Here is a 144,179-nt window from a genome sequence, read left to right on the forward strand (position 1 = left end):
GCGTTTCCCCATTAGTGGGGCCACAAAATGGCACAGTGGAATCTAAGAGATACCATTGCACCATTTTTAGTGGCTATCGTAAACCCATGCACAGAGCAGGCATTGAAAGGGGCCATACCATTGTTTTCAATGGGCCCCTAAGTACTCTGCACGATTAGACCCACAATTTTGGCGCTAATCCTGCACAGTACATCAATACCATCAAACATTTGGATGCTATTGCCCCTACCCTGCACCATGGTGCCCTGTATATTAAATACGGCGCACACATGGTGGATGTAGACGGTGCTAAGGGCCGCAAGAAAAGTGGCGCTGCATTGGATGCAACGCCACTTTTCTTAAATTCGGGCCCATGTGTCTTGCACACAAACAACATTTGACTCACCGAATCATGGTTCAGTTTTTCACATTAATGTGGGAATGGGTGCATATCCTGAAGTAGGTTTATGTCACGGAGATTGGTGCACATGGAGGACAAACCCTTCTTTCTCTTAATATAATGCATGTAATTGTTTCTATTAACAGAGTACTGAGAGAGTTTGTGAGGCGTGGCCAGGCAATATTACCATATTTGGAGATGTGCTGCAAATATAGGTATTGCAGCTAGTGTATGCTTGATATGAAGAGGTGCAATGATTTGTCTGGGAAAGTTTAGATAAAATAATGGTGAGGGATCAGGGATTACAAGAACTAAATAGGTGAAAAGGGGGATGTCCATATGTCGCAATCTGAAATAATCGAATAGAGAATGTAACAAGTTGTATGACTTTGCTAACTACTGTGAAGATATACAAATATAAATCAAGCAATATAAAGATATAAAGTCAGACGTATCCAAATAAAGATAAATAAAAGCTCGCACTAACCAATATGTTTGTAAAACTTTGAACTGGTGAATCCATGGACAGCTGTCTGCACTGCCTGTTTGTTCCAAGCTCTATTTCTAATGAACTTTAGCAACTAGGGAGCAAGGTCAGACACCATTTCAAATAGGCAAACAAAACATATCAAAAAGAGTGTTATCTGTCATTCTTTATACACATGGTGGAACTTGTGTGGGAGCCATCACCCTACCAGTGAAAAGGCGAATATCTCAAGCCACAATCTATGTCAGATTCATACATCCTTTAGTGTCTTAATTATATAATACTACCTTAGCGTCAGTAAATAAGGAGTCATAGTATCGACTGAGTAGCTTGGCGTCAGGTCAGTTGATTCCATCTAGATAGCAACATGTGGACATAAGAAATATAAAAACATGCTTACATCACTCACACCTGGATTAACATCCTTAGAGGCAGGTGAAATTTCCTTTGACTGCAAGACAATCTGGCTATGTCAGGCTTGCTGTGCACTTACCAGTCCATCAACCTGTCGTGTAGGCTCTCATTATTCTAATGAGACTAATGGATTTCGAGTGGCAGAATCGCCTGCAGTGTGGGAGACTGAGTCTGACCCACTACAGGGGACACATGTCGCTCCAAATCCACTAGTCTCATTAGAATAATGAGAGCCTACACGACATGGCCCCCAACGTGGGGTGCCATGTTGTGTAGGCCCTCATTATTCTAATGAGACTACTGGATTTCGAGTGGCAGAATCGCCTGTGGTATGGGAGACTGAGTCTGACCCACTACAGGTGACACCTGTCGCTCCAATCCGGGTTCTGCTCCAGCTAACTAGCAGTGCTTCACCTCTACCCTAGGGCAGGGGTGATTGGGCAGTTGACGGCATGATATAACTGGTTTCTCAGGGAAGCCGTGGTCACCCAGGTCTCATCCATTTCTCTCAGTTACATTAGTCTCACATACACAATGACAAACAGAGGCAGTATATATTTCAATAATGCTTTAATAAAACAACTGCATCTTAGATAGCAAAGCGTGGACTGCAATAACCAGGACGATACAGCATGACAAGATTAAGATTGTGACAAGGAGAGTAAAACATAAAAATAATGCTACCATAATGTCACTAGACTCAACAGACTAATTCCTACTTCAGTGTGAGAGAACAGGGCTGATTGCAGAGGCCCCCTAACTTTTTGCCCCCATTTTTCACTTTTTGCTGGTGTTTTCCTGACTCTGATGCTGCCCTGGGTACTGCTAACCAGTCCCAGGGCCTGTGCTCTGTGTAAAATCAGTATGCAAATTAGGCTAATTATAATTGGCTAAGTCAACCTACCTATAAGTCCCTAGTATATGTTAGGGCATGTAGGTTTAGAGACCCCAGTATGGTTAGTGCACCCATAGGTGCACTGCTGAGGTGCCCAGTGTCATTTTAAAGGCAGGCCTGTAATTAAAGTTACATGCAAATTCGACTTTGGAATTAAAGGTAGTTTCCAAAGCCTTAAACTACCTTATTTTTACATATAAGTCACCCCTGGGTGCCATGTAACTATAAGCAGGGGCCTTATAAAAATAGTATTATAAGCCCTGGTGAGGTAAAACAGGCAAATTTGTTTTTCCCTCATTGTAGTGAATGGCCTCCATAGGCTAGAATGGGGAGACTTTATTTTAATTTTAAAAACTTCCCTTAAGTAACAGATACCAGAAGTTTGGTATCAAATTAATTGTTATAGTAAATCCCACAACTTCCAGTTGTGGGATTTAATATAACTTTTTCAGGTAAAGAGCTTTAAACCTTACCTGAAAAGTTGCCAACTCCAACCCTGAAGTGTTTTTGCTGCTGTGCTCTGATTGGCAACCTGGCCAGGCTGCCTTGATGAGGTGTGAAGTGGCCTGGCTCAGCAGAAAGAGATGTGCCTGGGGGAGGAGATCTCCCCTTAGCATATGGGGAAGCAGGAAGGGGGAGGGCTGCCAAACTGGTCTTCAAAGGCAGAGAAGGACATTTGGAGCAACACAGCAACACCCTCACATCCTGCAAACCCAGACAATTAGGTGCCCCCTTGATTAGATTAGGAGAGGGCAGGAGAGGGGTGTGTTTAGGATTTTTAGCCACACCAGTGGGTGGGCTCAGCCAGATGTAACCTCCAAAAATCACTTTCAGCCATGATGGATTTTTGAGGAATTTTGCTCCCAGAGATAGATTTTTGCCACAATTCCCAGGAAGTGGTCATCACAGGGGAAAGGACCCTGCCTCTGATTGGAGAACCAGGAACCCCCTGTTTTTCACCCAGGAGCAAGGATAAAACTGACAGACCTGTACCCACACCTCAGATCCCCATCAGATTCCACAAGGAAGAACTACAGAAGAATAAGGGCTGCCCTGCAGGACCCCTGGCCTGCACCTGGACCCTGCACTCTGGAGGACTGCACCAGCTGCACACTTGGGCCTCACTACAAGAAGGACTTTGCCTGGCTTCAACCGGTTCAAGGAAGGACTCCCTGTTTGTTACAGGTGAAAACTTGCTAACCAGAGTCCCCTGCACCAACTCCAGAAGAAACCAACCAGCTGACCACTGTCCAGTGGCCAAAAAGGAGTTTGCACCAGGTGCATTCTGGGAGTTGTAGTCCACACCCCCAATGAGCATCTCAGAGCTTCTGGAGCCTTGGGGTGAACTGTGGACCTCAAAAGAACCTTAAAAGAACATCTGGAAGAAGATCCAGAAGTTTGGAGAACTTTGGAGAATTTTTTGAAAAAAAGGTCCATAGAGGTACCGACCCGCGACGGCAACTCAAGCCGGCTTGCCTCAATCGTGACCCGGCCTGACTTGCAGGTTCGTCCTGGTGAAGAAAATCTCCAAAAAAGAGACTAAGGCGGTCATTATGATCTTGGCGGTGTGGGCCGCCATATAATGCGGACCTCACTCACAGCCAGGCTGCCTCCGTCAGGCAGCCTGGCGGCGGTCGGCATCATCATCCGACAGGGCAGCAGTGCTTCCCCTCGGATGATGATCCCACAGTCCCCAGCCTTTCCCTGGCGAAATTCCCTGCCAGGGAAAGGCTGGCGGAAGGGGTGCACCGGGGCACCCCTGGGGGCCCCTGCACTGCCCTTGCCAAGTGCATGGGCAGTGCAGGGGCCCCCGTGCAGTGCCCCATCACGCAGGTCAGTGCCCGATTTACGGGCAGTGATCTGCGCCACGAGTGCAGCTGCACCCGCCGCACAGAGGCATTGGCGGGGGCTCCATGTAGAGCCGCGGTCAATGTCCCGGCCAGGCATTCCTCTGGGCTGGCGGGCAGAAACAATGTTTCCACCAGCCGGCCCAGAGGAATGTTCTTAATACGGCCGGCGGTGTTCTGGGGGAGCTGGCGGTCACTTGTAAGACCGCTGTGTTCATAATGAGGGCCTAAGTCCGAACGTAGGAAGTTGACCAGGACTTCCCATCCAGCGTATCCGAAGAGGGCTCCACGGACGTCAGATCAAGTTTCAGGTTTGCCCCGGGAGAAGGATTTCCACCTCGAAAAAACGAAGGTAAAAATCTCCACCGAGGGCTCCCGCAACGCCTATCTGAGGAAGAGTTCCAGGAGGTCGGGTTGGACTGGCAGGTTCGTCCCGCTGAAGAAAATCTCCAGAAAAACAACTAAGTCCTAAGTAAAACTTTTGACCGAGGCCTCCACCGAGGTGTGACCAGATGACCAGATTGGTGCCTTTTGTTTCTATGCGCTAGAAAGCAATAATTCTTTAAAAATTCATATATCCGGTTTATTCATTTTTTGTGTCATTTTAAAGCTAAAAATATTTACTATTTTTATAAATTGATTTTGGATTTTTTAACTGTTTCCTGTGTTTTATTTAATTACTGTTTTGTGATATTTGAATGCTTTACGCTTTGTCTCCTAAGTTAAGCCGTGTCGCTCGTTGCCAAGCTACCCAGGGTTGAGCTAGGTGTAATTTACTGCAACCTAACTGGTCCTAAGTGGAGGTTAGTGGCCTATTGCTAAGTGTAGGTACTTACCTGCCCTTACCAATAGCCCATTTTCCAACACTAAACTATGATAGAGCACAGCATGTTAAGCTCTAATTCTGCCCTTCAGGTTCCCCTGGGAAGACATCATCCCCCATACCTGAGCAAAGGCCAGAAGTCTGTAAAGACAGCTGTAGCGAAGCATTTGGCAATCCGCATACAGTCGTGGTTCTCTGGCTGGAATCTCCCTCTGACGTGTAAGTGACAAGGAAGTGTTTTTATAATAAAACAGCTGATGTTCTGAGAAAATGTCCCAACGTAAGGATGTGTATTTTCTATGAATGTCAGAGACTAAACTTATACCACATTCACCGGCAACCTATCATGCTGCAGCCTTGGAAGAAGCACAGAGTGAGCAAGAATGTCTTGTTTGAGAACAGAGTGCTGGCCTAGGCAAAACAGTTAGATTGAGACAAATAAAACGAGACCGTAAAAGTTGCTATTATAACAATAATAAAGTAAAGCCGAATAAAATATATCTGGGTTAACATGCACAGCGGCAGGCCTAGTATGTTAAAATAACGTGCATGAAGCTATAACTAAAATGGCTACACAGCAAACCCTTATACGCTCCTCTTTCATCTATCCTTCATGCCTCAGGAGACAAAGTCCTGCACATAATGCTTGATATCCAAGTTGGTGTTGCTCTCCTTGAATCATAGGGTCAACCAGTTAAACATTTGTGTTGTTTTCGGCAGGATTGTACAGTACAACCATCCATAGCAGAGGTTTTCACACAATGGAAGCATAACATTTCATTTACACATGAAACAGGGCCAACGTGTCAAAAACTGGATTTTTTTTACTGACTGGAAAACTATTCAAGTTCCAGGAATATGTAAGTTATTTGGTCAGAGTTACAAAGTTCTGCCACAAATGGACTTCAGACTTCTGTGCTTTCATGAAGTGATGCTCATTAGCTTCGAAGACAAGTATTTCTACTATATCTACTTACAGCAGTGCAGGTCACAGTGATTGTGGCTAGATGGTGGTATTCCAATGATGACAACGATTTTTACTGATCTCTGAATATCATAACTTCACTCTTGTCCATATTTCTTTTCAAGAATGTATTATCCCTCTAGTCATGCACTGCCAATAGGCAGTTTATAAACCATCACCTGGTGGTGTGGCTTTTTGTGGACAGATAATCAATGTTGTTGCATTGGCATTAGTATATAAATGTTTATGAATGAATAAGCTCTACAGGTAGAAGGAATTCATTAGAGACAAACAAATCCCCTGAGATTCTCCACAAACACAAGGTTACTCTTTAGAGGTGAATGGAGGGAGAGAAAATACTTTACCCTGATGCCTTAAAAATGACAGGAACCATTAAACTGTGACTACTTTAACATCTGCTTGTTCTAGAATTTCTAAGACTGCGTTGAAATCAACTGTATATAAATGTGTGCTTCCATTATCATGTACAATGCATAATTAGAACATAGGAATATTGGGAGCTCCTTTGAAAACAATGGAGCACACCGGGCTTCTTATGGCCGGTAGAAGCCCGGAGCCCCAACATTCCAATGTTTTCATTCACAGATGTCCTCGAGCTTTGTGAGTCCTTTGTATTATTTAGTAGAACATTCTGCCCTTTAGAGGCAGAATGGTCTAATAGCCTTATAGCCCTCCGTAGCTGGTCTATACTGGCATTAAAGTCCTGCTCCATTGTTAAAGGCCCTCGCATTCGGCTCGTGCCTTCAACGCTGGAGCTGACCTTTAACAGCCAGTATAGCCTACTACGGCAAGCTGTAAGGCCATCATATAGATTGCGAAAGCACTCAAACCTAGCAGTACAGAATGTGTGTGCCTTCAGTAAGATTGCCTTGAGGTAGACCCCACAGCCATAGCATTATGGTAGATTTAGCTGTTGATTCGTTCATTTAGTTTTTTCTGTGCTAGTTAGTATTCAGTATAGATTGAAGGATGGAAAGATGTTTGTCCAGCTCACATAGGCCCAGATTTTTTTTTTCATTACGGAGCGCAATGCTGCGCCACATTTAGCAGCGCCACTCTCCATCATTGTCAAAATGCAGGGATGCGCCAAATTTAATGGAATACGGCGAGCCCCTGTGTTGTCCCCTGCGCTAATTTTGCTGCAGAGCGCCAATGCAGCCACCCTTGCGCCGTGGTGCAAGGATGGCTGCACTGCGGAGGAGATTGTTTTTGTGCAGGAAAGAACACCTTCCTGCACAAAAACATTCTTCAATGGGGATCAGCTCTTTCTATGTGTGCTGCAGAAAAAAGAGCAAAAATTGAGAAGAAATGCTTTGCGCCATACTAACGCCACCCCTGGGGTGGTGTTAGATTTTGGTGCTGCCTCAGGTTTACAAAAACTCGTAAATATGGGGCAGTGTCAAAATGTAATGGGTATTGCTGTTGCACGCCCACAGCAACACCCATTGCACGCCCCTTCCACGCACAGTGCTGCGTGTGAAGGGGCCGTAGGCTACAAAAAGTGGCTTATCACCACCTTATACCTACGACGCAGTGCAAAGCGCCACCGGAGCGTCACTAAAAGTGATATATCGGTGGCGATAGGGCCTTTTAAATCTGTCCTCAGTGTAGCCACATGTTACTTTAAGCAAGGTGTTGGTACATTTGACCAAATGTTTGGATATCGATATTTATGCAGTCTTCAACAGAATGTGAATAGATTGTAACATTGTTTAGACACGTTGGAACACCCTACAAGGTTTAATTTGGGCCGTAATCCACCCTACGAAAAGCCTGGCATATAGATTAGCCATAATTCCTTGGTTTCTTGGTAACAAGCATGTAAAATGTTACCCTGCAATGAGTTTGTCTCAGCCTAAATCACCCATTTTAGTTTCTAGATCAGTTACATTACAACTCACTGTAATTATCTGGTTAGATGGGTGGGTGTCTATGGGTGACCGGTCTGCCCTGGCTTCTTTCTCCATAATCCCTCGTCTTTCAAGTTTAGATGCAATGGGATTAAAGTGAGAACTTTTTTATTCCCACGACCAGTAGTTACTGGTGATCGCATAGCACCTTTCTATGGGGAGGGTATGTGGGTTCTGCCACTGAGAATAAAATGGGGTTAAAGAGTGCTTGTTACAGCACATTTTGTACATATATTTGCTAAAAAGCACATGGCTTCTCAGTATTCACAGCTATGGTCCTCGGGCCCCTAATAACCTCTTTTCTTTGGTCCTGTATTGTTGAGCCCCTTCTGGTTAGCATCTTCGGACTCATCCATGTGTCCTTCATACTAACTAAAACAACCCAGCCCCTCTCTTGTACTCTTCATTATCTTGAGAGGGACATTTATATGCACCTTTTTCCCCGCACCACGTGTGTTTATCAGTCACATCTCAGCCCCGTCTCTACAGCCTCTTATTTTCCAGTCCCTTCATGCCCCATAATCCTTTATATTTCTGAGCTACCCTATGCTTTTGATGTATCAGGCTGTCCTCAGCCTCTTTGCCAACTTCATCAGCCACTTACAACCCTTGATTCTCTAGTCTTCTCAACCCCTGGATTTCCTCAAGCACTCTCAGCTTTCTTCAGGTACTGTTACAACTTAGAGCACCTTATGTTCCCGAACACTCACCAGATATGTAGGTTATTCAAGGGGTCAGACTCCCCAGTACCACAGGTCCATTGCTCAGTCATCACTGAATCAGCCTCTACACTTGCATGACTGACACACTCACACTCTCTGTCATTCACTATAATTTTGTCCCACAATGGCGCTGTCACTCTATCTGTCTCAGTCCCTCTCTCTCAATTTATTACTCTCTGCCTCTTCCTGGCTTTCTGTTTCTCTCACTCTCCCTCAGTCAGTCCATTGTTCATTCTCCATCTTAATCACTCTATGTTCCTCTCTCAGTAAATCACTCACACTTACTCAATAACTTTCAAACTAATTTTCAGTTACACTCTGCTACTCGTTCTTACTCACTCAGTAACTGCCACTCGCTCATTCACTCTCACAGTCACTATATTCCCTCACTCTTAGTGACTCACTGTAACTCATTGTCAGTCACACTCCCAGTCACTCAAGTTATCAGTCACTCACTCTAAGGCACCCAGTCACATGCTCACAGTCACTCACTCACTGTCACTCAGTGTTTGTCATTTACTCTCTAAGGCACTCAGTCTCACAGTCACTTCCATTGCTAGTCACACTCACAGTAACTCACTCACTTTCCACTTTCACTCACTCACAATCAGTCCATTGCTCAGTCACTCACTCTTTCTCCCTGACTATGACAGTCACTATTGGTTATCTACTATGTCATTTACCTGCTCTCACTCTGTCACTCACTTTCAATCACTCACTCTCATTTACTCACTTACTCTCTGTCACTCACTCAGTCATCCATTCACTCTCTCTCACTCAAACTCGTGCTCAGTCTCACAGTCAAGTGCTGCCACAATCTGTGTGTCACAGTCTCTCTCAGCCACAGTCACTGTCTGTCACTCACCCTTACTTACTCAACTTAATTACTGACTTTCAGTCACTCACTCTCTATCACTCAGTCATGCACCACTCTTCCCTTCAACAGCTGTTCACAACCACATTCACTTATTGACATTTATTCTGTCATTCACCATCCCTCATTCAGTTGTGCCACTCAATACAGCAACTGTTCATGCCAGCCTGTGTGAGTTCTCCTTGGCAGGCAAGGCATTCACACTTTTGAGTATGATTGTTTTTACATTGGCAGTCGAGAGTCTTAGCAGTTTCAGGCACTCACAGAGACAGAAGAAGCATGTCACAACCATGCACGTCTTAGCCAGCAAGAATAATTCACCCAGGCTGTCATGCACATTTTGTATATTCTTTTTTATACTGTCACTCTGAGAGTCTGAAGCTGTGGTGTACAGGCTCAGGTTCTCATGCTGATTAGGAATAAAAGGCAGAGGGTAACAACCGAACAACCTTATGGGGGAGCTGACACTGCCCACTACAGCAGGTACTTTTAAATGATCTTCAGTTCCTTCTCTCCTAGTTAAGACCCTTTTCAATTCCTGCTCACTGTGCCACAGGATCCACCCTCTACTTCACTGACAATGCCTAACAAGGCCAAAACCGGTCTGGACTGCTTGGGTTCCCTTCTGGAGAAAACATCACCTGGCACTTTGGGATAGGCTGTTTCCATGAGTTGCAGGGACAGTGCCAATTTGCATAAGATGGGCCTCTGTCTAGAGTTGCATAATGGGGGAAAACGAGGGCGGGAATGCTTCCCAGTGCGAGTGCAGTGGTTTAGGTTATTAGCCAGCTTTCCTCCCATGACCTTTTGTATCTTGATATGTGAGATTTATCTGCAATATTCAGGGAAGCTGGTAGATCAATAGGGTATTGGCCCAACAAGTGCATGTTTGGGATCTCTTGCCAAATTGAAATAACAATCAGGCCCTTCTCTGAAGAGAATAGATTTCGCGATGGTCTCTCTGGCTGGAGATTGAGCCTTTTTCCAACTTTTCAATAAAAAGTACATTTACCTAACATGACCTCTATTTCAATGATATTTAGAGGTGGCTGAAGCAGTGTTTTGCTACAAGTCAGCAAAAACAGCCCCAACACATGAGAACCAATCCTAATCTGGAAAACAACTAAGCCTTTCTTCATGCCAAATAACCGTTCCCTGTACACATGAACATTTTAACAAAGCATAACCTCAGGTTTACGCATGGTTTGCAAGGAAAGATCAAGGACATTGGGTGACTTTATTTATCAGGCACACTGTAGGGGGTACTCTCCTTGGAATTCCCATTATGTGCTGTGGAAGGTCAAGTAGGTAAAATATGTTTTTGTGTACGTAGTTCCCTTTCACTTAGTATAATATGTCATTGTGTATGTATTCAGTGCTGAGTGTAACATTACACAAAATCCCTTGAAGTATCAAATTAAGCTATACCGTCTTATTTTCACACCACACCATACATTATTGTAACTTTTATAACATAGTTATTCAATCTTGAAGTGCCATTTTCTTCAATTTGAGACATGAAAATGTTCTAAATCGATACTTTTTTCTGTTTAGGTATTGCATGATAAAGGTCTTTTAAACAATAAAAAATCAATGATTTTACTATTACGTTTTCATCTGCATGGTTCGAAACTAATAATTCTGATTAGGGAAAATAGTTATACTCTGTTCAGCAAACAAACAGAAAAAACAACCATGGGGCCAAGTCACCAACACGTGGTTCATCAGAACGCTACAATAATGGAATGTGATTCACAGACATATTTTTTTATCCAGAGGTGCCCTTTTATGCAGAATATACATTATTAATTTAGGTCTGAAATAAATACTAATAGTACTGTCAAATGCCTCTTTTCCTAACCCTATTCGTCCATTGTGTATGCACTCTGTAGAGTTTACTTGCATTAGGTTCCACTATTTGTGTATTTTTAATTTCTACTTTTGAATAACTTTTCTTCGATAGAAAGATTTTCCCTTGAGATGTGTTTCTTCTTACACACACCCAGTAAACATTAGGGGGCTGATTTAGCTCTTGACAGTCTATATACTGTCTGTCAAGGTGATGGTGGACATTATGGGAGCCACTCTGGTGGAAGACCTCCATATTTATGTTCACTTCCAGGGATCCTTATGTGTTGACATCTGTTATCATTCAGGTGGGAGTTTGTTTCTGTAAAATTAAAAAACTAATGACCCCTTTACCCTTGGAGGTTTCTAACAGTGTGTGGGGATCATTATTGTTTTTGTTTGTGATACCACGTTTTATCTGGCAGTGAAGGACAGAAAAAGAAAGGACTTCAGAGGGCCCACTGTAGGTAGGGCAGGAATTCTGATACTCTTACTCTACATCTGTCAGACTGTTGAAGTGTGTGTCGGAGTAAGTGTTGACAGAAGGGTTTTCCATAGTAAGAAATAGAGGAGTTGCACAGAGGATTTGGGTGACTGGATACTTTTTCATGTGTGTGACTCTAAATAGGTACCTAGATAAATTGATTTAGTTAATTCCCTAGATTTCTGCAACAATTACACCTGGACCATTCCATTGTAGGGAAAAGATAAGTGTGATAAATAAGGTGCAAAACCTTTGCGGATCCCCTTGAAAATTGTGAGCCTGAAAAGGCTTCTCATCATACTTGGATTCAATGTATTAGCACATGTTTCACATTTCGTGTGTTAACCCAAATGTCTTAATTAGAAATTATTAATGAATGTTTATGTATTTTCGCATAATGAATTTGGTAGAAATGAATAATGTAGAAAAATAGTGTGCACGTTTGAAATTGTGACCTCGGAGAATGGCCACCAGTATTCACGGAATGTACTAAATGAGTGATTAACATATATGAAATATTGAGAATATATTAATGTGTAATATATCATATTAAGAGTTAGAACTTTAGTTCTTTGGTTATAGGCCTTAACTTAGCGAATGTCTTGGCCTAGTCTTGCTAGGCCTCATGCAGAAGCTGTGTTCCTTAATGTTCAATGAAAAATGCTGACAAAATGAACTAACAGTGAACTGCTCATTGTTAATAAAATGCTTAGTCAAAGCTTTCTATGAGAACCAATTGACAGGAGATGAAGTTATAAAATTTGTATCGTTTTTGTGTATAACATGCATGAGATGTACTTTCCCAGGACTTGAACAATGAAGACTCTGACTGGAGAAGAAGATGCAACAGTTTTGACACAGGACGAGCCGGATGATGAGAACATTGTAAAGTGAACCAATCAATGACATGTGAACTGTGAAATATTAGAATTCATAGATTTGGTACGTAGACATTATTGGATAGAGTAATAAACATACGATTAATTGAAATAGGGGGTAGTCTGGGTGACTTTGATATAAGAATGTGACAGAGGGAAAAGAGTTCAGACCTTACTCTGAAATAAAGATGTTAGGGGAGAAGAATTGTGAGACTACAGAGAGATTCGAGATTCTGTCATTGTGCTCATACTCTGTGACCGAGAGCCTGATGTGATGCTGATCGACTGATAACCTGAGGACGAAGACTGACTGTTGCTGATCCATACGGTGGATAGGTAGATATGACAATGTGACTGAATTGTATTTCTGTACCTTTTCTTCTAGGTACCAACTGCACTGTCTTTGTAATATTCTTTAGCTAGATGTTTCCTAGATTCTTGTTCCTAAATTGTTTTGCATGAAGTCCCACATGCTAATGCTAATCTGGGTTAGATGAGCGTTCCTTACATGACGATTGACAGATTACAAAGACAAATGCTTGACAGACTGTTCTGCTGAACTTCATGTCTAGAATTAATTATTGCCTTTGATTCTTTTATTGACTTGTTCTAATGTTTTAGAGTGTACCATGATGCAAACTTTGGTTAGATTATGTTATTGGTGTCTTCTAACAAATTAATGCTGTTCGAAATTGATTGAACTGAGTTTGAATTAATCTCATGATTTAGTATTGTAACTAAAGGGAAATAAAATTATTAAACCGTATATTGAGGTGTGGTTATTCATGGCTGGAAAGTCATGGTGTGATGTTTATTGCTTTTATTGATTAACAGATTAAAGTTTTGTCTAATGGTTATTGAATTTTGTGCAGTGATTACTTGATACATTGGTCACATCTTAGCTTGATAGTCCATGCGAATCAAAAGGTTCATCGACCTATACCCATCACCTTGTAAGTTTACTTATTAAGGACCGACGCTCTAGCACGTGGTATGCATTTTTTGTATAGAGCAGTGTTTGCTACATTGCTTGGCATTCGCAAATACTTTGCAAGCAAGTGAAATTACACATCTTATTTATGTCTTGATAAAGATTAGTGAACTTGCCACATTTGCTTTGATATTACTTTGGGGAAATCGAATTGCATGTTTCCTTGGATTTGGGTAGCGGAGTGATAAAGACCTTGATGTGATACACTTCTAATGGACCACATTGTTTGGGACTGGGTTTTGACAGCATAACTGTCATAAATATCCATTGCTAACAATATACATCGAATGGACTTTGGGTGCACCCTTTTCACTATTGACTTTCTTCGACTAGCCTCTTTCAGCCACTATGTCAATCATGACTGTGCTTAACCCAGTGCAGTATCTATCTCTTACCTAATTCTATTTGTTGTTTGATTGTATTCTTCTGCCTCCACTGGGATGCTGTTACTGAACTATATGAAGGACTTTTTCACAACTACAGTCCTCTCTGTCCACTCCTGCTGCCTTCTTCCAGTGTGTTTTGATCTAATGTGCTAACAGCAAATGCATTAGCACTCTAAACCCAGGCCAATTGGCTTTGCTATTTGTTGCATCTGTATGTTAGTCAATTGGGAAATGTGCCGTTTATAATATGTGTGCAGCCACAAAACTAAAACATTTAATTAAACAATGTCTATCAAAGCAGACAAAATAACAATGAAGTAGGTTGTGTACATAACTAGTAAACAATGAGTTAAAAAGATCTGTTATTTTCATATTTCAGAGGAAAGTTGAAGTAAGCACAGCTTTTGTCTTGGTCTTGTTCAATATGTTGCTTTATTTTAGCTTTACACTGTTTCTGCACAAATTAAAATTTCCGGCCAAAATTCAGTGTAATACCTTGGCTTAGAGTAAAGCCATTTTAGGGATTTCATCACATTTTCATTACTCTAAAAGCATGGCTTTGAGAACTAATCTGCTTTCCAGGTTTTTCCACAACATGTGACCACATGCCTGTGAGGCATATAGGGAAAGAAAATATTATTTCTTTTAACAAAAGAAAAAATTGAATCTCATCCTCCCCTCATTGTTGTCCGGTGCTACTTGCCAGTTCATAGAACCTACTCACAGAGATGACACCATTTCTTCCCACCACGTGCACAAAAATGCACAACATCCGAGGACCGGCTGCTGGTTTTCACTCATCACACTGGGATTTTGAGCATCTTCTGTTACACCAAGAAGCAGGTGATGTCATGTGGCCCGATGCCAGAGAAACTGTTGACTACCAATCCTTGGGAAAATGCCCCGTGATAAGTCGTCCCCGGCTGAGCAGAATTAAGTAAGTCCAATTGAAGCATTCCTCCCGGCTGCACATCGCCTCCCCTGTAAAGAAATGCGCAGCTATGGAATTTATCACTGCAAAAATATAATTTTTAAGGAATGATTTTGCTCTCATCAGAAAATGTTTCTGTCCAAATAGATCAACTTGATTGGTTTTGCGGATATACTGTAAGGTTCAATAAGGATCAAACGAAGATCTTTATTGCATGCCCATAGAGAAAACGCAATTGCTTGCTTTAGCACAAGTCTGAATTTTATTAAAATATTGAAATTTAATATCATAAATAGGAGGACATGCAGTATATACCAAGTACCTGTATGTACTGTAGAGATGAACAAGAAAACTGGCAACATATTACCAATGTATGGAATGAATTATTTTTGTAAGAGTAATATTCATTCTAAACTTCCACGCTCTATCAGGTGTAAAACAGCCCTACAACACAGTTATCAGAATCCGTGCAAATCTTCCCCAGATGTGGGCTACACCCACCATATCTCTCCTGCATTTGTGCCGCTCACATTGGGGATCTTGTTTACTAATAGTTTGTGTCAGGTTTGCACGACTTTTTTGACACAGTCCAGACACAAAATCCTTTTTGATACATAAAAAAAATGCGTGGCTATGTAAGAAAAGGTAACACAGCACAGCACATTCCCATGCATTACTTTACTTTGTTTCAGGGATGCATTCCGTGGGTGGTGCTTGAGCTTTCCCGTGCATTCACTCATGGAATTTGATGCAACCGCATATTTCCAAAGAGATGGAGACATGGATTCGCGCCAAAATGGCGGCCCCTGCTTAGGAGAAATATGTTTACTGCTCCTCGTTATTTCCTTTTTGCATGTGTGCTGCATTTTGCAGCACACATGCAAATGGGAAAACGCCTCCATCAATAGTGTTTGTTCAGAAAATGATACCTTGTTACGCAAAAACTATACTGACCATAAGGCAGACACCCTTGCACTATGGTGCAAGTGTGTCTATGTTGGCGATGGGCAGCGCAAAGAGCGTCAGCCCAAAGAGAGAGAACATCTGCGTTTCTACTCTCACACAATGCAGTGCAGCTCCTTGCTAGGCTGAATTGTGTGAATTCTTTGTAAATATGCCCTTTTATATTTTTTGTCCTTCTTTTCTTTCATGGACGATTGTCTGGTTATCATTATTTAAAATGAAGCTTGTATACTTTTTGTTGTGAGGTGGTTCAAGTACGTGAGCAGCACTAATCGTACCCCATTGAGCAAGTAATACACTTCATCAAGAACATTTACATTGTCGCAAGAGCATCTTGAACATGAGGTGGTGTGCACAGAACAACACTGTGCAGTGGTGCAACTTGACACACATTTCGGAGGCGGGTGGTAAGCTAACACTTTAAACGGAGGGAGACATCTTCATGACTTCAATGTAAGTGACTTGTAGGGGTTCCTTTCACTCTCATTGCACACATCATAAGAGTAGTTCTTTTCAGGTCAATATGTGGTCAATGATACATCTAAGAGCACAATAGCCCACTAAAATTGGTGTGAGCTAAACATCCTTTGAAGGGGTTAAGGTTTCCCTGAATCAGTTTTAACAGAAAGGATGAAAAAATCTGTATATTATATATATTAGTCCAAATAGGATTATAATTTTTTCAGTTGTTGTGTCGGGTACAATATGTGGAGCATTCTTGAACACACAGAGCCAGTGGCGTTGGTCTCAACCTCCAGCAACAACTGTTATAAAATATTGAGGCATCCTGTTAAAAAGAATATTTTGGAAAATCAGTAGCAAATGATGCAGCATTCCTTTTAGTAATGTTTTGTTCATTTTGCATTTTCCAGAGGAGCATATTTTGTTAGCAGGACAGGATGCTAGTACAGGAGACACATCTCTTGCTGTCAGAAGGTAAGATCCTCCATGATCATGCTCCATTACACATAGAATACTTGGTTGTACTCCATGTGTGAGCAAAATAACCTTTAGTCCACTCTTCCCAAGAGATATTCATGGTTTGGATTTGCTTGGTCACTTCCACAGCCTGAAATAAAACCAACATTTTGAAAGATGTTGGCACTAGTAACACAAAAAACACAGAAAATGAGCATAAGGTGATAATATCCATAGCGCTTTCATAGCTCACATTGACCCCAGTCAGGGGTAGCGAAGAGTGAGGACTACTACAAATGGAAAGTGTGAAAAATTGGGTTGTTGGTTTGGGGGATATTAATCATGCTCAAGCAACAGCCACAATCCCTGCCATGGTGAACCCCAAAAGTCATTAAATTAACCTGTGATTAACTCTCCGGTAGCTTGCCACTAAACAAGTCAAGCTCACCTTAAAGGCACTGTGGAAAGTATGTAGGCAGCACACAAAAAGTAAAATCCCACACCAATTTAAAGTAATAAAGTACATTTAAATTTACACCAAAACTACAAAAATCCAATCAGTAGAACTGATGTTCTAAATTTTTAATTTTGAAAGTGAAATCCAGTGCTTAAAAGATCCAAGTGCCAACTACCAGGCATCTAGTCTCAAAAGACTGAGCCATAGTCAAAGGTTATTGCCGACCATGATGGAGTGTGGGTCAGACACAAGAAGTGGATTGTGTCAGGTCTGCTCTTACCTTGGGATTCAGAAGAATATTTGAAGAATAATGTCTAAGAAGGAAATGTTTTAGTTGAGCTAGGCTGCAGGTCGCGTCTGAGGAAGAATCATTGTCGGAGGGCTGCTGAATGTCAGGGAGCCACTAGATGAAATCACAGTGAAGACTTCTATGTTCTTAGTCTCTGCAGCAAAGTGAGGTCGAATGGCAATGCACCTTGGGTGGATCGACAAGCAGGTAGATCCCGATCTCTTCTCTGTTGTCAGAGCACTTTTTGTCTAAATATTTTCTAAGTCCCAAGTTTTGTACTTTGTCTATCTGGGCACCTTTAGGACTACTTCCAAGGGTCCAATACTGCATAGGCACCACTTAGAGGGTCAGGGCTTACTCAGACAGGGTTCAGATGTGGGTTCAGGATGGAGGAAGTATTTTCTGTCACTGAGGCTTTGATCAGGAAGCCAGCCAATAAGTCCTTAGGGTCACTCTAGTAGTTCCTACTTAATGAAGTGGAGCATGGTTCAGGAAGCAGGTCAAGCCTCTGAGGGTTCAATGCAGGCTTCAGGCAGCGGAGAACTCCTTCCAGGTGCAACAAAGCAGTCCTGAAGTAGATAGCAGGTCACAGCAAAAGGCAATCCTCTGAGAGTACTTCCGCAGGTCCACAAAGTGAACTGAAATGTGGATCTGAGGGTCCTATTTTTATACCTGGTTGAAAGTAGAAGTTTCTAGACATTCCTTTTGAAGTGCTTGGAATGTCCTGCCTCCCTGCCCTCTCTCCAACCTGCCTACAGGTACAATGAGGTAGGGTTTAGTCATTTCTGTAAAGGAAGATCACAGCCTAGTGATTTGCAAGTGGAGCTGTTCCCAGCTCAGCCTCCCCATTCTTCAGGTGATACCATATCCAGGTACACCTAATCCCTCTATTGTGTGGCTGTCTGGGAGGAATATACGAAGACCAAATGCCAACTGCACCTAGTTATGTAACCCAAGAACAGGCTGCAGGCACCAAATAGCCAGGGCAAGAATATACAAACTCTCTAAAAGTGGCATTTTCCAAATAGTGATGTAAAATCTGACTCTGCCATTAAAGAGGATTTTAAATTACAATTTCGTAGACACCAACATGAAGTTCCTACCTACTTCTAATCAACAGTTAGCACTTAATAAATGTAAAAAGGCATCCAATGATATCATACGGGAGAGGTAGGCCTCACAATAGCAACATTGAATTTAGAAGTTTTCCACTATTAGGACATGTAAAACTTAAAAGTAAATGGCAAACCTTTTAATTAAAATGCCTCCTGTCCTAAGGGCTGTCTAGGACCTACCTTAGAGGTGACATGTGCAATAAAAGAGGAGTATAAGTCTTGGCAAAGGGGTTATTTTGGTAAGTCAAATTGGCAGTATAAAAAAGTTAGCAAGCTGCAATGGCAGTCCTGAAACATGTTTTAAGGGGCTACTTAAGTGGGTGGCACAATAAGAGCTGCAGGCCAATAAATAACATTTAATTTACCATCTCTGTGCACACCCTATACTTTTTTTTACCAGGGGCTTATGAGTAATTAAAAAATATCTATCAGGTTGAAGCCAATTTTACCATGTTTTTGCGAGCAAGCATAAGCACTTTAGCATGGTTAGCAGTGGTTAAGTGTACAGAGTCCTACAGCCAGCAAAAACAAATTAAGGAAAACAAGAGGTTGAAGGCAAACTATTTGGGGAAACACCACCCTCAGGCTGATAGGGCTTACATATTCCCCTCCATCTGAATGTGAGGATAACTACCTAATCTCCTGGGATTTCTCATCACTAAGGCTAATGAATCTGGACAGACCATCAGCATAGGAGATGTCTGACCCAGGACTGTGTTCCACAGTGAAATGAATTCCCTGTTGGTTGGTGGACCTGCTCAATAGTTTTATATTCTCACTCCTCATCTGCATGAGCCACCTGAGGGGCCTATGGTCAGTCTGAACCTTGAAGTAAGTTTAAAAAAAAGTATGTTCTAAGCTTCTTCAGTCCCAGACCAAAGCAAAGTTTTCCCTCTCATTTGCATTCCACCTCTGTTCCCTGGGAAGTAGCCTCCTGCTGATGACAGTTACAGGTTGGTCTAGGCCCTCCTCGTTCAACAGTGACAACATTACCCCTACACCATGCTCTGGGGCATCAGTTTGTACAATTAATTCCTGGGAAAAATCAGGGGCCAAGAGTGCAGGGCATGTATGTAGCTAGCCACATCCTCAGCTCAGGGTGTTTCTTGAGAGCCCAACTACTTTTTGTGATGTCTCCTGGTAAGCAAAGCATAGGCATGGTAAGAGGACGGCCCAAATCTGCCTCTTGGGCTCAGGCTGGCCTATAAGCATGTATTTCAGGGTCCTGTTGAATCTCCCAACAAGCCCATTGCTTTGGGTGTGGTAGGGTGTGGAGAACTTGTAGGTTACCCCACACCCTTGCCACGTAGATTTCATGTATGCTTACATGAAGTTGGTGCCCCTGTCAGACACCACTTCTTTGGGGAACACTACTCACGTAAAAATCACTATCAGAGACCTAGCCACTGCAGGTGCAGTCACAGTCCCCAGAGGTATGGCATCTGGGTATTTATTGGCATGGCCCACCAGATCAGGATAAACATGTTGCATAAGGCAGTTTTTTGGGTCTATGGTCTAACAATGTCGATGCCCACCCTTTCAAAGGGTGTGCCAACAACAGTAAGGGATTCAGGAGAGTCTTTAGCTTTTTCCTGTTTCTCACTGGTCTTGTAGGTGAGACATGTCCTGCAGAATGTGACAATGTCTTCATCTGTGGTCAATAAAAGTGTGAGACAAGCCTGGCAACAGTCTTGTTGTGCCCCAGGTTTCCTTCCAAGGGGAATCTCATGAGCCAGTACCAGTAGGAAGGCCCTTTAGCACTGGGGAACCACAACACATGTGATGCCCGATGCATAGGTGCCTTAGCCTCATTATACAGGAGGTCCTTCTCCCAGTAAAGGAAGTGATTTCCTGAGGTATCACCAGCTGCCTGGGCTTCAGCCTAACTCTTCATGCCCTTCAGAGTTGGGCATGCCTTCTGTGCCTTGCAGAACCACCCCCTGGTTGTCCACTCTCAGTTTGCCATCCAGCAAGCTCAGGCAGGTCTCCTAAGAAGGCAATGACCCCCCCTTAGGGCTCTCAGTGGCCTCATCTGGTGCTCCATTTACATATCCACCTGGACCATTGGAGCTTCTGGAACTAGTTTTCCATGCCCCCTGCTCTTTCCTGTCTGGGCAGCTACCAGGCCATTCTTCTAGGCTCCAGGTTTCCTTGACACCCCTCCTTGACAGCCATAGACCACGTGGCCATGCAGTGTCACTCAGGTAACCCCAACATTTGCAGATGTGACCTGAGCTCCAATTTCTTCCAGGCAGGGTGCTCTAGATCATGTCCTAACAACCAATCCATAAGCATGGCAAGGCTCACAGCTACCCTAAAAGAACCTGAGACCCTTCCCTCTTTCATTGGCAACCAGAGCCACTGGCAGTGGTTCTCATGGTTGTCTGCTCCTACAACTTGGTGGAATGTATTTGGCATCACCTTGCCCGAGGACACCAGATAACACCTGACAGCAGTCATACTCGCACCTGTGTCTCTCAGAGCCTCTACCCTCTGCCCATTGATGTGACCCACTGCCTGTAGTTGGAAGTATTAACAGACAGTGGGCTTTGGACACCATCTCTCAGTTACCCAGGGACACTAGTGTAACCGGCTTTGTCTGGCATACTAACAATGGCCTTTTGCTCCTCAAACATTTACACTAGCCAACCTGGGGGTCCTTCAACAATCAGTGAGCTATGCCCTCCTGGGGCACTTGGCATCTCCCTTGGTATGCCCAAACTGGTAACAATCACAGCACGTAGGCACAAATTAACCAGTGTTCTTGTCCACAAACCCATTTTTCTTCCAGTCAGATTGAGGCTGTGTCCTTTTTCCCTGTGCATTGGTTTGGGGGCCTTGAGAGAACTCCTTCCTAGTTTTCTCTCCCTATCCTTTCTCAGGTGGAGACCCTGATCACTCTTTTTGGAGTCCCCCTCAGATACTTTCTTGGACATACTGGTACTGACCCAGAGGTCTGCCTCTTTAGTATCTCCCTCTGATCAGTGTGCTCACTATCCACTACGTGCTAGTACAACTCTGTAAAACAAGTATTGAACATATGCTCCCTCAAGATCAAGTTGTACAGCCACATATAAGTATCAACTTTGCTGCCTCTGACCCGGCACATTCAGTGGCTTGCTAGAATAGTCCAAAAACTCCACAGAAGACTGGTTTTGGAGATTGAGGCTGCCCTCAAACCTCTCACAGTTCTTTTTAAGGGACAATCCAAATTTCAAGACAAGTATGGCTTTCATGGGGATGTACTTTATCTGATCACCCACCTCAATGAAGTCCCTTCCCATTATGGGCATGTTTCCCATAAGCTAAACCCACAATACTTCTCTGTGAGCCTGTGCATTCTCAGGGCTACCTCATTGGTATAATATCACTTATTGATGTCATCTTCCACCACATAACTGGGTCCCAGATCCTGTGGGATGTGGAACGCTATCTCTCCAAGGGACACTCAAGGTATGTTGCCACCATTGCTGATGGATTCTGAATTTTGCCTGGCCTTGCGCTCCAGCTACTTCATGCTCTTTTCATGCTCCAGCAGCAGTTTCTTTTCAGCCAAGGCCCTCTCAGCCTCAGCCCTTTTCTCCCCTGCTTTCAGTTTCATCTTGGCCAGGTGTAGTTTGAGCTCCTTCTTCACCTCCCTGTCCTCCAGCTACCCTGGGGACAGAGCCCAGGTATACACACTGCTTCCTGCCCCCTCATAGAGCTCCTTTACTGGGTTGAGTTATGCTCCTCCCGCAGCCCAGGACCCATGGCTGGGCCCTCCTCAGGTCCAGACCTGTCTCCTCAGGATTGTCCTCCTCTTGCTCCTCTGGGTTGGACTGCATCCTCCTGACTTACTCATAGGCTCTGATTGCTCCTGCTTAGCAGTAGCAGTCACAGTTTTCCTGCACAGAAAAGCCTGTGCAAGGAAACAGAAGTTTGCTACCACCCAGCAGAAACTTGTTTAAAATCATCCCCGGGTGGGAGTGCACTCTTTTCCTGGGCTGCAGTCTTGTGGGAAGAAAAATGTACTGTGTTCCTAGGGTGGGCTCCCTGGGACACAGTTCAAGAGCTGGACCCAGGGGATTGGGTTCCTCAGGACCTTGTAAGGCTCAGGGAGGGGAGCCAAATGCCACCTTCCCCTATAGGTAGTTGTTGGCTCTGGGCTATGGGATCATGAGGCTCATTTGGGTTCAGGGAGGGGGGACAGGCACCGCTTCTCTATTACTATTTAATTTGACTCCCAGGGATGGGGTCCTTGGGGTCCTGTGGGAGCAAGTTGTGTTAAGGGTAAAAAAGCCCCCTGCGCCAATCAGAAGTCTCTATTTATTTACATTGGGTTTGAGGGACTCTTGCAAAAGTCCCTGAAACCCAATTGTCCCTATATACAAACATTGTTTTAGCTTAATGTCTCAAAACTACTGATTTTTTTGGTTGTATTCTTTACTTTTCTTTATTCTGTTACTTGAACCCATAAAAGACACAAAGGATAATTTTAAATACAATCAAACTTAGTCAGACAGATATTTCCAAGTAAAAACTCATGCATTATTAATAATATCAGTCTGCATCTATAACAAGTTAAAATAATAAAATATCATATCATCATGTGATCCTTAGCGCCAATTAAATTCTGTACATATTAGCAGCTAAAAACAATCTTATAAGATCATCATTCATAATTATACAAAGAGTAATTAACTACATGCCTAGTAACACACTTAGCCTGTGTTGTTAGTACATTTCAGTAGCTCAAGTTTCTCTAAGTCTAACAGCCCCAGTAAAAAAACAAGCTAGATTGAAACATATAAATTCATGAGGTTACATTTGTAAAATAAAATCAATGGATGTTTCAATCTAATTTATCTCTCTGTAGGGGTAAAATATACATTTGTCGCATTACTCTAAAGTGCTCACAGAGAATTATAAACTGCATGGGGTTTTGGGGGTGAGAAGGAATTGCGGCTACTTAGCTGCATAGAAATGACAGGACCAGAGAGACATGGAGATTTTCCCTTACCAATATTGGGTTATACACCAGCACATTCCATGAATGTAAGAGGGGTCGTCCATCCCAGCCTTCTCCAGGTTCTGACGTGCACAGACGGGCCTGACCTTACCGTCTTCGCCAGGCCAGCACCTGGGTGTGCACCGTGTGCATTCTCTGGGAGATAGAATGTGCTTAAAAGCACTGTGGCCAGAAGAAACACAAATTATGAGTTAACATTTTTAACGACTCGAGATATTCACAAATATATTGCGACGCTCAGTATGGCCACCATGCTACGTCATGAGAAATTAGTGATTAACACCAAGAAAAGTAAAAAAAATACATTCATAGACTCATTCATACACTTCGTCATTCACTCATAGAAGCACTCAGATACTCATGCACCCACTCACAGACCAACTCAAAGAGTCATACACCCACTTTCAGGTCTACTCAGACAGTCATGCACGCACTCACATACCCACTCAGAAACTCCTGCACCTACTCACAGACCCATTCAGACCCTCACACATCCACTCACAGACCCACTCAGACAATGACACATCGACTCACAGACCCACTCAATCACTGACGCACCCACTCACAGACATACTCAGATACTCAAACAGGCACACACAGACCCACTCAGACACTCATGCATGCACTCACAAACCCAATCAGACATGCACACACCCACTCAGACCCTTGCACACTCACTCACAGACCCACTCAGACCCTTATGCACCTAGTTACAAAACCACACAGAGCCTCACACACCCACTTACTGACTCACTCATGCACCCACTCAGAGACCCACTCAGAGACTGACACACCCACTCACAGACCCACACATACACTGACGCACCCTCACACAGACACACTCAGAGAGTCATGCATCCACTCACACACCCACTCAGACACTCACATACCCTTTCACAGACCCACTCAGACACTCACGCACCCAAGCACAGACTCACTCAGACCCTCATGCACCGACTCACAGATCCACTCAGACACTCACACACCCACTCAAAAAATTATGCTAATGCTGCAAAAGTGATGTTAGAACATTTTGCGGCACGTTTTTGACTCAAAACATGTTAGCGCCATATTTAACAGCATTAGCGTAAAAAAAAAAAACGATTGAGCAAAGAAAAAAGAATTTGGAAGACAAGATGGACAACGCAGTCCAGGAGAGACCCCAGTGAGATCCCCAATCAGCCAAGTACCAGCCACAAGGGTCCAGCAAAGTCCCAGGAGAAGAGGAAGCAGAAGTGTCGCTTTAGTGAGGAAGAGAATGACATCTTGGTCAGAGAGTTGACAGAGCACCAACACCATTTCTTCGTCACCTTCAAATTGCTAATAGGTAGGAGAAAGGCTATATGGCAGGCAAGAAGCGCTGGCACGATTGCAAGTGCAGATCTAGGGAGAAGCTGTCTAGGAACCGAAAGGCAGCACTGCAGACTGGAGATGGAAGTCCTGCACCCCAGTAGGACATGGATGAGCTGGAGTAGATGGTGCCAGTGGTCATCCTGGAGAAGCTGGTCACAGGAATTGCAGGACAGGTCAGCACAGACTACCAAGAACTACCACAGATGCAGGGTAAGTTGCAGGAGCTGACTATCTGGCACCTCACAAATGGCAGAAGTGGCAGGCACATAGGACTGCATGCAAAAGGGTTGCATTGGGACACATAGGGCCAGAATCAAAAGGCCCCATCGCCACCCGAGCCTTACTTTTAGTGACTCTCTGGTGGCACTATGCACTCCCACATATACACAACATGGTCTTAAGCCACTTATTGTAGCTTAACACCACCTTGTAAATATGCCACAATAACACCCATTGCATATTGTTGTTGTCCCAGATCTAAGACAACATGTTCACCAGAGACTATGACTAAAGTCAACACCACCCCAGGGGTTGTGTCAGGATGATGGAACAAGTCAAACTGCTTTCCATCCTCCTTGTGTCATTGCCCGTCTCATGTGTGCGGCATCCTGCAGCACACATAAAAATGCCACAGTGCCATAATAGATTGTTTATGTGCAGGAAAGTGCACCTTTCTGCATATAAACAATCTATCCCCTCAATGCAGGCACCCTTGAACTATGTAATAAGATGTTTCAATAGGTGTTAAAGTTGTGCATTAGTATAACCTTGCATAAGATTAAAAGAACATTAAAATGCAAATGATTTTTAGGTGTAATATTACACTCATTAGCAGAAGCAAAACTGTTAGGATCACATATTACGTTTAGAGTTAAAAGGTATCTAGCAACAAAACCACCCTTATTTAGGCATCATCAGGGGTGTAAAAACACAAGGGGTGGTTGGTGAACTCCGCTCCACATGCGGAGTTTGCAGAGTTTTTCCCACGCTACATAGAGCGTGGATTTATGAAAAACTATGTGTAGCAGAGCGGAGTTTTTTCCTCATTCACGCTCACCAATGTTGATGTGGGGACCGCAAGCAAGGAAAATCTTGCTACAGGCCACCTCCCGGTGAGATTTCTCAACGTGGGCAGTCACGAATAATCGCTACCGATTGCATTGAGAAACCTTCCATTCGGACTGAGGAAGCTGCTGCTCAAAAAGAAAATCTACTCTAGCTGCAGAAAAGAAGCAGCACCCTCTTGCACTGTGTGTGATGCCGTTCACACTCATTTTACAGCATGGGACAAATACCCAACACTAAAAATCAGTGCAAAGGGTTTGGCCTAACGCACTCCACCACTTTCAGAACTCCACATAGCACCCAGAGTTTTTTGGTCACTTTGCAGAGTTCTGCATAGCGGAACTCTGCGAACTCCACCCAGGCCTAAAAAACACGACAGCAGCTAAAATCACTATTTGGATTAAAATACTTCTTGCTATTTGGCACTCAGAGAGGATCCTAGTATGCAACCGGCTCCACCCCATATCTACTCATCTTTTAGAAGCCCTGATCTGAAATGACTGCACTGAACCCAGCCCTAGACCCCTTAAATGGGCCAGAGGTACAAGCATGATACCTGACTAACATTTGCTAGTAGTTTTATCTCTGATTCAGAACAAGTATGCTCTTAAACACCTGCAAAATATATGACTGACTTGGTCCCTTAATGAAACTGCTACTGCTAAACTTTATACACTGACATCTATGTTTGGCATGTGACTGACTCCAAAAGGAGCATAGCATTTAACTGACACCCACACCAGCCTTTAAGAGGAGAGATACAAAGTGATCATACTTGCATCTTGTTTATCCCCTAGATGTTTGAATTCATAATTTTTCTACTGGAACAAGGACATGTTGATAGCTCCATTGAAGACAAAGCGGTAGCTCATGACCAAGAATAGCAGCCTTCTGCTCCAACATTCCAATGCTTCTTTTTCTCCTTTTAATGTATAATATTTTGCCTTCAGTGGATGGCATTTTCTAATAGAGATATAACCCTAGGCTATATTGATTGTTAAAGGCACTCTCCCTTTTTATTGGACTGTTTTTCGCCCTTGTCTGTGGCACACATGGAAATGTTGGGAGCGCTATTGAAGACAATGAAGTAGCTCAGAACTAATAATGCCTGGTATAAACCTTTTGCTCCATTATTCCAATGTTTATTTTTCTGTTCCCCCTTTTTAATTTAGAACATTCTACCCTCAGTTGGTGGAATGTTTGAATAGGCTTAAATCCCTTCTGCCTTGGGCTATACCAGTTGTTGAAGGCCTTCTCTCTCATTAAAGGCCCTTTTGCCTGTGGTTTCCTGCCTATAACTTGGGTTCAGGGCCTTTAACAACCCATATAGGCATTGGCAGAGAGCAATAGGGCTACATTAAAGATCTAAATAACATGATGCTTGTGTATGACTTGAAAGTCTAATTTTAAACCAGACTCAGATTTCTGAAGTTCTTCAGAGTAATTCCTAGGAGGCCAGGGAACAGAGGTAAGACATGTTGAAGAAAAAGTTGTGACACTTTGCTACAAAGTTTATTTTGCACAGAGACTAATAAAGTGATATATTATCATGAAATCCTGCAAATAAACGAGTATATCTATTAAACAGGAGACAGTATGTGCCATTAAGAGAGTGGTGCTACATGCTTCAGAATGATTAACTTCAATTCTTCCTGACAAAGTGACTGTCCTTATGAAACCTTCCACATAAATGATGTTGGTAGATTAATTAAGGAAAATATATTGATTACTACCATTATATTAGAACATTGGAATGTTGGTAGCTCCATTGAAAACAATGGAGTGCTGCAGGCTTTTACTGGCCGGTAAAAGCCCGCAGCGCCAACATTCCAATGTTCGCTTTGTTCACAGCAACAGCTGTGAACAAAGCCTCACGGAGCCCGAGGGAATTTTAATCCCCTCGGGCTCCGTGAACATTTTTTTTTTAAAATAGAACATTCTGCCCTGTGTGGCAGAATGTTCTAATTGCCTTAGAACCCGCCGTAGCGGGCTCTACCAGCTATTAAAGTCCCTCGACCTTGTTAAATGCCCTCGCCTTCGGCTCGGGCATTTAACGCGGGGAGCGGGCCTTTAATAGCCGGTAGAGCCCGCTACCGCGGGTTCTAAGGCTATATTGGAGGCAGTAGATCTGCAGTCATTATATCACAGGCTGCACATTGGCAATCATTACATCTCAAATACGTTTTGCTACATTTGTATAAGGAGTCACAATACATTGGACATTGTTTAACAGACAACTTGAAATCATTTTTGAACACTCTTAACTCTATGCATATATATATATATATATATATACATATATATATACATATATTTACAGATATATATATATATATAGTTCACTCGTGCCCTTGCCATGCACTGCTAATTACTTCAGATATTACAACACTCATAAGAACTTTTGTGACATCAATAAAAATATCAATGAAACATTAGAAGTTAATTTATTGAAGAAAAAACTGCAAATCGGGGGCGCGAGTTATAGTTACCGTAGGCCGTGAGATATAGTGACTTGAATTAACTCTAACTGCTGAATTTTTATGGTTTTGAGCAGGTAAATTAAGAGCCTAACTATAACATCCCTGCAGCCTTTGTTTTTTTAAGTGAATTTCCAAGGTTTTTTCATTCTATTTCGTTATTATAGTTTCTGATCACCCTCACTACCTCAAGTCAAGAAGGACATCAAGACGTGGTTCTTTCACTAAACTCCCACTACCCCCCAGCGCCTTGAGACCCTCACGGGTGATTAGCCACATTCTACAAGAACCTTGATTGATTGAATGATACTGGTGATGTAGTTATAGTTAGAACTAACTTTTCCTCCCTTAGTTGAAGCATTTTTTTGTTTTGCTAATAACTTTGGCGCTGTTTGACAAATCTTCAAGAAATTTTCAGAAGTAGTGTACTAGTTAGTTTCAGCTGCTGTCAGTAAATTTTCAGGGTGATTTGCCAAGCAGCGGCTGAGAAAAGGGGGGGGAGGTCCCAAACCTTTTTTCCCAATAATGATTTTATGAGGATTTTAGACCTGACTACCGCCCAAGCAGCTGAACGAAACTATACCAAATTTTGCAGAATGGTAGATCTTGGTGTAGAAAGAGCCCTTTTTGTAGTTTTGTGTAAATCTAGTCAGTAGTTTGGGAGTTATTAAAGAAAGAAAAATATAGCTATCTAGGGATGCGGATCCTCCTTGGATCTGCGAGTACCCACTGGGAATCTGCAGGGTATCCACGCGTACTCGTGGATCAAAGCAAAAAGCAAGGCCCTGATTGACAGGTTGCAACCTGAAAGGAAAATTGCAGCTGCCATTTTGTCTCTTGGCTGGGCCCCTAGAGGAGAAAAGAGAAACATAAATTAAAATGCACATTAGGGGTCAGAATAGAGGTATCCATAGGACATATGGTGAGGTCTCTCTAAGGGACACCGCCTGGGCAGATAACTTGCCAATTCTTTTGTTGGCCATCCACCATGGAGCACAATGTGACACACAGTGTAAAGTTGTGATGGATCTGCCCATTACAATGATCAAAGGAAAGATTCATTTATATATACTGGCCATCTAATGAGTTCCCTTTCTACACTTTATTCAAATCCTGAGAATGCTATATTTGTTTTCATTTGATGCTTTCACTTTAGGCACATATATTTAGCATAAGCATCTTTTTATGTGTCTGATCCCATTCAACTCATCTAGACTTACAGTCCAATATCTGTTTCAAACCTTCCAATTACTTATCAACACATTTAGGCTCCATGAAGTTGTCCGGAACTCATTGATTGGGTCACATCCCAGCTTAGTGCTCAATCATAGAGTCTTTCTAATCCAACATCTGTTTTGATGTTCCACTAACATGCGGGCAGGGAAAGAGGTGAAACTATCGCTCCTGCATGCAAGGAGCTGCATTTTCTGCAGCTCCCTGCGTGCAGGAGCAATGGCGGCTCCCGCATGCGGCGGGTGGACCGGCTGGATCCCTTCAATGCCCAGAAAAACCACACACAAAACTTACTATTGTAAAGTGTAAATCATTCAAGTGTGTTTTCTCTGCAATTCCTCCTTGCTAAGTTCTGAAGGAGACACTCGAAAAGGAATCACATTGGCAAAGTTACAGACACACAAAGTCACTGGAGAAATTACCTTGGCATCCTTTACGCAGCTGTGGTGTGGGAGATGCACCATACATTTACCCAACAATATAGCATAACTATTTAGCCAGCAGAAAGTACTCCAGTTGGGTGGACATTCCGCAGAAAACACTGGCCTCTACATGGATGAATATGCAGGGCAATAGTAATTCTGGCACAATGCTTGTTTCACAGAAAATAAACCTACACAGGAAGCATTTATAGATATAAACAAATGAGGTGCTCAACTTGGAGCTCCACTTCTGTAAAGTACTAATCATCCTAACGTTGTGTTCATGGCCAAGGCATTGCAAGTGTGTTTTCTGCATTTACACTGTGAAAAGTTAGTAGTAATCTTTAAAGTAGGTGTTTGGATCCTTGCTTTTTTTAGCGTGATATCTCATGTTGTGACTGTGATGTGTGGGTTCTTTTGTGAGACAAGAGATTGTATTATCCTTTTTCTAAGGAAGATGGACAGCTTACTAAAAGGATCCCCCAAACGCGTTTCTGACAGATTTTGAAGACACATTCTTGATGAACAGGAATATGATCACATCTCCATCAAGCAAAGAAGCACTTCATGAGTGCCATGGGGTAGGCTGCAGTCCATACTATACCATGTGTGTCAAAGGCTGTGTGTGAGTTTTGGTGGTTATAGGGGGTTGGCTGCAGGAGTGGCGTAGAGTTGGGTTATTATAGGCCAAAGGCCACGCATGATGGTAGTGGGATTAACATATAGTAATTAAAATTACTTTATGTTAAAAAAGCATTGAAATCCACTGAAAAAAGGTTACCAGGACATTATACTTAGGAAATATAATTTAAAAAAATACATTGAAATTCACTTAAAAAGCAAAAGTTACAGGGATGTAATAGTTAGGGTCACATTTTAAACTTACAAAACCATAGAAATTCGCCTGCTATAGTTAAATATTTCAAGTAACTGTAACTCGTTCCCTAAGGCAACCATAACTCACACCCTCGCCATGCACTGTTTATTACCCCCGATATTACAGAACTCATTACATCTTTTAAAACATCATTGACAATATCATTGCAACATTTGCTGTAAAATTATAATTGAGAAAACTGTGCATCGTGGGGACACAAGTTATAGTTACCTTAGGGGATGGGTTATAGCCCAGTGCTATAGGAGGACATGGAAATGCACATTGTGGGTGAAAAGCTCTATGCCTACTCATCATGTCCCTCATTGCTACTGCAGTTGTACATGGCAAATGACATGCTATGACAGGAGAGAGTATGTGTCACCCAATAATTAATGGTGACACACTGCTGTCTGTGGCACAACATGAAATGTACCTGGATTGTAAATATCCTACTCCACACACAGGTTGGCATGCAAATGTATGTTAGGGAATACAGAAATTAGCCCCTCAACACAGGTTTACCATGCATGAAACAGCAGCTTACAAATATTTTTCTAAAGAGAAAGGGACGCATGCTGACATGTAGACACAAGAAATGCTGGCAACAATGATGGCACATAAATCATGTCAATGGACATTCCCCACGTACCAAAGGAAAGTATTGATCTATAGCTGCACCCCCAAAAATGTATGCACTATCACATGTATAATGGCCATCATCACATTACAGAAAATAGTGAGAAACCAGCACCTGTCATACACTGAAAACACGTATCCTCTGGGTGGCAGGGGTCAAAATACTCATTTTACCAGACACATGGCTGAGGACAGTGATCCAACACTATCTTTCTTTTGGCATGCAACACTGAGTAGTGGTCTGTTGCAAAGAAATTACACCCACTACAACAAACAGTACTTGATTTATCACTGTACACAACCATATTTTGCCCCTGGCAAGCAAATTGCTTGTGAATTGTACACAGTTGTTTGTCCTAGACCCCTGGGCCAATTTGGAAAGCACAACAGTATGCTACACATAACATATCTACACAAACAATCACTCATCTACACCTGGCTCATCCCTAATCATCAGGGGGAGCTGTCAGAACCTAACACATCCACTTGGCAATGTGACAGGGAAGAAAATGGCCTCTTCACACCCCCATATGCCTGCTGTGCTGTCCTCAAACGCCCCTCAAGGTCATGGTAGGCCACCGCCAGAATGTGGGCCATTGGGGGGTCATGCTCTAACGGGCACCCGCCCATGTTTGGAGGACATCCATAGAGGGACCTCAGCAATCTTCCGGGCCCAGCATCTCAGGTCCTACCATCTCTTCTGGCAGTGGGCACTCTACCGGCTGTAGACATAACATATCTCCACCTTCTTGGAGATGGCTCTCCATAGCTCCTTTTTTATGGGTGTTAACCTGCATGGATGCAAAGACAATTCAAGAGATTACAATCACAAGTTTTGTCACAAATGGTTGAGCCACATACATTTCAGAAACACCAAGCTAGAACTATTCAGTTTGTTAACACTCCACAAATGTGAAACATACAAGCCCGTAAGTAGAGGGACATAACTACATACATATGTATTTGCAACTACAGACTAACCCTCTACCCTGCTCATTGCCTACAATTACTAAGGAAGCTTACTGACATAAGGTAGACCCTGCTCCAGCAACCTGTATTGTGATGTATGCCACAATGAAACACTACACACCTATGTGGCTTCTGACGGGTAAACTCCTTAGGCCGGATTGGACTAACACATTCACAATGTGTGAGAATGCCTCACTGCATACAGTCCCTACAGGCAACTGCCATAGCACAAACTTCGCCATTACATTTGTGTAACAATTACAGGGCTGGAATAGTGGGTACGGAAAGTGTCTTCCTTGTCCATGTGTGGACATGTGGAATAACAAATGCAGGCTCATGCCACTTCAGGGGGTGGAGTGTACCTGTACCACAGAACATTCCTTTGGACATATGTGTCTATCTTTAGACAGATGGCATCCAACATACAAAGGCATGCATTGTACAGTTTCTGCTATGTGACCAAGCTACTGAGTCACATATTGTGGCCTCCAAGGAGTCAACACACTGCCTGTACTGTGGGATTGTCATTTATGCAATAAGCCTGTACAGGATGAAAACGACCTGTGTGAAGCTGACAAAAGAGCTGTGGGAGTAAGAGACCTGTCATGAGTCTAAGACACACACTGACAATTATGCAAAATGCACATATAAACTAGATGTATTATTTACCTCTGTACCAATTCCTAATCTAGTTAAATGAATGAAGCATTCAGGTCAGGTTTTGCCACTAGAGCATGATATTGGCCACATGCCTAGATCTGCTGGGGTACAGAGAGTGGAGGGCACAGTCCCAAAGTTGCATAGCCGTAGTGACACTCCTGCAGTTTGGACCAGGTCCCGTACTGGGAGATACCTTTGACAGGCCCTGGTTCCTGCAGGCTGAGCATACAGAACCTACATGACACTCCATTCCCATCACTGCCATGCATGAAAGTACATCATATGGCCATCAGCAATTTGGAATGTGGTGTGTGTGGCAACCTGAAAGACACAGTGAGCCATCACATGCATTCCACAAAAACGTTTAGCAAGGCCATATGTGGTCTGAACAATCTGTAGCACTATACATATTGCTCACATGATTCTCAAATGACTCACACACCATGTATACACAGCTCCTGCTATCATGCACATACATGTTGGACACCATTTACAACAATCATGAGGAAAGAGATGTCATTGAATGACAGTAGCGTCTCCTTTCCTAGTTTTTGTGCATCCAGCACAAGGATGATCTAGGACCCCAAAAACCTCACAAAACACAACTTGCCAGATTTAAGAAGCCCACAGTGCCACCGTGCACCACATTAGTGTCAGTTTTTTTTACGCTAATGTGACGTTAGGTTGTCCAAAATGCTGCACCATATTTACCAAGTGATGCAATGCATGCATTGTTCCACTTTGTAAACCCTTGCACCACACTATACCTGTGCCAGGCATAATCTATGCAAGGGAAGCGTTCCAGCGTTATGAGGCCCAGAAAAATGGCGCACTGGAATCTATGAAATTCCACTTTTTGGTGTCATTTTTAATGCCTATCTAAGGCAGGTGTTAAAATGTCACTCTTATTGTTTTCAATGGGCCACCTTTCACTTTGCAGGATTTGCATCAACATTTTCCCTAACGCATGCCATGGTGGTCATGAATATGGCTCACACATGGTGGCGTTAGAAGGGCGCAATGGGGCGCAAGAAAAGTGCCACATCATGACATGATGTGCCACTTTTCATAAAACTGGCCCAATGTGTCATTCTACATCCCATTGATGCCACACAGAGTGCAACAAGGAGGGCTAAACACCAGAAAAGGCATGACGTATGCATGCCTTTCACTAATGAAATCAAGCGAATTTTAAAAAGCAAGCCCACGAACCAATGAAAGTGATGGGTGTGACGCAGTTAAAAGCCCACAGAGAGATTACACCAGGGACGGAGCGCTTTGCATAATGGAATGAAAGTATAATGTGAGAAAAACGGAAAGAAGGGTCAAAGAAAATGAGAAACAGAAGAAGGAAGCAATTAGAAAAAGTGTGAATGATGCAAAGGAAGCAAGAAAGGAACAAAAGAGAAAAAAGATAGGAGTGAAGAATGGAGAAGAAATGGAAACAAATAAGAAAAGGAGAGAAAGATACAGAAAGGGGACAATGAAAGAAGGGGTAAAAAAAAAGAAGAAAGGAAGAGGGACGGATAAAGAAAACGAAGAAAGAAAAAAATACGAAGAAAGTGACAGAAAGGAGGGAAGTGATAAAAAGACCAAAAGGACAACAGAACTTCAAAAGAAATAAAGAGAAAAACAGATTACACTGTGTGCTCTGAGACATTTATTTGTTTCCAAGATTCTTATCAGAAAGCAGATCGACATTGTTTATTTTACGAGATGGGGGCAACATGCTGCTCTTTCACTGTCAGGTTTGCATGCCTCAGGTAACAATGCGCAGTGTGCTCTAAGGTGCATAAGGGCAGGCGCATACTGTTTAACCCAACTGACAGGCATCAAACTACTCCAATAAAGCCTTTTCTCACGGTGTTCGTACATGGGGAGAAGAAATCATCAAAACATTGGAACTCTGCATGTTAAAAGGACTAAGGAGCAGCGAGGACAATCACTGCCACGAGCAGTCACCTATGATGCTGCATTAGCCAGTGAACTCCTCTTCTTCCTGCCTCACTCCCCCTCTATGCACAGGGACTTATAATTTGCATAACCCATATGTCATAGTAAACTTGCTTCATCTGTTTCGGGAAGCATGTTGCATGTTTTCAACACTATACTGTGGTTTTGTGCAAAGGCACTGGAAGTAATGGTTTGGGGGTGCTGCAGCACCCCACAAAATAATCAGACTGGAGTTCAGAAGGCGACTGAGCAGTAAAGATGTCTTTAAATGTTGTGTTTATCGTGCCCCAGTTGCTATGTCTTCAAAGAAAAAGGCCAGAATTTCAGAGGATGTCTTCTGACAAGTCACCGCTTCTTTGGACACTGTTGGTTATTTTTATTTCTCTGACTGCAAAGTAATGGTATTTTATAAAAGTGACCTGGATGAAAATCTTGCTAGGGTACAAGAAGTGAAAGAAAAGACCATAGGACATCAACTTACAATGACATTCAAATAATAATAAATGATTTATACACATATTTCAAAATATATCAGCAACAAGAAAAGCGCGAATGTACCAAACTGTTTTGCAATTGGGAAGTGTAATGGAAACAGAGCTTTTAATAGGATCAAAACAAATGAAGACCCTTTTTGGCGATGCAGGAATGCTAAATATTCTCTGAAACCTGGTTTCTTAACACTATCATTTGTGTGATACATAGTTTTACCAATAAAACTGTACATCTGAGCAAATTAAGGGCCAGATGTATCATGAAGGCCTTTTGCGATTCGGAAATAGCGATTTTTAAGAAATTGCTATTTCCGACTCGCAAAATGCCATGTATCACATTTGCGAATCGGTAATAGCGATTTCTTAAAAATCGCAAATGCTATTACCGAATCGCAAATTGCGATACCGGCCCCATTTGCACCTATGGGCCTGTTGGCCCATATCTGCTAATTTTTTGCATTTCCAAAATTGCGATTTCTTAACTAGAAATCCCAATTTTGGAAATGCAAAACCACAGGGTGCTGGGGGCCCTGAGGCCCCCTCTGCTGCACCCCAAAATTATTTTTTTCACCATGTAAGGTGCACACATGCCAAAAGGTCATGTGTGCTTTACATGTAAGTTTTAAGCATTTTTTTAATTTGCACATGGTTACCACCAAGTTCAACTTGGTGGTAAATAGCGATTCCTAAATGCCCAAATCGCATTTAGGAATTGCTTCATACATGTGCTAGGGAATCACAAATAAGGATTCCTTATTTGCGATTTCTTATTTAGAGAGTCGCAATTTGCGACTCTCTAAACAGGGTGCAATTTTAAGGAATCGCTATTTTAGCGATTCCTTAAAGTTGCATTCAGAATGTCTTTCATACATTCTGAAATGGCATTTTGCATTCGCCAACGGGTATTCGCACCGTTTGCGAATGCAAAATGCTTTCATACATCTGGCCCTTAGTGCCCAATTCAGTGGAAAATGTGCTCTCTATAAATGACCGTGCGCTGCTGCACCAGTGCTCCAATGCACCACTGACTACATAACACAGCCATACCACTCTCCCGCTAAAAGGGCCTTGCACATTTGTTAAACCTGTTTTTTGTGTGACTCTTGGATTTTTCACTATCTGCAGGACTTCGCTAATATAAAATTGACATAACCCCTGCTCTGAAAATAGTTCCAGCACCACTGGGTGTTTGTCAAAAGAATAAACTCAAGTTTGTCATTATCCCCCCAAAAACATTTTGCAGTATTCCATGAATCTTTACTACTGCAAGTTCTCTAAGTAATGTTAAAGGAATGTATGTTCATACAGTATCCACACAAAATCACTGCCCATCAAACAAGCTTAGTTATTTAGAAAAGTACAACGGAGCTTATTCATAGAGATAATATGGTTGTAAATGTAAGTTTACCAACACATTTACCTTACCTATGCGTGCCAGAATTTCACAAAGGGAATCCCCGCAATCGCAAGCCTTTTTATGGGGTGAAAAAGTCTGCCGCAAGTGTGCAGATCTCAGCACTGTATATATCGCTCTCAAGGGATAAGACCTAGGGCATTTATGCGTGTTTCGAGGCTTGGTCATCTTTGTTTGTGAGCATTTACTATCTTTTGACGTGCCTTTACAGCCTGGAAAGGGTTGCATATTTACTCCAGCCCATGGGCTGATGTAAATCAGGTTCTAGTGTGGGAAGGAAAATGGATCACACCCAAATTTGGTAGGGGTATAATGAAAACAATTTCTCTACGGGAGAATGAGCATTCTTTATGAAGAAAAAGATGTTAATTTGCACAGTGGATTCCATTCCCCTGTGCAGAGTTCTCTGCCACAGAGATCTCTGTAAAGAGCGATTAGGATATAGATTTGAAAATCACGTAATTGTTCCACAACTCAGTATGAAAACCGGTGCCAAACACACCTTTCTATGCAGATTTTATGCAGAATCTGTGAATTCAAGAAAGTAGTACATCTACACTTGAATGCAGGAGTACATTTCTGACAGTAGATTTACTTTTATTTTTGTGACTCAACCCTAATATTGCCCGCACAGTCACTTTACTAGACTAAAATGGAAAGGATATATGTTCAGATTTACAAAACATGAACTCTGAAATATATCAGTTGAAGTATGCTAGCGCAGGTGTTTTAAGTAAAAATTATTAGCAAGTGTTCATGTATTCGAAAAAATGGATTTGTGTAGAAAATATAATAATGTAGAAAAATAATGCACGCATTTGAAAATGTGATTACGAAGAGTGGCCGCCAATGTTCACAAAGTGTACTTATTAATATCTTAACACTGTGAAATGTTGAATATATGTTTGACTAATGTAGTAATATGTCATATTAAGGATTATGCATTATGCTCTAGCTTTATTAATTGTAGGCCTTAACTGAGCGAAGGTCTTGGCCTACTTGCCAGGCCTCATATCAAAGCAGTTTTCCTAACGTTTAATAAATGGCTGCCCTAGAGAGTTAAACTGTGATTTTCCATTTGCAATGTTAGAATGTGCTCATAGTGGAAATCCTTTCTCATGAGAACCAACTTCTAGAAGATGCTGTTCTTGCTAATGTAACATTTTGTGTGTAATGTGTGTGAGACTGACTTTCTCAGGAGGAGAACAATGGAGGTACTTACTGGAGTAGAAGCTGCAACAATATTGTCACCTGCGAGTAACTGACCAATAGGGATTTGGGAAATAGTTTTAGTAGTTTTGATATAACGACACTGCACTGAGAAAAGACAGATTCATTGCCCATTTTTTGCTGGCCGAAAGGTCACTATTTTCTTTTGTGTCTTGGCAAGAGACATGCTTAACTGTAATGCTTAAAGACTTTGGGCAATATTTATACTCTGTTTGCGCTGGATTAGCGTACATTTTTATGCAAATCTGACACAAACTTAACTCCATATTTATATTTTGATGCTAGATATGTCTAGCGTAAAAAATATGGAGTTTGCGTCATTTTAAGGATGTGTGAAACCGCCTTGTGTCAATGAGATGCAAGGTAGGTGTTCCAGTCCAATAAATGACTCAGACATCTTAGCACCATATTTATCCAACAGGGCAAAAATGAAGCACGGGTGGAGGCGGACCCGAAAAATGACACAAAGCCTGATTTGTGTCAAATTTTAACACCTGGGTCAGGGCAGGCGCTAAAATGAAGCAAATACACCACTATTTAAGGAAAACACACACAAGCATCATTGCTCGAAAAGGACAACATGGCAGTGCTACTGGTGCAGCATGCCAGACGACGCAAAGCACAGGACCAACAGCCGCAGCCACCACCACCCCAACGTGGCCCCAAAGGCAACGCAGAAGGCAGGAGAGGGTCTTCAGGACCACAGCAACCCTCCACGGTCTCAGGGAACAGGATATCATCCGGAGGTATAGACTCAACTGGCAAGCCATACAGCAGCTGCTGCGCCAAATTGAGCCACATGTATCAGCCAGCCTGCAGACACCACACAATAAACCACGTGACCAAGCTACCAGCTGTCCTGCACATGTTGGCAAGTGGCTCCTTCCAAACAACGGGTGCTCTGGTCACTGGGGTATCACAGCCCTCATTCTCCGCCTTCCTTCACAAGGTCCTAGATGCCATCATCTCCCTCACACCCCACCACATCAGCTTCCCCAACACCCAGCAGAAGCAGCAGGAGATTAAACAGGGATTTTACCAAATACATGGTTTCCCGCATGTGCTTGTTGTAATTGACTACACCCATGTCCGGATTGTACCACCTGCTGTAACAGAGCATCTATACCGGAACAGAAAACACACCCACTCCATAAATGTGCAGGCCATAGTTGACCACCAGGGATTGTTTACCAACATCTTGGCCAAGTATCCTGGGAGTGTACAAGATTCCTTCATCTTTCACCATAGCACCATCAATCAGCACTTCCAGGACAGACGATATGGCAATCGCCTTCTTGTCAGTAAGTCCATAAACCTAGCAATATACACACAGCACTGCAACCCTGTAGGACACACAAGACATACACCACTACATTTGCACATGGGCAGGAAAACATTGAGGTGCGACACAGGTAGTAATGTTGTGCACCCTGACACAATGGGATACACACCTATGGACAAATGACGGCTGCCAATAACAATAGATGCCACTCTAGAGCTACAAGGGACCAATGTCAAAGCACACAGTGACAATGACATGGCCTGCACTGGAACTACAACTTGGAAGATGCATCATTTACTATTACATTAGGCCACATAGTCAATCCCACACCCTCCAAAGCAATAAGTACTGTGGAAGGGGTGTGCAATGTGTGTTGCTGCAGGTCACACACCATGAGACACATAGCATGATGATGCTGACTCACATGTAGGTGACACGGAAATTCTAAGGCAGTTCCAACATCATACATCACTCCTGGGGTGCCGTTGCCAGGTAACAATTAGGAAGTGGACTGTCCTATGAACACATATTGATGTGCCAGTAATGCAAACTGCACACTGCTGCACACACTGAAAGAGCCAATTGTACATCAAAATAAGAGATGTACAGGGAGATGGCCCTTCCTACACAGATACATCCACCTCCACAAGGAAGTTAGCCAGGTTACCTGGAACAAGTTGCGTAGTGTAGGTGCACGGTTGCACATGAGCCACTGGCAGAGAGAAATACAAAGTTCGGTCACACATGGGACAATTGTGCATTGTCAATACTGAATACCTCAGTGCTGCCAACTTAGGGAGATGTGTTGTGCATTGTCACCAAGCCTAATCAAAGGGCCTTTGGATTTCAAATGCAATGACATATGTCTAAGTGGATGGGATGTCCAGGCCATGTAGTGCAACCATGTTATCACCACATCTTAATCTATTGTGTGTGTGGAAGTATCATGTCCCCTCCAATGAAAGCACACTAAAACATGTTGCTCACTACACAACGCATGGTACATACATACTAACCAACAGTTTGGAAACAAAATCACAGATACTAGGTCAATGAGCCAAACACAAGTTGTCAAATCAAACAACCCAATGCAAAAAAAAACCTCACAGAAGCCCAGGATCTCACACAATGCCACAAACACATATGAGTCCCAGACGACACAAGAAATCAACTGCCATGCTACATGACATTCCTATTGTGAGCACTACCAAAATACTTACTCCTATTTTCTTTTTCAGCTGACCAGGTTTACGGGATCCAGCCATGGATCATGACCCCATTCCCCAACCCAAGCACAGCAGCAGAGCGTGCCTATAATGAGGCACATAGAAGGACACGCACCATTGTGGAACGGACCTTTGGCATCCTGAAGCCCAGATTCAGGTGCCTGGACATCACAGGAGGAAGCCCAGAAATGGACTGCAAGATCATATTGACTTGTGCCATCCTGCACAACATTTGTGTGAGGAGGAACATCCCCCTATAAGAATCTGAGCAAGAACTGCCTGAGAAGGAGGAGGAGGAGGATGGTGCCAGGGAAAATGAGGGGGAACATTCATACACATCTGCAGGACTGTGCCGCAGACAGCACATTATCCAAAACTTTTTTCGCCAATAGTCACTCTAAACACATTGTTAGGATATGTATTAAACATCTCACTTTATCACACAATCCTGCTCTGGTTACTTATTTCTCCATCACATGTTATTTAGGAATGTGAGTATTACCCCATGGAACATGTCACAAAGACAAATCTGACTACTTGTGGTGCGTATGATTGTACAGAAAACAGCACACACATAAAAAAAAACATCTTTTGAATTTCACATAAGAAGGACGAAACCATAGCACCACAGCGTATGACACACATCCACAAAGCCAACATGGTCTACTGTAGCACATGACACACAACTATGACATCTCCAATCATAAGGTAAATAAGCGCCTCATACATGGGGCAGTGGATGTGAAATATCAGTGGTAACAGGAATGTATGAACAGACCCCTGACATTAGTAAGTGTGCTATCTCTGCAAGGAGCTTGTGTGACAAGAGGTGCATCATTTTCTGCAAATGGATAGCATGAGAGTCCAAGGTATAACAAGCAATGGTCACAACACATGCCCTGCGCAGTCCATCCCTGGTAATAAGTCCTGCCACTGCCATGTGTTAAGTCTCTGCCCTCCCATCTCTAGGGGGCGCTGTAAATAGACTATCTGTACCCTGGGAATCATCATTAACACTCACCCAGGCTCCCATTCTGACTACTGTTTGCTTCCCTTGACCATATGGCATGCTATGGAAGAACTACATTAGTCTGCATAGACTTCAGGTCCCATAATGCACTGTCTGGTAGTTGGTAAGACCTGTAATCTGTCCATTGCTTCCTATGGGAAAAGTCCGGATGTCCCATTATACTGGATTCTCTCCTCCAGGACTAATGAGAGACTGAAGCTGCACACACCTGTGAGCTCTCTCGTGCATCCCAGCCATCTGACTCTGCCCTGGCCTTGCTGCTGCCTGGAACAGCTTAGAAGCTGCCATTCCCTGAAGCTCCACGTCGTGCATTGGAGTACAATTTATTTGTGTACCAGAGCCCTTGTTGGATTGTGTTACAGTCCTCATTATGCCTGAACCTGCTCTCTGTTTACACAGTGATGTTCCTGCTTGTTCCAGTCAGGCTCTGCTCCCTGTTTCTCAGCCTTGTTCATGTTTATTTCTGCCAGAGCCTGGTTTCTGTTCCCAAGACCTGTTTAAGTCTTTGCATCAACCAGAGCCTGTTCCTTGTGCCTGGCTTTGCCTCCTAGTTGGTTCCTGTGCCTTCTGTTTCCTCTTGGTTTATCCTGTCTGGTAAGTGTACTATCAGTCCTTACCTGTCTAGAAGTGTTTAACTATATATTTGTTCGGGCACCTGGTTTCCAGGAGGCGAATCCAGCTGCCATCTTTCGTATAGTGTTGCATGTAGTCGTTAGTGCCTAACAGTGACAGTGTGCTATGGCTGTATTCCAGGATTTGTTACTGTGTCTCCAGCCCGACAAGCAAGGGCTAGTCTTGTGTATGTAAGGATAATCCTTGTTTATGCCCTAAGGCTCCAGACACAGATTCACTTCTGCTGCCACCTTTCAATGGGGCTTGCGTGGTGACTAGCTGTGAGATTAATCTCCACAGAGGCACTGACGTTCCCTGTTGCTGTGGGAAGTTCTGATCCCTACCCTGTGTGCAGTCTTAGTGATAAGCCCTGTGTGTTTGTCCATTACTGACCCGTTCCATATTTGCCCACACTAATGTTGCTCTGTATTCACTCTTCTGTGTTATTTGCCTTACCATAGCTGCCCTATCCCTTTGTATGACTTTAGCTGCCCTTCTGCTTTGGTACACTTTTTCCATGCAAGATACTCAAGGATTGCCCCAACAGGCTCCTGACTAGACCTGCATGAAACCGTAACACCATGGAGCCCAATACTGACACAGGGTACACATGTCCACACACTTGAACAGAACACTTTTTTGAATGCACATCTGAAAATATGTGAACACATGCAGCTGGGGCTGCGGGTCCACCTCACCAACTTGTGTAACATAGGTAATTTTCATTAGTCAAACTGACGTGTACTTAACAATTTTATGAGTAGAATTAAGGCACAGTGCCGCAAACATTGTACATACCAAACATGCACAAATGGCCGACATATGGGTAGTTCACACAAAAGTCACCATGAAGTCGTAGTCAATAATTAATGACATATGTGGGGTGACATATCCGACATAGCCCGCATCAGCCATCATCAATCATCCCTGTGTTTTGTTAGTCGTGGGAAATGTAATGTCCCCAAAGTCAAACAACTACACACATCAAATGAGACAACACATATTACAAACACATATCATGACTGTTGTACATCACTGATTGCCATCTGAAGTAGATACCCATTTGTAACACATTCATACATGAGCACTACATCAAATGTATTGCATGCCGTTCCATCAGAAGCACACATATTGTAGTAACAGTTCATTCACACACAAAACACACAGGCCATGATTTATACTTTTGTTAGGCTTCATTGCCGTCATTTATTGATGCAAAAGCAGCTCAAACTTACAAAATACAATTGTATTTAGTAAGTTTCCACCGCTTTTGCATCAGAAAATGAAGGAAATGCGGCGCAAAGATAGTATAAATGTGTGCCACAGTTGCATGCTCTACCACATGTGGCCAACTACTATACCACACACTGCAGGCATACCATCCTATCTTCACCTTGATACAGACTGCATGCATGTTAAATAACTAAAAATCATGCAAACCCAGTTTGAGTCAGATATTTTGACGCAAATGTGTTGAAAAACAATGCAAAGTCTAACTAAACATACATGGGCCCATAGAGTTATTTCCACCAGCACACCCCAAGCAGGCGGATTTCCATTAAAATAGAAGTTTCCTGGTAATGCTTGGTATTTTGCTGCACATGTGGGATATGTGTCGAATATATTCACGCAAACTACGTATGCATCAAAAAAATGACATGCAAGACGGAAAATGGGCTGCAAAGGGGACAGGAAGTGATGTAATAGGAAATCCTGTTTATAGACATGGTACTGTGGGTGTACTTTCAATTTCACTTTACAGTCTGTGCTTTTTCTTGACTGTGTAACTGTGTCTTGGTGTTGCTCGTGTGTGGATTGCGTATATTGTATCTTGTGGTGCCTTTTTATGTATTCTATTTGTATATTGTACCTGCTTAAGTGTTTTTGTGTAGTTTAGTGTTTTTTGGACTGTATTTGTACTATCGGCTGTCTGTTTGGGGGTTAGATTAGTTGGGTTAGTTGTGGTTTGTATTTTGGGTTGTAAGTTTCCTTTTTTCAGATTTATTTTCCTTCCTTTTTCCCTTTTTTTGTTTAAGTTTTTGTGCACTAAGGCTAGACGAGGCTGACCCGGATGGGTAAGGAGGAGCTTGGGGCCTTTGTGAGGCTGGTGTGCCACTTCCTGCTGATGATGCTGGAGTTGTGGGGGCTTGTGATACAGGGGTATCACACAGAGGTAAGGCGGCTGCATTGGGCAAAGGTGCTCTACCACCTCAAATATGTCTTCAACACATCAAGGAACGAGCACCAGCTGGTGGTCCGAGAACAGGACCTGCTGGGTGTGGTGATCGGTGGCCCTGTTGGTTAGTATCACATTGACAAATGTGTACATTAGAATGCTCCTGAGTGACAGTAGCAGATGTCTTGAGGTGCTGCATGCAATGTTTGTGGCCATGTTGAATGCAAGTAGAACAAACTGTTAGTGTACCAGTACTGAGATGTATTCCACATGTTTATACATGTTAACAATGCAGTCCTGAGCTGTGTTGAGTCATGCCCCACTATTGCTTAGGGCCACATGTACCAAGCTATTTACAATTTTCACAAACGGCCTAGTTTTCAGATTTTTTGTGTTTACGTCAGGAAAAATGTTCATTCAAATGCACCCCCCCAATTTTGGCGTTCTGCTATCACATTGCCCAATCACAAAACAGGGTTTGCTAGTGGCATTTAGGAAGGGGCATTCCTATCCTATTATCAAGTCGCAGTTCGCTGATTGATTCTTTCTTGAGCACAAATGCTGGCACTAAACAATTGCAGTTACCATCTGTTTCAAGTTGGTGCTAACCCATTTGCCAAAGGGGTTCCCATGGGATTCCTTCCCCTTTGTGAATGCATGCCCAAAAATTGTTTCTGAACTGGAAGTTGTCCCATGGACCACTGGCTGCTTCCAAAATATTATTTCTGTCATAATATTGTTTTTTTAAACACTTTCTGTTTACCCCTGCAGGAATAAGGATACAATTAAACAATATGTACATCCCTATTTGAAAGCTGTCATAGACATGGTGGTCTGCTAAGCCCAGCAGGCCAGCATCCCTGTGAGTCCCGCCATTCCCAAGGGATTTGTAAAATGAGGCCTACCTCATTTACTACCCCATTTGTGAATTGTAAACAGTATCATTGACAGTGTTGTGCCTCAGATCATCCTACTTGCTAATTGCTAGTTGCTAAGTCTCGCAATGTGTGACTCACAAAACCTGATCTTGGTACATATGGTCCTGAGTAACACAATTCAGGTGCAATGACAACACCTGTATCCATGCATTCTGTCAATGTTGATCAGCTAAGACACTGTCAGCATACCACATTTCACTGTTTTGGGACAGCAAAGTAGGCTACCCATGTTTAGCGCTACATTATAGTCATTACACACACATGATCCCTGCCATCGTGTTAGCAAAGGGGGCATATACGACTTAGGGGACACTGCCAATGGGGCATTTGTTACCTACATACAACTGTGCCACATCTGTTATGGACCACTGAATGCACAATTGCTGACTGAAAATTGGCCCACATGCCCATCACACAGTTACTCTTTGTCCCTTGATGCACAAGACACAATACCTGAGCCACTTGTATTGCAGTGCACCAGGGAAGTGCCATTGAAATTGTCACCCAATTACAAATCATGACATGGAGTACCATCTGAAATGGATTAGCCACAAATCTTGGTAGTCAGGTTTAGCACTACATGATTGTGTGCATATGTGTGTCTATCACTCACTGGAGTGTCAGTGTCAATGCAAGTTTGGAGTGGTATGTCTGTTGGAGTGTCTACATGCAGGATCAGCAGCTCACTCATATAAAATGTTACAGACTATGATATTTTGTCCACAAGTTTGTACAGTGATCAGACATTGAGCATATATTTCCTTTCGATGTCTTAAAGGTGGACCGGACTCCTATACCATTGGGGAAGTGGCTTGATTTGAGGACCCAGACGTATCTAGTAAGTGTGAAAATGTCTGTCCTGTGTAGTGATTGCAGCTGTTGTGTGAGTGACTCGTGTGTGTTGCACTCATTGCAAGACATGATGAGCTGGCACGTGATCTGATATACTACTTGACTGGAGGTTGACATAGTATTCCATGCAAGGGTTAGACATCCACAGGCAAAAAGTCATATATTGTGAGTCTTGTGCTGCGCAATAGGCAGCAGCATGTGAACAAGGTGATTAGTAGCCACATGTAGGCCCACATTTGCCTTGGAAGTGCTCCAGTGTCAGAATATTGTCAGCAAGTCATACCCTCTTTTTCACAAGACAGTGATGCATTAGTTTTCCACACAAAATTGTACATCCCTGTATTGTAATGTACATGGTGGACTGTATGGGTAACTGTCCCCCAGCATCTAGGCCCATATGTTGTATTCCATTTACGTGATGCTTATGTGGTATGTAATAGGCGTGCATGCAGGTTAAGGCCAGACATGTGCTGTCATCAATGAGGGTGATTTTGGAAATGTGTTGGCACATCAGGTATTGATGGTTGTCCACAAATGGAAACATGAATGTAGATGTGATTGACCAATGGATACCTCATTCCTAGGTGGCAGCCCTCCTCACATGTGTTCCACTCACTAAATCCATGTACAGGTAGACATGGCTTTGTGGTTGTCCACAACAGTTGTGATTAAGTATTGCATGCCCATCCCCCCTGAAGCACAGGGGTGGGGGAAGAACATTATATGTAGGTAGATGTGATGGTCACAGTGTAGATGACAGTCATCTCATTCAAGCATGCATGTGTTCCAAACAACACTGACCCCTTATGATTAGCAACGGGATACCATCCTGCCAATTACATATACAAATCACTGGTCTTGGGTGCCTTGAAGTTGACTCAGATGATAAGGATTATTCTGCCTGGCCAATGTTAAGTACTTGCTGTATTTGCATTGTGACACACACATTGCACTACATCAATGCACAGATCACTTTATTTGGTACACCTCTTGTTGTGCTTTGCTGGGCTGTTAAATACTTGATGGTTAGGCAGCGTTGCCATTTCATTCCTCAGAGACAATATATCATCTGTATTGTGATTTTGACTGCATGTGCACTTTGAGGGAGAGTGTTAGATTATCGTCTGTACATACATCACACAATGATGACACTGATTGTTGCCTGTTTCATTTTCACAGCTGCCAACATGAATCCGGCTGAGATCAGGAAATTCCAGAGGCGGGCAGTGAGGTACAGGCACATCTTGGATGCCGAATTTGGGTTCCGGAGGATGGCAAGACGCTATCGGAGAGAGAGAGCCACAGGAGAATGGTGGGTTTAAGCCAAGGGGGACTGGCGTTGGCCACAGCAGGCCCACAACTGCAGCCAGTAGCACAGCGGCCAACCAGAACATCAGCCCCACCTGTTGCACCCTCAACCTCGGGACCAACACCCACGCACCTGTTGCACCTTCCATTTCAGCACCACCGACCACCACACCTGCAGGAGCAACTACGTCTGGTACACAGACCACCACATCTGCAGCTTTGGACGTGGCCCCCATTTCACAGCTCCAGAGGGACGTGCGGAAAGTCATTAAAAAGCTTGACACTCTCCAGCGTGGACAGAAATAGCTGAAGGATGAAATCGATAAAGAAAACTCTGAAGAGGGCAAACCTTTGAACTCCTGCCTCACCTCACCCCTTATTCCGTCCCCTTCCTCTTCTTTCATTATCCAGTGTTCTAGTGGATTTAGGGGGTTTAGTGATAGGTTAGAGTAGGGTAGTAGTTTAGATAAGATAAGTAGGTGGGAGTTCATATTATTACATGATAGTTTGTGGGTGGGTGGGTGGTTTGGGGTTAATGTTGGGGTTTTTGTGTATTCTAATAAAAAAAAAAAATATATATATATATATATATATATATATATATATTATGTTTAAATACAAATAGATATATATTTGTTTAGTATTAGTGAGTATCTATTTAGGTTAGTATAAGTTGTCCTACATGTGTCCCGTCATATGAGGGGGTGGGGGTCAAATGTTTAGAGTGTATTGTTGAATGTGGTAAGTTATCTTAGCATAGGGTAGTTAGGGCCAGTTGTGGGTAAATTATAGTTAGGATGGATTAGGTTAGTATAGGTTTGTGACATATTTTTAAGTTCTCTTTTGTACATAGTCATTAAAGGTTTACGTACTCCTTTAAGGCATGTGTCATATGCTTGGGGATCTGGGTCTTTGCATGAGTGTACTGTGCCAATTTTCTGTTGGCCTATGTATTCCGTCCCACATCCACATCCAACTCTTCCAACTGAGCTGTCACATTGGCAGCTACAACAAAGCTAAATCTCTATGCATCTGCCATCCATTGTACCCACCACTCAACGTGACTATGGCTACCAGGTATTGGACAGGTAGGTATGGTTTTAAAGCTGTCATCGTTTGGGTCCTGTGTTGGAATGTTGGGCACTGTGGGAAGTCTGCCTGCAGCCTGATGTTCATATGAACACTGCTAAACTGAGTAGTGTAATTTTCTGATGAGGTCAAGTATACAAAATTCACGCCTATGTGTTTTAATTGTACTCCCAGCTGGCGTTTTTGGCCAAACACTCTTACTTAGCCATTTGTGCTGTATGTTCTGGGTGAGGCATGTATGATTTGAAGCAAATGTCACATACACAATGATTTTCTTATAGGGGATGTGGCCAGAATTGAGGATCATCTCGTAGATACCTGCCAGAAATATACTATTATTACACTACATTTGCCTCATTTTTTAACGCAACAGCAGCGCAGACTTACAAATTACAATGATATTTTGTAAGTTTGTGCTGCTTTTACTTCAAAATTGAGGCAAAAGCAGCACAGAAGAATTAAAAGTCATGGCCCTTGTGTGTAAATATCTGCCCACATTATTTCTGCATTCTGGTATTGACACTATATGACTATTGACATGTTACATGCAACACAAATCTCTAGCAAAGTAGATGTGTCACATTACACAGAGACAAGTTGTGTAGGTGCTGTTTATTTTAAAGTGCTGTAGTGCAATATTTTCATAGTCCAGGTTTGTGACCCCATTAGTGGAAAGCATTCTATTGTGATGCAACACAATTGCAAGGTTGGGGGACATGTCATTGGACATGCTGAGATGAAGTGTCATTCAGTGCAGAGGAACATGAATTGCCAATTGGGTAGTGAGAGACAATTGCAGTCCATAGTGGTAAGGTTAACAGTGTGTCGGTGAAGAGTGCATGTCACCAACTGTAGCAACACTGGCATGATGTCAAGCACAGGACAAAGGAAAATCAGTGCCTATGTGGCATGGGCTGGTGCTACCGGGTACTCCTACAGGTGAAGATGATCTGTTCCACATCTTCATCCTCAGATGTGTGTGTTGTCTCCTCTGCCCTTGATGGTGGTGGTGGTGGATTTGAAGGGGCAACGCTCACTTCAGTGGTTGGAGAAGTGGACTCCAAATTCCCTGCAGTTGCAATCTGTGGAACTAGATATGGCATTACTGCAGCAAGGAGGAGCTGCTGATTATTGAGTATGGCAGCAACATCCCTGTGGTAGGCAGCCATGTCTGCCCTGAGGGAGTCCAGCTTGTTGTCATGCATGCAGCTGCAAGTTTGGGAGGGCAGGCATTGTGGCAACTCCCTCACAGCATTGGTGAGGTCCCTCACAAACTGTTGGACTCCTTGCAGTAGTGATTGTGAGACTTGTATGGCTGCTGACTGTTCTGCGGATGTCATCATGCACATGCACAGCCCCTCAAGGCTGGCTGCCATAGTTTGCACCCCGACCCACACCTCCTTGGCCAGCTCCCGCTCTGCTCACACAACTGTCCTCTCAAAGGTGGTCCCAGTGCCATCAGAGTCCTCAGCTGTGTTTGAGCTGGCAGGTCTTACTATTGGGGTGGTGGGTGGGTCCTCTGGGATAGCTGCTACATGTGTGCTCCTCCTTGCGACTGGAGATGGTGTCTGAAGGGTTCCTAGGACATCTTAGAGGGTTTCCTGGCTAATGGTTGTCAGCTGGTCATCCAGGTCATCAGGGTAGTCCAGGACAGACAGATCCACAGGAGAGCCATCATCATCTGCAATGAGATATTGTGCAATTAGTGTGTCTGTGTTGTGGCAGTTGTAATGTGACATCACTGACTTCCTATTGGTGGTACATTGTAATCATGGTTCCCATGCATTGTTCCTGTCATTACTGTTTGCAGTCTCTCAGGCATATGCCCCTCCTGCAGGTCACATGTATTGTTGGCAGTTGGGGGATTTGTCTGCGTCACATCTTCTAGGTGTGAGTTGTGTCCAAATTGTGTCTTGCCACCTTCTTGTCCTAATCAACCCTCTCTCTGCTTCCATTAGCATGGTGAGACCTTGCAAACACACATAACAATATGGCTCTGTCCCAGTCTATCATTTTTCACATACACCTGTACGGTGCTGAGACCTAGCACCATACCATGTACTGCATTTCCATGAAACAATACAGGTGTCACCATTGGTAGTTTCTCATGTTGATGTTTGCATATGTGTTTTACATTGCATTGTACTGATGGCCCTGGCAGAGTTCCATTTCCTCTCATGACTGTGCGGGTGTGTTTGCCTAGCTACACACATATGTCCTTCCCTCAATGCAGTTGTCTTAGCACAAAGACACCTGAGGTGTTGCATGGTCGCATTGCAGCTATTATGACACAGGACCTGGGGTAGACCCTGGAATGGGCAGTATGGGTATGAGATTACTGCTGTGTACAACATAATGTTTGTGACAGTGCCTGATGTTTATTGAGTCTATGAAGATGAGCAGTTGACAGGAGTTGCACTTGAATAGGGATTGATGGGGATTCATCACATAGTCATATTGATCCCTCATTTTGAGTGTGTTTGTGCCATGGGCATCTAAATGCCATTTCCTAATTGACCAGCACACAAGGCACAGGTAGTAGTGGCAAGTGTTGTCAATGGTAAATGTTGCTTGAGCCAATGGCCTGAGACTGGGCATTGTCCTCTTCATTACATTCTGACAATACCAGCTGTCCTGTGACACCAGACCAGTTTTACGTTCTACCCTACCCTCCTGGTCTGCTTTAGCATTTTCAGCAGCCTTGGCATGGCGGTGTACCCCCATGCAAAGGTTGTTGGTGTTGTGTTGTGCTGTGCCCCTTGATGCCCCTGCACAGCCCATGCATCCGTGACGTGCCCCTTTGCCCTTTCCACTGCCTGATTTTCATGGCTGGCATGCAGTGTTTAGTAGGTATGTACCTCCCCCTTCTTGCAACTGACATTTAGGCAATTTTGTCCCCCATGCAACTTACCCTGCATATGTGTTGTTTCCTGGTAGACTGCGCTGTCCTGTGATTCCTGTGTCGATTTCCTCCTGGGTGACGGCTGCAACCATCTCCTCCATCTCGTCCAAGTCCTCTTGCGGTGCTGGACTCCCACCTCCGGCATGCAGTGCTGCCTTTCTGTTCCTTTCCATTTTCTTCTTTGTCCTGGGCTTGCAGTCATGCCAGCATTTCTTAGACTCGGTGACAGTTCTCCTGACCTCTGCCACACTGTTAATCTTGTCCACAATTTGTTGCCAAATTGTCTCTCTCTTCCAATTGGCAATTTAATGGTGATGAATAGTTGATGTTGGTGCTCTGTCACCTCTCTGACCAGGATTTCATGATCCTCTGCACTGAAGCGACTCTTCCTCTTCTTCTTGTTTCTCCCCGGGGTATTGTCTGTGTTCTGCTGGTTAGTTCCTGGTTGATTGGGGTCTCCCTGGGGTCTCTCCGGGCTTCTGGGATCCATTTTGGGGCTCCTTAGCACTGTTTGCTGCATTTGCGTCACTTTTTGATGCTGTTGCGGTGCAAAATGGCGCATATTCGGTTTGCAATGTTTTTCCATGTCGTGAACCGGATTAGACTCATTGTTCCTGCGTTAACGTCATTTTGCCTTACGACACGGCACAATGGTTAGCGCCAGGAAAAATTACTCTAACCTGTACTTAGTGCCACCGTGCGTCAAAGTATAAATATGACCAACGGGTGGCGTTAAGAAATTACGCTAGCCAGCGCAACAATTTCTGACGCAAAACTGCGTTTGCGCAGTTTTGCGTCAAAAGTATAAATCTGGCCCTTTGCGTTTTCTGAACTTTGATGCTGAATCCTGATGCCTTGCTGATCGATTGATGTCCTGAAGATGAAGACTGACTCTGCTTGCTGATCCACATTGAGGATAGGTATTATGAATTAGACTGTTGATTATTATGCATATTTGCTTTTCTTTTCTGGGTACCAACTGCACTGTTTTGATAGAGCCATAATGAGATATTTTTCCAAATTTGTGTTACTAAATTGTTTTGCATGAAGCCCAACATGCTGATGCTAATCTGATGTTAGTTAAGGATCCTCACTAATGAAATTATGCTAATATAAAATCATGCTTGATGAATTTCTCCGCTGAAATTAAATGTATGTAATCACTTTGATGCAGTTGATTTTGTTATTAATTTGCACTGTAACCTAAGAATGTGTTGTAGTTCAAGCTTTGATTAGATTATGTTTCTTCCACCGCTTTGGGCACCCAGTGTTGTTTCTATATGTGTTTCATTAGATTTTGAGATTAATCTACATGACCTTAGCGTTGTTAATATAGGGAAATAAATATGCTAACTTTTACTGAAAGTGTGGTTATTCATGACTGAGAGGTGATGGTGTGTGACGATTACTGACTCTAATGATTATTGATGTTATTGATTATTGTTGATTATTGATTATTATGTATTGATTATTGATTATTGATCTGCATGTCCTGGAGCTATGGTAAGAACATCTTAATTGTGAGTCAAAAGGTTCATCAACCTATTCGTGTCCCCTTGTAAGTTTACTTATTAAGGCCAGACGTGCTAACAGAGATGGTAGCAGAGCATGGTTAGTCTACTTGAGGGCTTATCATAGACATCCGGTACAGAGTAACAGGTGTTAACAGAGATGGTAAGAGACTGATGGTTAGTCTCCTTAAGAGCTTAAAATAGACATCTGGTGCAGAGTAATAGGTGTTAACAGTGTTGGCAAGGAGTGGTGAAGATTTGTCTCATTAAGAGCCCATGATAGATGACCAGAGATAGTAACAGAGGTGAAGATTCATTATTACTGAGATTTGGATTTTGTTTTTCAATGATGATAACTGGGGAGAAAATTATGTTCCCTTAAGTCCAGAAATGACTTTCCCAGCATCCTGGATCCTGCTAATGGTTGTTTGAGGATGTTCTAGGCATTCTAGTGACAGTGTGAATGAAGTAGGTTGCGCTTGCACAGCTTATGCAAATCACAGGTGAATTGTGAGGTTTGTGAGGGTTTAGAGAGTTTGCGTACTCCAAATGAAGTTGTGGAAGGAGTGTGCGTACTCTGCAGTGTGAGAGTAGGGAAGTCGCCGAACTTCATATGTGTGTGGCGCTTTGCGCTCAAAAATTGCCCATGTGGTTGTTGATGTAGGGACCCTGCGTGGTCTAAGACTCCAGAGTATATTGAAAAGTGTATGAGACACTTGGTTTTATGTTGTAATCTGTCTGGTTTAGTAGCTTGATCGGGCATGGTCGACAAGTCCGAGTGTGAATCGAAGTCAGTGAAAAAAAATTTCGACTGAGATTTGGCAAGTCCTATGTGCACCAGGACAGACCCATTGATCAGTAGAGAGTAAAATTTGTAGGTTGACTTCTGCTTGAGAATCTGGGAGACTGAGAAAGAAGGAGTGCGGGAAGTAAGTGCGGGAAGAGCCATCAGTGAAAAATCTCTTAGGTTTCTGAAGCGATTGTGTTACCTTTCCTGTAGTAAACCAGCAGATTTGGGTTTTGCTTTTTGATTAGTGCTTGCAATTTTTGCATTAGCTTGTGAGAATCAGAGTTTGGGAGGACAAGCTGCAAGACTTTGTCAACTGCAGTACATGTGAGTGTGACGTCATTGGAGCTGCGCTGGGATAGGTCGGTTAGTGAGATGGGTCGCGCACGGATTGGTAGCTATCCGTGAGAGGCAATTGGTTGAGAAAGTAGGTGAAAGAAATCTTGGGATTGAAAGTCACTTCCTGATTTGAAAGGTTGAAAAGATGAAATTTTTCAAAGCTTTAAAGAGTGCCTTAAGGGGAGATATGTATATTACAACAAGTATAGACGAGGCTACACCGCCAGAAGGTACACCAGCTTACATTGTAATGGAAGAGAAGGGAGTCGGGCCATGTCTTTGGCTAAAGCAATGGTGCAAATTGACAGAGAAGTATGGGAACTTAGTGTTTCTGACAAATGGGACATTCAATTTGAGGGTTTTGGAGCATTTCAGGATAGTGCTATATGAATTGAAGCCCCTTCCGAGACCAGCACAGTTTGAGGCATTAGCGATTTGGGAGTTAGTAGCCTGACAGCAACAGCAACAGAAATTTGAGAGGAGAATGAAAAAGGCAGAAAAGACTTTAACAGAGGCGAGGTGGGACAGTGCTCAAAGAGTTTGGAGGATGGAGACTTTGCACGGTATTAAGTTGTTTTCGGCAATTATGCAGGACAATAAGAAGGAAGGAAGGAAAGCTACTAGAAACACTAACAGAAGTCCGTCCAGAAGTAGGGAGGCTAGAAAGCCTTCAACAGTGGAGGAGAAATCAGATGATGATGAGTTTATTAATCAGTTATTGAGAAATCGCCTACCACAATATATGCACATGAGAGTGGGCCAAGTACCAGTGTTGATCCGACAGCCCCGACACAGGTTAATGGGACAATGAGTCCAACGCAGGTCAATTCTAGCCTGACACAGAATGTGATGCAGAGTGGTCTTAATGTGCCTACTACTCCACAGATTCAGAGAATTTATCCTGATATGCCCATTATGGAAACAACTCCGAACTTAATGGTGCCTACGGAACAGATTTACCCGAGACCGATGTTGGTTCAGACAGAACCAACTCCACTTTTACTGCCCTAAGTGCAGCCGCAGGTAAAGCCAAGGTTTACTCCAGTAACAGGGACACAGCCAGATATGACTCCGATGATGAATCAGAATATGGGAGTTACTCTCCCACAGTGCGTACGTGCCAGAACAGCTTCAGATGCTATATCGCTGCCTATTACTGTTGGTCCAACTGTACCCTTATTTGCACAAAAGAAAACATCTGTAGGTGGACAGCGAGCCATGTCCCAGAGTATAACGAGGGTAGGTCATAATGAAAATGTTCAAGTAGCCTCTCCTGTGAGACAGAATTTTGATGGATCAAGATCATTGCTCCGCTCAGTCCATTTGTAGCACTTCCAGATACTATGGAAGGGTTAAACGTTAGCCAGAGTTTGAAATTATTGACACCACAGACCCCAAATACAGTTGCACAGCAGGTGCCACCAGTCCAAGCGGGTAGCATTTCGCTGCAAGGATTGACAGCTCAGCAGTTGACTGAATGGTTAGACAAGCTGAACACCCCACAGAATGCTCCTAAGGGAGAGGAATATTTGAATTATGCTAGGCTAAGCATGGAAGTGGGTGAACTCATTGAGGGAACTATGGGGATGAACAGGTTAGAATCCTACACAGAGACAGAGTTGAGATATTTGTGCCTGAAGATTATGAGGGAAGTCAGCAATGTGCACCAGAAACTAGCAGACCTGGCAGAGAAGTACGGCATACAAATAGAGAAAACAAAGCATTTGAAAACGATTTACAGATTAGATTTGGAGGCTAAAGATTTTGAGCACTTGAGATCTGCTGGAATGAAGGCACACCTTAAGGAATTGCTTCAAAGTGCTCAGACCTGGAGAGCATTAGACAAATGGGAAGGCAGATGGGTAAAGACGAGAGACTAAAGAAAAAGGGATTCTTTGGAGCTGACTGCAAATGTGCAGCAGGATAAAGATCCAGTGAAACGTTTACCAATGAGAGAGATTCCAGGGGGGGGATTTTGTTCATGTCCTGTGGAGCAGAAGTATCATTCTATATTTACAAATGATTATCCAAAATTGAGAGAGAAGCCAGTAGAGTGGTATCAGGAGACAGACAGCTTTGTGATGCTCGCAAAGTGCCTATGGGAAGACTTGAACACATTACTAGAGATAGTGGTTCCAGCTGATCTGTGGATCGAGTGTAAAAGGAGTGTAGATTGGCCAGCAAACGAACTGGAGAGAGACAAGAATACAGGTTCACCATCTCCTGAGGTAATGAAATAGTACTATAAGGTAATTGAATTTTTGAAACTTAGAATTTCGCCCAAGAATATTGATAGGCAGAGGATTAACAGGACAGTTCAGGAACCAAAGGAGTCAATACATGTGTATTATGAGAGATTATTACAGGTGTTCAAGCATTACAGTGGCACAGAAACAATTGAGGTGGAAGACATGTTCCATTTTGTGTTCAGATTCGTGGAAGGATTGAGACCTGAAATTAGCCAGATTATTAATAATCATTTGATTTGCTGGCAAGCAAAGCCGATTCATGAAGTGTTGCAGATGCAAAATACTGTAGTGATGAGATTGAGTAGAAGCAGAAAAAGTTGTAAGAAAAAGCGATGGTGCAGATTAAAGCAGCTCAGACGGAAGGGAATTTTCCACAACAGTTACCACAGCAGCAGCAAGGAAACATGATGTTTCAGCCTCAGATGAGAGGTGGAGGTATTGGAGGAAGTATGAATCGTGGTCCAGACTTAGGGACTGCAAGGGTTCAGAATAATGTGCAGGAAAGGAAGAAGTTATTGCCACGTTATGTTTGCAGAGCCTTTGGACTTTGGAAACTGGAGTGTCCAATGATGGTGCAGCAAGGTGTTGTTCAGCAGAGTAATGACATCAACTCATTCCAGAACGTGAGAGGACAGAGAGTGAAAGGTCCTAATCCAAATTTTCAGAATAATGTGAATCAAATGCAGAATTTTGAACCCATGCAGCAGTTGCAAATACCACGTGTACAAATGACATAGTTGCAGCCAGTGCAACAGCAGATTCATATGGTACCTAGACAGCAAACTCAAATACCTCAAGCCTCGATGGAACAGCAACAGATGATACTTTCTCAATGGGTCACAGGTCAGAGGCTTAACCAAAGTAGTAACACAGGGCACCAATTCCCGTCACACAGTGAGAATTGAATAAATGATGATTGGTTGAGTGACAGTTCAGATGAGGAACCATGTGTGCTTGCAACCTCCTTAGAAGTAGATCAAAGAGGACCCTAAGTGAATGGAAAGTTTATGGGTCACAGAGTTTCATTTGTGGTTGACACGGGAGCTACACGTTCTACAGTGAGAAGTGCAGAAGTTCCAAATTTGTCCTTTTCAGGTAGAACAGTTTAGGTCGTGGGAGTAGCGAACCAGTATTTGACAAACCCGATTACAGATCCAGTTCACGTTGAGATTGTCAACTTTCATGGATTACACAAATTCGTAGTCTGAGATTCCAGTCCGGTATCCCTACTGGGAAGAGTCTTGCTGTGTAAAACAAAGTGTTCGATTACTTGTTCAAATGATGGGATTGAGGTCCAGAGGAATAGTGATGATGAAGATGACCAAGCCTCAGAGACAGAGTGTGAAACTACAAATGAGGAATATCCTCTGATTTAATTTTTCACGATGTTCACAGTGAAAGAGCTTCATCCTGATTTGCAAGGAGCGGTTAAGGAGAAAGTGTGGGATTTGACAGGAAAAGAAGTAGGTTTGATAAAGGGAGTTGAGCCAGTTAAAGTTACTGTGAAACCAAATGCAGTTTTTCCTCAACTTCCGCAGTGCCACATGCCTCAAGATGTCCTTATGAAGCTTGCCCAGATAGTTGCAGACTTTGTAAAGCAAGGGGTTTTGAAGGAAGTATTGAGCAGTCCATGTAATTCACCGATAATGGGTTTGAAAAAGCCCTGTGGGCAGGTTCGAATTGTCCAGGGTTTGAGAAAAATAAATGAGATTGTGTTCAAATGTTGTACCGTGTTGCCAAATCCAGCTGTGATAATGTTTCAGATTCCATGTGATGCTGAGTGGTTCACTGTCAGTGATTTGTCACAAGCCTTCTTTTCTGTGCCTCTTCATGAGGATGGTCAATTTCTCTTTTGTTTCAAATTTTTGGATCGAGTTTACTGCTGGTGCAGAATTCCTCAAGCATTTTCAGAGTCACCTTCCATATTCAATCAGATCTTGAAAAAGAATTTCAAGTTATTGGAATTGCCTTTCCAATCGACCTTGGTGCAGTACATTAATGACTTGATGTTTGCGTCCAAAACAAGGGGCAAGTCCAAGTATGATACAATTACCCTGTTCAACCATTTGGAAAATAATGGTCACAAACTCTCTCTGCTTAAATTGCAATATTGTCAAAAGGTAGTGAAATATTTGGGTCACCAGACTGAGAAGGGTTCAAGAAAGATATCAAGAGAAAGGATTACAACCAAATTGCAGATAAATCCCCTGACCACACAGAGAGATGTCAGGATGTTTTTAGGGATGGTAGGCTATTGTCGCCAATGGATTCAAAATTGTTCAGTAATTTCGAGACCATTGCAGAAGCTGACGCATGAGGAAATCACTGATCCTATAGTATTAGACCAGTCTGGAATGAAAGCGTTCACTGAATTGAGAGAGAATCTGTGCAAGGCTCCAGCGTTGGGTATGCCTGATTACACAAAACCTTTCACGTTGTTTTTCATGAGCGTGATGCATGTTCCTTGTCTGTCTTGACACAGGTCCATGGAGGTGTAAATCGCCCAGTAGCATATTTTTCAGCTCCTTTGGACCCGATTGCAGCAGCCTTACCAGGTTGTTTGCGCACAGTTGGTCAAAGCCTTACACAGTCGACGGCATTGTGATGGAACATCCCCTGACAGTAATGGTCCCTCACTCTATTGAGATTCTACTTACAAGGATGAAAACCCAGTATTTATCTGGTGCGAGGTTGACCAGATATGAAACGAGTATTCTAGGGTCACCAAATGTGTAATTGAAAAGATGTACAGTGCTGAACCCAACAACCTTGCTTCCAAATTAAAATGTTGAAATTTAAAAAATCGGCATGATTGCCTTGAAGTAACTGATTTGTGCACAAAACCGAGACCTGACATTAGAGACACCCGATTGGAAGAAAATGACCAAATTATCTTTGTTGATGGTTCTTGTCTGAGGGACAATGCAGGAACACTGAGAGCAGGATATGCCGTGTGCACAATTACTGGTATTTTGGAAGCTTCTTGGCTTCAAAGAGTGTATTCTGCCCAAGTAGCGGAACTGGTAGCCCTTACTAGAACGTGTCATGTTTCTCCTCAGCTGAAAGTTACCATCTGTATGGATAGCCAGTATAGATTTGCAATAGTCCATGATTTTGGCCAGTTGAGGTCACAGAGAGGTTTCCTGACCTCTTCTGGTTCACCAGTCAGAAATGGTGAGAGAATTAAAGGATTGCTACATGCTACTCAAATGTCTGAAAAGATTGCTGTGGTGAAATGCAGTGCACATCTGATGTCACAGGACTTTGGGGCACATTATGTCCCCGGTGGTAAAAACCACCTACCGCCGCAGCGACGGCTGCCAAAAGACCATCGCCGTGGCTACCAGCCGTCCGGCCAAATATGACCACAGCAGGATTTCCCCCACAAGGATGGCGGAAATCCAGCTGTGGCCATGCCGGCGGATGGCGGTAACGTGGCGCTGCTGCCAGCAGCAGAGCCACGCCAGCAGACTACAGCAGACTGCATCATGACCCATGATACGGCCTGGCGGTGTTCTGCTGGTGGACGCTGCAGCTGGCAGCAGCACCCGTCCCGTCTCCTGCCGGAGGACCCCCTGACAACAGGTAAGTCAGGTGCTCTGACAGGGGAAGGTGTGGGTGGTGTTGTGTGTGTGTGGGAGTGGGGGGGTGTCTGTGCATGCATAGATGTGGGTGTGTGTTGCATGTTGTATGTGTGTGCATGTATGGAGGTGTGAGTGCGTGTATGTTGTGTTGTGTGAATGCGTGTCGGCTTGTATGTATGTCAGTGTGTGTGGAATGTGTGTGTGAATGGATATATGCATGCGTGGATGAATGTGGGTCTGTATGTGTGTGTTTGTGTGTGAATGAAGGTGCATGTATGCAGTGGGGGGTTTGGAGAGGAAGGGGGTTAGGGGGGAATATGGGGAGGGGGTGTTTAAGACCCCTATCACTGACAGGGAAGGGATTCCCTGTCACTGATGGTGCCTACCACCATGGTTTTCGTGGTGGTAAGGTTGCCACGGAAACCATGGCAGTAGGCGGGGACATAATCCCACAGGCGGGAGAGTGAAGTCTCCAGCCCGGCAGTCGTTACCACAATGGCAGACAGCGTGGTACATTGGCGGTTTGGCTTTAGCCAAACTGCCAATGTCTTAATATGGAGTTGGCAGTACTTTCCTCCATATTAACGCCGTCCGCCGTGTTCATAATGACCCCCTTTGTATCACTGGGAAATGGATATGCGGATCAAGTTGCAAGGTTTTGCGCATTGAACTGTATATCATTCAAACACAAGTGGGAACTGTCATATGAAGAAGATGAAACCTGTACAAGCTATGCATTGAAAGTAATTGACACATTGGAGGAATTGAAAATGTTGCAGAATAATGCTGACAGGGAGGAAAAGCGTTCATGGAGCAAAATTAAATGTGTGCAAAGTCTATATGAATTGTGGGTTTCAGAAGAGAGTCAATTGGTTTTGCCAAATAGTCTGTTGTCTCAAATGGCGAGGTACTATCATGGTCAAGCACATATTGAGAGGGATGCAATGATTCGATTGTTTAAACATAATTGCTTCAACCTAAGGTTTAGACAGGTTGCTGAAGCAGTTTGCCATTGTGTCATTTGCCAACAACTGAATACGGGAAAAGGGACAGTGGTTAACTTGAGCCACATTGGAAGTGCGGGAGGTCCATTCAGCAGAATGCAGATGGATTTCATTGAGATGCCTGTGTGTGGAGGTTTGAGAAATGTGTTGGTAATTGTTTGCATCTTTAGACACTGAATTGAAGCGTACCCTACACAAAGAAAAGTCTCACAGTAGAGAAACTACTGCTTAGGGAACTGATACCGCATTTCAGGTTTCTGATCACCTTAGATTCAGATAGGGGAAGTCACTTCAACAATAAGGTAATTAAATTAATGTGTGCAGCATTGAACATTGAGCAGAAGTTGCCTTGTAAGTACCGCCCTGAAGCATCAGGACTAGTGGAACTAATGAATGGCACCTTAAAGTCAAGAGTTGCAAAGATGTGTGCATCCAAGACTTTGAAATGGCTTGAGCATTGCCTTTAGTGTTGATGTCAATGAGAAATACCCGCTACAGGAAGACAGGATTGTCGATGCATGAAATCCTTATGGGCCAAGCCATGGGGTTGCCAGCGATGCCTGCAAATGCACTTGTCATTATTACAGATGATATGGTGTTGGACTACTGTAAAGGTCTGGCTGATGTGGTTCACTCTTTTTCTCAGCAGGTGGAAGCCACCACACTACCACCAATCCATGGCCCAGGGCACAATCTGAGAGCTGGAGACTGGGTTGTGGTCCGGAAACATGTGAGGAAAACGTGTTTGGAGCCTCGTTGGAAGGGACCGTATCAGGTAGTTCTGACTACCACAGCTGTGAAGAGCGCTGGAATTCCGAACTAGATCCATGCGAGTCACACAAAGAAAGTGGCATGTCCACTGGATCATGAGGAAGAAGAGTTGTTGAGAGTACCAACAACAGCAAAACAATTCTCAGGGCCGGAAAGAGAACAAAGGGGAACCGAGACCCTATCTGAGCGCGTTGAGGATGGTTCAATCACTCCTGTGAGAGACGAAGGAGAAGACCTCCAGGAGGGTGATGGAGAGCCTATCTCAATTGAGGCAGCAGGAGAGCCTAGTCAGAGGAGGGCTTTCCCAAAAGCAGACAATCTTGAGAGACAAACAGAGCAATTGCCAGACCCAGCGGGGAAAGGAGTTGAGGTGGATCAAAGTCACTGTGATCTGACTCCTCCTGAACCTATTGCAGGTCCGTCAAGAGAAAACACCACAGACCACCAAGAAGGTTCACTGAAAGGAGATAAGTGGCCAGAGTCACAAGTAGAAAGAAGAAAAGAAGGGTTATTGAGACAACAATCGAGGAAGAAGTAGATACAACAAGGAGAGAAGATCTAAGTGAAGGAGAATTGAATGGTGATCGAAAGTTGAAAAGAAAGAGAATAGCAAGTCAAAGATAGGCAGGTCATTGAATGGGCGTATGCAAATACAAGTGAGTGGCAGAAAGAATTTTTGTCTATTTGCTTTGATAGAGACATTTTGGGCCAGTATTTTGGCACTCGAAGGAAGCTGATGAACTGAACTGAGAAAAGAGACTGTAGAAAAGTAACCAGAAGGGACATTATTAACCTGATTTGACTTTTGAAACCTGATTTTGACAAGCTGCTTACCGATTTTGACAAGGGATCCTGTAAGTGGACTGAAAGCTGTAAATAACTGCTGAAAGAAGAGTTGTCTATTTTTGATTTTTGCTGCAAATTTTTCTAAATTTTCTTCTGCTTTCTGATTCTTTGCAGATCATGAGTAACATTAGTCAAAAGGGTAAGAATAGTAGGTGTTGTAAATATATGTGCATTGGTTTGGCGAGTATGTGTGGGATATTGTTTGTGGTTTTATTGTGGGTATGTCTGTTCTTGATAAGAGTGGAGCCAACCATACTTCTGCTTTTGAGGCAACTACTGCACTAACAGCAATAGAGAGGTTTAGTTTAGATGAGAAATATTTGCATGGGTATACTAATGCGCAAGGAGAACTTTCTTCTAACGTCTTCTATCCCTTGTTGAGTGAATATGTTGAGACGATGGATGTAAAGAATCGTTATGTGTGTACGCAGATTTCTTCATCAGTCGAGGGAGAAATTACCTATCATAGTTTGCCATTAAGTTATGGGGTGAGTTGTAGTCTGCTACTAACAAGATTTTATAACCAGGAGTACTGTCAGAGTCACCAGATCCTCGGGGTCCGTGCACGTTCCCAACACTTCCACCACAAGACAGCTCCAATACTCTGATTAGATTTATCACAGAGTCTAAGAGAGTCCAAGTGGGGAAAAGGGGATTAGGACGGGAACAGCTGGGAAGGAGACCTGTAGGAAGCAAAAGGTTAAAACACAATATCAAAATTACATCTCATGAAATCAGTACCATGCTACAACTCTAAGCTTCGTCTTTTCCGAAAAACATGAACAACCCTAGAATAATCCTAAAACTGACTAGGCTTTAGATGACCGAATACCTGAGGAGGAAACAGGAAAAGTTAAATAGGACTTTCAGATTCAAGTACTTTCTTTAGCATGAGAATCAGGAAACACTCTGAGCAATTTCTAAACAACCATATGTGTCTCCTTTTAGGAATACATATCAGGAACACACAGCATTACATCTAAAACTCTGGTATTGTTGTGTTCATCTCAGAAAAAACATTGGGAAGTAAATTGCGCACATTGCAGATTTTTATATGAGTTTTAAACACCATAAAGGTTTGTGCACCATGAAATCACACAACGTAGATTCAAGGAATAAATCACGCGACGTGTCAACTTGAAATGCTACCAAGAAAATGTGTTAGAATGGTAGCGCACAGTAACTTACATTATTTATACACGAGGGAAGAATTGTGCGTCTTGCCGATTCAAATGCCACCATACAAAAGCCAAGAAATGGTAGCGCACAATGAATAACATGAAAAAACACTCAAGCAAATAATCACACGTGTTGCCGATTCGGGTGCCACCATGTAAATGCCAGAAAATGGTAGCGCACAATGAACAGCATGAATTACACACGAGAAGTGGATTGCGCATTTTGGCAGCGCACAAGTAATCTGTTATTCATTTAAGAATTAAAATCAAGAATATGAAGATTCTCAATTACGGTGTTGGGAAATGTCCAAACACCGTCTTACCGCCTGGAAACAGTGATCACCAAAGAGAGATGAGTGCAGAAGACTGGAAAATCCAAATAAGCCGCCGGGACAGGAGCTCAGGAAGAAGCTGCTGCTCTGCACCGGGACCTCTGAATAGTGAGCACTGGAAGTTGGGCTGACTCTCTTTTATAGAGTCTTGGCCCAGCCTAGAACCACTCCCAGGCCTGTTGCAGGGAAAGTCTCCAGAAGGCCCTGGAAAGGGACCACACCCTAACACACTCTGAATGTCTGCAGCAATACATTGTAAATGTACAGTATTTATAAGCACCTTAAAAATGAATCTTTTGGACTGAATTCTGCAATGCAAAAGGTTAAACAATAACATATCATCACAATGCATAAATTACTTTATCTTGCGAGTGTTGGGTTTTTGCATTCTAGATGCCCGTAGAGCGCGCACTGTCCTGGTGTTGACAAGTACATTCAGTACTTTTACTTGAATTCTGATATGGTGTTTGCGTTTGTCCCCTATTAGGTATTGGAGTAGACTAGCTAAGGATAATGACAGAGTGATAGTTAGAGGTTTCTTTGAACCTACATTGACGTTTGGCAAAGCTTATGTGCACAGGAATAATTTTACATGCTTGCTTACATCATTAGAAAAAAGCTTCTTAGATCACACAGATGACAGGAGAAAGGCATTGAAGGAGAAGTTAGAAAAAAGGCTTAGAGAAAAGGACTTACAGGAATGATTATGCTTATAGTGCAATTAAAACGCAGGGGAAATTAGCTTTAGATGCGCAACACGTAGGGAAACTTTGTGTATATAGGCCTAAATCATGCACTGATACTTTGTTTGTGGAACCGAGTGAATGTAAGCTTGTGTTTTTGTTTCAGAGTAAATGGACCTTTATGTTGAATGGACAGGACCCAGCAATTCCCAGAATTTATTATATTTGTGGTCTTAATGCTTATTACCACCTTCTAAGAGGATGGTATGGGACATATTATTTGGGGATATTTTTCCCAAAGATTTATCAAATGGATGACTTGAAGAAGTTTCCAAAAATGACTGAATTACATCATATGAGACAGAGGAGGGAGTCCTCTTCTGGGATAGTGGGAGACATATTTGGAGCAGTGATTCCTTCAGTGGGACCAATTCTGAATTCGATAAAGATTTGAAAGTTGTCTACTATTGTGGATAACACGATGACAACTTTTTCAGGAGCCATGATCCTGATACATACTGAGTTAGCTGCTGATAGAGCTATGACTCTTCAGAATCGTCTTGCTTTAGACATTCTTTTAGTGAAGGATGGTGGAGTCTGTAAATGATTAATTCTAGGCATTGTTGTTCATATCTTCCTGATAACAGTAGAGAAATTGGAGGCTTAATTACTAATCTGACTAATGAAAATGCTGATTTGAAAGAATTGAAAGAACCAGGTGTTTGGGAAGCGATTGGCAAAGGTTTTGCTTCAGTGGGAAATTGGCTCAGCAACATTTGGAATGGGATGGTTTTGAGAATCCTAGAGGGAATATTAATTATTGTGGTTTGTCTATTTGTAATATGGGGATTGTGATAATTATGCAAAAGGATTACATTGAAAAAGTCAAAGAATAATCAGAGGAGGGAAAAAAAGAAAAGGGAAAAATTGTATAGGGAAGACAATTTAAAAAGGAAACAAAAGTATGAAGGGATTAAATTGACAGAATTTTAGCTGACGCAAAAAATGTGTGGGTGGTAGATAGTATGATAACACATTTAGTCATCAGAGGAGGGATTGCTACCGCAGGTGTTTTAAATAAAAATCATTAACGAGTGTTCATGTATTCTGAAACATGGATTTGTGTCGAAAATATAATAATGTAGAAAGTGGTCACCAGTGTTCATGAAGTGTACTTATTAATATCCTAACACTGTGAAATGTTGAATATATGTTTGACTAATGTAGTAAAATGTCATATTAAGGGTTATGCATTATGCTCTAGCTTTATTAATTGTAGACCTTAACTTAGCAAAGGTCTTAGCCTACTTGCCAGGCCTCATGTCAAAGGTCTATTTCTTAACATTTAATAAATGGTTGTCCTAGAGAGTTAAACTGTGATTTTCCATTTGCAATGTTAGAATGTGCTCATAGCTGAAATCATTTCTCTAGAACTGACTGCTAGAAGTTGCAGTTCTTGCTAATGTATCTTTTTGTGTGTTATGTGTGAGACTGACTTTCTCAGGAGGAGAACAATGGAGATACTGACTGGAGTAGAAGCTGCAACAATATTGTTAGCTGACAAGCCGGATGATGAGGACATTATAGGACAACCAATCAACATGTGAATGAAGTAATAGTAGAATTAATAGATTTGGAGTTTTAGTTTTATTGGACAAAGTATGAACATGCGATTAACTGACCACTAGGGATTTGGGAAATAGTTTTAGTAGTTTGGATATAATGACACTGCACTGAAAGAAGACAGATTCATTGCCCATTTTCTTGCTGGCCGAACGGTCACTATTTTCTTTTGTGTCTTGACATGCTTTACTTTAATGCTTAAATACTTTGCGTTTTCTGAACTTTGATGCTGAATCCTGATGCCTTGCTGATCGACTGATGTCGTGAGGATGAAGACTGACTCTGCTTGCTGATCCACATGGAGGATAGGTATTAAGAATTAGACTGTTGGTTATTATGCATGTTCGCTTTTCTTTTCTAGGTATCAACTGAACCATTTTGATAGAGCCATAGTTAGATGTTTTTCAAATTTTTGTTACTAAATTGTTTTGCATGAAGTCCAACATGCTGATACTAATCTGATGTTAGTTAAGGATCCTCACTAATGAAATATCCTATTAGGGAATCATGCTTTATTAATTTCTCAGCTGAATTTAAATATATGTAATCACTTTGACGCAGTTGATTTTGTTATCAATTTTCACAGTAACCCTAGAATGTGTTATAGTTCAAGCTTTGATTAGATTACGTTTCTTCTGCCGATTTGGACAGCCAGTGTTGTTTCTATATGTGTTTCATTTGATTTTGGGATTAATCGACATGACCTTAGCATTGTTAATACAGGAAAATACATTTTCTAACTTACTTAAAGTGTGGTTATTCATGACTGAAAGGTCAAGGTGTGTGACGATGACTGACTATTGATTTTTGATGTTATTGATTATTGCTGATTATTGATATTGTGTATTGATTATTGATTATTGATCTGCATGTACTGGAGCTATGGTAAGAACATCTTAATTGCAAGTCAAAAGGTTCATCGACCTATTTGCGTCCCCTTGTAAGTTTACTTATTAAGGCCAGACGCGCTAACAAGTACTCTTTAGTACAACACAGAGCTCCATAAAACCATTAATGGGTTCTGACTGGTCATTATTATCCCACAACACAAATGTGCATTATTCTTGTATAGTGCTGTGATTTTTAATAAAAGCATTTTAACTGATAAATTCTGATAAAAAATATGTTTTTAAAAGTTTGAATCTAAAGCCATTGGAACCTTACCTTTCATGAAACTTTGTTTTAAGATTTAACAGCAATATAATGTTTAGTGCAAAATGAGTTTACTACAGCAATTATACATTTTTTGTCATTGTAAAAGACAATGTCCTGGAATTCAAAACTGCTGCACAGGTGTCTGCAGAGGGCTCAATACAGACCCATATGACCTTCTACATGAAGCTGCATAGCATGTGCATCAAATAGAATAATTGGTAGACTATTTTTATTTTACTACCAGGCCCAGGGGAAGACCCCCAGCTCTGCGATGGTCTTGTCTCCATGGGGCTGGCGAACCGTTGGCCCGCCGCCCTCGTAATGAGGCCCTAAATCATTTCTAGAGCTAGCTTCTGTCAAGAGAGCCACCCCAGTTTCAGAAGATAGGTAGAGGCTGTAAGTCTGTGTATCTGAATTGGTTGTGGGCTATTCAAATTAAGAATAACTTCCATTTACCCTTAGTCCACTAGAGCTTTTGGGGAGATGCTTTTTATGGTTGCTTTGAGTCTATTACTTTTGTGAATGAGGTGACTCAGCTGCAGTCTTAGGGCACCCTCAGGCACCTTTTGCTTGCATATGGGTTTAGCAGTCTCTGAATGCAGTTTATATATTTTTTATCAAGCAGTAAAGGTATAGAGTTAAGAAGCCCAGAGGTAATTATACAATGTGTGATGTCTGAGTCTGTCATAAGACAGAGGTTGACAAGATAAAGAAAATATGCTTTTCACCTTAAGCACTGTGCCTGAACACAGCTCCCGGTGTCCCAAACTTTGAGCAGGCTTGAGTGAATCGTATATCTTGTATTGCCTTGACACAAGCCCACTAAAGCTGAAGTAATCCTCTTTGCTTAAATGGTGATTGAAACTTCATTCCAACTTGCTTATTTTATTTAATCTAAACCTTGTAGGGTTGAGGCTGTTACAGGTGTACTTTCAATTTCTTTAGAATTAACTAGACTGCAACATTGTATTATGGTCTAAAGCATCAGAGCAGAAAGTGTTGCATTCCTTGAACACTGTTGAGGTGAAACTGTAGCAAATAAATCTCTTCCCCTGACTCACGTAGTTCATTTGCTACTTAGTGCCTCATTTAGGAGGCCCGTGGCGCAGGGTGGTGCAGCAAGTGCCTTGCTGTGACGCCAGGAAAGGGCAGGAATGCAATGTATCTACGAGATACTATGCATTTCTGTCCTCTCCCCCAGCGATGGTGCACAAATTGCTGCCTAGCACCAATGTAGGCACCCTTGCACCATGGTGCAAGGATGCCTGCATTGCAGGGGTGATTGTTTTGTGCAATAGGGGATACCCTCTTACACAATAACAATCACAAGAGGTGTTCTCCCTGTTGTATCATTCTCACACCACCCCTGAGGTGGCGTAAGAATCTGACGTATTCCAAGACTTGTAAATCTGGGAATAGGTTAGATTCCTTCTGGTTCCATGGGTGTTGCCTGGGAACACCCCAAGCACAACCATGGAACACCCCTTTCACACAGAGTTATGCATGAAAGGGGTTCATATTTACAAGGCCATGAAAAGCCATGCAAGGTGGCTTTGCGTGGGCTTGCAAATATGGGCTGGCACTCTGCACCACTAGAGCATCAAAACAAATTATGCTCTGGCAGCACAGTGTGCCGCTAGTGCCTCTGAAATGAGGCCCTTAGTGCCTGGTTTTAGAAAGAGCATCAACCTCCCTGAGGAGAATGTGCAGTCATCTAGGGGGATCAAGTAATGAAAATGCATTCAAAAGTTGATATGCAGAAGCAGCCTACCTGCAGAAAATGATGCAGCATTTATCGATGAGGCTAGACACGATCCTCGACAGCCAATTCCCCATTTATGGTGTTCAACAGAAGTGGTCACTGAGTAGATTCTAGAAACCAGTATCACGGGTGTTGTAAAGATGACTACATGATTTTTAGGCACATTTGAACATATTATCTTGTAAATAACACAAATACACTTTAATCTCACTTTGTTCACCTGCACTGCGCCATCACTTATTAAGAGCATTCAATATTAATGAGTTTTGCCCTTTTTGAGGGTGTGTTTGAGTTTTAGAATTTTGGAGCAGTTCACGTCTAAAATAATCAATACATTATTTGATGAAACTTACCGAGTTGGAGGGTTTTATTGAAACAACCACTGCTGTAGAAGTCAAGGGCTATACCTGCACTCGCACTTGCACTTGAACTGCATCATTACTTATTTTGACCACCTGATATTCATGAGTTTTTCCCTATTGAGTGTGTGTTTGAGTTTCAGAATTTTGGAATTGTTTACGTCTAATAAAATGGTAAATTGAAATAATGTAACAAATAACAACATAACCTACAATTGTGTAAAGACCTAAACACCTATACTAATTTTATTCCTAAACATTAGATCTTCATTACAGGTAATAAACCCTGAAAAATTGAAGAACAAAAGTTAATAAAAATAAAGAAAAAGCCTGATGAGCGATGCAATTAAGCAAATTATATGGAAAGTGATTTAGGAATGTGATTTTTTCAATTTAAATCTGCATGTAAATCTGCAGGAGATATGTCTAAGTAACAATGCTGTCAGACTTAATAAAGTCCTAGCCATGGCAGGGAAATGGCAGGGCTGAATAGAACACTCATTCAGATTTCCTTAAATAAATGTTGTATTTGGCATCTTCTTTCAAAATTTAACTCTATTTGAAGAAGGAGCTATCATTCAATAATTTAGAGCCTCATTACAAGGTTGGAGGGCCTACCATAGGCCCACCAGACCCGTGGAGAGGAGACCACCGTGGAGCTGGCAGTCTCCCCCCAGACCGGTTACAAGGTTTACAAGGTTACAAGGTTATAGGCTGAACTGCTGAAGCCTAAAAAATCTGAGGTCTCCGCCAGTCAGCCCAATGGAATCCATGTGGCGGCATTGGTCTCGGCTCTTCATGTAGCCGAGGCCAATGCCATCGCACAGAGGGTTCTCCCAGCACTCTCGGAATACACACTGTCTGCCGTAGTAGAGGGTGCATTCTGAGGGTGCTGGGCAGGGGGGCCCCTGCACTGCCCACAACATGGCCATGGTCAGTGCTGGCCCCCCTTGCAGCCCCCAGCACTTCCTTTCTGCCAACATTTTCATGGCGGGGACCGCACCATGAAAAGGCTATTGGACAGGGGACTCGTGATCAGCAAGGAGGCACTGAACTCAGTGCCGCCGTAGCTGACCATGACTCTGACTGCCGACACCCCACCGGGAACCATGTTCCTGTCAGTTGCAGCATTCCCCTGGTGGTCCAACCACCAGGGTTGTATTGTGGCGGTCGGACCACTAGAAGTGTGGCGGTCCAACTGAAGTCTGAAGAAAGCCAGACTAGTAATGAGGCCTTGATATTTTTTCATCACATTCCTGAGGGAACGAGAAAAAGTTTGAAAAACTTGTTTTTGACAAAACACATTTCAGCTGTTTTGAGTGTGTCTACAATCTTGATTTCATATACACACTACAACATTATTGCTAATTCAATCACCTGTTTTCAGCTGATACTTGGTGGTCTTATTGCTGGTTCTCTCTTCATTTACCTATGGCTTTGGACATTGTTGTTGAGTAAAATAGAATAGACTTTTACTTAGTGTGTGTATAGAATCCTGCTACTTCACTTTCTAGATTTAATTGTGGCATGCTCCAGACCGCTTGCAAATTTTGTTGAGTGTGGCATTTCTGCACACTTTGTTAGCACTTAGTTGTTAACAAAAGTGTGGCCTGTGTAACACCCAATTACTTCTGAGGATGGTTAAATGTATGTACTGTTTATCATTACATTGGGCCTCATTACGAGGCAGGCGGGCGGTCTTAAGACCACCAGCCTCGTTTTGGCGGTCAGGACTGCCGCTGCTGTGGCTGTCCGACTGCCACATTAAGACCCTGGTGGTTAGACTGCCAGGGTACCACCATCACCGCCAGGATCCACGATCCCGACATCTGGCGCTGGCGGAGATTGCAATCAGGCAGGACGGTGCTGCTTGCAGCACTGCCCTGCTGTTTACCACCTCATTCTCCACCAGCCTTTTCATGGCAGATTTACCACGATAAATTGCAATTGGCATGAGCAGTGAAAGGGGTTCAACTGCCCAGCACCATCGTAATATTCATTGTCTGCTGTGCAGACAGTGAACATTGCAAAGGTGCTGGTGCACCCTGCGGCATTGCAGCCGGCTCGATTACGAGCCACCAGCCCAGCTGGAAACTCTTAATGGTTCTGGCTGGGAGGTAGCCAGAGTGGCAGCAATCTCCCCGTCAGATGTTCAGCAGACTGTTCAAACCGTCCCCTGAACTCCTAATCAGGCCCATTATCTCACATTTCTTTATGGATGTGTGGTTAAGTCCAGCCACTGCTACCTCACACAAAGTCAGGGTTTATGATCTTCAGTAGCTTGAAAGGTCCCAGGGTGAGGCCCGCCATTGATGGTTAGATGTAAAGGGATACCTGGGCTAAAGAAGCCCTCTGATCCCAGGGTTCAGTGTAGCCTACTAATATTTGTTCAACTTTTGACTTGGGATGGAATGGCGTCCACTGCTTTTCTTGCACCCTCTGAAATAACTCTCCCAAAAGGAATTAAATAGGCATACAAGAAATAGGATTTCTTCCAGCTGATATAAGACACCTCTGAAAAAGATGATATCCTCTTCATGTATACATTGCTAAGTGAAGTTGGAGGGTGACCATTTCACCTGACACCGTATGTAAAATATAATTACCACCAAGCTAAAATCACAAGATGTTTCCAGCTCTTAAAAGGTGTAATTCCGGCAGATTAAAAGTATTAGAAGCATATTCTCTTCTCCATCCAAGCTGACCTTTGTTTCTCCTCTGCCTATTACTGATTTCTGTTTTTTTAATATACCATTAGTTCTACCCTTTTTGGTCTTTTGGTTTTCAGATTTGATAACTATGCTTTGTCTACAACATGGTAGAACAACAAGGCCAAGGACATGCCAATTGCCTGACCATATTAAATAACTTCTCTGTGGGGGAAGATGGCAACACTACATTTTTGCATTGAAACACCTTCCCATACTGGTCAGCAAGGGACACTCAGCTTGGGAAGTGCTACCTTATCCCAGAGGGACAGGTCATGTGGGGACATGTGCACGTGTGTATGCTTTCTATCTGGCAATGCTGGGAGCACAACTTCCTACAGCATCTTGGACTAGAGGTTGTTTCACTACCTGGTAAAGCATTATTAAATTATGTTCATATAAAGTTGTTGTAGTGAGTTCTTTCAAATATTTAACTTGTGTATGTCACTTGCCATTTTCTCACAGTATGCCTCTGCCCTTGTTGATATTGTGTGTATTTCTCAGTATTATATATTTGTTCAAACTTTTGACCACAACTGGCAAAGTCTAAAAAAGAGACATTGATAAAGTGCCTACTTGACTGCATCAGCGTGTCCTCTTTCACTTAGAGCCACAAAAATGCTACATATTAATCACTACCACCTGCAGCTCACCATTTCCCTGTGTGTGACATGGTTGCAGGCTTCCAATTTTGATGTAGCTTGAGGAATTCAGAAAGCAGGTGCTGGGTGGGAAATAGACTGCTTGTGTGCTATTTACATTAATGACAGATGTCTTTCCACACTGCTGCTCATGAAGGCTAAAGGAGGTCCTCCAGCCCAGTGTCTCAGTGCGTGCATTATGACTTCAGGCTGCATACATTTGGATTGGGATGTGGTACTCCAAAACTTTGGTTAAATTGTAGTCAGTAAACCTTGCCCATCTTTGTCAAGAGCCACATTTCTTGACTTTGCAGACATTTCTATTGCGTGATAGCGCAATGCATGAGAGGGAGTAGAAATAATAATTGTAGATCAAAGATATGTTAGTAGTATAACATTAAGAGAGGAGGGGGTGCAGAAGAGATATTGTCAGTCATTTAGAGTTATGAACCAACAGATTTGTGTGACTGTTGTAAGTTTTGCTTTTACATATGCTCAGTACTTAGCTAGCTGCACACTTCCGGTGGTGGCAAATATATTTTCCCTCTACTACTCCTGGGAATAATTTTAACCTTGAGTGGCAGCAAGGTAAACAATTCCTAGCAGACTAATGTCCATTCACAGGAATTCAGACTGTACAAATGTGGGTCAGTGTCTCATTTATAGCGGAATCAGCAAATGTTGCACCTCTTTGTGAAAGGCCTAATTTAATTACTTTGAGGAGAATATGGGATACTGCAATGCATACGTTTACCACACAAGCCTTAACAAGGCATAACTTTAGCACATATTACAATTTATTTCTATCAAATCTACCTTTACCATGCTTGCCTTTACAACACTTTTTAAAATTCAGTTTACAATTATGGATATCTTTTTCAACATTAAACAACTATTTTCAAAGAAACATAACACATATTTCACAAATAAGTACAAAAAGTTTTTTTTTAATGTGATGAAAAAATGCCCCTACCTAGATGGTGGACCGGAACACATGAGAAGGTCAGCATAAATGCATAAAATCAATACCCAACTAAAATATATATATTTAGTCATGCTTAGAAAGAGAAACATTCATTATTTCCAACACAAAAAAGTATATAAACAGGTGTCCACCATTTTGTGCACAATGTGCCATTTACCAGTGAGGTGACTGCACACCCTTGAGAGAACGGAGGTGGCTGCCTCACTGTGATCACTTTCACACTGCCATCTATTGCCAGGCATAAGTATTATTACACAAAACAATGAATGCTCAATTAATTTTGTTTCAACAAATATATAACAAAAAATATATTTCTACATTGCTTCTTAGAAATTTTCACTGCATAGAATTAAAAAAACAACCTTATTTTAAAGGTATAAATGAAGAAACACAAATTTAATAATAAAGTAAGTTTTTGTCTCAAATATGATTACATTTTTTTAAAAGACATAGGGGCATATTAATACTTTGTTTGCACCAAATGAGCATCCTTTATTTTTGCTCTAATTCAGTGCAAAACTAACTCCATACTTATACTTTGGTGCTAGACCCGTCTATCACCAAATTTATGGAGTTAAAGTCATTTTTTGGAAGTGGAAACCTACCTTGCCTTAATGAATAGCAAGGTAAGCGATCTCATGCAAAAAATGACTCTATGGCCTTAACGCCATATTTATACTCCTGTGCAAAAATGGTGCACAGGAGGGAGGAGGGGTCAATGAATGGTGCAAAGCTTGCTTTGCCCCTTTTTTTTAACTCCTGGGTCAGGGCAGGCGTTAGGGGACCGGTGGGCCTATTTCCATGGTGGAACACCATGGAATAAGCCCACAGGTGTCCTCCCGAGGCCCCAGGGGCACCCCAACCCACACCAGAGGAACTGCGGAGGATGGGGGAACGCCACCCCAGGTAAGTAAAGATAAGTACAGGTAAGTATTACATTTTATTTTTTTAAATGCCATAGGGGTCCCTGTAATGGGCCCCCATACATGGCACAGGGTGCAATGGCCATGCCCAGGGGACACTTGTCCCATGTGCTGGCCATTGGGGTGGTGGGCATGACTCCTGCCTTTCCTAAGGCAGGAGTCATGTGGCATGGTAGGTTTAGCACCATAAAATGACGCTAATCCGGTTAGAGTAATTTTTTTTACTCTAATCTGCCTAAAGTCATTTTTTGGTGCTAAACCCCCTTCTTCTATACCGCCAGCCCCACCCGACTAAAGTCCTTTTTTTTTTACTCTAACCTTTTCTGGACAGTGGCTGGGAAGTGATATAGAGGGTCAGTACGACCCTGGTGATCTTCAGGCTGCCAGGGTCACGGTGACAGTCTGACCGCTGCCAAAGTGGTGGTCCAACTGCTTTGGTAGTGGTCTGGCAACCACATTATGCCTATGGCGGTCGTGCTGCAGTAGGACCGCCAGCACCGCCAGTTCTCCTCCACAGGAGCACCGCCCTGGGATTACGACCCCCCTCTCTGCTAGCTTTTAGATGGCATTAGCACCACCATGGAAAGGCTGGCAGAGACGGGGTGCAGGATGCACCCTATGCACTACAGCATTGATGCCTGCTCTATCATGAGCCAGCGTCAATGTTGTAGGCCATTCCCCTCTGGGCTAGTGGGCAGAACCACTCTTAATGTGGCCCGCGGGAAGGCGGCTACACTGGTGGCAACCTGGCCACCTGGATTTCGCAGACAGTGTAAACCGCCCGCCGAATTCATAATAACCCCCATAGTATTCATACTTTATCCTGTGCCTACTCGAGGAAGGTTCTGGATAGCAGCTGGGGGGCACATTTACCATTCCTAATTCCGCCAAGTGCCAACTCGGGGTAGGTGCTGGACAAAGGCCGGGGGGCAGATATAATATTTCCAAGTGCCAACTCAGAGAAGGTGCTGGACAGTTGTAAGGTGGGTACAATTACAAATTTAAACCATCTTTTTGGGGGATATCGCACACAAATAAGAACAACAAATATTGAGACATACAAATAATGAGTCAAAAACATTGAAAATATCCTCCTACCATACATATAATATTAAGTACTAAAATATCAAAACAAACATATAATTTACACTAATATTGCTAATACTACAAAAATATTGTTTTTTAATAAATAAATATATACTCAAATAAAACACACACACACATATGTATATACACATGTTTATAAGTACATACATAATGTAACGTTATTAAAAAAATATTATTTTAATTTTTATTAAATTATTAGAATTGTTTTATTTTACTACTATAAAAAGCATAAATATACAAATATATATATATATATATATATTGAAATGAAATATAAAAATTGTTAAAACACAAGTACAAATCATTAAAAAATACCAAATTGCTTATATATAAGTACAATAAAATTAAAAAAAGTATTCATGAAAAATATTACAAAAATACAAAAATCTATCTATACAAACAGATAAATTAAAATTCAACATTCAAACAAATAATGATAATAAATATATTTAAAAAATTAGAAATATGTATTTAAATCAGAAAATAAAAGACACACTATTCCCCTCGCGTCTGTGCAACAGTAGGGAAAGTGTTTACTATCCACCCTTTACCCAGTCTCTGCAACAGTAGGAAAAGCATTGGGTTGGGATGGATTGAATTTATTATTCCCACTCTAGTCTGCTCTACAGTAGGGAAATCATTGGACGTGAGAGGGGTAAAAGTCACTATTGCAACTCCAGTCTGTGCAACAGAAGGGAAAGTGTTGGACTCCAGAAGGGTTACATTTGCTATTCCCACTGCAGCCTATGCAACAGTAGGGAAAACATTGGACTTTGTAGGGGTTACATTTACAGTTCCCACTCAAGACTATGCAACAACAGGGAAAGCGTTGGAAAAATAAAGAAGTGTAACACAATTAACATGTTTATTCATCAATTAAATAATTAATAATACATGAATAATTGAATGATGATTAATTATTACCTAAATAATAATAAATGAATAAGTATTTGGTAATTAACTGTTACTTAAATAGCTTCCCAGCTTATACCCATATAATTCCAGTAGCCCACACCTCATATACTGCTTAAAAAAAAAAATTATTACACAATTTATGTATGTAACAATCAATCAAATAATTAATAATAAATTAATAATTAAGCAACTATTACTTATTTTAACTTTCCATCCAAGACCCATACAAACCCACCAAGCTGCACTTAATATATAACTACAAATATAATAAACTACACAATGTGCATAATTTATAATTAATTAAATAATCACTAATTAATTAATAACTCATTGTTGGTTATACTAAATTAACTTCCCATACTATACCTTTACAAACCTCACAACCCGCTACAAAACTATATATTATGATTAGCAATTAAGTTAAAAATTATAAATCACTTAAACTCACAAACTATTTAAAATTAATCTCAACAATTATATAAGCTATATTTAACTTATAAAATTAATAAAGGAACTAAACACATGAAGATAATTAAAAATGATATTTTTACAACTACATTATTGAAAACGATATTAACAACACAGATATTCTTGAAAAATATATTACTTACGTAACCATCAATATTCTTGTCACCGATATCTCTGCATCACAATATTTTTGTGTCATGATATTTTTTGCCGATATTTCTGCATCTCGATATTTATAATTCAATATTTTTTCCAAACACTCCTTTTTGTTCAACAACGTTACAACCAAAAAAGAAAAGTTATCAAATCCAACCTAGACAAACAATCGACCTTTACATACCAGGCGCTAAACCATTAGGTAATGTACCACACAAAAATATAAATCTGAGATCACAAGCCATTTGTACTTCAATTAAAACAGGAAATACTTTGTAAATGTATAATATTCTTTTTATTTTCACAGGATTATCTAGTATATTTAAACCTCTATCAAGTTTTTAACTGAGAGCCTAATTTGGACTTTGGTGGTCCGACCCCTTGACCACCAGTATGGTGGTGGGGTGGACGCCCCCAAACCAGCTGCTTTCCCACCACCGTATCATTAAGTCCCCAAAGTGCCAGATGGCAGAAACAGTGTGGTGGCATTGGCTTCAGCTTTCAGGGAGAGGCAAGGCCAATGCCACTGCACTGCCAGTGCTACCAGCACATTCGGAATGCGCACTCTGACTGTGCTGACAGGTGGGGCACTGCACTGCCAACGACATGGGCATGGACAGTGCAGGGCCACCCTTCTGGCCCTGTCTCTGTGTTTCCACCAGCCTTTTTATGGCAGAGTCCCTACCATGAAAGACAAGTCGTCATCAGCATGGCAGTGACGACATCAGCACCACCGTTCTTGACCACGGCTTAACCCACCGCCAATGCTTCGGGATCCCAGATCCTGACAATGACAATCCAACCGCCAGCATCCAAACTTGGCGGTCGGCACGCCAAGGATGCGGCGGTCGGACCACCACGTCGGTCCACTCGTAATCCAGCCCTAAGTTTTTTAACATTTATATTTCAATCATTTCAGAATCAACAATATCGAAAACTACTAAAAGAAAAATGTGTTCTATCACGAAAAAAAAAGCTTCAAATCAAGAGGTAATGCTCTTCACTTTTGTTTTAAATTAGATACATAGGGTCTCATTACTAGTCTGACGGTCTTCGGACCCCCATGGCTTTGACGGTCTGGCTGCCGAATTACAACTTTGGTGGTCAGACTGCCAAAGGACCACTGTCCCCGACAGGAACATGGTTCCTGATGGCATGACAGCAGTTGGGCTTGTAATGAGCCAGGGCAGTGCTGAACTCAGTACTGCCATGCTGATTACAACCCCCATTTCTGCCAGCCTTTTCATGGCAGGGAGATCACCATGAAAAGGCTGTTGTAAAGGTAGTGCAGGGAGCCATAGGGGGGCCCCTGTACTGCCCACGACCATGTTGCAGGTAGCGCAGGGCCCCCCAGCCCAGCAAAGTCAGAATGTACACAGTGCACATTCCGAGGGTGCTGGTGGGCCCCCTCTGTGTTACGAGATAGCACTCGACTCCATTAAGGTAGCAGGGTGCTATCTCGTAGCATTGTTCCCGCCGGACTGACCACTGGGAACGCTCTAGTACAATGTTCCAGCTGGCCAGAACAGTGGGAATATTGTAGTAAGGTGGGGAGGAACTCCACCGAGTTTGGCAGTCCCTCGTTGAGACCGCCAAACTCTTAATGACCTCGATAATAATTTTTCCTTCAACCTACAGCAAAATAATGACTTTTGAATTAAAAATAGAATTGCAGCAACTAACAATTTATTTTCAGTTCGATGCCATATAAATTATTAATATTATGTTTTCTTTTAACCGGATAAAGTATAGCATGTAAAACATTTGAAATGCATGTCACATTTGTTCTTATTTATCTTGGATGGATCTAAGTATCTCTTGGAACAATAAGAAAGCCTTGAATGCACTTTACTCTTTATTTGGCGACTTTGGGCCCTATTATGAGTTTGGTGGTCTGAAGACCACCAGACTCGTGGTGAACTTGGACTGCCACAGCTATGGTGGTCTGACTGCCACATTACGACCCTGGTGGTTGGACCGCAAAAAGACCGCCATGTCCACCAGGATCTTTGATCCCAACGGGATGACGGCGGCTCTGGTTGTAATCAGCCACATTAGTGCTGAAGTCAGCACCGCTGTGTTGATTACAACATGTTCTTTGCCAGCCTTTTCATAGTTGTTCCTCTGCAATGAAAAGGCTGGCTGGAACCGCCACAGGGTGATAGGGGGGCTCCCAGTGCGACTGCATTGGAATTGGCTCTATGTGGAGCTGAGTCCAATGCCACTGCACGTTTTCTACTGGGCTGACCGGCGGAAACCCTGGTTTCTGCCGGTCAGCCCAGTAGAAAACTCGTAATGGGGCTGGTGGGGAGCCCTCCAGCACTGTGGCGTCCCCTCATCAGGAGTTTGTCAATCGGGTTTTTCTGACTTCCGTACTCATAATCAGCCCTCTAATCTGGTTTTATGAATTTTGATCAATATATTCAATATTATGTATATATTTGACATCATGTTAAGCCACTGTCAGCTTCCTTGAATCAGGAATAATTTTTTTGCAACAGGAAGGCACACTTTGCACTTCGTTGCTTGTATTTACACATTTTTTCTGGAGACTGACTGATTTTCAGCAGTGCTAAGGACAAGATTTTCAGCCCAGATTACAAAATGCATTTGGCATCTCAACAGTGTAATATGGGATCTTTTGAGCTGAATAGCTGAATTTCTTTGGTTATTGCTTAATGCATACTCTGCTTAGTTGTCAGTGAATGGCATCCATTTTGTTTTTGGTTAAATGCAGGTAATGTCATGAATTGGTTTGTAGTATGCTGAGATGTTTTTTCTTTAATTACAGTCTCTGTCATTGTTATGCCATGTTTTATCTGTGTCAGCATCCTCTTATGCTTTATCAGAAAATCAGAAAATGCATATCACAAATATATTTTCAATTTCTGTCTTTCAGATAAATATGGAAAATGCAAGGCAAGCTGCATGCATTATTTCTAGGCAGACTTCTAAAATATGGTGAGTATCTTTATTGTAAGGAGAGGCACTCTGAGCCCAGGAGTCATTGGAGATGTGTGGAGTTCATCCCAACGTGCTGCAGAGGCAGAGCTTTTACACTCTATGAAACAGCTGAAAGAACATCCTGCTAACCACTCTGCCTCAGCAAAGGAGTTGGAAGAACATGAGAATGTACATTAAAGCACTTGTTGCACCTCCAATGAACCATGTGGCTCAAAATTGAGCGAAGCAGACCAAAACATCCCTTTGCATGTTGCTAGTAGCATTCTAAATGTATTAACAATGATGCAATTTAAAAAATAGACAAGTAATCCTCAACTAACAAATCCTCCCTCCTACTCTGACACTAACATTCCCCCAGAATTATTAGAGCCTTCATCCATACTCCTTTTTTTCTTTATGACAACCATCAACAGCAAAATGTATTCTTATCTTTGCAAGCCTTCAAAACATAGGGCTTGATTACAAGTTTGCCCTGTCGGACCGCCAGATGGCCAGATCACCAGACCACCAGACTGCCATGTTGGCGTTCATAAAAAGTCCACTATGCCGGCAGTCCCCAGACCGCCGTATTACAATACAAACAGGCTGGGCCACCACCAGCCAAGCAAAAAAGACAGACCACCAGTGGCACAGCATGTTGTATCTAGCTGGTCCAACCTCCAGCACCATCAGCGCCGCCGCCACCTACGAGCATATTACAAACATGCAGTCGCTGAGGCAGTCTCCTCGCGTTGGTTAGCCAATGACTGTCGACCACCGTGGTACGCGTCCAGCAAAGTAACAGACAGGTGAACATTGGATGAATTCAAAAACAACACAGCTGACACACATTGATGCAGTGGACACACTTGCAAATCACACTATAAAATACACCCCTTCACAGACCACAGTCCAAGCATTTCCACAACGAGCCAAAGAACCCCGCCCACCATTTATTGAATGTTTCATAGATTAGGCACCACTTTTTTCATCATCCCATAGAACACCCTGCGCACATTTTTGTCCATTCACTCCCTTTTGCACTTCCTCTGTTAAGTAAGTCCCAGTCACCCACTTTATTTGTCCATCATATCACATTCCAAAAATCAGAATTTTTCAGAAAAAAGTTGAGAATCATGGTGGATGAAATCATAAACGTACAGCCACAATTGTGTGGAGCCCAAATCCAGCACATTCTTTTCAGAACGAGTAGAGTCTGGTATGATGCAACACGAAAACTGTCACAAATATGCAATGTCAGGCATGATCACAGCTCAGCTTTTGCCACTGTCTTGTTCATGTACCTCACCAACATTCAATACTCAGAGTATCTGAGTTTTAACACTGTCAATGTGTATTATTGGACCCAACATCACAGCTACCAAGGCCCATCACATGCCATATGTCCAAATGGTGCCTATAAATCTCACAATGTAAAAGAAATTCCAATATTCATGGAATGTCCCAAAATGTAAATGTATGCTCAAACCTAAAAGAAGCCTGTATACAGATAAGTAATACCCAACATTTGTCAAGTATTGGGGAGTAGAGGGAGTGACCTGACTGCCAGACCCAGGAGGCCCTGTTTCTGCAACTCCAAACACCAGTCCAGTGTCCTCTTGCCCCAATACATCTGTTAGTGAACTCCCAAATGAAGATTACTCACCTGGGAGTATACTATTTGTCAAGTTTTGGGGAGTAGCTGGAATACCTGACTTCAAAGCCCAATAGGCCCTGTTTCTGCTACTCCAACCACCAGCTCCGTGCTCATTTGCTTAATTACCCCTGTGCCTTAACTTTCAGTTGAAGTGTACTCACCTGGAAGGATGCCATTTTTCAAGTGTTATGAAGTAGAGGTTGTGACCTGACTACTAAGGCCGGATGCCCTGTTTCAGTAACTCCAATCACCAGCCCAGAGTTCACTTTCTCAATTACCCCTGTGTCTTAACTCTGAATTGAAATGTATTCACCTGGGAGGATACCATTTGTATAGTATGTGTAGTAGAGGTAGTAACCTGACTGCTAAGACGAAGGGGCCCTGTTTTGATAACTTCAACCACCAGCCCAGTGTGCACTTATCCAAATACCCTTGTGTGGTAAATTTCAGTTGAGGTGTACGCACCTGGGAGGATACCATTTGTATAGTGTGGGTAGAAGTGAGAGTGACTTGACGGCAACTCCCAGGAGGCCTTGTGTCTGTAACTCCAAACACCAGCCCAGTGTACACTTGTCCAAATACCCTTGAATGGTAACTCCTCTGAATTGAAATGTCCTCACCTGAGAGGATACCATTTGTCAAGTGTTATGAAGTAGAGGTTGTGACCTGCCTGCTAAGGCCAGGATGCCCTGTTTTAGTAACTCCAACCACCAGCCCAGTGTTCACTTTCTCAATTACCCATGTGTCTTAACTCTCAATTGAAATGTACTCACCTGGGACGATACCATTTGTATACTATATGTAGTAGAGGTAGTAACCTGACTGCTAAGACCAGGGGCCCCTGTTTTGATAACTCTAACCACCAGCCCAGTGTGCACTTATCCAAATACCCTTGTGTGGTAAATTTTAGTTGAAGTGTACTCACCTGGGAGGATACCGTTTGTATAGTGTGGGTAGTAGAGAGAGGGACCTGACTGCAACTCCCAGGAGGCCTTGTGTCTGTAACTCCAAACACCAGCCCAGTGAACACTTGTCCAAATACCCTTGTATGGTAACTCTGAATTGAAGTTTACTCACCTGGGAGTGACCTAGATATAGAACATGCTCAACTCAGAGATGTGTCAGTCCACCTAGCTCCATCTTGAACTGCTAACCCAAGATGAAACTATTGAGGACAGGAATAAAACCTCACCCAGTGTATACAACAAGTATTCCTAATGCCTTACACTGCATCACCAGAGTGGTATTTGCAGCAGACACATTGACACAGCAGTATGCACATGATGACTCCAGTCAAATATACAACAAAGTCCTGTGTTTGCCTGCATCCCACTCAACTAGGCCTCCTAATGGTCACAGCAATATGTTGCCTCTCGACTGTGTTGGCTTAACTGGTGGTAATATGTCATTTTCAGGCCATCTTCCAAAGTGCAACTGATCTGCACATCTCATCAGCTGCTTGAGTCAAATAGGATAGGCACGCCTCACTCATGTCATATCAAATAACTCAATACCATGGTAACTTGTCACAATAGGATTACCTTCACCTTAATTATGTCCAATGTTCCTGCTTAGTGTAACACTAAACCTTTGGAGGTAGATGTCAGAATTCAACCAGTAACAATGCACATTCTTCATCAACAGGTTGAGCTGCGACTGGGTAGACAGAAGCCACACAATAGACTACCACTACCCCTCTGGTTGAAGCCCTCAGTGACAAGAACACTCCTGGACTAGTGGACTTGAAAGAAGGTTCTGGCTCATCTGGGCAACCTGGTCGGATCACAACAGTAAGTCTCACTTTGGCCACAATGTCACCTCCCAGCCCTTTCACTTCAGCATTCCAGTCAACAATGTGCCCCCAACCTGTGTACCTAGCACAGTTTCCACCATCTTCTGCCCCCAAGTCCAGGATCCTGAAGTGCAATTCAACACTCTTGACATTGAAGTTCCAGGACCCAGTTGGAGAGGGCACCCTGTGCCAAGGACACAGGCTTGTGGGGGTAGGGTGTGTGGGAGGGATGCTCTGGGCAAGTGTAGTGGGGCCACTGGGGCTGCTGTCAGCCAGGCCACCATCAGCCACATCCTGGGGGTCTATCAGGAGTACCAAGACGTGATCGGCCAGGTGTTGACTGGACTATGGAACATTAAGTAGCTACAGAGAGTCATGATTGAAAAAAATGGATGTCCATAATACCGAAATTGACATCCTAACAGAGGTGCTGTGGGAAATTAACACTAAGCTGATCAACATCTACCCCTTTGTGTGTGGCAAGTACTTCATGCCAAAATACAGCTGTGGCAGACACAGGAAAGGAGGCCCTGACAGAGGCACAAACAGCCGCAGACTCCCCTGCCTCTGCAGCAGCTGATCCCTCCTCTCACAAATGGGGATGTCCAACAAAAAATCCAGGAGGTACAAATGGCTAGACACCTACCTCTGCCAGTAATAATCCTCTTCCTTAAGGTCCTCCTTTGTGTGTTACACATTCACTCTGTGGACTGAACCACCTTCCATTTCCAATGGGAGGAGTACTCTGGACTTTGGACTTCTAAAGGTGTGGCATCTACTCCAATGATTTCATTCACCATGATTACCCCCTTCACATTTAATTTTTTGTTGAGTAAGGTCACATATATTTTCTGTTAGTTTTAGCTTCTCAATAAAATCACCACTCTCTGACTCATTGTCTGCTGTTTTTAGTTTCACATTTAGCCATGTAGATATGTCAGACCATGTGAACCATACAATGATGATCCAAGGTACTTGTTCAAGGTGGAATATGTTGCATGTACACTGTGTCCAGTTCAGGATTACAACCATTTCACACAAAAACATACATACAAGTGTCTAGTCAAAGAAGAAAATGTATTACAGTGTTCAGCACATAGGTTGTTAAGATGTCTGAAACACTGCAAGTCATAAATGATTTAATCATACTGAGTAAATGTACATATTTATGGCTACGGACCTCCAGACTATGGAAGGAAAGGATTTGTTAGACATTGTCCAGTAGAACAGGCAAACATTGAAGTGGTTGATGTCATCAGCCAGAGCTTGATCACCTACCACCCCAAAGTAATCCAACATCATAAAATCCAAGACTCAGACAGATGGCAGTACAACAGTTTCTGATCACAGGGGCATTATAATCCATGCTCATGCATCTGGTGGTATGACACAAACATATCTCAGTGATTTGACATAGGCAAGGTGTCCTAAAATGATGAAACACATCAACAGCTAAATACAGGTCATACAAAAAGATTGTTTAGACAATGTGAAGGGTAACTGATGTGGCCGTAGCCTAGGACTACATATTTTCTGACCACATTATTACACACACGATGCATCAGGGCCACCACAGAACACAAAACAAGTCCAATGGAGTCTTCAAAACTTCCATCCTAACACTGTGCAAGCTGTCTTGGCATAGGTCTCCTACAATCAAAGTCTGTGACTTATATTCCCTGGAGCAAACCATGTCCACTTTGTATGTCAGAACAACATCACATTCCTGCCAATGTCACAACTCTGAATGTCCACATGAAGATGTCATGGTGAAGGTGCCTGTACAAACAACAAAACAAGGAGTATAGGCATGAAACCACACATATGAGGCAAGTCACATAGCAGTCATCAGGAAAAAAAGTACATTGCAATAGAGCTGACACAAACAAAGCAACATAATTAAGGTGGGAATGTGTCAAAAGCTGTATCATCAAACAGTCTTTCACTGTTTTTGACTGAGAATCAACTCCCAGGCTATTTCAGAGAATAAATTCCACACTTTCTCACAACTACAGTACATTGTACAGTCACAGTCATGACATCACATGACATACTTGCACTCACGAGAAGAAGCTGTCAATGAGATCTTGTCACAACTCAGCTCCTTCCTCTTCACCACTGTCATCTTCAGTTTGAATTCACAATTCTCACCCGGTGGCACTGCAGGCTTTCCCTCCTCTGGGATGTACAATCTGTTCCTCCGCAAGGCGATGTTGTGGAGCATGCAGCATGCCACAGTGATCTGACACACTTTCCTCGGTGAGTAGAGGAGGGCTCCACCAGTCCTGTTCAGACAGCAAACTCTGGCCTTCAGGAGCTGTTGGAAAGAGGGTTATTGGTAGGGCAGGTAGGTACCTACACATAGCAATAGCCCACAGTCCTCCGCTAGGTCCAGTCAAGGTCTCAATAACTTAATCCTTGCTCAACCCTTGGTAGCTTGACCCACAAGCAGTGAGGCTTAACTGAGGAGACAAGTATGTAAAGCATTTAATATCAACACAACAGTAAATAAGTAAAATACAACACCCAATAAAAATCCAACACCAATGTATAATAATAGGAAATAATGGTATCTTTAAAATGACACCAAACCAACAGAAATCCAATTTAGGGAACCAGAGGTATGAATTTTTAAAGATGAAAAGTAAAGCTGGCACTTAGAAGGCAATAGCGCTCAAAAGGTTTAAAAAAATAGTCGCACTGGACAGGGACAAAGTCCAGAGTTCAGGCCACCCACTATGTAACACTGATACACTTACTTTCAGAAGTGTTTTTTGATCCTGGAAAGTGGTCCACAGCAACCCCCAAGGGTTCAGAGGCTCTGGTTTGCCTCTTGGGGTCTTGGACTACAACTCCCACAATGCACCTCTTCAACTTATGGAACTTCTTACAACAGTTTTTCCAAATGTCTCCAAACTTCTGAATCTTCTTCCAGAGGTCCTTTTGGGTCATTGAAGTGTCCACAAACATGATCCAAGGGTCCAGAAGCTCTGAGGGGCTCCTTGGGATTTGGGACTACAATCCCCAGAGTGCACCTTGTCAGAACCATCAAATGGCCACTGGATGCTAGTCAGCTGGGCTTCTATTGCAGGACTCCGGTCAGCTCCTTTGTACCTATAGCTTACAGGTAGTCCACACTCGGAGTTGCAGAAACAAGGCAAAGTACTTTTCATGGTGAAGCCCAAAGTGTGCAGCTGGTGCAATCCTTGAGAGGGCAGTTCTTCAGGTGATCTGAATTGTGGGGCAGCTCTGCCATATTTATCCTTGCTCTTGGTTTGGGAAGCGGGGTGGTCCTGTCCAATAGGGTGCAGGTCACCACCCTCTGGGATGACCACTTTCTGTGAAGTGTGGCAAACTTAATCCCAGAAAGCAACAATGTCTAAAAATCCAACATGGAGAAAGTTCCTCCTAGGTCGTTAGACCCGGCTGAGTCCACCCACTGGTGTGGCTAAGTTTCCCTAACACACCCCTTTCAGCCCCCCTCTTAGTTTAATCATTGGGGCTCTCATCTGTCTGGGGGAGCAGGAAATGGGGGAGGTCCAGTTTCTGTCCCAAGTGGCTTTCCCTCCTTTGAAGACCAGTTTGGCTACTCTTCCCCCATCTTGCTCTGCCATTTGCTACATCAGCTCTCCTCCCACCAGATGCGCTTCCTTAGCTTCAGCCCAGGCCACTTCACACCTCATTAAGGTAGCTTGACTCAGGCTACAGAGGCTGACCAAACAGGAAAGGGCACTACAGGGCTGAATTTGGTAATTTTCAGAAAGAATTCTAAAACTCTTTCCGTGTGCTAGTTATATTAAATGCAACATTGGCAAGTTGTCGGATTTAATATAACATTTCATTTGGTACCAAACTTGATATATTTAGCTCATCTCTATTGGAAATGAAACTTTATCATTTTTAAATAAAGTCTCCCAATGTTAGCCTATGGAGCTTATTGACCACTAAAGGGAAAACAAATTTGGCTGTTTTCCCTCACCAGGGCTTATAAAACATCTTGTATAAAGTCCCAGCTTATATTTACACTGCACCCAGCCCTTGGAGCACCTAGGCAGACTGTAGGGGTGACTTATGCAAACATAAGGTAGTTTGAGACTTTCGAAGTACTTTTAATTCCAAAGGCGAATTTGGGGTTAATTTTAACTTAAAAGCAGCCAGCAAGGCAGGCCTGTCTTTACAATGACTCTGCACACCACAGCAGTGCACCTATGAGTGCACTAACTATACTGGGGTCCCTAAATCTACATGCCCGACCATGTACTAGGGACTTATAGGTAGGTTGTCAGGGCCAATTATAATTAGACCTAATTTTCATATACCATTTTGAACAGCTCACTGGCCCTGGGACTGTGTGGCAGTGCCCAGGGCACAGTCAGAGTCAGAAAACACCAGTATCAGCTAAAAATGGGGGCAACAAGTGAGGGGGCTTCTGCAATCAGCCCAGTTTTCCCACAGTAGCCCAAAAGCCCGCTCCACTGCCCGCCATGTTCTTCCATAGGCCTCATTGAAGCAGACTACCCCTGGCTTAGTTGGATTCCTCAGCAGCATCAATAGCCACTGACTTCATGATTGTAGCACCTGACATTGTTCACACACAATCAGGACAGACGTGGTGTACCTACCAGCCTGGCCCTCTCTTGTTGCACTTGTAATATTAGCTGGGATATGGTGCTGTTTCGCATTATAAAGGAATCATGGGCTGATCCAGGGAAATGGGCACAAATGTTTGAGATGTGGAGATCAGATAAACAGACAACTTGCACATTGGTGGAATTAAAGTTTTTTCTGTTGTGATAGACTTGTCCAGTGGCCAGCCGTGGCACCAAGGCAACATGTGTGCCATCAATGGCTCCCACCACATGTGGGAGGTGGGCAAGACCATAGAAGTCAGCCTTCACATTGGCTAAATCCTCATGTTGAGGTAACCTGATATATCTGTCAATATGTTTCAATATTTATGAGAGGAAGTCTCTCAACACCAGACTGAACATGGGTTGGGACATAGCACCAGATAGCGCTGTTCTATATTAGAACCCTGTGGCCAGGAAGTGCAATACTGCCATGACTTGAACAGTGGGTAGTATGCAGTTTGAATCACTGTTTGATAACATCAGATCTGGCTCCAACTGACAGCGTAAATCCACTATTGTTTGTCTATTAAGATGCTACCGCTGGATTATGTAGTGTTCATCCATGGTTTGAAGGTCTGGCAAGAGATGGTACACAGGAGATTGTCGCATCTTCCCTCTCCCAGGCTACCTATGTGTGAAAATACATGATTTGAAACATTAGTCACTGTGTCCATACCAACATACATGATGCATACCAACAAAATCATGTGACAAAGCATTTCAGACTGTAAATACATTACACCCAGTAAACAACATAGCTGTCAACTAAACAAGGGTCAAATGTGACTCCCATGGTTGTCAACACGTGTCGACAACATGGATTTGGGAGACACCCAACTATGAGCTACTCAATTGCCCCTCGAAATGTGCCAGTCTTTTCTGACCGCAAAAATACCATCAGCGGTGGAGGACATTGCAACACCATCAGATGCCATCTGTGCCCTGCAACATACTACACTGGTGATTGTGTAGTAGAACCTACACACCAGGACTGATTTATGATGCTTGTGATGATCCAACACATACGTTATAGTTGTGACGCATTTAACAGTATTTCCAACCACCAAAATGGGCGGATGTCTGACCTACTCCACTGGACATAAGGGACCACCAGCGGCTGCCAGCAGAAGTCGACCATGCGGTGTGCTGTACCAACCCCAGTGGACACAGACATAGGCTAATGTTGTTGCCTGTGGCGGTCGCTGGCCAATGGCTGTGGCCGTCAACTTTTGCAAAATCAGTCACTTGACTCTTGGCACTGCTGCCATAAACACCTCTGCCACTTCAGCTACTGTATGCCACTGCTTCGTGCAATCATGTCACGGCCAGCTGGTGAAAGAGCCCTTGCCTTCTATTCAGAACAGCTGGAGAAGCTTGTGTACAAAGTCCTTCTCCTCTATGCTCAGCTCTGTGGCTCACTAGAGGAGCTAGTAAGAGTCTTGTAGTCACTATTGACTCTGTTATAAACCATCCTTTCCCTCCTCACAGCCTACAATGTACCCCTCTGTGCCAGTTAGACTTCTTGTGTGCCTGTTGTCACAGTTTGTGTGGCATCAATGGAACGTACATGGTGCAGGTATTGGAGTAAAGTACTGAGGTCCATATTTATGAAAAATGAAGCACAACTACGCTAGCACAGTTGTGTGTCATTTTTTTTAACACGAGCTAACGCTATTCCCTAACGCCATCCATGTGCCATATTTGAAAAAAGACACACAATGGCGCTAAAGAATGGTTTGCGTCTCAAAAAAAGATGCTTGCCTTTGATAGATGGCGTTAGGGGAAAAGGCGCTAGTGGGTCAAAAATGACAATAGGCTGATTAGCGGCAAAATATCTGCCGCTAGTCAGACTAGCGTAATTCTTTGACGCACAAGCAGGTAAATTAAGTATAGACAGGATTCATTACCACAACCCCAATTTCCACCACAGGGGACCAGTGTCTCCAGGACATAACCAGTGCCAGCCAGGGAGCCCCGTATAAGAGTCTCTAGCCTTCAGTAGTGTCTCTGTGGTGTGGGTGGTGGTGATGTTGGGGGTTGGGGTGGACATCTTTGTGTCCATCCCATGATGTTTCCCCATGGAAATGGGCCTACCAGCACTTTAACGCCTGATCTGACCAGGCGTTAAATTTTGACGCTAATCGGGCTTAGCGCCATTCCTTAGGTCCGCCTCCTAGGTGTGCGTCATTTCAGCATCAGGAGGTATATATGGTGCTGGGGCTAGCGTCATTTTTAGGAAGGGAACACCTACCTTGCATCTCATTGTCGCAATGAGATGCAAGGTGGGTTGGCTCTTCCTAAAAATGGTGCTAACTCATATATTTTGACACTAGACGGGACTTGCGTCAAAATATAAATATGGAGTTAAGTTAGTGCCACTTTAGCGTAAAAATAAATGACTCTAAGGTGGCACAAAGTTTCCATAAAATATGGACCTGAATGTTTTGGACATTCACATTGTGTTGTGTGACGTGTTTTGAGGCCTAGATACACCTTGTGTTGGATGCATATATCTAGGCAAGGAGACTTTGCTGCCATACAGTTACATTTCTTTAGATATGATGGTTGAAAATGTCAAACAGAATGTATTTGCATGAGAGCATGAGCTCTATTGTCATCTTGTTTGAGTCATTTGTGGATCTTGTAAGCAATGTGTGTTGTGCCACAGATTTTTCACCCCACACCTGGCCTTGCCAAACTGTTGTTTGGGAGGCATAACTGTTGTTTGGAAGGCATTCATAATGACGTCTGGCCTACAGAAATCTTTTCAGGCTCTGGCCTCCTCACTGATGACAGCCATCCACCCCCCACAATTCTCCCCACCACCTCCCTCTTCCCAATCCGAATTCCCTATCCCCCTACTTGTCCCAAGCACACAGACACATCCGTACACAACCACCTGAAAGCACACAAAGCAGCACACATAGACACAAGCACCATAAGACACACTGGCACACAAGCACCTAATAGTCACCCAAAGACACCACAACAGCCACCATTCCCAAAGATACCCCCACCACCCCCACAGACTGTCACACTGCATCTACCACGCCTACAGACACCCCCACAACAGCCAATAACACATCCACCACACACACCATACACCCAGAAACCATGTCACAACCTACAGACCCCACACACACTGGACATCATACCCAAAGACACCGTCACAAAACCTACAGACACATCTGCATATCCACCATACCCCCGGAGACCACCCCAATACACACAGACACATCCACCACATCCATCATACCCACTGACAACAACCCAACACACACAGACACACCCATTACAGCCGCCATATCCCCAGACATCATCCCAAGAGCCACACACTCATTCACCATTCCCACATCACCCAGCACCTCCACCTCACAGCCTCCAAGACACGGAAACACCCACACTCACACACGCAACAGATACCACCCAAATCAAAGCATACCTCACACACACCAACGGCATCAATACCCACAGGCAAGACCACCACTCCCTCACCCTCCAAATCCCCAATCCCTTCTGATGACCCTACCCGATTTCCCAAAGAAGGTCCCCTTTTTGACCTTGACTTTTCCCCTGTTACCTCCACCCCCTCCCAAACCCAAGAGACCCCCACCCACATCCCCACCCATCCCTCCTACATCCAAGTCCTCCTCGTCACACCTGTCCCCCTGTAAGCACCCATACCCTTCCCCCCAAAGAAGATGCCCACCCCTCCGAAGACTCAGTCTACCACCCCAAAAACCCAATCAAATCTGACCCCACCCCACCCAATCATAATCCTTGAGGTACCTGCATACCCACTTGGTGCCCCTTCCTATGGCGATTCCCTAGCAGTGAGTGGATTCAAGCTTGGATATAATTGCAAGCATGAACTAGTATCTGAATTGGCCAATGGCCTTTGCTCTTCAGCATTTGCTGTTAATAAACCCAAGTTGTTGTTTGGATGGGTACACATTTGTCCTGCCATTAATTTTCTACCTTTTTGTTGTTCTTGAGTAATTTGTGTTGCATGGCTACAGTTGTGTGTGTTTCACCCTCATTGCTGATCCATTTTATGTTGTTGGCAAAATCTGACTATGTGGGCTGTGCTGGTGTCACCCAGGACAAGGGTAGGTGTTTACTGTATTGATAAGTGTTTGTTAATCCAACTGGGGTGCCATGCATTGTGTTATGTTTGATATGGTAAGTACTTCATCTTGGGCTGGCCAATGTCAGCATGTATAGTGATGGAATTGTCCCCTAATATGGACTGTACATTCATCTCATGTGTGCAAGCTAGAATTTTGTTTTTCCACACATGGAGGGTGTTCAATTGTGCTACCTTCCTTTACATTTGACTGCCCATGTGTCCATTTTGATGTGTGTACCTTCCAGCTACTTCATCTACATGTATGGCCAAATGTGTATTCGCTTCCTTGACTTGCAAGTACACATTTGGCAAATAGGCATGCCGCTTGACTCTTGACTCTACTATTGTTTGTCCCTGGGGATTATGAAGGGCCAGTTCCTGTGCAAATAGTGTTTTGGGGAATGTGCAAAGTGAAATGTGTCCCAGGGCAGCATGCTCCCAGGAGTGCTCCTGACACCCCAATCCCTATTGTGCAGGTATTGTTTGCATTGTGAACTCTGGATCTTTGTTTCACAAAATGTTGTGCATCCCATTAACCTTCCCTTGTGTTTCAATGTGGGTGAAATGTGTGTGTTCCCTACATGGATGTTTCATGGAAGAGGTGTTTGTGATAAATGACACATCCATACATATGTGTCTTCAATCTGGCAACAGTCCACGGCATGTGAGCAATGTGAGGTGGTGAGTTGAATTATGTGTGATGTTGATGTGGTGTTGTTGCTGTGTGACACAATGTTCTGTACACTTCACTGTACCTCTGACTAAGATGAGCAGATTTGTTTTTTTGTGGAGTGTGATGGTGCAGTGTCAGTGACTTGCCCAAAGGTGGTGCTTTATGGCTGTGAATGTGTCAATCATTGTGAATGACTCTGACCCTGGACACAAAGACAAGTGTACTTGGTTCATATATTGTGACCCCCATATCATGTGGATGATGGTGTGACGATATGTTGTTGTTGAGCTTAATGACACAGGTAGGTGTATGTTCTTACCGTTGGATGCGTCCACTACAATGTGGATTTTGTGTTCCATCTATGAGCACCAGCAGGATGTGTGGTATCGGCTGCATGGCAGAACAGGACGTGTGACACTGCTTGCAGGTGAGTTCCTTCTTGTGTACTCTCCATTTCTGCCTGCTGGGCTGTGGTGGTTTTTGGTGGTTAGTCATCATAATGTGTATGGTGGAAACACTGGCTCTGACAGCCTTATTGGCCTGTCTCACCACCGCAGCATTCTGCGCTGCCTGGTGGTGCCGGAGGGACCACGGCGGTCTTTCCTCTTTGGAAATGCATACATCATAAAACAGTGATCTGACTGCCAATCCGATGGCGGTCAGACCGTTGCCATGGCGGTCCACAGACCGCCAATCACATAATGAGGCCTTATGTATACTAGAAAACAGTGACATTTGGATGATGGGTGATATTTTTTTATTTACAAGCCATCCATTCACCCACATTTATACAATACATGCAATATTTAATCACAATGCTCATCTTATTTATGGTTTACTACCTGACAAGTAGTCCTCAACCTGCAATGAATTTTCACCATTTATCAAATCTAAAATAATAAACAAAAATCCTCTGAAAATTATGATCGACTTTGAATTGCAGATAATAAACACTATTTTTATACTGTTTCCCATTACCCAAATTAAAGAATGTCATATAGAATTTTCCCTGGCACTTTGAAAAAAAGACCAAAAACAATTTGAACTTTGAAAATTAACAGTTTTCTGTTTTGTACCTCCTGAATGTATGTATATGACTTCTGCACAGCAATACTACAATCAAAGTGTATTACATAAAATGAGGAACAATTGCCCACATTTGTAAGTTATTTTGAAGATACATGGGCCCATATTTATTCTTTTTTACGCAAACCAGCGTCAGCGCTGGTTTGCGTAATTTTTTTTTACCGCCGGCTAACGCCATTCCACCGCGCCATGCGGGCGCCTTATTTAAGGAATGACGTTAGCCGGCGCTGCGGACTGGTCAGAGTGAAAAAAATTACTCAAACCAGGCAGCGCCAGCATTGGGGAAAATGAGGGTTGTGCATCAAAAAATGGTGCAAGTCAGGTTTGAGGCAAAAATCATGCCTCAAAGACAGGAGTCATGCCCCCTTTCCCAATGGCCATGCCCAGGGGACCTCTGTCCCTGGGCATGGTCATTGGGCACAGTGGCATGTAGTGTTTTTGACGCACATTTGGTGCAAACAGAGTATAAACATACCCCTTGGTTTGGCTAACTTAGCAAGTCGGGTCACAGAAGAAAGCCACACTTTCCAATTGAATGATTGACCTGCTACTTGACCAAATTAGAAGGAGGTCCAAAAACAAAAAAATGCCATTGATGGTTGGCGCACCTCCTTCAACAGTCGATTGGCAAAGTTTTCAGGAAATGAGACTGGTGCAATAGTTAAGAGGTAGTCTGCATCCTTGAATTAAAAAAGTGAAGAAATGTCTGAACAACTATTGGCAAAAATCCAATGGTTTCCAGTGCTAGAAGGTTCAAACTACCTGGAAAATACTGCTTACATTCTACACCACAAAACATACTAACTTTTATAGTGTATTACACTCCTGTTTGTACTTGAAATCCTAACTAAATTGGCATTTTTGATGCTGGCCTTTTTTAAAATAAAAACAAAATACCTGTCCTAGCTGAAGAAATCTTCTTTTCCCAATTGGTGGGGATATTTTTAATGATTTACTTACCAACAGTCTATGGTAACCCTTTAATCCTATCACGGTAAACCCAGAATCCATCCTCGTCGTACGCAAAATGAAACATCCATCCAAAACCAAGAAAACACAAAGATTGTGTATTTTATTTTATAAAAACTGTCCTCTATTCCTCCCAAAAATATAAATAAATAAATATATTGTTGTCTCTCACAGGATTCTGCTGTCTTCGCTGTTGAATATAAAAGGCCAGAAAAACTGTGACACCAAAAACTTAAGCATTGCTTAATTTTCAGTCCTACCTGGTTGCAGTGCCTGCATGCTTCTGAGCTTGACCTAAACACTCCGCCGACTGAAGAAACAGATGCACAAGCAGGAACATAACCCTGAAAAGTAGAATTAAAATAAGGCTATTTTTCCCACAGAAATTGTTCTCTCATGCAAATCAAAAAATTGTAACCTCCAAAATGATTTGATTTAGAAGTTTATTTTTTTATGTAAAAAGTATGTAAATGTTTTACATGCTATTAAAAGGTTTTGTGAAATTTGACTGGCTTACATTAGGTTGTAATTTATTTTTGCCTTATCAAGTTTTTCTAAAAGATATTTTAACTATTTTTATGCATTACTTGTATTTTGTAAATTAATACCTAAGTATTAATAAACGTTCCCACCAATACCTCTAAATCCTTTACATCCTGTTAGCAAAATCTACTACACATTATAATAAAATGTATTTCATCAATATACTAACTAGTATATGGATTTATTGTAATTAATACTCAAGTATTAATAATGAACACCAAATCATCAATACAGTTCCCCACACAACATCCCTACATTTCTTGCCCCTGTGCCTAACACTTTATATATGTTTTATGTTAATCTATTAAATCAATACATATAATATGGATTACTTTTTAAGAATGAATACCCAAGTGTCAATAGTTATTACCTATGCATTAATACACTCTACCCCCAAAAGCCCCATATCCCATATATCAGTGCTTAAAACGTATTGAACATTGTTCTAAAATTAATTTAATCACTATATTCAAGTATTAACAATTCATACCTGAGTAGTAATACACGTTCCCAAGACCACACGTATATCCCCTGTGGTTTGTGCCTACAACATATGATGCATTTTACTTTAATTTATTAACTCCAAAAATGTAATTATTAATTAATTAAAACAATTATTACCAGATATTACTAGTTAATACCTCAATATGAATACATATCTCAAACCAATACCCTATACCCCATGCATCCCATGCCCAAAGCTTAGCATTCATATTAAAAAAAATATTTTATCATTAAATGTAATAATCTATCATTCGATAAATAAAAATAAACCCTTTAAATGTATTTCTAAAATAATCCAAGTTACTTAGCTATACGTACCAGTGCTTACCAATATGTGCAGTAAACGCATGTGTAGTAAAGGCGCATGAGTGGTGAAGCCATTTTTGGTAATGACACATCTGTGATAAAGACTGTGTGGTAACGTAATGTTGTGGTAAAGACTGTGTGGTAAAAGTTGTTTCCCCTTCGTAAACATTGGCCAAGTTCTGTCAACAAAGTGGTTCTTGTCATACAGGTTAAGTAACCAAAATAGTTTCCACTTAATCTTGTTTGATTAAATTAGGATTAAAATGCATATTTTAGGAGCAGTTTAATGAGTCAAAATAATTGACTTAAGCCTAGGGTGACAACTCAGTGAACTAAGACATCCACTTGATGTATCTTTGTTTGACACTTATTCACAGGGTGCACTCAGCATTTCACCCAACTGAGGTTAATAAAATAAGTTCTATTGAGTTGGGTAACAATAGATATCTGTTATAATTGTCAAAGATGCCTTCTTGGTGAATATGAACATAAAGTCTAAAGATATATCAGTCAAGTGTTTTTATGGTTACTTAGGTTTTTTGCAATATTTATTTATTCAAACACTACAATGTATAGTGTACAAGTGCTACAGTGTGCTTGATACAGATAAACTTGGATATACTACCTCCATGTGGTATATTGAAAGATAATGAAGACCATGATACACATAAACTGCAACCATATGACAACCCTGATCCAAGTATATATATCTGATGAATTACAAACCTCAGTCCTGGTCCGTTGCATACATATTCCAGAACAAAAATAGAATCTGAAAAGCATACTTCAGGTTCAGTATGGTTGCTCGGTTTCATCCCCAAGTCTGAGCTCCGCCCAGTCTCTCCATCTAGTGGACCTTTCTCTTTCCTTGTGCATTGGTCCTCTATCTCTGAGCGGCCAACTAAACCTCAGTCAACTACTACAGTCTCAATTCTACCCTTCATAACCTGACCAAATATCTGCAACATGCAATCTGCACTTCTAAGGTAGTTAAGTTAGCGAAATACAATCAACAAAGATGATCAGGTGGGAAGTCAGCAGCAGAGTACCTATCAATGTCCTGGGACAAGTATCTGTGGAGCATAACAATTCTTAGGGGCAGGTTGGGTCTGTACTACAGACTATTCCGAAAGTCCATAGGTTTACTGTTGTTGAGGAAGCGGATAAACTGGCCGTAGTGGGGCATCACTGAATGGACATGACCCATAATCCCAACCTGGCCATGAAGTCCTGAGACTCCCCAGTAGTCTCCGGTGCATGTACTCCACAGTATATGCCATCTGCCACTCTAAGGGGATAAGGGGCTCCTAAACCCTGACATAACTTTACTTGGTTTTCATCATGTGATGCACTGATTTTGGGGTGTAGGCAGACAGAAATATGAGTGTGCATGAAATGTGATGTGACTGACTCTTTCCCAACTCTGTCACGCTTTCCAGTTCAAGATTGATTGATATATGAAGTATTATACTCCAACAAAACTGGCCTTCCAAGCTCTTCTAATGTCATACATGTACTGCCAAACAACATGTAAGGATTACAGAAGTACAGATAAATTAGACCTCTGAACATTGCACTTATGTGCATAGATGCATTGAGTAATTTAACTCCTGCTCAGTCCACAATAAACACATACTGAAGAGATTTTCTCTCAAATACTTCAGACTTGCAAACTTCTACAGGATCAATGGGACACTTTAATTGTCAATTCATTTATTTACTACCTGGGTGAAGTAAAGATAAATACTAGGTGAAGGGACTCAATCTCAATAGTTTCTTGTCACCACTGCAAGCAGGTGAGGCGAAGGACTGTCCCTGTTCTATGATGATGTCAATGTATGAGGGAGGGAGGAGAGAAGGGTATAGGGCAAAACAATATTGGCAGGATAAAAGTGAGGGAGGAAACAGGTGCAGAATGGGTACAGGTATTGATCTACCAGAAATATGCAATTATTTTGGACAGATGCTTTCTGAGATTGGTACTTCTTATCAGTGCCTTTTCTAGTCTCTTTAGGACTGGGAACATTGGAGACCAATACATAAGGTGGAAGGGGAAAGGAGAGTGTTTTTACATGGGTTGGATGTCATGTTTATTTTTTTTCATTTCATAATTATTAACCAAATTACATATTTCACTTGGGCTAACTTTTTTTTAACAAAAAAATCTTTATTTGTGCATTTTTATTCAGTAACAAAAGAGAAAGGGTATGTTAATAGGTATAATTAGGGCTTCCGGTTTTATGGTATTTATTTTTTTAACATTTCTGTCTGTATTTATCCATATTTATTTTTTGGCCCTCTTTTGGTATTTATCCATATTTATTTTGTATTTTGAGAATTAAAGGAGCTCTAAAATGGTATAATTCCACATTTATTTAACTTATAAACATGCTCTCATAATTTGATGCCCGTAGTGTTTCAGCAGATTAAGCGGCTAGCAATAACAAAGCACTACACCCAGAGTTAAAAATCAGCCTTATATACAAATATATTAAACATATATTTGTATTTAAGGTAATCTCATCCTATTTTTTAACTCCCAATGTTGTTTAGCTGCTCAACTGTTGGCTTGGAATTCATGAAGAACAGCATGGAAAGTCGCTCACAAGAAGCACAATTTTCTGTATTTTTCTGCTTTTACAAATAAATACAGACAAGAAACACACTGTTTTCTGCATTTATCTGTAAAAATCAGCAGAAACAAAAAACAGGGAGCCTTATACATAATCAATACATGTGTCAAAATGGTAAGCATATTGTAGATGTAACTCCAGATAATTCGCACTCAGCAATATAATTTCTCTTATATAGTGCAGAGTAATATCTCCTAATAGCTCTAAACCCCAGGAATCTGAGTCCTTATCAGCGTTCCTGTGCTCATTAAATTCAGTCCAACATTGCACCTCAGGCCACCAAATCCCCCACAAACTTATCTTCTGTAAAAGAGAGCCTCATGTGTTGTTTCTCAGTGACAACCATCACCCATAGGACCTCACTAGGGGTCAGTGGTCCCATCCATCCTATTGCTATTCTATGCTTCACAAGAAGTAATGACAGCTGTAGGAGCTTGTACAAGATCTTGCATCCCCTGGACCACCAATAGCCCCTAGTTAGCATGCACCAGGTGTTATAGGGATATCAATTCCTGCTGCTTCAGAGATGCGGGGTATTACTGTTTCCCAAAAATCCATGGACCACCACACAATTCCAAGCCAAATGAAGGAAAGTGGCTACTTCCTCCACACAACAGGCACATATTGCCCTCCTGTTAGGAACAATCTGATTGAGGCTGGCGGGTGGAATGTATGTGCGATACAGGAAGTTAAAGTGAAGTAATTTAAATTGGTTACTGCAGGAGACTGATTTCACAAGACTGCACGCATGTTCCCAGTCTGCATTAGGTCCTCCTAAGTCTCATTCAATCAATTATTTGTATAGCGCAACTTCTCCCCCGGGGGATGTCAAGGGGCTGGTGAGGGGGCACTGATCAGCTGAAGAGCCAGGTCTTGTGGTCCTTCTTAAACTGATTCAGCGAGGGGGACTGCCTGAGGTGGAGTGGCAGGGCGTACCAGGTCTGCATGGCGAGGTTGGAGAAGGATCTACCTCCTGCTGTGTTTTTCCTGATTCTAGGGGTGGCGGAGAGTGCCAGTTGAGCAGAGCGGAGTTGCCTGAAGGGTGCATAGAAGGATAGGAGGTGATTGAGGTAGGCTGGTCCAACGTTGTGCAGGGCCTTGTAAGCGTGTCAGGAGTTTGAAGGTGATGCATTTGTTGATGGGGAGACATTGCAGGTTTCTCAGATGGGCGGAGATGTGTCTGTGGTGGGGGATGTCCCGAAAGACTCCGGCCACTGCGTTCTATATTCTCTGGAGTCTGGTTTGAAGTTTCTTCATGATGATGGAAAAGAGTGTGTTGCCGTAGTCGAGTTTGCTGCTGATGAGTGTGTGGGTGACCGTCCTTCTTGTTTCAATGGGGATCCACTTGAAGATCTTCTGGAGCAGGCGATGTGTGCGGAAGCATGACGATGAGACGGCATTGACTTGGCGGGCAATGGACAGGGAAGAGTCGAGAAAGAGCTCAATGCCATTGTGTGCATTGGCGTTGATGCGATCATGAATGGCTGACTTTCTGGAGGATCTAATGTGCAGTGAAGTAAACTCCCCAGTGACTGTGAGAGTGTAGGGGCCATTGGGTGTGTGTGCCAGTGTTTTCCAATGTGGCATAGTGTAGAAAGTGTCCCTGTCCTACCTCAAATGTAGCCTGTGCTTCCTAGTTTCCCCAGAATATAGAGCCCCTGCTTAAAACATCCACCCTCTCTCTGCCTCTCCATGGACATGTCCCGATCAATGGAGTGGAACGCCTCCAATTCCCAAAGGGGTAACTCCTGTTGAAGGGAGCTCTATGTAGTATCCTCTTCACCACTGTCTCCCATAGTTGTGATCTATGTCTAATCACATAGGGCATCAAGGTCATCTAGGTGTCTGCCCAACCTCCCCACATTAGAAGACACAGCAATATGTCATCTCTTGTTGATCCTTGTTGAGCCACTTCTCCTAGTTGTTACCATCTGTAAGCCATCTGGCAGCATGCTGTAGATGTGCTGCATAATAGTATAGTTGTATATCTGGAAGAGCTAGACCACCCTCCTCCATGTCCCTTTTCAATACTGATAAGATGACCCTGCTACATTTCCCTGCTCAAAACAAAGAAATAAGTAGACTATATAGGGTCCAAAAGAATTTTTCGTGCAATGGAAAAAGGGCATTTTGTATGAGGTAAAGACATCTAGGCAGGAAGACAATTTTTGCCACTGCTACCCTCCCCATGACTGATAGGGGGAGTATATTCCAGAAATTTACCAATTTAGTGAGCCCCAGTATTACCCGGTCAACATTAATTTGCTGATGCTCCATCGGAGGCCTGGTGACCATGATGCTCAGGTACCAACAACTCTCCAGTTCCCATCTGATTCCCAATTCTGGTAATTGGTCCCGATGTATCCGGACCAGTATCCCCAAAGAAAACAATGGGGTTTTTGAAAGATTTATCTGTAGGCCCTACACAAGTCAAAAGATCTCTAGATGTTGCATTAGTACAGTGCATCATTGGAATACAACTAGATGATGTGAGTAGTCCTGCTCACTCGTATGCCCCATGCCTCCAATTCTGTATGTAATAGAATGGCCTCAGGTTCAAGCACCAGGTCAAATAACAAAGGCAAGAGAGGGCATCCCTGTTGGGTGCCCCACTCAATTGATCATGCCTCAGAAATTTCTCCTCCAACGTTGACATGGGCGATGGGCCTTGTGTATAATAGACGTACACATGCCCGGAAGACTGAGCCAGAGTCCATCACATGAAGCACTCTCATGAGGTAGCTCCACCGAACTGTGTCAAATGCCTTCTCGATATCTAATCACACAAGGGCAAGGTCCTATTGTTTACGGCTCTGGTAATTCACAAAGAGCATTTACGAGTCATATCTTTAAGTCTGCACTTCGGGCGGAGCTCCACCCCAATTGCAGACCTAATGATATGACTCCTAAATGCCTTTTGTGAATTCCCAAAGACATAAATAGACTTTTGGTCTAAGTTTAGAACAAACGTCTCAGTTTACCTTTGTGAATCAGGCCCAATGTATGTGGAGGGTGAATACAGCCCCTGTGACTGTAATTAAGGATGCATGCTATGATGGCCCTTGAAGGAGCCCCCAGCTGGGGAGGGGCCTCCAGTGCGCGATGTGCCAGCTCAATGGTAAAGAAAGGCCAGAGACCTGCGGGCTCCTGAATCCAAGTTTCTACAAATGTATCCATCTGTGTCCCCTCTGACCGCTGAGGGAACCCCAGCAGGCTCAGGTTGTTGTGTCATGACCTTCCCTCTGCATCCTCAGCACGAACCTCCAGGGTCGCAGTTTTAGCTGTGACGGTGACTAACTGTTTATTTAGCGCTGCTACCCCTGATTGTAGGTCCAAAATGGACACCCCCACCAGCTGGATCCTGTCCGACACCTTCCATAGGTCATCATGAAGGAGGTTTAATGCCAGGGCCACTGTCTTGATTTGCCCATCCAGTGCCAATGCGGAATCCCAGTATAGCCGTCATGAGTTCTGCCCTTGATGACTCTTCCACTGGGGGGACCACCGCAGCATCCCCTTGTGCTTCCCTCCTGTTGTGTGATGGGCCCTGGGCGGGTGTTGCCTACGTGGTATAGTGATGTGGCCTGCATGTTTCTCCACTTGATGTGCAGTGTGGGACGTGCACCCCCCTCATAGTCACTTCTCCAACTGGGGGGCCTCCCTTACCAGTAGCAGCTCAGATGCACAACACCACACAGTGCAGACTCATTTGTGTTGTGGCTATCCACTGCCCAGTTTAATCTCCAGCCGGTGTCTGTCTCCTCGCCACAAGGTCCTCCAGGTCAGCCCAAAAATGTGGGTGTCTCGTGTTTCACCGAGCACAAGCCAAACCAATACTTTGCCGTCCTGAAGCAGAGAAGGTGGGGCCCACAGGGCAGTCCCACCCCCACAAGCGACCCCCATGATTCCACCCCCAATGAGGCGACTGCACAGGCAGCATCCTCTGCCATCTGTGGACCCCCGACAGGTGGGCCAGCTCCCCCCAGCACCAGCCCACAGATCAGCCACACCATGCGGTCACTGCTGACCGGTCTGTGCCCTCCAAGGCAATCACTGCTCCTGAAACCGCATCGACTCCCAGAGGGAAGTCCGCTCCTCAATGGCTGATGAGCAGGAGGTGATTGTCGGATTTAGCGGAGTGCCATTCAGGAACACGTCCTGGCAGCCATCTTGTGGGGCCATGCCCCACCACTTGAGATAACTTAACCTGACTTTCAAAGAATTTATTAGCCACTATTGGTAGTTGCTAAAAGATACACTTCACTACTTCACAAATTTATTTTGTACAGTAACAAAGTTTAAAACAATTAAAAAAGAGGCATTTTAAAAAGCCTTTGAGACTGGGTTAGTGTAGCTGTTGCCACGCAAGGCAGCAATTTCAGTCCTGATTGACAGCAGGGAAAACAGACAATTCCCTGCAGCCTGATGGCCTGTCATGTACATCAGGCTCAGGACTATGTTAATGTTCAGGTCTTTTTTATTTCAGAAGGAAACTCTCAGAACATAACTGCTTCTTGGTGCTATTAGAGAGAAAGAACATTATCATATTTGCATGTGTTCATCTATATAGATTACCATACCCCTAGCATGTTGCTGAAATGCATGAGTGAACGGGCAGCACACTGCATGATGTGAGAGTGTTTAAATGGTTAGAAAAGTGCAAAAGTGCAGTGTGGCCCATGTGGGAATGATTTATTATTTTGCAATTGATCATTGTATTTATTTTTCTTTAGTATAGGTGGCTGTGCCTCAGCATGTGATTGAAAGTAGAGAAGTGACTGATAGAATGCATGTTCTTTTACATTTTACAGTTGTGTCTGATTTAAAGGATGTGTCCTATATGAGGAGACTTTCAGTGTCAGGTAGATCAGTAGAGGCATAAACTACTTGTGAAGCTATGATTGTGTAGCTATGTTTATGCATTGTAGAATAGGCTACTTCAATTTGTTGGACTGGGCACAGGAAATTGGGTGGGGTTATAGGAGGTAGGCGGCTAGCTTGCTCTTCTTCCATGGTACAATTTCTAAAAACGAAAAGGTTAAAATTCATGGTCAACATTTATCTCTATAGAAAATCCAAAATATATAGGTAAACATGTCACAATTGTATCTCTACATTTTTAACTGTTCATAATCATATACTAATCTCTAACCTAGCACCTAAGTGTTATTCCTTCTTGCCGTCCCCCATTTTTTTCACACACCATGTTGCCTCTCTGCCATTTAACTGTGTCGGGTTAGAAATACCACTTTTCCACTTTGTGTATCACCCTTCCCTGCATCTTCTTGTTAGTCAATTCTTTTTGCCATCACTTAGGCCTTATATTATTCTAAAGCTGAAACAGGCTAAACATAAACTCACCATCTTTAATGCCACTCCTGACTTAGCCCTTCCCCAAATCTTCCCCAAAAGTAATCCTGTCTTCATCCTTAACCAAATCATCTCTTACACGAATCCTAGGCCATCCCCTTCTGTTACCTTACCTAGACCTGATCATGGAATAATATCAAACAACATAATAGGTGAGAAAAAGACATGGTACGGTCATAATAGGGGGAGGGGATTATGGGAATGATAGCTTAAAAGGAGGTTTGTGTTATTGTACAATATGTGCTTTTTGTGTTGTGTAATTCTAGGCTGTTTTCCTTGCCAGAGCCACATGGTAAGGAAATGCTGCCAGTATGATAGTGAGTAATTGCAAAGTGGCTATGCCTCAATCCCATGGGGGCAACTGGCATGGCCTAATGGAGGACAGACAACATTACACCAACCTGGCATTCCAGCAAGCAACATCTGACAGTTGCAGCCACCGTCGCTGCAGCAAAAACATTAGGCCCTCCCAGTGCATCCTGAGGGTGAGTGTGAAAAAGCGGGATACTAATGTCCTCTATAAACCATATTTATCAGATATGTGCCAGGGAGCTTTGGTTGGCTGCTTGGTATTAGGGTGGGAGAGATGTCAGATTGAGAGGGGGTTGATGTGTGTTGTGAATAGTACTGTTGTGGATTGGAGTGGTGGTGGATCTGTGTCATGCTGGATGTGTTGTGACTAAGATTGTTGATGTTTGACAAGCGGATAGGTGTGCCTTGAAGGCAGGGTATGTCTGGCCTAGAGGGCAATTTAGCAGTGATCAAAGGGCTAGCCTGACTGATTGGTGTAAGGGGTGTTATTTTGGCTGTTTTTGGGCCTGTTGTATTTTGTTGATTTCTCTGATATTAGCACAAACATTGCTTGCTGCCAACACAAATACATGCATTCTCCCAAACCTTTAAAAACATCTATACAGCTTGTCTTTCTAAGTTTAAAACTGCAGTGTTCTGCACAAGTGGGGCACTCTCATGCTATCTGACTCGCTGATGAGGGGCCACTTTTAATTTAGTGCCTGGTCCAAATTTCTGTCCCAGTCCGACCCTGGTTGAAGACAGCTGTTTGGTTCATAGATTAATTGTTTTTATAAACAGAATCATTCCATCTTTTTTCAGGGACACATTTTATTATATTCTAATTACATTGTCCTTTCCTACCTCTCATCTGACACCAACTAACTGCCTCCCTTATCATACCCAATAGTGAAGATGTTTGTAGTGCTGGTTGTAGAACATAAGTATGTCACCGGCTTGAGGCTTGGTGGACTGGAAGACAGATGGCTACACGTCTTTAGGACTGTAAAAACTACTCTTCAACACATCTTGGTGTGCCTCATTCTTACCAAATTGGCTATGAGTAGTTTGTATAAATTATATTTCATCCTCCAATGAAGAAGATATGCCTCCTGATCAGAAAAGGAGAATACTACTTCATTGTTCAGGTCATGGTGGTTTGCAAATATATACCAGTATAGAAAAGAAACCTAGGCAAGAGAGAGAAAGTAACATTTGTCAACACCCCCTTAGACAAATATTTTTCCCTACTACACGTGTGGATGGCTACAAGTTTTTCAGAGGAAACAACGGAAAAATTAAAGCATTTATGATTATATTGCGACTCCGAAACGGTTAGCCATATCTTGTAGATTTTGAGTGCTACATGCTAAAATGATAAAAGACCGAGGAATAATGCACGCAAATTAGACTAGAATTTAAGATTAAGGTTTGGGTGAATTGAGATTCACTTATGAAAGACGTAGAAGCCATTGTGTAGAAACTTCAGTTAAGGAGCAGATGTACCAAAGAAGCTTTTAAAGAGAATATTTTCATTGAGATTGCAAAAAGTGTTAGTGCTAAAACCAAGAATAAAAACAATGGGCTAATAAGAATAACGATCAGGTTGGAAAAACACTAAAAATGATTTAAAACATCCTGACAATAACAGTGTAAAAGATTCTGACAGGAGGAATACATGCTACAGATGTGGCAGTCCATTACTCAAGAGTGTGCAGAAGGAGACATTTTAGTGACAAAACTAAAACATATGATAGAGTCAAATGTATTAGTGAGGACAATAAATCTTCATGTGAGTCTGAAAATGACACTGATAAGGACGGTGTACTGACTATACTGGCTGTAGGTATTGAAGCTATACAGAGCAAGCGCTCTAAAACATATTTGTGAGATGTAATTTTGTGAGGTTACATTGCAAATTGAGGCCGACTCAGGTTCACCCTGCAATGTCATAAATGAGTTGATGATGTATGGGAAATATTTGTTGTTGTGTTGGGGGAAAACCTAGAACCTGCAGACATAAAACCTGAAAGTTTCATGGGAGAACCAATACATTTATTTTGTTACAGAAAGTTCTGGTCTAAACTGAAAGAAGAGCAGAAAGGAAGCTGTATGTAGTTATTACTAAAGGTGAATTGATGGAGATGTGTATGAAACAAGAATTTTCTGCTGTATTTTCAGTCACAATTGGAAAATTAACAGGGTTTGGACACAAAATTGTATACCATACAATGTGTACACAAAGTAAGTGGAATACCTATAACAATAAGAAGTGAAGTAGAACTTTACTCAAACAAACCTTCATGATGCAGGCATTATAGAACCTGTAGAATCTTTGAGTTGGGTATCTTCATTCACGTCTGTGCGCCATGTCAACAGCAAGGTGACATTGTGTGTTAACCTTCCTGAACATAGTAAAAATATTTTTGTTGACAAACTCACATTGTCCTAGATTCAGGAGATGTTATTGATGAGCAAACATGTTAAGTGGTTATTTAGCACCTACCCAAATACAGCATATAATCAGGTTCCCCGACCCAAGAAGAGCAGCAAGTTGACCACTTTTGTTTTGCTGGTCAGGTGTTCCTAGATTTGCATGGTACCATTTAGTTTCACTTCAGCTACAGCACTTTTTCAGAAGTTCATGTTTTTATTATTTAAGACTATAAACAATGCAATTGTCTTTCAGGGTGTTATACTTGTTATGGGAAAAGCCAAAGTCTGAGCATGATGCATCACTGAGAACTGTATCAAACATTTTACAGAAGAATAAGCTCATTGCTGACATTAGCACATATACATTTGTAAACAAAATGTGACTTATCTGGGTCCTGAAATCAATTCATTTGACAATAAACTGATGAAGGAGTTGCTGGGTGGAATTTAAAATACTGCACCATGATGGTGTAAGAGCCTTCCTAGGATTAGCAGAAAGACTTCCTGTGAAAACATATAAGCTTAAATGGTTACTCAAAAATAAGGCTCAATTTGAGTGTTCTTCAGAAAGCCGACGTGTTTTGACCATATGAAGAACTCTATTTGTACAGCATCTCTTGTACAAGATTTTGATTGTAATCCTACTAACATTGTTTCTACTGATGCAAGCAACAAGGGGATAGTAGCAGTATTAAGGCAGAAGGAGGACAATGGAAAAGTAGTTATTATTGCATATGCATCATGCTACTTGACCCCCAGCTTAAATGCTCTACAATTGAAAATTAAATGTTACAGTGCATTTAAAGTTTGGAACCTTACAGGCAGTGTTTCTGGGGAGCACCAATGATTTTAAGATCAGAAAATAAACCTCTATTAAAGGTGCTATCCACCAAACTGTTGCCAAATGCCACTTCTCATATTGCATGCATGTCCTTAAGACTACTTGATTACAAGTATGAATTAAAGTATGAAGCACGTGCTAAACACAGAATAGCAGTTTTGTAGGTATGATGCCCTACCTACAAAAAGTTCCATGAATGCATGGGATGGGTTTCATGTTGCCAGTGTGTCTGATCCTTCGGATCAGTGTATCACCGAGGAGGAGTGGACAGTTAATGTTACAGAGTTACTTTATGTACTTCATTTCATTTCCTAGAGAGTTGGCATGAGAAAACATTTATGGAGAAGCACATCCTAAACGTTTGGGAGATGAATGCTGAATTGAGCATGGATGATGATGGTACAGTGTTGAGATGATTTAAGGAGATACCACCTGTTAGCCAATTAATGCAATTCATTGTCATCAAGGATATCTTGGTATTGCCAAGACTAAGAGAAGAGCTATTGATTCGTATTGGTGCCCAAAGTTGTATGCAGAAGAGGAGAAGGAGTGTAGGAATTGCATAATGTGTATGAATTTTGATAAGTCAGAACTGACATTCCCAATACCACTTTCTACTATTAATCCTAGTATGTCTTGGGAGACATTGGAGATTAACATTATGGGACCCATTTATGATATGGTTATAGTGGTATTTGTAGAATATCTTGATGCTAGTGTGATTGTTATATTTGTGGACAAGAGAAAGTTTACCTAGAATGGTATTTAATGACAATGGGCCTCAGTTTGTTTCAAAATGTTTGCAAGATTTTTACAAAAGGAATAAAATAATGCTCAAAACTATCTCTAATTATGATCCAGAAGGTAATTGTAGAATGGAGAGAGTCAACAAAGTGATTAGTTGTGTCATTAAACTAGCCACCACAAGTACAATTAATTGGGAAATGGAATTTTAAAAAATAATACTACAAGTAATGTCCTCTGCATGAGTCAGTTTACTATTATGAAAGTAAGGAAACCATTTACCAAGGAACATGCAATTTGGATGCCAAAAGCTACCTCACAAGGTACAAAAAAGAAAAGTAAGCCACAGATGTCTTATAAGAGGAACTATGATGAAAGACACAATGTAAAGGAAGTTGATTAAAAGTTTGGAGAATCATTTATTTACAGTTTGGAGAATAGTTCATATCAAGAAGACTGGTGTTGTGAAGAAGAGTGGTAGCAGATTCTCTGACCCAATGAAAGTTATTGAATTACACTGTAATTTAACCAAGGTAAGTGAAGGCAAGATCTGGCATGTTAGTAGAATATCTTGTTGTAGGGGTCATAGTTTTAAGTGCATTAAAGCTGAGGCTATAAATGGTTAGAGGGTGAACATATTGGAAGTGAGAGGATGAATGCTGAGGAAATGACCTCCACTATTAAGGAGTGAAAAGCAGTAGACGTGGCAAATGTTAAGAATTCTTGTGCTTTGAATGATGTTGCAGTTTTTAAGAACCTGTTTATATTAATTGTTTACATCACGTTTATCCTTGCTCATATTTCCTATAAGCTGTAAGTAGTGTTTCCTACTGTGCATTAACATATTTATTATTGTGCCTTGTTCACTTAGGAATTACTGTAAGATACGTTTTAGCTTTTTTAACTTAGGCAGTGTATTATTTTATAGTTTTTGTTTCATGAAAGAATAGGAAGGAAGAAATGTGTGGTGCTGGCTGTAGAAAATGAGTACACCATAGACTTCAGGTCAAGAGTTCTATGTTTTAATTGTTACCATACACCAGGGAGTTGCAGGTAGATGGAAACAGGGATGGTTGCAGGACTTTAGGGGTGCAATAAACTTCTCTTCAACACTTCTTGGTGTGCCTCACCTTAACAATGCCACAGGAATATCTCCTTATTCTCTCAACGCATAGCCAGGATGCCCTGGAAAGCAGGTATGGTATGACATACCAATAACAGAGGGTAGAAGAGATTTGAAGATCTCTTTCTAAATGTCATCAGAGGAAGACATTATAAACAGAGGCTGTGGACAGGGAGAGATCTCAGGTCAGGTCACATTTACCAGGGCAAGATTAGCCCCTTAAAGCAGGTACATTCAATGAAAATATGTATTATATTGGTGATAGAAATGGGGGGGGGGGGGTAGTTTAGTAGTTCTGTTAAGCAAACATAGGTTTGTCCAAGCTATTGCTGAAATGGGTCATTTTTGCAAGTGGATTCCACAAAATGACTCTGCACATGCACTGATGAAGACAAGGTCAGTGCAAATTGAAAACAGCAAATTTCAGATTGCCTAACCCACCACAGACAATTTCCATCCACATGATGTTCCTTTGATGGGTCATCTAAGCATGGAATGTTGTGGATGACATTGCATTGTCTTCACGGTGGGTAGATTTGTCATTGCTTAAAAAAATATGCCCCACCAACTACTAGATCAGTTCCTGTTGAAGACAGATTACAGGACAATAAATCTCATCTTCAGAGGGAAGAGGCTTACATAATGAATGTATGTGAAGGGAAAATAATAAAAAAGTTGAAAGTGACATGGATGTTAGCCACCTACAGGAGTTCAACACATCTGGCATGCAAGAAAGATTTCAGTGAAGACAATTGAAATAAAAGGCCAAATTGAAAATGTAAAAATGACCATTTACTGGCTTACATTAGTGGCAGTTCAAGTAGAAATCTCAGACCTGCAGTTTGCACCCTGATCACTTCAATATTAAAACAAAATGCCTTTACATAGCCTTTGAAAGCCCCTACTGCTACATGAAGCATTTTGTATTGTCTCTCCAGCCTGTATTGAGTATTGAAAATCATCTGTGTCCATTCTACAGTGGTGTGCTTCTTATTTTCAATAGTAGCCAGTAGAGAGCAGGTAAACCCTTGGACCTGATCCAGATGGAAATGTAGATTTGTTTCCCAAAATACTTTACTAAATCATAAGAAAGAGATGGAGGCTTAATAAAAATCAAACGGATGAAATATTGGTTATATAAAATAAAGCATAATAATTAGGTCCTGCTTGTCGTCTTCTACTTTGGATAAGAAACTACATAAATACGTTGAGAGAGGATTGAAAAAAAGACAATTTATGGGACGAAAAATGAGTGTTGTGACACAACCTTCTCTGGTCCGAACCTCCTTATATGTTGTTTAGGCAGGATATGGCATCACAGGAAATATGACCCTCTCTTGGATTGTAAAACCCTGACACCAAAAACTGGGAATGCGATAAGCTTGGATAGGAACAGATATAAAGTTAGCTAACATATCTCTTTCAGAACAATGGCATTTCCTCAAGCAGCCAGTGTGAAAAAATATGCTCCTATCTAACATACTTTCTTCTATCCAGAGTGGCACCCATACCACATGCAGACCATTGTATCACTGTTCCTACCTGAGATGTTTAGGACTCTGGACCCCCTGCAACACACCAGTACCTTTTAGGTAGATTTGAGCTATACAAATACCACATACATACATAATATGGCATGACTGCCATCTCTGTAGCATCATGAAGAAATGAGGCAGTATCTTTCTCTCTGTGAGATCAATGATTTTGCTGTGTTAGAGCTTTGGATCCAGGATCACTACCATTTGCCCAGAAGAGAGTGCACCAGGTACATTTCATCGTGCATCTTGATGGACGAGGTTTTGATGTCACACTGTGCAGCACTTGTGCTCTTTTTAGGGATGTCAGACTTCTTACTGGTCACTGTCTTGGTAGGAACTGGTGTTGTGAATGTAGTCATCACTTCTTCTTTTTAACTGAAAGGTCCAGAATCAGTAAATTTAGAATGAGAGTAGGATAAGTAAAAGAAAGAAAAAGTCAGTTGTGGCCATTGCACTGATCCGGTACGGTATCCTGCTGACACCATTCCCTCACAGGCCCACCTAGTGCATGGATATTCCACACTGCAGCGAGTACCATATCTACCACAATGCAACACTGCCTACCCTTGCATGACTGCTACATCCACATCACATCACTGCAATTGCACCTTAAATCACGTCACTCCCCATCACCAAAAAGTATTAGGAATGCACATCAGTGCATGGCAATGATAGTAGCAAGGCCAACATAAACTATCCTCCAAAAAAGGCCCATTGTAACATTCTGCTAATGGGAACAGAAGCAGTAGACTGCTAACTGTCAATGCCATTACTGCCCTGCAAATCCAGTTAAGGATCGCATACAACCATGTTTGTCCCTGCTACAATACCATCATCTGACACAACACATCTCATTACACAGGTCTCCCAAGTACTGCCACACAGCAGAGGAGCCCAGTGACAGAAAGTCCAGGCCTGGAAGCAGGTCCAATAGGGGAGGACTTCCCTGGAAGTGTGGATATGGACAACGAACCTGGCCCACCAGGCATGAGTGGTCAGTCCACCACCACCAGCATCACCGTGCCCACCACTAAAACCACCTCCCCAGTGGCAGCCAATGTATAGCAGAGCCCACCTTCCCATACCTGTGTCCCAAGGTCACATAAAACAACAGTGTGCCCCCCATAGGACAGGGGCAGGAGTCAAAAGTGCAAACCCAAGACAATGGCGGTCCTGGTGTCAGTGGGAGGGGGCACACTGCACCAGGGGCACAGGCACAGGGGGCAAGGGCCAGTGGGAGGGCAATCATGGGCCAAGGGACAAGTCTGGTACAGGACATGACTGGTCAAGAGGCCGTCTCCAGAGTACTGAGAGCCTACCAGCAAACCCAGGACAAGATGGGCCAGATACACACCACCTTGCAGGACATGCAAAGGCTGCAGGGGAAATACCACCAGGAGGCCATGCAGCAGTGGCAGGCACTCAATGCCACCATGGTCTCCACATCAGGGGAGTTCAAGAAATTGAACAATATCCTGAGGACATCGTCAACCCAACAGCAGGCCACATCTAGTAGTCAGGCAACACCACTAGCCACAACGTCAGCACCTGCTACTGGAATTGGGGCACAGCAGGAGGACCCACAGACCACCAGCACTCCTACCCCTGCAGCTGAGGGACCCCCCGCAAAAGAGGCCACCCATCCAGACATCCTGCAGGACCTCAGGCCAAGACCAATCCCCCACCAGGAAGTGATCCTTCTTCTGAACTGTCACCCTTGTGTGCCACTGTTATACGCTGTTGGCTGTCCAATAACAAGTACACAGCATACCAGGCAAATGGATACAGGGCCTGTGAGACAAACAGCTGTACCACTCACCCTGATCAGCACCCACACCAATACCCCACTCCTCTGGACTGTGATGTCATACACTTAATAAACACAAATTCACACAAGTCATGGTGCACATCGCTTCATTGTATGTAGTGGCACTCCTGTTTCCAAGCAGCAAATATATATACATGTCAGCACCACAACAATGTTGAAGTGACAGATGTAGTGGGACACCCAGGCAGGTGTGTAAGTAAATCCAAATTGTAATGATTTCTAGTGTCAACGATGGCAACAGAGAATACAGAAATCAGTTTGCAGACAGAGATGTGACCTGAAGAGGGAAAATGAAATGGAATCAGGCACAAAGTTGTAAGGCATGTAAACAATACATACATCCAAACCATTTAAATACATACACAGGATGACAGGCCCATTAGCTATTACACCACATATGTAAGGGTCTGCATGGCAGTCACACACATGTGGGACAGGAAGGTTGTCACATAGGTAACCTCCTCTATTGTACACCTCCCTGAGTAGTCAGGAGCAGGTACTTGCCACACAGCAGCTGACAATACAGCATGTCATGCCTACACAGCAGGACAAGACTGATAATTCTCCCTAACACATCCCCAAACAGGCAGACTGAGGACCCTAAACATGTGGTACAACAATAAGGCTGTACTGCAATGGCACCAGCATTCTACACATGTACTTAGCAGCAGTGCATTACCACTACCCCTCATGACACGTCTGCTGCCCTTCAAGGTCGGAAACCAAGATGGAAGGCTGTAGTCACCACACATGCATGCAAATACTGGCTAGTGACTGGCTTGAGCAATACATCTTTCATGTGCAGATGACATACAATTCACACATAACTGTACATCATTGAAAGTAGTAACAAATCAGATCAGTCTTGTTGTCGTGTGCCTCATCTGCCTCGCCCTCAGCATCAGAGTCACCGGCCCCAAACACTGCTCCATCATCAATGTGCCCCTCCTCCAACAGTGGGATGTGCCTTCTGAGGGCCAGATTATGGAGCCTGCAGCATGCAACAATGATCTTGCAGACTTTCCCTGGTCGGTACTGTAGGGCACCACCAGACACATGAAGGCAACGAAATCTAGCTTTCAAGAGATCGAAAGTCCTCTCAATCACGCGTCTCGATTGGCCATGTGCTTCATCGTTCTGTTCTCCCCTCCTGTAGCTGGATGTCTCAAAGGTGTCAGGAGCCAGGGCAGGTTGGGATATCCGGAGTCACCTGTGTGGAAAAGGGAACATGACCATAGGTAACAATGCTAGGCAGAGTGCTGAGTGAGTCATGAAGGGTACAAACGGCTGACATGGAGGACAGTACACATACCTATGGGCCAGGCCCTTTCTCTCTGTAGCTGTGACATCATTGCAGGGACACTGCTGTTCCTCAGGACGTAGGATTCATGTGCTGATCTTGGGAATTTTGCGTTTACTTGTGTTATGTGCTTGTCTGCAAGATGCACCACTTGTACATTGAGCAAATATGTACTTTTCCTGTTTCTGTAGACCTGTTCATTGGTCCTCAGAGGTACCAAGGCAATGTGAATCCCATCAATGGCCCCAATTACATGTGGGACATCTGATATGTTGTAGAAGGCTGCTTTCACAGTGGGAAATATCTGACGTTGTGGGAACCTAATGTACCTGTACACATGCTTGAGTAGGGCATCCAGCACATCCTGCAACATCTTACTGAACTGGGGCTGTGAAAACCCTGCAGCCAGTCCCACTGGAACCTGAAAAGAGCCACGCACCAGAAAATGCAGGACTGACAAAACCTGGACTGTTGAAGGAATGGCATGGGGATTTCTCAAAGCCGGCGGGAGGTCTGGCTTCAACTGGGTGACCAATTCCCTGATGCACAAATGGTTCAGTCGATAGGTCTTGATGATGTGGTGCCCTTTCCTGGTATCAAGATCTACGAGTGGCCGGTAAACTGATGTATTTTCATCACTCCATTGTGGCAATATCTGTGCAGGGACACAAACAACAATCTGGGAATCACTCACAATGTAGGGCACCAAGTATGACATACGACAGTCACGAAGTGTAAATAATGCAAGTTGGCTGTCATGTTGTGGGCAAACACGTTAGTCCACACTCTATTCCTAACCAGACAATGGCACATGATCCCTGTGGCAATGGACGTATATAGGACATGTACACATACACCTTCAATGTGTTCCACTATACTAATCATATATGGTGACAACTGTAGTGACAAATATGGTGATGTCACCAGACACTCACTACTTGTGTCATTATCCACAATGTGTGGCCTGATGTATCTACTTGTGATGACATGCAGCTAATTACGCAGTGTGCACCCAGGACAGTAATGTCACAGACTAACATGGCATCTGCCTATCTGACACGCATTGTACAGCTGGAAGTGACCTTGTTCCGCCGGCAGCAGTCGTCATGGTGAAAGGCGGTCTGAACCACTGTGCAACTCCCCATTGGTTTACATTGACGTCTATTTGAGACTGGGACCAATGACGATCGCCACCGGCAGTGACGGTCATGACCGCTGCTGTCGTAACTGCCATTTTATATGGGCCAGCTCACTTGACTCCTGGCTTTTGGGCAAGACAGACCTCCACTTCATGTGCTGCTGTGTCCTGTCACATAGAGAAATGATGGCACACACTGCAGGGGATAGGGCCCCAGCCTTCACTACGGAAGAACTGGAGAAACTGGTGGAAGGGGTCCTACCCCTGTATGGGTGGTTGTATGGTGCTCCAGGGCAGCAGGTCAGTACAACGTCCTTTGGCCCACATGTCAGGTGGTGTTTGACGATGTATGTGTGTGCACATTGACATGTCATGACTGATCAGGTGTTTAGCATGCCCAGGATGTGTGGAATATTGGCAGTGTGCATGGTCCCTGTTTGTTGTGTGTCGCCAAAGGTTTCTGCTGCATTGTTGTAATTAACATCATATCCCCCCTTTTCTGAATGTTTCCCATGCAGGTCAGCACCCATCAGAAAAAAGGGTTATGGAGAGCCATCGCTAAAGAGATCCGGACCCTGGGGGTCCATAGCCGGCGGAGCATCCACTCCAGGAAGCGGTGGGAGGACCTGAGGCACTGGGCTCCGAAGACCGCAGAGGCCCAGCTAGGGATGGCCTACCCAATGTGGGAGAGGTGCCCGTCAGACCCTGACCCCCCTAATGGCCCGCATACTGGCGGTGGCATACCCAGAGTTGGATGGGCGCTTGCAGACAGCACAGCAGCCACAGGGGGGTAAGTGTTGACTGTTAGGTGACTACTGCTTGGTTGTGTACTGTGACCCTCACTGGATTAGGAATTGACGTGGCAGGATGTGATTTGAAAGCACAGTCCTGGTCTTCACACCCATCATGTAGGAGTGTGTGACGTTAGCTATGTTGAGCCATGCAGGAGAAGAAGTGTTGGTACTGTGACACACGTTCACCTGTAGGAATGGGTCACTGATGTATGCAATGATGTCACTGGCTGCATCCTCCAACTCTGCATGTACTGTTGTAGTACAAGGTGGGCATTTAGGCACTATGGGGGTCATTTTGACCTCAGCGGTCTTTTTTCAAGACCGCCGAGGGACAGCCGTGCGGAAGACCGCCAGTAGTCGCGGTTTGCCGCTCTGCCTATTATGACCGTTGGCAGCTCTCCGTCCTTTTACGGACGGAGAGCCGCCAACAGCCATACTGGCGGGTGGCGGTGAAGTGGAGATTGCTCCACCGCCACGCCAACAGAACCCCGCCCAGCGAATCAAGTCCTGTGATTCGGCGTGGCGGTGTTCTGTTGGTGGTGTGGTGTCGGCGGAGCAGCCCCCATGGCTCCCGTCCCCTTCCGGAGGATCGTCAGACCAGGTAAGTCGATCGTCCGTGAGGGGAGGGGGGGTGGGGGGTGTTGTGTGCGTGCGTGAGGGTGTGCGTGTGTGTATGTAGAGGGGGTGTGTGAGTGCGTGTATGCTTGCGGGGGTGTTGTGTGTATGGGAATGAGTGCGTGTATGTCTGTAGGTATGTCTGTATGGATGTGTGCGTGTATGTTTGAATGGGGATGTGCGTGTCTGACTGTGTGTGTGGATGTTTGCATGTATGTCGGTGTGTGTGCGTGTATGTGTGTTGGTGGTGCCTGCGTGCGTGTTGTGTGTGTATGAGGGATGTTATGTTGGGGTAGGGGTGGGGAGGGGGGTCCTGCCACCTTTGGGGGGTGGCAGGGATGGTGGGAGGCGTAGGGGAGGGAGTCGGGTGGGGGTGGGGGAGACCCCTATCAGTGCCAGGGAAGGAATTCCCTGGCACTGATAGTGCTTACCGCCATGGATTTCATGGCGGTTCCAACTGCAGGAAATCCACGGCGGTAAGCCGGGTCAAAATACCGCTGGCAGTATAGTGACGGCCGCCGGACTGGAGACCCAGGTCTCCAGCCCGGCGGTCGTCTCCGCCCTGGCGGGCGGAACGGAGAACTGGCGGATGACCATGGCGGTAACCTCCATGGTCATAATACAAAAAAAAAGAACGCCAGCCTGTTGGCGGTCTTACCGCCGCTTCTCCGCCTTCCGCCAGGGTCATAATGACCCCCTATATATGGGTAATGATAGGCATGTTACATGAGCATTACAATTGTTTGACTTGCTACATCAATGGACCTCTGTAGCTCATGTACTCCACACATTCCTGTCAGTTAGTTAGTGTTCCCAGTCCCTCTGTGCTCAGATTTGTATCATCCCGTAATGGATGATATGTGGTTGGGTATGGTCCTCGGCTGGTTTGTTGGATAAGTAATTCATGCAGTTCATAGCCATGTAGTGGTCTTCATTCAGGTGTTTAGGCTGCAGGGATGAAGTGAGTTTGAGTATCGCTTGCATGACCCAATAGTAAATGATTGCTAACTGGTCTCTTGTTACCCCGACTGGGGCTGTAATCTGTATTGTTTGTATGTGAAGTGGATTAACATCATTTCCTCCCTTCCTGTTCCTCCCACCCACCCACCTTCTCTCTCTCCACCTCTGTCTATGTGTGCATTAGCATCATCTGGCGAAGGAGGAATGCCACCGGTGAGTGGGGTTGCAGCAGCCCACAGGACCCAGGAGGCAGACACCAGTGAAGCAGAGGGGACCAGTTTGACATTGGCTTCCTCCTGCATGAAGTTGGCTTCCGCCGCCGGTTCCTGCTCGTCGGCGGTGGCGGTGCTGGCGGTGAGTTGTCTGTGTTGCATTGGGTTCACCGTCTTACTCGTTATATGGTGGCGTGGCGGTTCAGTTACTGCCAAATTCAGAATGACCGCCTCAGTCATTTGCAAGGTGTGTTCAGAGGAATCCACTCTTGGTTAAGGTTGTGTGGTCCCAAGACCAAGCTGAGACAAGCAGACCAATTTTACCTGGCTCGTGGGGCCCTGATTTAAAGGTGTCCTGGCTGTCCTTGGTGCTAGATGTGGGAGCTACGGGTGCTGACAAATGGTGTTTGTAACAGTCAGTCACTTGCAGGTTAAGTTTGTGGGATTCCTCTGGGGATTGAGCTTGTGTGGGCCCCTGGACAGGATTCACCAGGCATAACGAATCCACCTAATCTCAGCATCTTGGGTGCCGAGGTGTGCTTGGCTATCCATGGTGCTGAATGAGTGCTGCGGTTGTGATTTTACCACAAGGATGGTGCAACGGATGGAAAAGTTCGACAATGGAGATACAGGTGACGTCAGTGGAAGGTGTTGTGGTGTGCCCTTGGATTGCAGCCTTGAGTAAAGGTGGTGATGACCGCACTGGCCACCAACAAGCCTTGGCAGTGGTAAGGTGGAGGAGAAGCTATCTCCCTTCCGAGGTTCAGTGGAAAACAGTAGCCAGCTGTAACTTGGCAGGAAGCTGGACTACATTTCCCAAAATGCACTGGACCACCTGTCATTGGGCATCCCTCGGAGGGCCCAATGGCCAGCGTTTCTTTGGATCCAGTGAGTACGTTTTACCGGTGGTGAGTAGGAGACTAGTGCTAGAAGTCCAAGGGAGTTTAGTCTTGAAATTGGTTCCTCTTGCTAGGGTGAGCAGTCTTTGGTCCATGATGAGCTGCAGTTGGGCAGTTACAGAAGGTTGCCACTGGTTCAAGGTATCACACCTTTTGTTAGTGCATCGTCGATGCGGGCCTTCTGTTGTCCTTTCTTCAAATGTTGTTGCAGATGTGAGGTAAGGTGCAAGGGGAGCCCCTTAAATCTTAACTTTAGGGGTTTATGGGTGTAGGTGCAAGTAGCAAATGGGCTACTAGCCTCAATGGATAATCCGCCTCAGAGGTGACCATGTCTGGTGGGTTGTGGCACCTTTCCTACCCAGAACCCGCTATTTTGCCACTTTTAAAGAGAGAAAAAGTCTCCCTCAGCTGTACAGACCAGGCTGCCCACCCTAGAGGTGTGGCTAGCCTTCTGGGGGTGTACACCTCTTCGCAAACTTATTTTCCCAAATTCCTGGGGGCAAATGTGCCTGGGGGCAGGGGGAAGGATTTGTCCTTCACTGGCAGACCGCCTGCTTGCTTATCAGAGGTGGTGTGTCCTTTGAAGCTCACCACCTTGATGTGCTACTTAACTAGCCTTCCTTGGATGGAGGGAGGGAGGGAGGTAAGGAGGAAGGGAAAGAGGTGTTTGCACCTCTGCCCAAGGGGTCAGAATCCTGTCTTGGTGGCAGCAGCTGAGGGCTGGCAGCCAGAGATCAGAAAAACTGGGGTAACGTCTATGGTTGCTTTCTGGGTCCATGACACATTGTCCTCCACAAAAGATTCATGTCAGGGGTAAGAAGGCATGTTGTTTGTTAACAAACATGACCCACTTCGGCAGTACCATAATGGAGTTGGTGACTTCGGGTTTGCCCTTTGTCAGCCCACATTATCCTACGGACCTTCACTTATAGTAGCCTTTAGTGGAAAAGGCCACTATAAGGACATATAGGCTTGTATTTTTATTTCCACACCTTTAATTTAATCCACCATGCCTCCTGGGCTCAGGAGGCCTTCTGTGGAGGGGACTGACATACATTAAAGATAGTGCTTGGGCTGTGCCACGCCTGGTCTGGGCACCATCAACTTTGAGCAGTTTGTACTGCTCCTGCAGTATGCTATGGCAGACCTGCTTTCAGTAGTTTTCTTGGGTCGCACAGGGTGGCACAACTAGTGCTTCAGGCCCTGGTGATCCCTTTAACATCAATGTCCTGTGTTCCACTGGTACCATATGCTAGGGACTTTTAAGGGGTTTAAGGTACTTGCCAACTGGAGATACAAATTCACAGTTTCCAATTTATGGAGAGAGCACTGGTAGTGGGGCCTTATTAGCAGGCTCCCGTTCACTTTCAGGGTCATAACCATAGCATCTAGTGAAAAACGTGTGAGGGTGATCATCCAAAAAGGGCATTTTCCTACAGCTCCCTTCCTCTAAGCCTGCGCTAATGTGCCAAATTGAAATAAAAGTGCATTCTTCCAAGTGTTTTTTATCTGGGGGCAGTGGCTGGGCTGTGCATGTCTCTTTGCATATCTCCTTGGGCAGTGCCAACCCAGTAATGAAGACCTCTATAGAGTATCACATCCGAGGCAGGCTTCCCTTCTCTGTTGCAGTGCACCGAGACTCAGGGGCTGGCCTTACTAACTATGGTGCTCTCAGCGACTGAAGATTTAAGGCAGTGATGTGGCAGGATATGGCATCTGCTTTGCTATCTCTCAGGCCTTCCCTGTTTACATTCCAGAGTATTCCATATGATGACTATATTGAGGAAGATTTCTGCTTGCGTCTCTAGGACCCACATGCTGCTGTTTGGAATTTTCTCACCCTCCCCACCATTCCTGTTTGTTCTACCTTCTATTCAGAAAGTGAGTGGGACTTTTACATTCAGCTTTCACACTTTCTGCGCAGTATATGAGGCCACACAGTCCTAGTCCATTACTATATCCTCACGTCCATTAAGCCATTTTCTTTTCCTCACCATATAAGAATCTCCCAACCATCTTCTTTTTTCCTCTCCAGGTGCATTTGTATGGCTCTCTTCCAGTCAACAGCTCTCTGGTGCTGTGCCTTATTTTTCTCTTCTGGGTTTGTGATGCACTTGAACTGTTGTAACAAGAACAAAAGGATAGATGGAATGCTTGAATTAATCTCAGCCAGTGAAATTTGCTCTGGACGGCATCCCAGCCTAGACAGAGACAAGTTATGCAATTCAGTCTTGAGCCTGATTCAATAGGAACACTCCATCCTGAACTGATAGACAAGGTCCTCTCCCAAGAGGAAAAGAAGCAACCTCAGACCACTTTCAGCCTACCTAGGTTTTATGAGTGACGTTTTGCTTCAGTCCTATGGCACAATGAGCATGGGACTCATGTTAGGGCATACCCTTCATACTCAGGTCATCTATTGCAACAAGAGCAAAGTGATGGATCAAATGATTGAATTAACCTCAGCCACTGGCAATCATTTGGGAAGGCCTTCCAGTCCATCATATTTGGCCACTTTGCCACTTTAGACAGAGGAAGGGTCCATGGGGTCTACAGGCTTGAGTGATAAATTCTGTACCATACCTCCCTGGAAGTCTTCTGGTAATTATTGTGTTACTTGGAAGGGGCGTGCTGTCTGATAGTGAAATTTAATGGATCTTCATGGCTATTGCTCTGCTTGGTTGTCGGAGGGTGTGGTGATGGCTGGCCATCTGAGAATTCACTCTGGTTGAAGGTTGGGTTTGTCTGTTGGGGAACACCCATGCTCCACCAATGGAATGTCTTCCCAAATAAGAGTAATGCAAGGCGGCAACTTGCGTTGCCTTGCATTAGTCTAGATTTAATAAGCCATGCAGAGCCATACAAGGTGCGTGATGTAAAGGAAATGCAAGCCCTTGATAAATGTTGCCTAGGTCCCCATGATGCAGAGCAGATTGGTGATCGTGAAGGGACATTTTGGAGTTCTCATTTGAGCTGAGTGACACTGAATCAGTGCCTTTTTCTGTAAAATTGATGCATTGGAGATATTAAACCAAATCAACCTTCATGGTTGTTGAGGCTTAACTGGGGCCATCGAGGGCTTTCAGGATGGTGGCACTGCTGGGAAAAAGTTGGGTGCCAGCCATACTGGTAAAAGTTTCCATGCACATGCATTCAAAAAGGGAGTCCACCATTTTGTGAATCATTTTTGTGTATCTTGAAATCCAAACTCTACACTCTACGTGAGCAACTCATCCTACCATCCAGCCATTCTGGATGCTCAGCTACGCCATCCCCGAGATTTGAGGTATGCAAAGCTACATAAAAGCTTAATTTATGGAATAAAAACGGGGTCTTGAGCATACTATCTATCAGGTTGGTCCTGAATGACATGATGTTTTGCCTTGAATTCACCACAGCCTAAAAGACAGTCAACAATATACAAGTTTTTACTTAATCAATGTTTCTTCATGTCTTGAGCTTACCCAAATAATTGACATGGGAACCTTGCATCTATGTTTGCATAAGGTGTATTGCCTCTCCTTCCTGCTTCTCTCACACAAGAAAACACCACATGCAGCAGAAAAAGAACTCCTGCATTACATCAATCATACTATTTGGATGTAACCCATGACCCAACATGTGCATCACAGAACCCCAAGCAATGTAGTTGGTTGGCTGCTTGTCACCACAACAGCATGTCAAGTTATACTCATCCAACAATAACAATTCACATAAGACCCCACTTCAGGCAATGTAATGCAGACAACATGGCATCAAACTATTTTGTTGGATAAGGATTTGCCACCCGAAAGCAACATCCAGCTCCAGTTGTACTGTCCTCTTATCAATCTATGTTTGTGAATGCAGAGCCATAGAATGGCATCAAGGGTACTCAGTTGGCAAAAACATAGCAATTACCTGAAGTTAAGCAATGGGTAACTGTACCCTCAGAGGATCAAAATAAGCAGCAATATCCTTTGGTGCATGCTCATTCACGTAATGCTTCACAGAGGTGTTTAAAGTTTAATATATTACATTACTAAACCCTACATTAGTCTTCTGCAATCTTGCCAGCCATTATCCAATAAGAATCCCTCTAACCAATGTACAACACAACCATGTACAATATGACTAGCTGTTTTAACTCTGATCCACGCAAATTCCAGAACTCGAAAGAGTGCCTAGACCCCCAAAGCATTTTAGGACCGTACAAATGTTGGAAATTGTTATACAATTGTATTTAACATAATATCAACATATCCTCTTTGTGACGTATTCTACATTGGTAAGAAGTAGTTTAATTAATGTGGCACAAACAGTGACTACCAATTTCTGAGAAACTCTCTCAAGATGTATTTTTTCAGTAAATGAAACCTTCACTCTTACACCCTATGTTTTCCATATTCCAGATCATTTCTGAACAGTTTTGTAGAAAAATTGACTTCTTTTACTATCCTTCTTGTGATGAATGCTTGCCTTTTTTATTTTTCTATCCTCTTTCTTAAACTGATTAACTTTTCAATAAAACATTCTTTCATGCTACATTAGCCATATTCCATCCCATGTTTTTAAACATTTAGGTGGTCATTACAACCCTGGCGGTCGGTGTTAAAGCGGCGGTAAGACCGCCAACAGGCCGGCGGTAAAAAAAATGGAATCACGACCGTGGCGGAAAACGCCAACATAGACAGACACTTTAACACTCCGACCGCCAAGGCGATACATACAAACACAGCAGCGGTAACCGCCAACAGACAGTCAGAAGACAATGTACCTCCCACATTATTACAACAGTCAAATTAGCCACCTTTTTCCGGTGCGGATTCACCGCGATCAAAAACACGGCAGAAACAGGACTTGGAAGGGAAAGCGCTCACCTCTACACACCCCACGAGGAACCAGGATGCCATGGAACCCGAGCTCCAGATTCTTTCAGCCTTTATCTTCCTGCTCCTCTACCAGGAACAACAAAGACGGCGGCGAAGGCCATGGTGAGTACTGCACCTACGACACAGGAGAGGGGGAAGGAAAAAACAGTGACACACAGACGCAACACTCTCACCCCCACCCTCACCCACTACAACACACACACAAGTACATGCAGCAACATTACATTTACAACCCCCAACCCCCCTGGAAGAATGCAAGGGCAAAAGGAAATGAGTCGAACAATTGTAATATATTCAAATACAGTAATCACAAATATATACATATATAAAGATATTTACACTATAAACAAATATATACACCAAGAATACAAGTCCAAGGTATTCCACTATCATAGTCCGTGGACCACAGGGCCCAAAATGCATGAGCGAAGCCCACACAAGTTACCCGAACAAGACTGAGAGAACACTGCTGGGGCATCAGATAGAAATAAAACAGGCACCTCAGGGTGAAAGGAAGGGGGGCACCTCAGCTGGATGAGTGCACAGCGCCAGATCCACGAGGGGGCTCCATGCCCACTGCTGTATCCTGGGGAGTGCAAAGCCACAGTCTCTCAAGTCTCTACAGTGGGTGGGTTGCCAACTGCTGTATCCTGGGTAGTGCAGATCCACAGTCTCTCAAGTCTCTCCAGTGGGTGGGTTGTACACTGCTGTATCCTGGGGAGAGCAAAGCCACAGTCTCTCAAGTCTCTCCAGTGGGTGATCTGCCCACTGCTTCATCCTGGGGAGTGCAAAGCCACAGTCTCTCAAGTCTCTCCAGTGGGTGGTTTGCCCACTGCTGTATCCTGGGGAGTGCAAAGCCACAGTCTCTCAAGTCTCTACAGTGGGTGGGCTGCCCACTGCGGTATCCTGGGGAGTGCAAAGTCACAGTCCCTCAAATCTCTCCAGTGGGTGGGTTGCCCACTGCTTTATCCTGGGGAATGCAAAGCCACAGTCTCTCAAGTCTCTCCAGTGGATGGTCTGCCCACTGCTTGATCCTGGGGAGTGTAAAGCCACAATCTCTCAAGTCTCTCCAGTGGGTGGTTTGCCCACTGCTGTATTCTGGGGAGTGCAAAGCCACAGTCTCTGAAGTGGATAACAGTCTTCACTGGTTCTGGAGGGGGCATTGTGCCCAGAGTGCTTCATCTTGCCAAGGACTGAGGTAGTGGATGTGAGACTCCACTGGTTCTGAAGGGGCTTTGTGCCCAGAGTGCTTCATCCTGCCAAGGACAGAGGTAGTGGATGTATCTCTCCACTGGTTCTGGAGGGGGCTTTGTGCCCAGAGTGCGTCACCCTGCCAAGGACAGAGGTAGTGGATGTATCTCTCCACTGGTTCTGAAGGGGGCTTGGTGCCCAGAGTGCTTATCCTGCCAAGGACAGAGGTAGTGGATGCCTTTCTCCACTGGTTCTGGAAGGGGCTTGGTGCCCAGAGTGCTTCATTCTGCCAAGAACAGAGGTAGTGGATGTGAGACTCCACTGGTTCTGGAGGGGGCTTTGTGCCCAGAGTGCTTCATCCTGCCAAGGACAGAAGTAGTGGATGTATCTCTCCACTGGTTCTGGAGGGGGCTTTGTGCCCAGAGTGCTTCATCCTGCTTGTGGCGGCCTCAGTAGCCTCAGAATCTTTGGCGCTCACTGGCCTGCGGTGCTGGTGGCGGCGGTGTCCCGTTCAGCCGTGCTGGTGGCGGCGGTGTCCTGTTCAGTGGTGCTGGTGGCGGCGGTGTCCTGTTCAGCAGTGCTGGTGGCGGCGGTGTCCTTGGCAGCGGTGCTGGTGGCGGTCTTGTCAGCCATGCAGGTTTTCCCAGACTTGACAGTTTTAGTGTGCCCCTTCCCCACCTTGGATGGTGGCGTAGCTGGATCCACACTCCCACCTGTACGCCTGGGAGCGGCTTTGGTTGAACTGGTCAACTTTTTGTGCTTTTGAGGTGGGGGACTGTCCGTGCTCTGGCTCCTTGGTACACTGGCTGCCCTGCTGCCTGGTGCACTCCAGAAGCCGGTTACTACTGGCACTACTGCTCACGCTGATGTTGTAGCTGAGGCGCTGGGTTGGGACCTGGAGAGGCGGGCCCTAGGAGACTGAAGGGGGTGGGGGAGGTGAGGGGAAGAGGTCAAGGTTGGACAGGAAAAGTTTTTGGGACACACTGGGATGGGTAGATGGAGGGGGTTTGGGAGTGGAGGAAGAGGTAGTGGTTGTAGGAGATGTACGTTTGCTGAGTTTGGGTGAAGGTGCATGGGCTGGAGGTTGTCGTGAGGTGGATGGCTGTTGGGTGGGTGTGTGGCTGCGTTTGTTTACCTTGGGAGGTGGGCTCACAGACACACTGGTAGAGGACACAGGGGATGTGTGAATGGTAGTGGGGGTGGTGACTGCACGTGAGCGGGGTGTGGTGGTGGGTGTGCTGATGATAGAGGTAGTGGCTGAGAATGTAGTGCATGCAGGTGTGAGTGGAGACGAGACAGGGAGGGAGGACGGAGACGAGGAGGAGGGGGACATAGTGGAGGCAGTGGCTGATGCTATGTCTGCATGGGTATGATGCTTGCGTGAGTGCCTGTGGGATGTGTGGTGCTTATGTTTGCCTGAGCTTCCCTTGTTTGTTGAGGTGTGTGCATGCTGGTCTGATGGTGTGCTTGGGATAGGCTGAGGTACAGGGGTTTGGGTCTGGGTGGAGGAAGTTGGAGGGGGAGGCTAGAGACAGGGACAATGGCTGCCATCAGTGCTGAGGCCAGAGTCTGAAAAGCTCGCTGATGGGCTGCCTGACCAGAATGAATGCCCTCCAGGTATGCATTGGTCTGTTGCAACTGCCTCTCTACACCCTGGATGGCATTCAAAATGGTAGACTGCCCAACAGTGAGGGGCCTGAGGAGCTCAATGGCCTCCTCACTGAGGGCAGCAGGGGTGACAGGGGCAGGGGCTGAGGTGCCTGGGGAGAAGGAGATGCCCACCCTCCTGGGTGAGCGGCCAAAGGTCAAACGCTGAGGGGCTGCTGGGAGGATAGTGCTGGTAGGGGGGGTGGCGGCTGTACCTGTAGATGGGGGGGGCACAGAGGGGCCCGCCACTGCAAGGGAGCTCCCATCAGAGGAGGAGTCTGTGTCGCTGGTCTCAGCTCCTGTCCCCGCCGTGGAGATCCCCTCGCCCTCCGTCCCACTGGTGGCTTCTGACTCCGTTGTCTCGCCCTCCAGGGCCATGTGGGATGCAGCTCCCTCCTGCTCCGGTGCCACTGCTCCTCCGCCTGATGATGCTAATGCACACAAGCACAGGGAGACCACAAAAAGGGGGGGAACAGAAGAAAGACATGTTGAGTGCATGCAATACCGGTACTGTTGGCGGACACTACAGACACAGAAGCCCCCTGCACTACGTCGTGCACTTGGAGTCCCCTAATCAATCCCAGGGACATGGGTTACAAGGCTATGCCCGATTGCTGCACGCATGGACGTCACAGGAGTGTACTCACCCCCTTGTGGCTGCTGTGATGCCCTCAAGCGCCCATCCAACTCTGGGTATGCCACCACCAGCATCCAGAATATCAGGGGGGTCATGGTGCGACGGGCACCCCTCCCACGTTGGGAGGCCACCCCCAGCTGGGCCTCCGCTGTCTTCCTGCTCCAGCGGTGAATGTCCTCCCATCTTTTCCGGGAGTGGGTGCTCCGTCTTAAGTAGACCTCCAGGGTCCAGACTTCCTTGGTGATTGCACGCCAAATATCCTTCTTCTGATGGGCGCTGACCCACAGGAATAGTACAGGGGAAAAGGAGAAGATATAAGCGCCCGCACCATCACAGTCATTGGCCCGCATCCCTACCCTTGCCATGTCGCACATGCACTCACCGTCATTTCAAGCACACCTCATTCTCCCCCCCTGTCTTTCATCCACACCACTCCAAACAGCGATTGCCCATACAGCAGGCTCACAGTGTACTCACCTGTTTGTCTGGAGGACCGTAGAGTAGCGTGTACTGGGGGAGGACCCCATCCACTAGTTTCTCCAACTCCTCCGTGCTGAAGGCAGGAGCCCTTTCCCCAGACACACAAGCCATTGTCTCATCCAGACCGAGGTCACAGCAGCACTTGCAGTGTAGGTCCTCTCCTGTCGAAGATCAGGTATCAAGTGATTGAACAGAGAGAAAATGGCAGTCACGTCCGTGGCGGTGCGTACCGTCACCGCCGGCGTACATCGTCATTGGCTCCTGGGACCCATAGGGTCCAATGTTAACCAATGCAGGTTTGCGCCGCGGTCTTCGACCGCCTACCGCAACGGTGTACAACGGCAGCGCAATTACCTCATATCCCCTTGTCCCACCTTACAGGTCAAGCAGCCGCAATTTCATCGGGCCACATGGCATTAATTTTAAATGCGTCATACATATCCAGACCTGGCTTATACACTAATACAGCCATCTATCGATTTTCACACATTTTGCTATAAAGTTGTGTTTTTGTACCTCAGTGTTGGTTGACTCTCTGCTCGCTGTTCTCCTCCATAGAGCACGTCCGCTGGGACAGGTGAGGAGATGGCGGCATCCTCCGGTGTACAGACCGCTGGTGGACCTGTCGACAATGGAGGAGCGACATGTGATCATCACCTACAGACTTGCTTGTGCCACAATCCAGGAACTGTGTGCCCAGTTGGAGCCAGACCTGATGTCAGCTATCCGCCAGCCCACAGGAATCCCCCCTCTAGTGCAGGTGCTGTCAGTACTCCATTTCCTAGCAAGTGGGTCTTTTCAAACATCAGTGGCCATAGCATCAGGGATGTCCCAGCCTATGTTTTCCAACGTGTTGTGCAGAGTGTTGTCTGCCCTGCTGAAACACATGCAGAGCTACATCGTTTTCCCTCAGGTGGAGGATTTGCCTACAGTGAAAGGTGACTTCTATGGCCTGGAACATATCCCCAACATCATAGGTGCCATTGATGGGACACATGTGGCCTTGGTCCCCCCACGCAGGAGTGAACAGGTGTACAGAAACTGGAAGAGTTACCATTCCATGAATGTGCAGATGGTGTGTTTGGCCGACCAGTACATCTCCCATGTGAATGCCAAATTTCCTGGCTCAGTGCATGACGCTTACATTCTGAGGAATAGCGTCATCCCTTATGTGGTGGGGTAACTCCAGAGGCACTGTGTGGCTATTAGGTGAGGACATGGACCCAATACAGTGTGACTAGGTGTCTGGGTCAAGGGATGTCCCTAAGAGTTAGTATGTGTCTAACAGTTGTCCCTCGATATTTGAAGGTGACTCTGGTTACTCCAACCTGTCATGGCTACTGACCCCAGTGAGGAATCCCAGGACAAGGGCAGAGGAACGCTACAATGAGGCCGATGGGCGAACTAGGAGTATTATAGAGAGGACCTTTGGCCTCCTGAAGGCCAGGTTTAGGTGCCTCCATATGACAGGTGGTTCCCTATTCTACTCACCAAAGAAGGTGTGCCAGATCATCGTGGCCTGCTGTATGCTTCACAACTTGGCTTTGCGATGACAGGTGCCTTTTCTGCAGGAGGATGGTCCAGATGGAGGTGTTGTGGCAGCTGTGGAGCCTGTGGACAATGAAGACGAGGAGGCAGAAGAAGAGGACATAGACAACAGGAACACGGTGATCCAGCAATACTTCCAGTGAGACACAGGTAAGAAGACAACACTGCCTGCTACATCTGTTTAAATCTTCTACCTCTCATCTGTCTGTCATTTACGCACAGTGCACAGAGCCTGAGTTGTGACTTTCCCTTTCGATTTCACAGATGTGGGTCCCACTGTGTGACATCTGCTTTGTTTCCTCATGGAGCAGAGCTATGTAACATAGGTATGTTGACAATACAATGGATATAGCATTTTTCCACAGTTATTGCAAATACACATTTTCGAATGCACAGACTGACTCCAGATAGTTTTCTGATTTAAGGGTGTTTATTTAAGTGCAAAATAGTAGAGGTGGATGTAAAATAGTCAGGGGTGATGGTGGAGGAATGTCCATGGCAGAGTCCAGTCTATTAGTCTCACAGGTGCATTGTCCAAAGGGCCATAGGAAGTGAAGCCGGGGCAGTTTAAGGATGGACAAGGTGACTAAGTGGGACAAAAGGATAACAATCAGGGTGGTCTCATTTCTTGGCGGGGGTCTTGGCATGGTTCTCTGTCTTTGTCCTGGATCTCAGGGACCGTTTGTGGGTGGTTCTCCATCTGCAGGGGGTGGGGTGCTGGTGTGGAGGTCCTCATTTACGCACAGTGCATAGAGCCTGAGTTGTCACTTTCCCTTTCGACTTCACAGATGTGGGTCCCACTGTGTGACATCTGCTTTGTTTCCTCATGGAGTAGAGCTGTGTGACATAGGTATGTTGACAATACAATGGATATAGCATTTTTCTACAGTTATTGCAAATACACATTTTCGAAAGCACAGACTGACTCCAGATAGTTTTCTGATTTAAGGGTGTTTATTTAAGTGCAAAATAGTAGAGGGGGTTGTAAAATAGTCTGGGGTGGTGGTGGAGGAATGTCCATGGCAGAGTCCAGTCTATTAGTCTCACAGGTGCATTGTCCAAAGGGCCATAGGAAGTGAAGCCGAGGCAGTTTAAGGATGGACAAGGTGACTAAGTGGGACAAAAGGATGACAATCAGGGTGGTCTCATTTCTTGGCGGGGTCTTGGCATGGTTCTCTGTCTTTGTCCTGGATCTCAGGGACCGTTTGCGGGGTGGTTCTCCATCTGCAGGGGGTGGGGTGCTGGTGTGGTGGTCCTGTGGTGGTGCCTCCTGTCCACTAGCGCCGCGGAGGTAGTGGGCAGTTCATCGTCCAGGCTAGTGTCAGGGGCCCCTTGATGTGCCACAGTGTCCCTCCTGGGTTTCACGAGTTCCTTCAGCACCCCTACAATGGTGCCATGGGTGGAATTGATGGATGTGAGTTCCTCCCTGAACCCCAAATACTGTTCCTCCTGCAGCCGCTGGGGCTCCTGAAACTTGGCCAGTACCGTTGCCATCGTCTCCTGGGAATGGTGGTATGCTCCCATGATGTTGGAGAGGGCCTCGTGGAGAGTGGGTTCCCTGGGCCTGTCCTCCCCCTGTCGCACAGCAGCCCTCCCAGTTCCCCTGTTTCCCTGGACCTCTGTCCCCTGAACCGTGTGCCCACTACAGCTGCCCCCAGGTCCCTGGTGTTGTTGGGGTGGTGGGTTTGCCTGGGTTCCCTGTAGTGGTGGACACACTGCTGCTTGACGTGTCCTGGGGACAGAGGTATGGGCCCACTGGGTGGGTCCTGTGCTGGTGTTTCCTGAGGGGGGAAGCTCTGTGGTGGCCTGTGCCAGTGTGAGGGGAACCGACTGTCCCGAGGTCCCAGATGGGCCGGGCTGGTCATCTAGATCCAGTTGGACAGAGCTGCTGTCATCACTGTGGGCCTCTTCTGTGGGTGGAGTGGACATGTCTGGACCCTCCTGTCCAGTGACGTTGGGTAGAGGTCCTGCAGGGGTTTAAAAGCATGAATATTGCATCTGTGTGTGCCATGGTGTGCAATGGGTGGGTGACCCTGTACCCCAGTGCTTGCATTCTTGTGTGGGAACTTGTGTGATAATGGTTTAGGGGGGTGTATGAGTATGTGCAGTGGACATACTTTGGTGATGGGTGTCCATGCTTTGGTGTTACATACAGGGCTTGAGTTTGGGATGTGTGGTTTGTGATATTGGGGCATATGTGAGGAGTTGGAGTGATGGGGGTGAGGGCGAGGTTGGGGGTATGTGATAGCATGCAGGTGGGTGGAGGATGAAGTGGTGAAAGATTTGACTTACCAGAGTCCATTCCTCCAGCTACTCCTGCAAGGCCCTCAGGATGCAGTCTAGCCAAGACCTGCTCCTCCCATGTTGTGAGTTCTGGGGGAGGAGGTGAGGTTCCGCCGCCAGTCCTCTGAAGCGCAATCTGGTGTCTAGAGACCACGGAACGCATCCTTCCCCCATAGGTCATTCCACCTCTTCCTGATGTTATCCCTAGTTCTTGGGTGCTGTCCCACTGCGTTGACCCTGTCCACTATTCTTCGCCATAGCTCCATCTTCCTAGCAATGGTGGTGTGCTGCACCTGTGATCCGAATAGCTGTGGCTCTACCCAGATGATTTCCTCCACCATGACCCTGAGCTCCTCCTCAGAGAACCTGGGGTGTCTTTGCGGTGCCATGGGGTGGTGTGGGTGATGTGTGGGGTGGTGTGTGTTGTGATGTGTGGGGTGATATTTAGTGGTGTGTTGTGTGAGGTGCTTGGATGTAGTGTGAGTGATGGTGTTGAGTGCCTGTGGATGCTATTGTTCTTTCTGGTGGTGTCTCTCTCTGGCCTTCAGTCGCAATTGTTGTCGTAAGGGTTTGTGGGTGATGTGGATGTGTGTTTTATATTGTATTGGGTGTGTGGGAGTGGTGTGTGTATGTGTATCAGGTGTGTGTATTTCGAATTGTCCAATGTGGTAGTATTTTGTAAGAGTGTGTGTATTTTGAGCGCAGCGGTGTGTACCGTCAATGGAACACAGCGGTTGAAAGACCGCCGCGTGAATTCGTGGGTCGTGATAGTGTGGGCGTATTCCTGTTGGCGTGACGGTGTCGGTTTTGTTATCGGCAGTTTATCACTGACCTTTGGTGTGGCAGACTTGTGTGGGTGTCTGGATTTTTGCGGATTCCGAGCTGTGGGTCATAATGGCAGTGGCGGTATACCTCGGCTGCGACGGTGTGTTGGCGGTCTTCTGCACGGCAGTAAGCGACTTTTACCGCTAATGTTGCAATGACCCCCTTAGTGCCACATGTACCAACGTTTGGTTTTGCGAGTCGCAAATTGCGAGTGAGGGCGACTCGCAATTTACGAGTCGCAAAACCGAATGATGTATAGTGTCAATGACACTATTAGCTATTTCCAAGGGGGTCGCAAATGCCCACCTCATGATTATTCATGAGGTAGGTTGCAATTTGAGACCCCCTTGGGAATGGCGGCCCTCAAAGGGATGGTGGCCTGGTGGAGACAGCAGAAAATAGAGCATTTTTATTTTAAATGCAGTCCGTTTTCCTTAAAGGAAAACGAGATGCATTTCAAAATCAAAAAATGAAACATTTTTGTTTCATTTTTTCAGAGCAGGCAGTGGTCTTTAGGACCACTGCCTTCTCTGAAAAAATGTTTTCACTGACATTCACAAAGGGGAAGGGGTCCCATGGGGAGCCCTTCCTGTTTGCGAATGGTTTAGCACCAGTGTGACTCATTCGCGGTCGTAAAACAATCATACATGGGACTGCGAGTCGCAATTAGGAAGGTAACACCCCTTCCTAATTGCGAGTCAAAATCTCTTTTTGCGATTCGGTAAATAGTTTACCGAATCGCAAAAATGGGTTGGTACATGGGGAAGTGCATTTTGCATGTCGCAAACAGCCCGATTCAATGTTTGCGACGTGTAAAAGCCTTCATACATATGGCCCTTTGTAGTGACAGCTGGCACTATCAAACTACAATACTTCTCATATAGTGAGTTAATGAACAGCACATCAAGATTCTAAACTTTACATGCCACAATTGCCCCCTCTGTTTTCTGTATGAAGATTTGTTCGTCCATTAGTCTCAAAAAGCACACAATGTCATAGTAGGCCCTGGCACTTAGGGGACCTACTTTGTGTGCACCTGTGCTTCCTGTGATAGGACAGAATGCCATTGCTCCCAATAAAGTTAGCACGTATCTGAAGTCAACAAAACCCTGCTGTAAAATGTAGGCGGTAGATGGCATTTATGAATAACACAAAAATAGACCAATAGATGAAGAAGGCTGTCTGAAGCCTGTATAAGTGAATATAATATACATTTATGTTTAGTAAAATCAAAGGATCTTGGCCAACACCAGACTTAAACAAAAAAGAAATAAGCTTGTCAGATTTCTTTTATGAAGTTTGTTTTTTGCCCTTTCCCATTCCTATTAACTTCTAGATTTTATAATGAGACTGGCAGAGTTCTAATTTTCAACCGCAAACTTTAGCAACATTACCAAAATGTTCACTTCGCCCAGTTTGCAAAGATTGCTGAGTTTATCAATGTCATCCCACTGCATGCAAGAGACTGTTTAATCTCACCAAGTGACGAAAAATGTCCACTTTATTCTCAAAACAAGGTTTTGCAAGTGAATACCGAACGTTTTTTGAGGCAATGTTTTCCCGCAAACCTAGTTTTAGGGGAAGTTAGCTCTCACAATATGGCCCTCATTTCAACCTCGGCTGTCTTTTTCCAAGACCGCTGAGGTACCGCTGTGCTGAAGACTGCCAGTGCAGGTGGTTTTCCGCGCAGCGAATCATGACTACTGGCAGCCCTCTGTCCTTTTTCGGACAGAGAGCCGTCAGCAGCCATACTGGTGGACGATGGGGAAGTGGAGGCTGCTCCACCTCCACCGCCCCATCATCAGAACACCGCCCACCAAATCCCAACTCAGGATTCGGTGCGGCGGTGTTCTGGTGACGAGGAGCTGGCGGCAGAGCAGCCCCCATGGATCCCCTCCCCTCCCAGAGGATCACCGGACAAGGTATGGTGATCATCCATTAGGGAAGGGGGTGGGGGGATGTTGTGTATTGTGTGTGTGCATGGGGGTGTGCGTGTGAGTATGTAGAGGGTGTGTGTGAGTGCGTGTATGCATGCAGGGGTGTGGTGTGTGTCCCTGGCACTGATAGTGCCTACCGCCATGGATTTCGTGGTGGTTCCAAACCACCCGAAATCCATGGTGGTATGCATGGTCTTGATACCGCTGGCGGTCTGGTGACAGCTGCCGGGCTGGAGACCGAAGTCTCCAGCCCACCGGTCGTCACCGCCCTGGAGGTCGGAGTGGAGAAGTGGCGGATGACCATGGCGGTAACCGCCATGGTCATAAATCCATTTTTATTCCGCCGGCCTGTTGGCAGTATTTCCGCCACTTCTCCCCCGACCGCCAGTGTCGTAATGGTGGCCTATGTGTGTTTTTTCTAAAATGAGGAAACTCTCCAAAGTTAACAAAAATGTTTAAGTTTTAAATTAAACTTCACAAACATAGATACAGAATCTAAACAATTATGCTCATCCTTGCATGAGATCACTGAAAGTTTGTTTGAGCCCTCCTTGAATTTCTTTTACCAGGTCAGGTGGTTGGGTGTGCTTGATATCATACTGTGTCATTGTTGTGTAAAATACAACTGTTGGTTTCCTGCTGTGATCTGAGTCAGGCTTCTTATGGTTTTAAAATTGCTGTTGTGCAAATACGTGTGTGCATCTGGTTTACTCTTTGTGCACAATGCCTCTGCCTATGGAGTAGGAATATGAGAACACATTTCTTCATCATTAAAAAGATGTTACTGGATGCCATTACATATTCGATACATTTTCAAATCATTTTGATGTCTAAACCCTTATAATTAGCCTAAAATCAGTTCTTCTTAAATATTTTGCATTCATTTGAAGAAAGAAAAGGATGACAATCGCCTTTTCATGAATCTCCTGATTATCTGGGTGGGCAAGTTTTTACCTTCTTAATTCAGCACTTGTGAAATGCTCTTATAACTGTAACACCTTCCAGAGCCAACTTAGATTTTCACAAAGATCTCAAAATTAACTTTACTACTACAATATTTTAGGGTATATTTCAATTAATTTTCTGCCTCCAATTAAATGTTTTCCTAAAACCAAAAACTGATGGCTTCAATGTTGTGTTGTACACTACATAGAAATATATACCTGAAACAATCATGGGTTCAGCAGATGGGAAGCACCCTGCACGTTGGACCCTTGGATTACTGATAAATGGAAACCTGGTATCAGTCTCCTCTTAAGTTGGATAGTTTTAGTGTTTTTTCTAATTACCCCAAAGGGAATTAGGGGTAAACCAGTTGCAAGGTTAGTGACTTATGTTAATTGCAATTTAAAATACAATTGTTGCAAATTTGGCATTGAGGTGAAAGCCATTTGATTGCCATTTTAGAATTTTATACCCTGGAGGGAATTTGTTCAGCAGCTTGTATTATTGTTATTTTAATACAAATGCAGAGGAAAGCAATACATTTGTTTTAGTAAAATTTAGTGTAAATCAATTGTGGACTTTGTGTCAAAATGTTCAGATTTTCTTTGTCTGGGAACTTAACTGCCAAAGCTATTGAATGCCTTGATAGGAAGAATGGCTGCCCATTTCCTGTATATCAGCTATTAGTGATAAGCAAGAGAGATTTGAAAATTGGAAAGAGCTTTCTATAACTCAACCTTGCAATGTTAAATGGATGGTGATAGATGATCAACTGCCATAGCGCACGTTTAATATAGGAAAATATAAATATTCTATTGACTATATGTGTATTCATTGAGGGAATCTAACTAGTACTTCTAAACTTTTGAGACCTTCTGAGTGCAAATAATGACCACCAACCATAAAAATAATTTCTAATGAGGACCGACGAAAGTCTTAGCTTAGGAGAGGAAAAGCCAAAATTGCATATTAGATGAGCATAGTTAGCACAAGATGGGAAATTGAATCATGGGAAAACACAGACACATTTGTCAAAGGTCAAAAAGCAGGAAAATGTGTAGCAGGACAGTTGATACTAAGCAGATACGAGTCCTTGATAGTGGAGATATTTACGTTAATGCCAGTCTTATAGTTAGGAAGGAAAGAGTACAGAAAGACAGCCTCTGGTTTGACAAAGAATGCAAGTGCAGAGGATAGTGAGTTGAACTCTACTGACCTTTTAAAGAGAAACACCCAGGCTGCATAGCAATCTTATGATGGGAAATAATGGAAGAAGTAGTAAATGCAAAGGTCCCTAAGACATTTTACAAGTTAGTAATAGATCGATCTTTAGAAACTAAAGAGATGAAAAAGGCGTGGGTTTCAGAAAGGGTGAGGGAAGATTACATAGTGGAATTGTAGTCAAGTTCCCCCAAATATACGAAATCCCTGTCCAAACATGATTGTGATTTTTGGAAGGTGATGACTTTTAACTCCCTCCCACCCACACCCATCCCACCACCTCTCCCCTCATGCTGTGCCCTTTTTGTTGTTTGAGCCAGTTGGAACTTAGGGATTCATAGCTGTTTTCCACAAAAGAGATTCAGACCAAATTTGAGTCCTTTTTCCTACATATTGGGTATTCTAAAGGTACCGAAGACTTGTGGATTGTTGTGGAGAGAACCATGTAAATATCCAAAATTTAGCAAAATGTGGAAAATGTGAACAAAATGCTATGATATGTTTTTTAGCAGTGGCATCAACCTAAGGTTTTGCTTTGCTAAGATCATCCTCTTCCTAGTTTAGAACAGGTTGAGTTGGAAAGAAAATCATTTTTCGCCACAATTTAAAAAAAGTTTAAGTGGTAGTCAATATTTTCTACTTTTCTGATTTCTACCTGCTTGTAGTTTGCAGTGGAAACAGGCACGAAACACATATTTGAACCTGGGAATCTTTGCATTTCTGAAAAGTAGACACAATTCTGGATTCAGCAAGGAGTCACTAGTGTAGATTGTTCAAGGTTTTCCAAATTAAACTAATAGCTAACATTTTAAAAATATGAAAATAAGTGATTAAAAATAGAAATAGGTGACAATTGGCCACATTGGCTGATTAATAAAATGAATATACTGTTACATTCATAAAACTCTTCTAATCTCAGGGATGCATAATGTTTGTTGGTTGTTCAAAAACAAATGATATGCATAGTCATCAACTGACTTACAGCTTAAAATGATTTTTCACTGTGAACGACCATATACAAATTCATATGGTAAATTGTAATTAATGAAAAATGGATATGAAGGTAACGTAAGCATTTTTTAAATATGCCCAAGTTTGTTAGTTTAAAAATAGTGGTTAGTTATGCAACTCTGAATTTGAGGTTACCATAGCATGAGAGGACATTTTGCATTTTGCAAAATGTGTTTTTTCTTCCACATTGGATTACACGTGGAAGCCAAAAATGGAGATACATTTATTCGATAATAGAAAATGGTCTGCTATTCTCTGTTCCAACTTCCCTCACTTGTTCAAATAAAAACAGTAAACCTCTTGTGTGGGTAGGCCTAATGCATGCAGGCTTAACTGGTCAAAGCTCGGACTGTGTAAATTCAATGTAATGCCCAGGGTTTTCTCATGGTTACAGTTTTGGTCAAATAAATTCAAAATAAGCTTTATTCACGTTTATTTTTGTTCAAAATCAACATAAATCAAGCTATAATAAATACTTAAAAGTTCATTTACAACTAAAATATAAACTGACTCCCATTCTCCTTAAAAAGTATAGATTTTCTATGCCTTAGGATGGCCCATAAAAATTTAGACACAACATTACAAATATATATAGTTGACAAAGGTTGTAAAAACACATAGGCTGGACAACATTGTACCATGTTCATGGCTTTCAACAATGGTACTAACAATGTCTTTCTTTGTATAATGTACAAGTTACAGAAAAAGTTGTATGAAAGGTTCTTTGATCAGACACTTTGTCACATGGGCATCTTTCCGAGGGTCGCGTCCAATCATTCATAACTGGGAAACTCACCAAGTGATGAAAATGTCCAGTCTGAACCTGGTCAAAATGAATCTATGCTGATCATTGCTTACGTCAGTGAGATATGCTTGCATGCTGAATGAGTTTAAAATCAACTGACATGTTACAACACTTGGGCCCACATTAACACTCGGTTTCCACCGAATAAGCGTCATTTTTTTACGCTAATTCAGCACAAACCTAACTCCATATTTATACTTTGGCGCTAGACTCGTCTAGCACCAAAGTTATAGAGTTTTCATCGTTTTTTGCTTGCGGAAAACTACCTTGCATCAATGAGATGCAAGGTAGGCATTCTCGGGCAAAAACCCACGCTATGGCCCTAGCGCCAAATTTATCCTCCGGTGCTAAATTCACGCACGGGAGGAGGAGGGCCTTAAATAATGGTGCTAAGCCTGCTTAGCGCCATTATTTAACGCCTGGGTATAGGCAGGCTTTAGGGGACCTGTGGGCCTTTTTCCATGGTCAGAGACCATGGAAACAGCCCACAGGTGCCCTTCTCTGCCCCAGAGACAACCCCAGCGACCCGCACCCACAACTGGAGGGCACCTAAGGATGGGGGGACCCATCACAGGTAAGTCCAGGTAAGTATTTTACATTTTTTTTCAAAGTGCCATAAAGGGGCCTAATTTCCCCCCCCCCCCCTACATGCTACTGTGCCCTATGGCCATGCCCGGGGACATTTGTCCCAGGGCATGGCCATTGGGCTGGAAGGCATGACTCCTGTCTTTTCTAAGACTGGAGTCATGTCTATGGGGGTTGTGCGTAGATAGAATGGAGATAATCAGGTTAGCGTTAGTTTTATTACTCTAACCTGACTAGAGTCATTCCATCACACACAATCTCCATTTTCCCGTACAACTCCCTCACCCGGTTACCGTCAAGAATTTTGATGCTATCCGGGCCTTAGTGCTGGATAGGGACAATCCATTAATATGACACTCGGCAGGTGTCCAGGACTGGGGCTAGCCGGCGCTATACTTTTTGATGCAAACCTCCTCTAGCGCAGGTTTGCCTAAAAAAGTATAAATATGGGTCTTGGTTTGAGCAGCTCTACATATAACCTTAGCTCTTCCATGTGTCTCAAGCACTCATGCTTCAGGGATTTCCTTGAAACTGCCTTTAGCGTTTCAGGATTGAGGAAGCAATCTTGATGCCTGAGGTCAGTCATGAAGTTCTTCACATATTCTAGCCACTGTACTCTTCCTGCTTGAGTGCATCTAAGACAGTCGACAATAATGTCTTGATTCAATTGGGTATGCGCAGAAGTCCATATCTTATGCCACAGCAAAATCGGCTGAATCTTGACCAAACTTGAGATGAAAGAAACCCCTAATTTGGCAGGCATACGTAGGATGGGCTACCCATCGGATGAGAAAGGAGGTACTTCAAGAAAGCGTTTTCAGTGACTTGCAAAGATTCACTATTTACATGACCCCAGAGGCCTGGCCTATACAGGGCTGTTGACACACATTTAGCTTTATATACTGTCAGTAAATCCCTAGGGGGTTTTATCCCAAGCTTACTAGAAAAACTACGCAAGGCTGGAATAGCTTTCTGGAAGTGTAACATCCTAGTCTTAATTGCCATTCACCATGACCCATCACAGTCAAACATAACCCCCTGGTATGAAAACGACTTAACATAGTCAATTCTAGTGCCTTTTATTGTGAGACTGTAAGAACTCTGTAGTGCCTTCCCACACCTCATAGTTAATGTCTTACTCTTATTTACTAGTAACCCTAATTCCTCCAGGTAGGATACACAACATGTTAGTAGCTGCTGAAGTGCTGCAGGTGTGCATCCCATGAGCACGGCATCATCTGCATTGAGAAGGGCGGGAACAGGGCAATGTCCTACAGTCAAGCTTTCACAGTCGGCACTTAATGTGCTGCCCAAACTGTTGATATAGAAGGAAAAAAGAAATGGGGCCAAAACACATCCTTGCCTTACCCCCATCTCTATACTGAATGATTGGTTACATTCACCCAGTAATCCGTAGTGGGCTCTGGCCCTACAACCCTGATACATTTGCCTGAGGAATTGTATGATCGCCGGACCCACCCTGAGGTTCATCATAGTAATCCACAATTTACTGTGAAGTACACAGTCAAAGGCAGCTGACAAATCAACAAAAGCCAGGTATAATCTCCCTTGTTTGATGATACAATGTTTCTCGGTCAGCATCTTTCAATTAAGGCCCTGCTCAACGGTTCCAACCCCTGCAGGAAACCCATACTGTAGGTCAGATAGGATGTTCTTTTCCTGAGCCCAATCCTGCAATCTCTCCAATACAATATGACCTGCCACTTTCACCATGGATTCTAATAAGGAGATTGGCTGATAGCAGGTTGGACCCTGCCTATATCCGTTTTTGAAGATAGGCACAGTGAGAAATTCCATACAAGCCTCTAGTATACCAATTTTGGAGCATGCGTTTAACACTTGAGTGAGCAGAGGTCCCCAAACGCTGATATTAACTTCAAATAGGTTTATAGGGATAAGATCAGGCCCAGGCGCCTTACCACCCTTACTCGCATTTACAGCCATAATGGCTTCCTTTAAAGTTAATTCCAGGTTATTTGGAAAGTTAACGCAGGTAAGGGAACTGCTACCAAGGGGCTCGCCGTCGGCTGGACTTAAACAATCCGAAGGACAAGATGGCAGAAAAATGCAAGATACAATCAGCCTCGCTAATTGTGCTTTCCAGGCGTGGTCCATCATCTGGCCTAAAATAAGGGGAATTATTTGCACAAAAGAATTAGGCTGAATCTTTACTAAGGCTAGTTTCTTGTAGTTTATCCCCCCACAGTTCTGCTTTCAGCACTTTTTTCCTCTGACTTTTGGTGCAATTATTGTTTTTCCTTGCAGCCCGGATCTCATGAATACAGCATGAGCTATTGTGTACGGCTGTTTTCAAAATACTATGAGCCTTGAAGCAGGCTCCATCAAACCACCCCTTTTTATTGATATTTTTCCCCCTACTGGAAACCAGCAAGCCCTCCTTAATGCCCTTGGTAATACTCTGAAACCTTCTATGGTCTCCTCGGGACGAGAGCCCCGTATCTAAACATTTCTCAAAAGCCTGTTTATTAGACCAGATCAACTTTTCTTTTAAACTCCTGGGGATCAATCTGGCACCATTGCAAGGTATACCCATTTTGCCTGGCAATTTCCATGTCACCCAGCATGGAAAGATTTGGCTGTGCCACCTGGGCTGACCAATCCTTGGACAGAAGATCAAAATCGATTACTTAAAAGGGTAGTGATCGATACATGCAATGGAATGGGTAGTAAAATGTCCAACCCTTGCTGCATGCCTAATTGTGATTACTATACAATCTATCACTGAGTTTTTCCCTTCTCCATTAAATGTGTATGTAAGTGGGACTGAGGGGGAATGTGTAAAGTGTGGAGGCCCATCAGACCCCCTTTCACAGGCCACAGATCTTAACAGAATCCTTAGTACATAATTCAATTGAAATCCACACCCCATAGGATTATCACATCCTTGTAAGTATCATTCCTAATGGTTTCAAAATCCTTCTTTAGTTGATTTAGGACTGAGTTGACCTCCATCTTCGGGATATTGTTATAGGAATTAATTAATGCCAGTACATATGTAGGGGAAAATACAATGGTAACAATCTGGTAGAAAGGTAGTAGAGATGCCATGGTTATACTGGAAACCTTCACAGTATTTGAAACATAAGTACAGACTCCCCCCTTCGCTCTCCCTGAGTTTGATGGCACCACGGGGGTATGAAAGCTTCTGTAACCATTTAGGTGGATTGTATTTGCTGCCCAAGTCGCTTAAAAACAGAGAAAGTCAAAACTGTTTGCAAAATTACTCCAGCCAGCTATTACCAATTTAGTCGGCAAACCTGCCACATTCAAGAATGCTACCCATATCTTCCCTGTGCCAGATATAACTCTAGTAACAGGGAGAGCTTCTAGGAAACTATGACATGACCCTAACCCCTCATCTGACAAGCTACATGGGGAGTCTGATTCGCCCCTATTACCAGGGCTATTAGTCTCTGTTGGGATGCCTGATAACTTAGAAGAGGACGCCACCCTTACCCCTAATGGGGTAATTATGCTTGTATCCTGTCGATCTACTCCTTCTAAGCCTTCAAATCGTGAAAAGTGCTTGCTAGTAATGAGTGGGGGAAGCTTGCATCCAATCTAGAGGGATCGTTAGGGACTTCCCGTATGCCATTAGGCTGATAATAGTAGCCAAGGGGCAATACTGCTATACAGTTTGGCATCACCTCCCACAAGCCCATTCTATTTAATATAGTTTCTACCAATCACGCAATCTCCCTGTAACTTTTTCTGTCCCCTCTCCAGCCCTTTCACTCTCCTAGTCATGTTAATGTCCTCAGATAGTTCAGGAGAGAGATCTGCTTTCTCCCCTAACCAGTGTACAGCTTTATTCCTCAAAGATATCCAGTTTTTCTTAGCCTCCACCACTGGAGGGAGGGTTGGTACATTTGCCAGCACTACCATGTAAGGTGATGCAGCAGGAGGTAAATCCAGGAATTCTAGGACTTTTCTCATCTGGTCAGCTATGATCTTGTCTATTCTGGGCTCCAGTTCTGATGCTGCAGTGCTATAGTTCTTGGCCAAGCTACCCATATTAATATGTATTGTCTGAAAAGGGTGATCACCCACTAACTGACTGCCAGACAAACCCACTCCCTCCTTCTGCTGTACAACACACCCTTAGTCTGCATAGACCCAGTGGTTGTGTTATTACCCACTCCTGTGTTCGGAGAGGAAACTTGAGAGTGTTTTACTGCTTCTAATGCTAGAGCTGATTGTAGAAGTTCTGTACAGGTAGAAATCATGGGTTCCACCTGAATCCCTCTATTGCATAAGGATGTCAATGACAGTTTACCAAAGGCTTCCAGCAATTGCACAGTATTTAACAAC

General features: G+C 43.7%; 1 long non-coding RNA gene across 1 annotated transcript; it reads left to right on the forward strand.

The window, feature by feature from the left end:
* Positions 1-14,656: 14,656 nt before the first annotated feature.
* Positions 14,657-84,473, forward strand: LOC138268479 (uncharacterized). The gene is made up of 3 exons (XR_011200014.1): positions 14,657-14,860; positions 80,785-80,846; positions 84,130-84,473. It is a non-coding gene; the product is annotated as an uncharacterized lncRNA (long non-coding RNA).
* Positions 84,474-144,179: the final 59,706 nt, after the last annotated feature.

This window comes from Pleurodeles waltl, chromosome 12, assembly GCF_031143425.1.
Source record: "Pleurodeles waltl isolate 20211129_DDA chromosome 12, aPleWal1.hap1.20221129, whole genome shotgun sequence".
NCBI lineage: Eukaryota > Metazoa > Chordata > Amphibia > Caudata > Salamandridae > Pleurodeles > Pleurodeles waltl.